The sequence below is a fragment of the Bufo gargarizans genome, unplaced genomic scaffold, assembly GCF_014858855.1.
Source record: "Bufo gargarizans isolate SCDJY-AF-19 unplaced genomic scaffold, ASM1485885v1 fragScaff_scaffold_395_pilon:::fragment_2:::debris, whole genome shotgun sequence".
NCBI lineage: Eukaryota > Metazoa > Chordata > Amphibia > Anura > Bufonidae > Bufo > Bufo gargarizans.
Genome location: NW_025334108.1, coordinates 25,302 through 169,480, shown reverse-complemented (window position 1 = coordinate 169,480; position 144,179 = coordinate 25,302). Strand labels below are relative to the sequence as shown.

The 144,179-nt window shown below is 47.1% G+C and overlaps 4 protein-coding genes across 8 annotated transcripts; 3 read left to right on the top strand and 1 right to left on the bottom strand.

Moving 5' to 3' along the window:
* The first annotated feature begins 27,159 nt into the window (after positions 1-27,159).
* LOC122922499 lies at positions 27,160-86,997 on the top strand. 5 transcript variants are annotated; one of them, XM_044273112.1, is made up of 5 exons: positions 27,160-27,296; positions 58,509-58,636; positions 82,260-83,267; positions 85,602-85,627; positions 86,880-86,997. In XM_044273112.1, the coding sequence occupies exons 3-4, from the start codon at positions 82,545-82,547 to the stop codon at positions 85,608-85,610; spliced, it is 732 nt and encodes a 243-aa protein (XP_044129047.1). In that variant the 5' UTR covers positions 27,160-27,296; positions 58,509-58,636; positions 82,260-82,544; the 3' UTR covers positions 85,611-85,627; positions 86,880-86,997. The 5 variants fall into 5 exon arrangements, 3 of the variants coding, with proteins under 3 accessions (XP_044129047.1, XP_044129044.1, XP_044129045.1); XR_006387137.1 differs by lacking the exons at positions 58,509-58,636; positions 82,260-83,267; positions 85,602-85,627; positions 86,880-86,997 and adding exons at positions 36,737-36,912; positions 37,444-38,311; XR_006387136.1 differs by lacking the exons at positions 58,509-58,636; positions 82,260-83,267; positions 85,602-85,627; positions 86,880-86,997 and adding exons at positions 36,737-36,912; positions 37,061-38,311.
* On the bottom strand, positions 65,537-72,446 carry LOC122922500 (MAD2L1 binding protein). The gene is made up of 3 exons (XM_044273113.1): positions 72,339-72,446; positions 67,367-67,579; positions 65,537-67,293 (listed from the first exon to the last, which is right to left on the bottom strand). The coding sequence occupies exons 2-3, from the start codon at positions 67,568-67,570 to the stop codon at positions 66,784-66,786; spliced, it is 714 nt and encodes a 237-aa protein (XP_044129048.1). The 5' UTR covers positions 67,571-67,579; positions 72,339-72,446; the 3' UTR covers positions 65,537-66,783.
* On the top strand, positions 73,711-80,952 carry LOC122922495 (proline-rich extensin-like protein EPR1). The gene is made up of 3 exons (XM_044273100.1): positions 73,711-73,799; positions 78,345-79,040; positions 79,953-80,952. Exons 1-3 carry the CDS (start codon positions 73,711-73,713, stop codon positions 80,950-80,952), a joined length of 1,785 nt encoding a protein of 594 aa, XP_044129035.1.
* Positions 86,998-88,569: 1,572 nt separating the features above from the next.
* TSPEAR (thrombospondin type laminin G domain and EAR repeats) lies at positions 88,570-125,468 on the top strand (the record flags this gene model as incomplete). Its single annotated transcript, XM_044273099.1, has 7 exons — positions 88,570-88,712; positions 88,843-88,933; positions 91,594-91,753; positions 99,764-99,895; positions 105,692-105,924; positions 124,131-124,317; positions 125,239-125,468. Coding segments are annotated over exons 1-7 (1,176 nt in total), but the record flags the coding sequence as incomplete, so codon positions are not given.
* Between the last annotated feature and the right edge of the window lie 18,711 nt (positions 125,469-144,179).

Genomic DNA, 144,179 nt, shown 5'->3' with positions numbered 1-144,179 from the left:
TTTCTATGTGTTATGTACAGAGAGGTTCTCCTGCTGGTGAGGTCCTCTTCAGACATGGAGTTTAGCCTGCTCACAGTGAACTGTCTATTTCCCATACACCAGACGGACCTTTTCTATGTGTTATATACAGAGAGGTTCTCCTGCTGGTGAGGTCCTCTTCAGACATGGAGTTTAGCCTGCTCACAGTGAACTGTCTATTTCCCATACACCAGACGGACCTTTTCTATGTGTTATATACAGAGAGGTTCTCCTGCTGGTGAGGTCCTCTTCAGACATGGAGTTTAGCCTGCTCACAGTGAACTGTCTATTTCCCATACACCAGACGGACCTTTTCTATGTGTTATATACAGAGAGGTTCTCCTGCTGGTGAGGTCCTCTTCAGACATGGAGTTTAGCCTGCTCACAGTGAACTGTCTATTTCCCATACACCAGACGGACCTTTTCTATGTGTTATATACAGAGAGGTTCTCCTGCTGGTGAGGTCCTCTTCAGACATGGAGTTTAGCCTGCTCACAGTGAACTGTCTATTTCCCATACACCAGACGGACCTTTTCTATGTGTTATATACAGAGAGGTTCTCCTGCTGGTGAGGTCCTCTTCAGACATGGAGTTTAGCCTGCTCACAGTGAACTGTCTATTTCCCATACACCAGACGGACCTTTTCTATGTGTTATATACAGAGAGGTTCTCCTGCTGGTGAGGTCCTCTTCAGACATGGAGTTTAGCCTGCTCACAGTGAACTGTCTATTTCCCATACACCAGACGGACCTTTTCTATGTGTTATATACAGAGAGGTTCTCCTGCTGGTGAGGTCCTCTTCAGACATGGAGTTTAGCCTGCTCACAGTGAACTGTCTATTTCCCATACACCAGACGGACCTTTTCTATGTGTTATATACAGAGAGGTTCTCCTGCTGGTGAGGTCCTCTTCAGACATGGAGTTTAGCCTGCTCACAGTGAACTGTCTATTTCCCATACACCAGACGGACCTTTTCTATGTGTTATATACAGAGAGGTTCTCCTGCTGGTGAGGTCCTCTTCAGACATGGAGTTTAGCCTGCTCACAGTGAACTGTCTATTTCCCATACACCAGACGGACCTTTTCTATGTGTTATATACAGAGAGGTTCTCCTGCTGGTGAGGTCCTCTTCAGACATGGAGTTTAGCCTGCTCACAGTGAACTGTCTATTTCCCATACACCAGACGGACCTTTTCTATGTGTTATATACAGAGAGGTTCTCCTGCTGGTGAGGTCCTCTTCAGACATGGAGTTTAGCCTGCTCACAGTGAACTGTCTATTTCCCATACACCAGACGGACCTTTTCTATGTGTTATATACAGAGAGGTTCTCCTGCTGGTGAGGTCCTCTTCAGACATGGAGTTTAGCCTGCTCACAGTGAACTGTCTATTTCCCATACACCAGACGGACCTTTTCTATGTGTTATATACAGAGAGGTTCTCCTGCTGGTGAGGTCCTCTTCAGACATGGAGTTTAGCCTGCTCACAGTGAACTGTCTATTTCCCATACACCAGACGGACCTTTTCTATGTGTTATATACAGAGAGGTTCTCCTGCTGGTGAGGTCCTCTTCAGACATGGAGTTTAGCCTGCTCACAGTGAACTGTCTATTTCCCATACACCAGACGGACCTTTTCTATGTGTTATATACAGAGAGGTTCTCCTGCTGGTGAGGTCCTCTTCAGACATGGAGTTTAGCCTGCTCACAGTGAACTGTCTATTTCCCATACACCAGACGGACCTTTTCTATGTGTTATATACAGAGAGGTTCTCCTGCTGGTGAGGTCCTCTTCAGACATGGAGTTTAGCCTGCTCACAGTGAACTGTCTATTTCCCATACACCAGACGGACCTTTTCTATGTGTTATATACAGAGAGGTTCTCCTGCTGGTGAGGTCCTCTTCAGACATGGAGTTTAGCCTGCTCACAGTGAACTGTCTATTTCCCATACACCAGACGGACCTTTTCTATGTGTTATATACAGAGAGGTTCTCCTGCTGGTGAGGTCCTCTTCAGACATGGAGTTTAGCCTGCTCACAGTGAACTGTCTATTTCCCATACACCAGACGGACCTTTTCTATGTGTTATATACAGAGAGGTTCTCCTGCTGGTGAGGTCCTCTTCAGACATGGAGTTTAGCCTGCTCACAGTGAACTGTCTATTTCCCATACACCAGACGGACCTTTTCTATGTGTTATATACAGAGAGGTTCTCCTGCTGGTGAGGTCCTCTTCAGACATGGAGTTTAGCCTGCTCACAGTGAACTGTCTATTTCCCATACACCAGACGGACCTTTTCTATGTGTTATATACAGAGAGGTTCTCCTGCTGGTGAGGTCCTCTTCAGACATGGAGTTTAGCCTGCTCACAGTGAACTGTCTATTTCCCATACACCAGACGGACCTTTTCTATGTGTTATATACAGAGAGGTTCTCCTGCTGGTGAGGTCCTCTTCAGACATGGAGTTTAGCCTGCTCACAGTGAACTGTCTATTTCCCATACACCAGACGGACCTTTTCTATGTGTTATATACAGAGAGGTTCTCCTGCTGGTGAGGTCCTCTTCAGACATGGAGTTTAGCCTGCTCACAGTGAACTGTCTATTTCCCATACACCAGACGGACCTTTTCTATGTGTTATATACAGAGAGGTTCTCCTGCTGGTGAGGTCCTCTTCAGACATGGAGTTTAGCCTGCTCACAGTGAACTGTCTATTTCCCATACACCAGACGGACCTTTTCTATGTGTTATATACAGAGAGGTTCTCCTGCTGGTGAGGTCCTCTTCAGACATGGAGTTTAGCCTGCTCACAGTGAACTGTCTATTTCCCATACACCAGACGGACCTTTTCTATGTGTTATATACAGAGAGGTTCTCCTGCTGGTGAGGTCCTCTTCAGACATGGAGTTTAGCCTGCTCACAGTGAACTGTCTATTTCCCATACACCAGACGGACCTTTTCTATGTGTTATATACAGAGAGGTTCTCCTGCTGGTGAGGTCCTCTTCAGACATGGAGTTTAGCCTGCTCACAGTGAACTGTCTATTTCCCATACACCAGACGGACCTTTTCTATGTGTTATATACAGAGAGGTTCTCCTGCTGGTGAGGTCCTCTTCAGACATGGAGTTTAGCCTGCTCACAGTGAACTGTCTATTTCCCATACACCAGACGGACCTTTTCTATGTGTTATATACAGAGAGGTTCTCCTGCTGGTGAGGTCCTCTTCAGACATGGAGTTTAGCCTGCTCACAGTGAACTGTCTATTTCCCATACACCAGACGGACCTTTTCTATGTGTTATATACAGAGAGGTTCTCCTGCTGGTGAGGTCCTCTTCAGACATGGAGTTTAGCCTGCTCACAGTGAACTGTCTATTTCCCATACACCAGACGGACCTTTTCTATGTGTTATATACAGAGAGGTTCTCCTGCTGGTGAGGTCCTCTTCAGACATGGAGTTTAGCCTGCTCACAGTGAACTGTCTATTTCCCATACACCAGACGGACCTTTTCTATGTGTTATATACAGAGAGGTTCTCCTGCTGGTGAGGTCCTCTTCAGACATGGAGTTTAGCCTGCTCACAGTGAACTGTCTATTTCCCATACACCAGACGGACCTTTTCTATGTGTTATATACAGAGAGGTTCTCCTGCTGGTGAGGTCCTCTTCAGACATGGAGTTTAGCCTGCTCACAGTGAACTGTCTATTTCCCATACACCAGACGGACCTTTTCTATGTGTTATATACAGAGAGGTTCTCCTGCTGGTGAGGTCCTCTTCAGACATGGAGTTTAGCCTGCTCACAGTGAACTGTCTATTTCCCATACACCAGACGGACCTTTTCTATGTGTTATATACAGAGAGGTTCTCCTGCTGGTGAGGTCCTCTTCAGACATGGAGTTTAGCCTGCTCACAGTGAACTGTCTATTTCCCATACACCAGACGGACCTTTTCTATGTGTTATATACAGAGAGGTTCTCCTGCTGGTGAGGTCCTCTTCAGACATGGAGTTTAGCCTGCTCACAGTGAACTGTCTATTTCCCATACACCAGACGGACCTTTTCTATGTGTTATATACAGAGAGGTTCTCCTGCTGGTGAGGTCCTCTTCAGACATGGAGTTTAGCCTGCTCACAGTGAACTGTCTATTTCCCATACACCAGACGGACCTTTTCTATGTGTTATATACAGAGAGGTTCTCCTGCTGGTGAGGTCCTCTTCAGACATGGAGTTTAGCCTGCTCACAGTGAACTGTCTATTTCCCATACACCAGACGGACCTTTTCTATGTGTTATATACAGAGAGGTTCTCCTGCTGGTGAGGTCCTCTTCAGACATGGAGTTTAGCCTGCTCACAGTGAACTGTCTATTTCCCATACACCAGACGGACCTTTTCTATGTGTTATATACAGAGAGGTTCTCCTGCTGGTGAGGTCCTCTTCAGACATGGAGTTTAGCCTGCTCACAGTGAACTGTCTATTTCCCATACACCAGACGGACCTTTTCTATGTGTTATATACAGAGAGGTTCTCCTGCTGGTGAGGTCCTCTTCAGACATGGAGTTTAGCCTGCTCACAGTGAACTGTCTATTTCCCATACACCAGACGGACCTTTTCTATGTGTTATATACAGAGAGGTTCTCCTGCTGGTGAGGTCCTCTTCAGACATGGAGTTTAGCCTGCTCACAGTGAACTGTCTATTTCCCATACACCAGACGGACCTTTTCTATGTGTTATATACAGAGAGGTTCTCCTGCTGGTGAGGTCCTCTTCAGACATGGAGTTTAGCCTGCTCACAGTGAACTGTCTATTTCCCATACACCAGACGGACCTTTTCTATGTGTTATATACAGAGAGGTTCTCCTGCTGGTGAGGTCCTCTTCAGACATGGAGTTTAGCCTGCTCACAGTGAACTGTCTATTTCCCATACACCAGACGGACCTTTTCTATGTGTTATATACAGAGAGGTTCTCCTGCTGGTGAGGTCCTCTTCAGACATGGAGTTTAGCCTGCTCACAGTGAACTGTCTATTTCCCATACACCAGACGGACCTTTTCTATGTGTTATATACAGAGAGGTTCTCCTGCTGGTGAGGTCCTCTTCAGACATGGAGTTTAGCCTGCTCACAGTGAACTGTCTATTTCCCATACACCAGACGGACCTTTTCTATGTGTTATATACAGAGAGGTTCTCCTGCTGGTGAGGTCCTCTTCAGACATGGAGTTTAGCCTGCTCACAGTGAACTGTCTATTTCCCATACACCAGACGGACCTTTTCTATGTGTTATATACAGAGAGGTTCTCCTGCTGGTGAGGTCCTCTTCAGACATGGAGTTTAGCCTGCTCACAGTGAACTGTCTATTTCCCATACACCAGACAGACCTTTTCTATGTGTTATATACAGAGAGGTTCTCCTGCTGGTGAGGTCCTCTTCAGACATGGAGTTTAGCCTGCTCACAGTGAACTGTCTATTTCCCATACACCAGACGGACCTTTTCTATGTGTTATATACAGAGAGGTTCTCCTGCTGGTGAGGTCCTCTTCAGACATGGAGTTTAGCCTGCTCACAGTGAACTGTCTATTTCCCATACACCAGACGGACCTTTTCTATGTGTTATATACAGAGAGGTTCTCCTGCTGGTGAGGTCCTCTTCAGACATGGAGTTTAGCCTGCTCACAGTGAACTGTCTATTTCCCATACACCAGACGGACCTTTTCTATGTGTTATATACAGAGAGGTTCTCCTGCTGGTGAGGTCCTCTTCAGACATGGAGTTTAGCCTGCTCACAGTGAACTGTCTATTTCCCATACACCAGACGGACCTTTTCTATGTGTTATATACAGAGAGGTTCTCCTGCTGGTGAGGTCCTCTTCAGACATGGAGTTTAGCCTGCTCACAGTGAACTGTCTATTTCCCATACACCAGACGGACCTTTTCTATGTGTTATATACAGAGAGGTTCTCCTGCTGGTGAGGTCCTCTTCAGACATGGAGTTTAGCCTGCTCACAGTGAACTGTCTATTTCCCATACACCAGACGGACCTTTTCTATGTGTTATATACAGAGAGGTTCTCCTGCTGGTGAGGTCCTCTTCAGACATGGAGTTTAGCCTGCTCACAGTGAACTGTCTATTTCCCATACACCAGACGGACCTTTTCTATGTGTTATATACAGAGAGGTTCTCCTGCTGGTGAGGTCCTCTTCAGACATGGAGTTTAGCCTGCTCACAGTGAACTGTCTATTTCCCATACACCAGACGGACCTTTTCTATGTGTTATATACAGAGAGGTTCTCCTGCTGGTGAGGTCCTCTTCAGACATGGAGTTTAGCCTGCTCACAGTGAACTGTCTATTTCCCATACACCAGACGGACCTTTTCTATGTGTTATATACAGAGAGGTTCTCCTGCTGGTGAGGTCCTCTTCAGACATGGAGTTTAGCCTGCTCACAGTGAACTGTCTATTTCCCATACACCAGACGGACCTTTTCTATGTGTTATATACAGAGAGGTTCTCCTGCTGGTGAGGTCCTCTTCAGACATGGAGTTTAGCCTGCTCACAGTGAACTGTCTATTTCCCATACACCAGACGGACCTTTTCTATGTGTTATATACAGAGAGGTTCTCCTGCTGGTGAGGTCCTCTTCAGACATGGAGTTTAGCCTGCTCACAGTGAACTGTCTATTTCCCATACACCAGACGGACCTTTTCTATGTGTTATATACAGAGAGGTTCTCCTGCTGGTGAGGTCCTCTTCAGACATGGAGTTTAGCCTGCTCACAGTGAACTGTCTATTTCCCATACACCAGACGGACCTTTTCTATGTGTTATATACAGAGAGGTTCTCCTGCTGGTGAGGTCCTCTTCAGACATGGAGTTTAGCCTGCTCACAGTGAACTGTCTATTTCCCATACACCAGACGGACCTTTTCTATGTGTTATATACAGAGAGGTTCTCCTGCTGGTGAGGTCCTCTTCAGACATGGAGTTTAGCCTGCTCACAGTGAACTGTCTATTTCCCATACACCAGACGGACCTTTTCTATGTGTTATATACAGAGAGGTTCTCCTGCTGGTGAGGTCCTCTTCAGACATGGAGTTTAGCCTGCTCACAGTGAACTGTCTATTTCCCATACACCAGACAGACCTTTTCTATGTGTTATATACAGAGAGGTTCTCCTGCTGGTGAGGTCCTCTTCAGGAATGGAGTTTAGCCTGCTCACAGTGAACTGTCTATTTCCCATACACCAGACGGACCTTTTCTATGTGTTATATACAGAGAGGTTCTCCTGCTGGTGAGGTCCTCTTCAGACATGGAGTTTAGCCTGCTCACAGTGAACTGTCTATTTCCCATACACCAGACAGACCTTTTCTATGTGTTATATACAGAGAGGTTCTCCTGCTGGTGAGGTCCTCTTCAGACATGGAGTTTAGCCTGCTCACAGTGAACTGTCTATTTCCCATACACCAGACGGACCTTTTCTATGTGTTATATACAGAGAGGTTCTCCTGCTGGTGAGGTCCTCTTCAGGTATGGGGTTTAGCCTGCTCACAGTGAACTGTCTATTTCCCATACACCAGACAGACCTTTTCTATGTGTTATATACAGAGAGGTTCTCCTGCTGGTGAGGTCCTCTTCAGGCATGGAGTTTAGCCTGCTCACAGTGAACTGTCTATTTCCCATACACCAGACAGACCTTGTCTATGTGTTATATACAGAGAGGTTCTCCTGCTGGTGAGGTCCTCTTCAGACATGGAGTTTAGCCTGCTCACAGTGAACTGTCTATTTCCCATACACCAGACGGACCTTTTCTATGTGTTATATACAGAGAGGTTCTCCTGCTGGTGAGGTCCTCTTCAGACATGGAGTTTAGCCTGCTCATAGTGAACTGTCTATTTCCCATACACCAGACAGACCTTGTCTATGTGTTATATACAGAGAGGTTCTCCTGCTGGTGAGGTCCTCTTCAGGGATGGAGTTTAGCCTGCTCACAGTGAACTGTCTATTTCCCATACACCAGACGGACCTTTTCTATGTGTTATATACAGAGAGGTTCTCCTGCTGGTGAGGTCCTCTTCAGACATGGGGTTTAGCCTGCTCACAGTGAACTGTCTATTTCCCATACACCAGACAGACCTTGTCTATGTGTTATATACAGAGAGGTTCTCCTGCTGGTGAGGTCCTCTTCAGACATGGAGTTTAGCCTGCTCACAGTGAACTGTCTATTTCCCATACCCCAGACGGACCTTTTCTATGTGTTATATACAGAGAGGTTCTCCTGCTGGTGAGGTCCTCTTCAGACATGGAGTTTAGCCTGCTCACAGTGAACTGTCTATTTCCCATACACCAGACAGACCTTTTCTATGTGTTATATACAGAGAGGTTCTCCTGCTGGTGAGGTCCTCTTCAGACATGGAGTTTTGCCTGCTCACAGTGAACTGTCTATTTCCCATACACCAGACGGACCTTTTCTATGTGTTATATACAGAGAGGTTCTCCTGCTGGTGAGGTCCCTGTACACCCTGTGTATTTCCGATCACCGCTGCGCGATGGGCGGTGATCGGAACTGGGTGCCTGCTGAAATCATTGAGCAGGCACCCTGGGACAATGCGCCGGGGGGTCCTGTGACCCCCCCGTATAGGCGATCGCAGCAAACCGCAGATCAATTCAGACCTGCGGTTTGCTGCGTTTCCGGGTTATTCGGGTCTCTGAGGACCGGATAACCCGGAACAGGATGGTGATCGGTGGTGTGATAATACAGCACCAATCACCATCCTGCGATCCTGAGAGGTGGAGGTGACATCACCTCTCAGGATCGGCTCTGATTGGCTGCAGGGGCGGGCCGCTTATATTATTGCAGCGCTCCTCTCCTCCTCCCCTCTCCTTTCCGTGTCCGGGAGCGAGGAGAGAGGAGGCTGCATCGATCTCCAGAGCCAGCACCCCCATATCTGCCCAGCACCCATTCTGACCCTCCACAGTGCCATCTGGCACTAAAAGGTATTTAGGGAAAGGTTAGGTTAGGCAGGGATATTCAGGGAAAGTTTAGTGGAAAAAAAAAATAAAAGTTTCAACTGTTGCATCACCCTAGAACCCCCCCCCTAAAGGGTGCTGACGCCGGTCAGTGCAGCCGAAATGAGGACATTTTGGGGCCTCGTGCTGCACATGGGCCTAGTCAAGAAACCCAGTGTCAGGCAGTACTGGAGTGGGCACGTCCTCTACCAGACCCCACTGTACAGTACGGCCATGACACGCTCCCGGTTTGAGGCCATCCGGAAATGTCTGCATTATTCAGATAATGCAGCATGTCCTCCCCAAAGTGATCCTGCCTGTAACGGAACGCCTGGCACCCCGACCGGGTACCTCCGTCGATAGATGCTCCTAGTGCTTTCCGAGGACTCCAAGCACTCCACTTGACACCGTACGCCCTGCAGACCCCACGAACCGCCGCAGCTTGGTTGGGGTCTCACCGTCCTCCACCCACGCTGGACCTACGACAAGGCTCCAGGCTCCAGTGGGTGAACCTCTCCTACATCCAGAGAGCAGGAACAGCTCTTACAAGAGCTAGTAGTTATGCCAGGGGAGTATAGCAAATCTTCAGCGTATAGCAATCCCCCAGTTTGATCAGTTATCCAAACACCAGTCTCAACATGATGAAGGATAAAACAGGAACACTTTATTGAGGGCTACCCGCCCGTATTTATGCAGGTCCCCATCTGGTGGACACGCCCCCAGGGGACCAGAATGGAGACTGCGACACACCGATCAGATACAACACATCCCCACAATGCATCATGGTTTCCTCCTCTCTGTCCCAGAGACAACCAAGGGATAATCCAATTATCTCTCAGGACAAAGGGGAGATCACCAATACACATGCGGGGACAACAGGACAGAAATCACCATTTAAACACACAATGGCACACCCTCCCAGCAACCACAGACATTTAACATATCCCCAGATAGCTCAAGTCTGAGTGCATATCATTAGGCGAATGGCACTCAGACCACACGAATACAATTAAACTAGCCATCTGGGTACCCTCACATAACAAAATACCATTCCAAAGACAGATTTAAGCTGTGCGGCCGGCCTGTCTTCTTTAAAGTTAGTATGGGCCATAATCCTGAGGCAGGAGGCTGGCAACCAGCCCCCTCCAAAACACAGTGGCGAGGTTGGTTTCGTCACACATCTCCCCCTTCCAGGGAAGACTAACCAGATACCTGACCTCACGGTCAGTACCTGAGTTAGTCTGGCAGTCCAACCACAACCCCATACTGGACCTGTTGAATTTTGGGGCCTGGCTCTGTTCTGTATGTCCCCAGCTGTTGAGTGGGCATCTGCGACTCCTTGCTGCCTTGTGGTTCTCCAGCTTGGAGCTGTAGGTACTTGGTAGGCAGAGGCCGACTGCGCTCTGCCCAGATGCCAGCTCTTCCGCGGGGGTAGCCTGTGGAAAGTCCGGCTCTGAAGAAGAGGGTAGGGGAGGGCAGAGGCCGACTGCGCTCTGCCCAGATGCCAGCTCTTCCGCTGGGGTAGCCGGTGGGGAGTCCGGCTCTGGAGAAGAGGATAGAGGAGGGCAGAGGCTGACTGCGCTCTGCCCTGATGCCAGCTCTTCCGCTGGGAAGAAATCAGTGGGTAGCGCAGGCTCATCCCCTGCCCCCAGAACTCTGTTGGAAAGTAGCTGGGAAGGGGAGGGCTCGCTTACCTCCTCCTCCTGGTATCCCTGCGGAGATGGATGGGGATCTGGACCGACTGTCCAGCATCCCTGTAGGACTGGCACCGAGCCCGCGGTCTCATCTGCGCCCATGCAGAGGGGCTTGTGTTCCCCTTTTCCCGGTATCTCCGGCTGCTGGTGGAAGGTGAGGCCGGTTGCCTCTCCTCCCCAGGACTCTGGTTGCTGTAAGGCAGAGGGACCCCGCATCTCCTCCCCCTGGAACTCAGGTTGCCGCTGGGGATAGAGACCGGTTGTCTCCTCTCCCTGTGATATGCACTGCCGCTGGAGATCTGGGCAGGCAGCCCAGCATCCCTGTAGGGCCAGTAGAGAGACCTCGGTCCCATCTCCACCTGCCATCTGTGGGTCCTCCCAGGACCAGTCTGTGAGGTCCCTCAACATTTGCGAGTCAGGATCACCTGCGTCCACACCTGGCAACTCCGGCTGCTGCTGAGGGTCTGGGCCAGCATCCCGGTGGAGAGCCCTCGGTCCCGTCTCCACCTGCCTGTTGTGGTTCCTCACAGGACCAGTCTATGAGGACCCCTACCTCTGTAGCTGGTACTGAAGCAGGGGATACTTCAGTCGGGTCTTCCCAGCTGTAGGGTTGTAGGTCTGGGACTGCCACCCAGCTCTCTGGCAGTGTATATTGGGACCGAATTGAGCTGAAGAAGTATTGGTAGTCCTGCTCCAGCTCCCACTCCTTTGTCACTAGAGATGCCAGGTCTTGTCTCACCTCTCTCGCTGTAGCCCAATCATGCATAGCCTCTCTGTAGTCATAGATATCCCAGAACCGGGACCCTCCAGCATCTCCGAACTCCGGTTCTGCGAAGGCCTCAAACAACAGGCCAGGGCCATCATAATCCTCACCCTCGGGTCTGTCGTGCTCAGCCATCCAGGGAGAGTGCCGAATCACATACCACCAGAGTGCCTGGTAGGCGTCATCTAGCCAAAGCTCCTTCCATACCAGGCTCTCCAGTTCTGTCACCCACTCATTCAGGGGCTCCTCTCCCAGAAGGGGCATTCGCAGGGCCACTCGCATCCGCAACTGCTGCTCCTCACTGGGGAGACACTCGCCCCGCCGACGCTGTACATCTTCCAGGGCCTCGTGCCAGACGCCTTTCCGGACTGCATCCCTCCAGTCCGGGTCATCATCCTCCTCGTAGTGGAACGCTGTTCGAAGACTAGCCGATTCCATCCTGCTGTAGCCAGGGGCGCTGTACGGATACTAGCGTTGCCCTCAATATACTCCACGAACGGTGTCTCCGAGCTGCTTCTCCTCACACTAGGACGCCATCCCACTGCTTGCCACCAATGTAACGGAACGCCTGGCACCCCGACCGGGTACCTCCGTTGATAGATGCTCCTAGTGCTTTCCGAGGACTCCAAGCACTCCACTTGACACCGTACGCCCTGCAGACCCCACGAACCGCCGCAGCTTGGTTGGGGTCTCACCGTCCTCCACCCACGCTGGACCTACGACAAGGCTCCAGGCTCCAGTGGGTGAACCTCTCCTACCGCCAGAGAGCAGGAACAGCTCTTACAAGAGCTAGCAGTTATGCCAGGGGAGTATAGCAAATCGTCAGCGTATAGCAATCCCCCAGTTTTGATCAGTTATCCAAACACCAGTCTCAACATGATGAAGGATAAAACAGGAACTCACTTTATTGAGGGCTACCCGCCAGTATTTATGCAGGTCCCCATCTGGTGGACACGCCCCCAGGGGACCAGAATGGAGACTGCGACACAGAACAGATACAACACATCCCCACAATGCATCATGGTTTCCTCCTCTCTGTCCCAGAGACAACCGAGGGATAATCCAATTATCTCTCAGGACAAAGGGGAGATCGCCAATACACATGCGGGGACAACAGGACAGAAATCACCAGTTAAACACACAATGTCACACCCCCACAGCAAACACAGACATGTAACATATTCCCAGATAGCTCAAGTCTGAGTGCATATCATTAGGTGAATGGCACTCAGACCACACGAATACAATTAAACTAGCCATCTGGGTGCCCTCACATAACAAAATACAATTCCAAAGACAGATTTAAGCTGTGCGGCCGGCCTGTCTTCTTTAAAGTTAGTATGGGCCATAATCCTGAGGCAGGAGGCTGGCAACCAGCCCCCTCCAAAACCCCGTGGCGAGGTTGGTTTCGTCACACTGCCTATGACCGTCTGTATAAGATACGGCCGGTCATCGATCACTTTGGGGCCAAATATTTGGAGGCCTATGTACCTGGAAGAGAGGTCGCGGTTGAGGAGTCTCTCCTTGCTTTCAAGGGGAGACTCATTTTCCGCCAGTATGTTCCCTCTAAGCGGGCGAGGTATGGAGTGAAGCGGTACAAACTTTCTGAGAGTACCTCAGGGTACACTTACAGATTTCGTATATACGAGGGGCGAGATTCCCGGATTCAACCCCCAGAATGTCCCCCCACTCTGGGTGTTAGCGGGAAACTTGTGTGGGACCTTATGCACCCACTGCTAGATAAGGGTTACCACCTGTACGTGGATAACTTTTATACCAGCATTCCCTTGTTCAGGTCCCTCGCCGCCAGATCCACGTCCGCTTGTGGGACCATACGGAAACATCAACGCAGCCTCCCTGCCCTCCCCCTCCAGGTACCTATCCCCAGGGGTGAGACCCGTGCCCTTACCACTGGAAACCTGTTGCTGGTCAGGTATAAGGACAAGAGGGATGTCCTTGTACTGTCCACAATCCACGGTAACAGCACCACCCCAGTCCCTGTGCGAGGTACCACGGCAACGGTCCTCAAGCCCTTTTGTATCGTCGACTACAATCGGTATATGGGAGGAGTTGATCTCTCTGATCAAGTCCTCAAGCCATATAATGCCATGCGCAAAACCCGGGCATGGTACAAAAAAGTTGCGGTCTGCTTGGTGCAGGTTGCCTTGTACAACTCTTTTGTGCTGTCCCGAAGCGCTGGCAGCACAGGGACATTCCTCCAGTTCTATGAGGCAGTCCTCAAGGACCTGATCTTTTCTGACCGGGAAAGAGCAGGCCGGAGTACCTCGGGAACTGGAGGCGCCCGGATCGTCCCTGGCCAACACTTTCCAAGTGTGGTCCCCCATACTGGAAAGAAGGGACGAACCCAAAAAAGATGCAGAGTGTGTCGCAGGAGGGGGATACGGAAGGACACCACCACTCAGTGCGACACGTGCCCCAATCATCCAGGCCTCTGCGTTATCGATTGCTTCAGGGAGTATCACACTTCCATGGAGTACTAAATTTATATCCCAATTTAGCACTGACATCGGATAAAAAACTGGTTCTCAGACTTGAGACACTAAAACAAACAAAAAAAAATTCTAAAACATTATTTTGTAAAATTAAAATAAATATAAATAGTAGACATATTAGGTATCGCCGCGTCCATAAGAATCTGCTCTATAAAAATACCCCATGACCTAACCCCTCAGATGAACACGGTCAAAAAAATAAAATAAAAACAGTGCCAAAACAGCTATTTTTGGGCAAATTTTTCTTTTTAATCATTTTTTTTCCAGTAAAACCAAACTTTATATTTATTACCCTGATTCTGCAGTTTACAGAAACACCCCATATGTGGTCGTAAACTGCTGTACGGGCACACGGCAGGGCGCAGAGGGAAAGGAACGCCGTATTGTTTCTGGAAGGCAGATTTTGATGGCCTTTTTTTTGGCACCATGTCCCATTTGAAGCCCCCCTGATGCACCCCTAGAGTAGAAACTCCATAAAAGTGACCCCATCTAAGAAACTACACCCCTCAAGGTATTTAAAACTGATTTTGTTAACCCTTTAGGTGCTCCTCAACAGTTTATGGCAAATGGAGATGAAATTTCAGAATTTCTATTTTTGGTAACCATGCCTCACAAAAATGTCATATACAGTACAGACCAAAAGTTTGGACGCACCTTCTCATTCTAAGAGTTTTCTTTATTTTCATGACTATGACAATTGTAGCTTCACACTGAAGGCATCAAAACTATGAATTATCACATGTGGAATTATATACATAACAAAAAAGTGTGAAACAACTGAAAATATGTCATATTCTAGGTTCTTCAAAGTAGCCACCTTTTGCTTTGATTACTGCTTTGCACACTCTTGGCATTCTCTTGATGAGCTTCAAGAGGTAGTCACCTGAAATGGTCTTCCAACAGTCTTGAAGGAGTTCCCAGAGATGCTTAGCACTTGTCGGCCCTTTTGCCTTCACTCTGCGGTCCAGCTCACCCCAAACCCTCTCGATTGGGTTCAGGTCCGGTGACTGTGGAGGCCAGGTCATCTGGCGCAGCACCCCATCACTCTCCTTCATGGTCACATAGCCCTTACACAGCCTGGAGGTGTGTTTGGGGTCATTGTTGAAAAATAAATGATGGTCCAACTAAACGCAAACCGGATGGAATAGCGTGCCGCTGCAAGATGCTGTGGTAGCCATGCTGGTTCAGTATGCCTTCAATTTTGAATAAATCCCCAACAGTGTCACCAGCAAAGCACCCCCACACCATCACACCTCCTCCTCCATGCTTCACGGTGGGAACCAGGCATGTAGAGTCCATCCGTTCACCTTTTCTGCGTCGCACAAAGACACGGTGGTTGGAACCAAAGATCTCAAATTTGGACTCATCAGACCAAAGCACAGATTTCCACTGGTCTAATGTCCATTCCTTGTGTTCTTTAGCCCAAACAAGTCTCTTCTGCTTGTTGCCTGTCCTTAGCAGTGGTTTCCTAGCAGATCTTCTACCATGAAGGCCTGACTCACACAGTCTCCTCCTAACAGTTGTTCTAGAGATGTGTCTGCTGCTAGAACTCTGGGTGGCATTGACCTGGTCTCTAATCTGAGCTGCTGGTAACCTGCGATTTCTGAGGCTGGTGACTTGGATGAACTTATCCTCCGCAGCAGAGGTGACTCTTGGTCTTCCTTTCCTGGGGCGGTCCGCATGTGAGCCAGTTTCTTTGTAGCGCTTGATGGTTTTTGTGACTGCACTTGGGGACACTTTCAAAGTTTTCCCAATTTTTCAGACTGACTGACTGACCTTCATTTCTTAAAGTAATGATGGCCACTCGTTTTTCTTTACTTAGCTGCTTTTTTCTTGCCATAATACAAATTCTAACAGTCTATTCAGTAGGACTATCAGCTGTGTATCCACCTGACTTCTCCACAACGCAACTGATGGTCCCAACCCCATTTATAAGGCAAGAAATCCCACTTATTACACCTGACGGGGCACACCTGTGAAGTGAAGACCATTTCAGGTGACTACCTCCTGAAGCTCATCAAGAGAATGCCAAGAAGTGTGCAAAGCAGTAATCAAAGCCAAAGGCGGCTACTGTGAAGAACCTAGAATATGACATATTTTCAGTTGTTTCACACTTTTTTGTTATGTATATAATTCCACATGTGATAATTCATAGTTTTGATGCCTTCAGTGTGAATCTACAATTGTCATAGTCATGAAAATAAAGAAAACTCTTTGAATGAGAAGATGTGTCCAAACTTTTGGTCTGTACTGTAGATAAACCAAAATTCATATGTACCCTAAAAATAGTCCCAACAAAACTGCCATCTTATCCCGTAGTTTCCAAAATGGGGTCACTTTTATGGAGTTTCTACTCTAGGGGTGCATCAGGGGGGCTTCAAATGGGACATGGTGTAAATAAACCAGTCCAGCAAAATCTGCCTTCCAAAAACCACACAGTGCTCCTTTCCTTCTGCGCCCTGCCGTGTGCCCGTACAGTAGTTTACGACCACATATGGGAAGAGACCACTGTGGTACTCGGCAGAAGTGGCCCAAATCATTAAAAATAAAAAGCTAGCATTTTGTAATTATAAAAAAAAACTGAGCAATGAAGATAAGGAAATCTACAAGATTAGGCAGAAAGAGGCCAAGCAAGTTATAAGAACTTCTAAAGCTCAGGCAGAAGAAAAATTAGCTCAGTCTATGAAAAAAGGGGATAAGACATTCTTCAGATATATAAATGAAAAAAGGAAATTAAAACAAGGAATAACTAAATTAAAAACAAAGGACGGGAGGTATGTAGAAGAGAATAAAGGGCTAGCCGACTGCCTTAATGAATACTTCAGTTCAGTTTTTACAAAAGAAAAAGAAGGAGAAGGAGAAGGACCTCCACTAGAAAGGATGACTATTAAATCGTTTGATGCATGTGTCTTTACAGAGGAAGATGTTCTAAGTTTGCTGTCTAAAGTGAAGACAAATAAGTCACAGGGGCCTGATGAGATACACCCAAAATTATTATTAAAGCTTAGTGGTGAGCTGGCAAAACCGTTATCAGATTTATTTAACCAATCACTGGCAACAGGAGTCGTCCCGGAAGATTGGAAATTGGCAAATGTCGTGCCCATTCACAAGAAAGGTAGGAGGGAGGAATCGGGCAACTATAGACCAGTAAGCCTGACATCAATAGTGGGGAAATTAATGGAAACCATACTCAAGGAGAGGATTGTGGAACATCTAAAATCCCATGGATTGAAAGATGAAAAACAACATGGGTTTACTTCAGGGAGATCATGTCAAACTAATCTTATTGATTTTTTTGACTGGGTGACTAAAATAATAGACGGTGGAGGTGCAGTAGACATCGCATATCTAGATTTTAGTAAGGCTTTTGACACTGTCCCACACAGAAGACTTATCAATAAACTGCAGTCATTGAGCTTGGACTCCCATATTGTTGAGTGGATTAGGCAGTGGCTGAGGGACAGACAACAGAGGGTTGTAGTCAATGGAGAACATTTAAAACAAGGTCATGTTACCAGTGGGGTTCCACAGGGATCTGTACTGGGACCAATTTTGTTTAATATCTTTATAAGCGACATTGCAGAAGGCCTCGATGGTAAGGTGGGTCTTGTTGCTGATGACACAAAGATATGTAACAGGGTTGATGTTCCTGGAGGGAAACGCCAAATGGAAAAGGATTTAGGAAAACTAGAAGAATGGTCAGAACTCTGGCAACTGAAATGTAATGTGGATAAGTGCAAGATAATGCACCTGGGGCGTAAAAACCCAAGAGCAGAATATACAATCAGTGATACAGTCCTAACCTCAGTATCTGAGGAAAGGGATTTAGGGGTCATTATTTCAGAAGACTTAAAGGTAGGCAGACCATGTCATAGAGCAGCAGGAGATGCTAGCAGAATGCTGGGTGTATAGGGAGAGGCATTACCAGTAGACAGAGGGGGGCGCTCATGCCGCTCTACAGAGCACTAGTGAGACCTCATCTGGAGTATTGTGCGCAGTACTGGAGACCATATCTCCAGAAGGATATTGATACTCTGGAGAGAGTTCAGAGAAGAGCTACTAAACTGGTACATGGATTGCAGGATAAAACTTACCAGGAAAGATGAAAGGACCTTAACGTGTAGAGCTTGGAAGAAAGACGAGACAGAGGGGAGATGAGAGAGACTGCTAAATACATAAAGGGAATCAACAAGGGAAAAGAGGAGAGAAGATTTACAAGAAGAAAAACTGCTACAAGAGGACATAGTGTTACATTAGAGGGGCAAAGGGTTAACAGTAATATCAGGAAGTATTACTTTACTGAGAGAGTAGTGGATGCAGGGAATAGCCTTCCTGCAGAAGTGGTAGCTGCAAATACAGTGGAGGAGGTTAAGCATGCATGGGATAGGCATAAGGCCATCCTCCATATAAGATAGGGCCGGGGCTATCCATAGTATCAGTATATTGGGCAGACTAGATGGGCCAAATGGGTCTTATCTGCCGACACATTCTAGGTTTCTGCAAACTACAGAATCGGGGCAATAAATATAGCATTTTGCTTGGCTGTTAACCCTTGCTTTGTTACTGGAAAAAATGTATTAAAATGCAAAATTTGCCCAAAAAAAAATCAAAATAAAAAATCGAAATTTGGAAATTTTATCTCCATTTGCCATAAACTCTTGTGGAACGCCTAAAGGGTTAACGACGTCTCTAGAATGGGGTCATTTTTGGGTGGTTTCTATTATGTAAGCCTCACAAAGTGATATTTTTTACTCCATTTTACCAGTGTCATGAAGTACAATCTGTGACGAAAAAAACATTCTCAGAACGGCCGGGAGAAGTCAAAGCGTTTTAAAGTTATCAGCACATAAAGGGACACTGGTCCGATTTGCTAAAAATGGCCGGGTCTCTAAGGTGAAATATGGCCCGGTCCTTAAGGAGTTAAAGGGATTCTGTCACCTTGTTTTAGCCTATGGAGCTGTGGACATGCTCGGCTAGATCACCGCTCGCCTGTCCGCAATATACCCGTCCCATAAAGCGCTGTCCTTTTATTGTGCTTACAAAATGATCTTATAGATATGTAAACGAGCCGGGTAAGGAGCCCAAGGGGCCGGACTAACCTTCCTGGAGCCCAGCCACGCCCCCTGTGAACGAGCCAAAGGGGCTGCACTAACCTTCCTGGTGCCCAGCCACTCCCCCCTGGTAAGGAGCCCAAGGGGCTGTACTAACCTTCCTGGAGCCCAGCCACGCCCCCCTGTGAAGGAGTCCAAGGGGCTGCACTAACTTTCCTGGAGCCCAGCCACGCCCCCCTGGTATAGAGCCCAAGGGGCTGTACTAACCTTCCTGGAGCCCAGCCACGCCCGCTGTGAAGGAGCCCAAGGGGCTGTACTAACCTTCTTGGTGCCCAGCCACGCCCCCTGTGAAGGAGCCCAAGGGGCTGTACTTACCTTTCTGGTGCCCAGCCACGCCCCCCTGTGAAGGAGCCCAAGGGGCTGCACTAACCTTCCTGGTGCCCAGCCACGCCCCCTGTGAAGGAGCCCAAGGGGCTGGACTAACCTTCCTGGAGCCCAGCCACGCCCCCTGGTATAGAGCCCAAGGGGCTGTACTAACCTTCCTGGAGCCCAGCCACGCCCGCTGTGAAGGAGCCCAAGGGGCTGTACTAACCTTCTTGGTGCCCAGCCACGCCCCCTGTGAAGGAGCCCAAGGGGCTGTACTTACCTTCCTGGTGCCCAGCCACGCCCCCCTGTGAAGGAGCCCAAGGGGCTGCACTAACCTTCCTGGTGCCCAGCCACGCCCCCTGTGAAGGAGCCCAAGGGGCTGGACTAACCTTCCTGGAGCCCAGCCACGCCCCCTGGTAAGGAGCCCAAGGGGCTGGACTAACCTTCCTGGAGCCCAGCCACGACCCCTGTGAAGGAGCCCAAGGGGCTGCACTAACCTTCCTGGTGCCCAGCCACGCCCCCTGTGAAGGAGCCCAAGGGGCTGGACTAACCTTCCTGGAGCCCAGCCATGCCCCCTGTAAAGGAGCCCAAGGGGCCGGACTAACCTTCCTGGAGCCCAGCCACGCCCCCTGTGAAGGAGCTGTACTAACCTTCCTGGAGCCCAGCCACGCCCCCTGTGAAGGAGCCCAAGGGGCTGCACTAACCTTCCTGGAGCCCAGCCACGCCCCCTGTGAAGGAGCCCAAGGGGCTGCACTAACCTTCCTGGAGCCCAGCCACACCCCCTGTGAAGGAGCCCAGCACCGTCCGGATCCTCCGAGTCTCCTCCTTGCTCACAGTTAGATTGCCGTAATATTGCACATGCGCAGTGCAGGTATAGTGTTGCTTCCCTGTGCTGGCATCAGCCTCAGAGAAGGAACTGTACACGTGCATCGCGAGATTACGGCGATCTAACTGGAGATTTGGAGGATGCAGGCGTGGCTGGGCTCCTTCACAGGGGGCGTGGCTGGACTCCTTCACAGGGGGCGTGGCTGGGCTCCAGGAAGGTTAGTCCGGCCCCTTGGGCTCCTTCACAGGGGGGCGTTGCTGGGCTCCAGGAAGGTTAGTCCGGCCCCTTGGGCTCCTTCACAGGGGGGCGTGGCTGGGCTCCAGGAAGTTTAGTCCGGCCCCTTGGACTCCTTCACAGGGGGGCGTGGCTGGGCTCCAGGAAGGTTAGTCTGGCCCCTTAGGCTCCTTCACAGGGGGCGTGGCTGGGCTCCAGGAAGGTTAGTACAGCCCTATGGGCTCCTTCACAGTGGGCGTAGCTGGGCTCCAGGAAGGTTAGTCTGGCCCCTTGGGCTCCTTCACAGGGGGCGTGGCTGGGCACCAGGAAGGTTAGTGCAGCCCCTTGGGCTCCTTCACAGGGGGCATGGCTGGGCTCCAGGAAGGTTAGTGCAGCCCCTTGGGCTCCTTCACAGGGGGCATGGCTGGGCTCCAGGAAGGTTAGTGCAGCCCCTTGGGCTCCTTCACAGGGGGCGTGGCTGGGCACCAGGAAGGTTAGTGCAGCCCCTTGGGCTCCTTCACAGGGGGCATGGCTGGGCTCCAGGAAGGTTAGTGCAGCCCCTTGGGCTCCTTCACAGGGGGCGTGGCTGGGCACCAGGAAGGTTAGTGCAGCCCCTTGGGTTCCTTCACAGGGGGCGTGGCTGGGCACCAGGAAGGTTAGTACAGCTCCTTCACAGGGGGCGTGGCTGGGGTCCAAGTAGGTTAGTGGAGCATCTTGGGCTCCTTCACAGGGGGGCGTGGCTGGGCTCCAGGAAGGTTAGTGCAGCCCCTTGGGCTCCTTCACAGGGGGCGTGGCTGGGCTCCAGGAAGGTTAGTGCAGCCCCTTGGGCTCCTTCACAGATGCGCCTCTGTACAGTGTGAGAATGTATGGGCTCCGCGGAGCCGGAGTCAGTGATTCACGAAGTCGCGCGAAACTCCATTCAGTAACTCAGGTAAGTGGAAAACCCTTTAAACCTTTAACCTGAACTCGGCTTTGGTCGCGTCTAGAACCTCGGAACCGCGACTTCGTGAATCACTGACGCCGGCTCCTCGGAGCCCATACATTCTCACACTGTACAGAACGAAGTGACTTCGGATGAAGCCTCGGAAGCTTCGCTCATCAGCGGCCGTTCTAGACGTCGGCGCAGCTACAAGCACCAGAACAACGGAGAACGCCAGTAAGAAACTAAGCAATAAAAACAGAGAAATGAACAAAAACATATAGATTACGTTTTTTTTGGTTCAACAATAAGTTTTATTAAAAGAAGTAAAACCGGCGACTTGTAGAAAATATATAATAAATATCGGATGCGGAGAAGAAGGAAAACACGTCAGATACAACAACATGGCCGCCCAGAGCCGCCCCCCCCCCTCCCGCGTACATAATCACACGGCACCAGTTGTCTACCCCCCCCTCTCAGTGATGTCACAGCACACATGTCCCCCCAGCACTGACAGACACCCCCCCATCAGTGATGTCACAGTACACATGTCCCCCCAGCACTGACAGACACCCCCCCTCTCAGTGATGTCACAGCACACATGTCCCCCCAGCACTGACAGACCCCCCCTCTATCAGTGATGTCACAGCACACATGTCCCCCAGCACTGACAGCCCCCCCCCTCTATCAGTGATGTCACAGCACACATGTCCCCCCAGCACTGACAGACACCCCCCCTCTATCAGTGATGTCACAGCACACATGTCCCCCCAGCACTGACAGACACCCCCCCTCTATCAGTGATGTCACAGCACACATGTCCCCCCAGCACTGACAGACCCCCCCTCTATCAGTGATGTCACAGCACACATGTCCCCCCAGCACTGACAGACACCCCCCCCTCTATCAGTGATGTCACAGCACACATGTCCCCCCAGCACTGACAGACCCCCCTCTATCAGTGATGTCACAGCACACATGTCCCCCCAGCACTGACAGACACCCCCCCTCTATCAGTGATGTCACAGCACACATGTCCCCCCAGCACTGACAGACACCCCCCCTCTCAGTGATGTCACAGCACACATGTCCCCCCAGCACTGACAGACCCCCCCTCTATCAGTGATGTCACAGCACACATGTCCCCCAGCACTGACAGACACCCCCCCTCTATCAGTGATGTCACAGCACACATGTCCCCCCAGCACTGACAGACCCCCCCTCTATCAGTGATGTCACAGCACACATGTCCCCCCAGCACTGACAGACACCCCCCCCTCTATCAGTGATGTCACAGCACACATGTCCCCCCAGCACTGACAGACCCCCCTCTATCAGTGATGTCACAGCACACATGTCCCCCCAGCACTGACAGACACCCCCCCTCTATCAGTGATGTCACAGCACACATGTCCCCCCAGCACTGACAGACACCCCCCCTCTATCAGTGATGTCACAGCACACATGTCCCCCAGCACTGACAGACACCCCCCTCTATCAGTGATGTCACAGCACACATGTCCCCCCAGCACTGACAGACACCCCCCCTCTATCAGTGATGTCACAGCACACATGTCCCCCCAGCACTGACAGACCCCCCTTCTATCAGTGATGTCACAGCACACATGTCCCCCCAGCACTGACAGACACCCCCCCTCTATCAGTGATGTCACAGCACACATGTCCCCCCAGCACTGACAGACACCCCCCCTCTATCAGTGATGTCACAGCACACATGTCCCCCCAGCACTGACAGACACCCCCCCTCTCAGTGATGTCACAGCACACATGTCCCCCAGCACTGACAGACACCCCCCTCTATCAGTGATGTCACAGCACACATGTCCCCCCAGCACTGACAGACACCCCCCCTCTATCAGTGATGTCACAGCACACATGTCATCCCAGCACTGACAGACACCCCCCTCTATCAGTGATGTCACAGCACACATGTCCCCCCAGCACTGACAGACACCCCCCTCTATCAGTGATGTCACAGCACACATGTCCCCCCAGCACTGACAGACACCCCCCCATCAGTGATGTCACAGCACACATGTCCCCCCAGCACTGACAGACACCCCCCTCTATCAGTGATGTCACAGCACACATGTCCCCCCAGCACTGACAGACCCCCCCTCTATCAGTGATGTCACAGCACACATGTCCCCCCAGCACTGACAGACACCCCCCTCTATCAGTGATGTCACAGCACACATGTCCCCCCAGCACTGACAGACCCCCCCTATATCAGTGATGTCACAGCACACATGTCCCCCCAGCACTGACAGACACCCCCCTCTATCAGTGACATCACAGCACACATGTCCCCCCAGCACTGACAGACACCCCCCCTCTATCAGTGATGTCACAGCACACATGTCCCCCAGCACTGACAGACACCCCCCTCTATCAGTGATGTCACAGCACACATGTCCCCCCAGCACTGACAGACACCTCCCTCTATCAGTGATGTCACAGCACACATGTCCCCCCAGCACTGACAGACACCCCCCCTCTATCAGTGATGTCACAGCACACATGTCCCCCAGCACTGACAGACACCCCCCTCTATCAGTGATGTCACAGCACACATGTCCCCCCAGCACTGACAGACACCCCCCTCTATCAGTGATGTCACAGCACACATGTCCCCCCAGCACTGACAGACACCCCCCTCTATCAGTGATGTCACAGCACACATGTCCCCCCAGCACTGACAGACACCCCCCTCTATCAGTGATGTCACAGCACACATGTCCCCCAGCACTGACAGACACCCCCTCTATCAGTGATGTCACAGCACACATGTCCCCCCAGCACTGACAGACACCCCCCCTCTATCAGTGATGTCACAGCACACGTCCCCCCAGCACTGACAGACACCCCCCCTCTATCAGTGATGTCACAGCACACATGTCCCCCCAGCACTGACAGACACCCCCCTCTATCAGTGATGTCACAGCGCACATGTCCCCCAGCACTGACAGACACCCCCCCTCTGTCAGTGATGTCACAGCACACATGTCCCCCAGCACTGACAGACCCCCTCTATCAGTGATGTCACAGCACACGTCCCCCAGCACTGACAAACACCCCCCCATCAGTGATGTCACAGCACACATGTCCCCCCAGCACTGACAGACACCCCCCTCTATCAGTGATGTCACAGCACACATGTCCCCCCAGCACTGACAGACACCCCCCTCTATCAGTGACATCACAGCACACATGTCCCCCCAGCACTGACAGACACCCCCCTCTATCAGTGATGTCACAGCACACATGTCCCCCCAGCACTGACAGACACCCCCCCTCTATCAGTGATGTCACAGCACACATGTCCCCCCAGCACTGACAGACACCTCCCTCTATCAGTGATGTCACAGCACACATGTCCCCCCAGCACTGACAGACACCCCCCCTCTATCAGTGATGTCACAGCACACATGTCCCCCAGCACTGACAGACACCCCCCTCTATCAGTGATGTCACAGCACACATGTCCCCCCAGCACTGACAGACACCCCCCTCTATCAGTGATGTCACAGCACACATGTCCCCCCAGCACTGACAGACACCCCCCTCTATCAGTGATGTCACAGCACACATGTCCCCCCAGCACTGACAGACACCCCCCTCTATCAGTGATGTCACAGCACACATGTCCCCCCCAGCACTGACAGACACCCCCCCTCTATCAGTGATATCACAGCACACATGTCCCCCCAGCACTGACAGACACCCCCCCTCTATCAGTGATGTCACAGCACACATGTACCCCCAGCACTGACAGACACCCCCTCTATCAGTGATGTCACAGCACACGTCCCCCCAGCACTGACAGACACCCCCCCCTCTATCAGTGATGTCACAGCACACATGTACCCCCAGCACTGACAGACCCCCCCCTTAATCAGTGATGTCACAGCACACATGTCCCCCAGCACTGACAGACACCCCCCCCTCTATCAGTGATGTCACAGCACACATGTCCCCCAGCACTGACAGACACCCCCCCCTCTATCAGTGATGTCACAGCACACATGTCCCCCCAGCACTGACAGACACCCCCCTCTATCAGTGATGTCACAGCACACATGTCCCCCCAGCACTGACAGACACCCCCCTCTATCAGTGATGTCACAGCACACATGTCCCCCCAGCACTGACAGACAGCCCCCCCCCTCTATCAGTGATGTCACAGCACACATGTCCCCCAGCACTGACAGACACCCCCCCCCCTCTATCAGTGATGTCACAGCACACATGTCCCCCAGCACTGACAGACACCCCCCCCCTCTATCAGTGATGTCACAGCACACATGTCCCCCAGCACTGACAGACACCCCCCCCCTCTATCAGTGATGTCACAGCACACATGTCCCCCAGCACTGACAGACACCCCCCTCTATCAGTGATGTCACAGCACACATGGCCCCCCAGCACTGACAGACACCCCCCTCTATCAGTGATGTCACAGCACACATGTCCCCCCAGCACTGACAGACACCCCCCTCTATCAGTGATGTCACAGCACACATGTCCCCCCAGCACTGACAGACACCCCCCTCTATCAGTGATGTCACAGCACACATGTCCCCCCAGCACTGACAGCCCCCCCCCTCTATCAGTGATGTCACAGCACACATGTCCCCCCAGCACTGACAGACACCCCCCTCTATCAGTGATGTCACAGCACACATGTCCCCCCAGCACTGACAGACACCCCCTCTATCAGTGATATCACAGTACACATGTCCCCCCAGCACTGACAGACCCCCCCCTCTATCAGTGATGTCACAGCACACATGTCCCCCAGCACTGACAGACACCCCCCCTCTATCAGTGATATCACAGCACACATGTCCCCCCAGCACTGACAGCCCCCCCCCCCCTCTATCAGTGATGTCACAGTACACATGTCCCCCCAGCACTGACAGCCCCCCCCTCTATCAGTGATGTCACAGCACACATGTCCCCCCAGCACTGACAGACACCCCCCTCTATCAGTGATGTCACAGCACACATGTCCCCCCAGCACTGACAGACACCCCCCTCTATCAGTGATGTCACAGCACACATGTCCCCCCAGCACTGACAGACACCCCCCTCTATCAGTGATGTCACAGCACACATGTCCCCCCAGCACTGACAGACCCCCCCTCTATCAGTGATGTCACAGCACACATGTCCCCCAGCACTGACAGACACCCCCCCTCTATCAGTGATATCACAGCACACATGTCCCCCCAGCACTGACAGACACCCCCCTCTATCAGTGATGTCACAGCACACATGTCCCCCCCAGCACTGACAGACACCCCCCTCTATCAGTGATGTCACAGCACACATGTCCCCCCAGCACTGACAGACACCCCCCTCTATCAGTGATGTCACAGCACACATGTCCCCCCAGCACTGACAGACCCCCCCTCTATCAGTGATATCACAGTACACATGTCCCCCCAGCACTGACAGACCCCCCCTCTATCAGTGATGTCACAGCACACATGTCCCCCAGCACTGACAGACACCGCCCCTCTATCAGTGATATCACAGCACACATGTCCCCCCAGCACTGACAGACACCCCCCCTCTATCAGTGATGTCACAGCACACGTCCCCCAGCACTGACAGACACCCCCCTCTATCAGTGACGTCAGGAGGCCCGTATCCTGTGTGGAGTTCAGCCACTCCTCAGTGACCACCACGGGGAGATAATAATGCTGCACTCAGTCTACGGGGCTAATGAGGGGGGTACAATTGTGGGTTGGGCAGGAAGTGACGTCATGCGCTCCAGCGTGGAACGCACGCTGTTATCTCATCAACTCAGGTGTCTGACTCCCATCATGGACAAACAGCTGCCCTGCATTCTGCTGATGACTGGAGGATAAATATGGGAGACGTGCAACAGCAAACTATCCGAGGAGGAGGAAGGTGAGTTATGTGGACCGACGGCTCGGCTGCATGATGGGGTGTAGTCTGTGCTGCCCTCTGCCGGCTCCTCTGCTGTATGACGCCCATTAGCTCTGGGTACAGTCTGTGCTGCCCTCTGCTGGCTCCTCTGCTGTATGACGCCCATTAGCTCTGGGGTACAGTCTGTGCTGCCCTCTGCTGTATGACGCCCATTAGCTCTGGGTACAGTCTGTGCTGCCCTCTGCTGGCTCCTCTGCTGTATGACGTCCATTAGCTCTGGGGTACAGTCTGTGCTGCCCTCTGCTGTATGACGCCCATTAGCTCTGGGGTACAGTCTGTGCTGCCCTCTGCCGGCTCCTCTGCTGTATGACGCCCATTAGCTCTGGGGTATAGTCTGTGCTGCCCTCTGCTGGCTCCTCTGCTGTATGACGCCCATTAGCTCTGGGGTACAGTCTGTGCTGCCCTCTGCTGGCTCCTCTGCTGTATGACGCCCATTAGCTCTGGGGTACAGTCTGTGCTGCCCTCTGCTGGCTCCTCTGCTGTATGACGCCCATTAGCTCTGGGGTACAGTCTGTGCTGCCCTCTGCTGGCTCCTCTGCTGTATGACGCCCATTAGCTCTGGGGTACAGTCTGTGCTGCCCTCTGCCGGCTCCTCTGCTGTATGACGCCCATTAGCTCTGGGGTGTAGTCTGTGCTGCCCTCTGCTGGCTCCTCTGCTGTATGACGTCCATTAGCTCTGGGGTACAGTCTGTGCTGCCCTCTGCTGGCTCCTCTGCTGTATGACGTCCATTAGCTCTGGGGTACAGTCTGTGCTGCCCTCTGCTGTATGACGCCCATTAGCTCTGGGGTACAGTCTGTGCTGCCCTCTGCTGGCTCCTCTGCTGTATGACGCCCATTAGCTCTGGGGTATAGTCTGTGCTGCCCTCTGCTGGCTCCTCTGCTGTATGACTCCCATTAGCTCTGGGGTACAGTCTGTGCTGCCCTCTGCTGGCTCCTCTGCTGTATGACGCCCATTAGCTCTGGGGTACAGTCTGTGCTGCCCTCTGCTGTATGACGCCCATTAGCTCTGGGGTATAGTCTGTGTTGCCCTCTGCTGGCTCCTCTGCTGTATGACGCCCATTAGCTCTGGGGTACAGTCTGTGCTGCCCTCTGCCGGCTCCTCTGCTGTATGACGCCCATTAGCTCTGGGGTACAGTCTGTGCTGCCCTCTCCTGGCTCCTCTGCTGTATGACGCCCATTAGCTCTGGGGTACAGTCTGTGCTGCCCTCTGCCGCCTCCTCTGCTGTATGACGCCCATTAGCTCTGGGGTACAGTCTGTGCTGCCCTCTGCTGGCTCCTCTGCTGTATGACGCCCATTAGCTCTGGGGTACAGTCTGTGCTGCCCTCTGCTGGCTCCTCTGCTGTATGATGCCCATTAGCTCTGGGGTACAGTCTGTGCTGCCCTCTGCTGGCTCCTCTGCTGTATGACGCCCATTAGCTCTGGGGTGTAGTCTGTGCTGCCCTCTGCTGGCTCCTCTGCTGTATGACGCCCATTAGCTCTGGGGTGTAGTCTGTGCTGCCCTCTGCCGGCTCCTCTGCTGTATGATGCCCATTAGCTCTGGGGTACAGTCTGTGCTGCCCTCTGCTGGCTCCTCTGCTGTATGACGCCCATTAGCTCTGGGGTGTAGTCTGTGCTGCCCTCTGCTGTATGACGCCCATTAGCTCTGGGGTACAGTCTGTGCTGCCCTCTGCCGGCTCCTCTGCTGTATGACGCCCATTAGCTCTGGGGTACAGTCTGTGCTGCCCTCTGCTGGCTCCTCTGCTGTATGACGCCCATTAGCTCTGGGGTACAGTCTGTGCTGCCCTCTGCCGGCTCCTCTGCTGTATGACGCCCATTAGCTCTGGGGTACAGTCTGTGCTGCCCTCTGCCGGCTCCTCTGCTGTATGACGCCCATTAGCTCTGGGGTACAGTCTGTGCTGCCCTCTGCTGCCCTCTGCTGTATGACGCCCATTAGCTCTGGGGTATAGTCTGTGCTGCCCTCTGCTGGCTCCTCTGCTGTATGACGCCCATTAGCTCTGGGGTACAGTCTGTGCTGCCCTCTGCCGGCTCCTCTGCTGTATGATGCCCATTAGCTCTGGGGTACGTCTGTGCTGCCCTCTGCTGGCTCCTCTGCTGTATGACGCCCATTAGCTCTGGGGTACAGTCTGTGCTGCCCTCTGCCGGCTCCTCTGCTGTATGACTGCCCATTAGCTCTGGGGTGTAGTCTGTGCTGCCCTCTGCTGGCTCCTCTGCTGTATGGACGCCCATTAGCTCTGGGGTACAGTCTGTGCTGCCCTCTGCCTGGCTCCTCTGCTGTATGACGCCCATTAGCTCTGGGGTACAGTTTGTGCTGCCCTCTGCTGTATGACGCCCATTAGCTCTGGGGTACAGTCTGTGCTGCCCTCTGCCTGGCTCCTCTGCTGTATGACGCCCATTAGCTCTGGGGTACAGTCTGTGCTGCCCTCTGCTGGCTCCTCTGCTGTATGACGCCCACTTAGCTCTGGGGTACAGTCTGTGCTGCCCTCTGCCGGCTCCTCTGCTGTATGACGCCCATTAGCTCTGGGGTACAGTCTGTGCTGCCCTCTGCCGGCTCCTCTGCTGGATGACGCCCATTAGCTCTGGGGTACAGTCTGTGCTGCCCTCTGCTGGCTCCTCTGCTGTATGACGCCCATTAGCTCTGGGGTACAGTCTGTGCTGCCCTCTGCCGGCTCCTCTGCTGTATGACGCCCATTAGCTCTGGGGTACAGTCTGTGCTGCCCTCTGCTGTATGACGCCCATTAGCTCTGGGGTACAGTCTGTGCTGCCCTCTGCTGGCTCCTCTGCTGTATGACGCCCATTAGCTCTGGGTACAGTCTGTGCTGCCCTCTGCTGGCTCCTCTGCTGTATGACGCCCATTAGCTCTGGGGTACAGTCTGTGCTGCCCTCTGCTGGCTCCTCTGCTGTATGACGCCCATTAGCTCTGGGGTACAGTCTGTGCTGCCCTCTGCTGGCTCCTCTGCTGTATGACGCCCATTAGCTCTGGGGTACAGTCTGTGCTGCCCTCTGCTGGCTCCTCTGCTGTATGACGCCCATTAGCTCTGGGGTACAGTCTGTGCTGCCCTCTGCCGGCTCCTCTGCTGTATGACGCCCATTAGCTCTGGGGTACAGTCTGTGCTGCCCTCTGCCGGCTCCTCTGCTGTATGACGCCCATTAGCTCTGGGGTATAGTCTGTGCTGCCCTCTGCTGGCCCCTCTGCTGTATGACGCCCATTAGCTCTGGGGTGTAGTCTGTGCTGCCCTCTGCCGGCTCCTCTGCTGTATGACGCCCATTAGCTCTGGGGTATAGTCTGTGCTGCCCTCTGCTGGCTCCTCTGCTGTATGACGCCCATTAGCTCTGGGGTACAGTCTGTGCTGCCCTCTGCTGGCTCCTCTGCTGTATGACGCCCATTAGCTCTGGGGTATAGTCTGTGCTGCCCTCTGCCGGCTCCTCTGCTGTATGACGCCCATTAGCTCTGGGGTACAGTCTGTGCTGCCCTCTGCCGGCTCCTCTGCTGTATGACGCCCATTAGCTCTGGGGTACAGTCTGTGCTGCCCTCTGCCGCCTCCTCTGCTGTATGACGTCCATTAGCTCTGGGGTACAGTCTGTGCTGCCCTCTGCTGGCTCCTCTGCTGTATGACGTCCATTAGCTCTGGGGTACAGTCTGTGCTGCCCTCTGCCGCCTCCTCTGCTGTATGACGTCCATTAGCTCTGGGGTACAGTCTGTGCTGCCCTCTGCTGGCTCCTCTGCTGTATGACGCCCATTAGCTCTGGGGTGTAGTCTGTGCTGCCCTCTGCTGGCTCCTCTGCTGTATGACGCCCATTAGCTCTGGGGTACAGTCTGTGCTGCCCTCTGCCGGCTCCTCTGCTGTATGACGCCCATTAGCTCTGGGGTACAGTCTGTGCTGCCCTCTGCTGTATGACGCCCATTAGCTCTGGGGTACAGTCTGTGCTGCCCTCTGCCGGCTCCTCTGCTGTATGACGTCCATTAGCTCTGGGGTACAGTCTGTGCTGCCCTCTGCCGGCTCCTCTGCTGTATGATGCCCATTAGCTCTGGGGTACAGTCTGTGCTGCCCTCTGCTGGCTCCTCTGCTGTATGACGCCCATTAGCTGTGGGGTACAGTCTGTGCTGCCCTCTGCCGGCTCCTCTGCTGTATGACGCCCATTAGCTCTGGGGTACAGTCTGTGCTGCCCTCTGCTGGCTCCTCTGCTGTATGACGCCCATTAGCTCTGGGGTACAGTCTGTGCTGCCCTCTGCTGTATGACGCCCATTAGCTCTGGGGTACAGTCTGTGCTGCCCTCTGCCGGCTCCTCTGCTGTATGACGCCCATTAGCTCTGGGGTACAGTCTGTGCTGCCCTCTGCCGGCTCCTCTGCTGTATGATGCCCATTAGCTCTGGGGTACAGTCTGTGCTGCCCTCTGCCGGCTCCTCCGCTGTATGACGCCCATTAGCTCTGGGGTATAGTCTGTGCTGCCCTCTGCTGGCTCCTCTGCTGTATGACGCCCATTAGCTCTGGGGTACAGTCTGTGCTGCCCTCTGCTGGCTCCTCTGCTGTATGACGCCCATTAGCTCTGGGGTACAGTCTGTGCTGCCCTCTGCTGGCTCCTCTGCTGTATGACGTCCATTAGCTCTGGGGTACAGTCTGTGCTGCCCTCTGCTGGCTCCTCTGCTGTATGACGCCCATTAGCTCTGGGGAACAGTCTGTGCTGCCCTCTGCTGGCTCCTCTGCTGTATGACGCCCATTAGCTCTGGGGTACAGTCTGTGCTGCCCTCTGCCGGCTCCTCCGCTGTATGACGCCCATTAGCTCTGGGGTACAGTCTGTGCTGCCCTCTGCTGGCTCCTCTGCTGTATGACGCCCATTAGCTCTGGGGTATAGTCTGTGCTGCCCTCTGCTGGCTCCTCTGCTGTATGACGCCCATTAGCTCTGGGGTACAGTCTGTGCTGCCCTCTGCTGGCTCCTCTGCTGTATGACGCCCATTAGCTCTGGGGTACAGTCTGTGCTGCCCTCTGCTGGCTCCTGTGCTGTATGACGCCCATTAGCTCTGGGGTACAGTCTGTGCTGCCCTCTGCTGTATGACGCCCATTAGCTCTGGGGTACAGTCTGTGCTGCCCTCTGCTGGCCCCTCTGCTGTATGACGCCCATTAGCTCTGGGGTATAGTCTGTGCTGCCCTCTGCCGGCTCCTCTGCTGTATGACGCCCATTAGCTCTGGGGTACAGTCTGTGCTGCCCTCTGCCGGCTCCTCTGCTGTATGACGCCCATTAGCTCTGGGGTACAGTCTGTGCTGCCCTCTGCCGCCTCCTCTGCTGTATGATGCCCATTAGCTCTGGGGTGTAGTCTGTGCTGCCCTCTGCTGGCCCCTCTGCTGTATGACGCCCATTAGCTCTGGGGTACAGTCTGTGCTGCCCTCTGCTGGCTCCTGTGCTGTATGACGCCCATTAGCTCTGGGGTACAGTCTGTGCTGCCCTCTGCTGGCTCCTCTGCTGTATGACGCCCATTAGCTCTGGGTGTAGCTGTTACTATCCTCCCCCAGTATCCATAGACTTGCTGACTGTGTTTATCTGATGCCACTGGGTTCTGTTAGATCTTCCATTTCCCTGACCAGTATAATGTCCATGTCTCACACTGGGGCAGCTCTACGTTGGGTTGTAGGGGTTCTGGTTGGTCTTCAGGAGACCAGTTCTGGGGCCTCTGTTACTGGGATTGCTCTGTAGGAGCGTCTCCTGCCTTCAGTCACCGGGATCTCCATGTGCGAGGAGTCATCTCATTCCCTGGTGTAGACGCCGATCTTCTGCTCATCTGGATCTAGTCTTCAGCTCTGCATTTTGGACCTTGTTTAACCCTTACAGACCCCCTGAGGAACCCACTTTGGGGGGAAATGCGTTGGGGTGAGCTGGGAATAGGTCTCGCCACATGGGGTCTTCTGGGGGATTCAGGACGGGCACGAGGATGGGGTGACTTCACCATCAGGGGTCGTCCCCGGGCTAAGGGTAGGTCAGGGTCCAGGAACGTGCAGACATCGGGGACTCGAGCCCCTGCCCCCGCCTGCCCCTTTAACCCCTTAAGGACATTTTTTGCAAATCTGACCAGTGTCAGTTTCTGTGGTGATAACTTCTCCAGGCCGTTCTGAGGCTGATCTCTCGTCACATATTGTACTTCATGACACTGATAAAATGGAGTAAAAAAAAATCATTTTTATTTATAAAAAATTACCAAATTTACCAAAATTTTTGAATAACTTGCAAATTTGCTATTTTCCATTTCTCTACTTCTATAATCCATAGTGACGCCTCCAACAATGGTTATTACTTCACGTTCCCCGTACGTCTCCTCATGTTGGGAAGGACCTTTTATTTTTGGGGACGTTGCAAGGTTTAGAAGGAAATTTTAAAAAGTTTCAGTAAATTTCTATAAAACCCACTTTTTCAGGACCAGTTCAGGTCTGAAGTCCCTCTGTGAGGCTTATATAATAGAAACCACCCAAAAATGACCCCATTCTTGAAACTTCACCCCTCGAGGTATTCAAAACTGATTTTACAAACTTTAACCCTTTTAGGTGTCACAGAAGAATTAATGGAAAATAGAGAGAAAATTTCACTTTTTTGGCAGATTTTTCACTTGAGTCCAAATTTGTATTGTATGGGGGGGGGGGCACATATTTATACCTCGCTGTGTATTGGGGGGGGGGGGGGGCACATATTTATGCCTCGCTGTGTATTGGGGGGAGGGGGGCACATATTATGCCTCGCTGTGTATTGGGGGAGGGGGGCACATATTTATGCCTCGCTGTGTATTGGGGGGAGGGGGGCACATATTTATGCCTCGCTGTGTATTGGGGGGCACATATTTATGCCTCGCTGTGTATTGGGGGGGCACATATTTATGCCTCGCTGTGTATTGGGGGGCACATATTTATGCCTCGCTGTGTATTGGGGGGGCACATATTTATGCCTCGCTGTGTATTGGGGGGGCACATATTTATGCCTCGCTGTGTATTGGGGGGGCACATATTTATGCCTCGCTGTGTATTGGGGGGGCACATATTTATACCTCGCTGTGTATTGGGGGGGGGCACATATTTATACCTCGCTGTGTATTGGGGGGGGGGCACATATTTATACCTCGCTGTGTATTGGGGGGGGGGGCACATATTTATACCTCGCTGTGTATTGGGGGGGGGCACATATTTATACCTCGCTGTGTATTTTATGGGGGGGGGACTTGCTCATCAGATCTCAGACCCTCCGCTGTGCGAGGTTTTTGGGGATCTCCTAATATATCGAGCCCGTCTGTAGCTGCTGTAATATTGGGGAGGATGAGGTCCTGGAAGCCCAGCTGGTCCTTGTACAGCACGACCTCCCCATCGTGTGCCTGCGGAGGGCGCTGCGCTCCCTGGAGTTTCTCTAGCCCGCGGTGTGCTGTGCCTCCTCCTCTAACCTGGCGTCTTCCATCCTAGAGTCTCCTGGACTTGGGTTGTTCGTCCCCAGCTGCTCCGTCCATCCTCTACGGGTCAGAGCCTAACCAGCTCCAGCACGGCTGCCCCGCGTGATCAGGGTAACGAGTCGGCTCTGACCTGTATCCTTCGGGTAGTATCTCAACCAAGTGCTGCTTCCATCTCCTCCTTCTCCTACTTTCCACATGGTCATTCCTCCCCCCCCCTCTTTTTTTTTTTTTTTTTTCCTTTTCCCTCTTTTCTTGTCCTGTTTTCCTTGTGATCCGGGGGCGCGGTTCTTCTGATTTGTATTCTTTTTCTCCTATTCTTTTTTTTTTTTTTTCTTTTATTCTTTATTCCATGTTTATTCGATTGCTATTTCTTTCGTCTTTGTCTTTCTTTACTTTTCAAACAATTTGTTAATGTTTTTTATTCCAGTTTTACTACCATTTCATTATATTTTTTTTTTAGATTACTTTTTTATTCCTTTATTTTTTTTATTTTTTATTTTCTTCCTGCCTCTTCTAAAATGGTCACTTCCAGTCCTCGTTGACCTGGTTCTACGTCGGTCTCTGCTCTGCCATATACTGTCCTCTACTGTGTTACTCCGCTCGCACTATCTCCGTCCCACGTAGTCCAGTAATCCACACCAAGGAGCATAGTCTCGCGAGACCCGCCCGGAAGCCACTCGGAGCCAGAGTGAGGTTTGGGGGCCCCGTCTCGCCGCTGCTCCTCCACCGCCTCTTGGCCATAGTTTCCTTCACCAGGACAACACGGCAATGACTTTGGGGTCACTCCGGATACGTGTCCGGCCAGTGATATGATGCGTGGACCCGCGGGTCTGTATGTTCTGGGTCTCGGCTCTGTGACGGTAGGCGGTTACGTCACAGGACTTTGGTCTCACAGTAGATGAAACCTGAATTGATTTACGTTTGTCACTCCTGACTGTCAAAAAGAATCCTGCCATATGGACTTCCACAGCTATAGAGATGTCTGTAATACCACTGATCAGCCTCTTGTACCGACGTGGTCACGGTGTATCGTACTGTTAGTCGTTGGATGCACTGCTTTTATGTTTTTGTCTCAGTCTGAAGACGGCCGAAACGTCACAACTTAGCCGCATAAAAATCTAATAAAAAATCACAAGAAAAATGACTTGTCACTGGAGTAACATACGGGGTAGGAGCCGCCCTTCCAGGGACAAGACGCGGCGTCCGCTGACTGCAGCCAAGCTGCCGCTTACAGCCCAACGTGTCTAAGCCATTTAATATCAGAACATTACAAGAGGATGGGACTACAACTCCCAGCATGTCCAGGCTGTTATATTGTACTCTGATATTACGTAAGAGGAGGAATCTCCCAGCATATCCAGGGTGTTGTAATGTACCCTGATATTATATAATAATGGCCTGGACATGCTGAGAGTTGTAGTCCTTTCCTCCTATCCCTCCTCTTGTAATATACTGATATTACATAACAGGAGGTATAAAAGGGGAGGACTACAACTCCCAGCATTTCCCTGGCACTTAGATTGAATCCATACTTCACATGCTTGGCTGGTCTTCTTCTTTACTGCACTAAGCTCCACCTCCTGTTCTGGTCACATGATGGTGAGGTAATCACAGGTCCTTCATCCCCTCTTCTCTGCTGAGCTCCGCCTCCTGTTCTGGTCACATGATGGTGAGGTCATCACAGGTCCTTCATCCCCTCTTCTCTGCTGAGCTCCGCCTCCTGTTCTGGTCACATGATGGTGAGGTCATCACAGGTCCTTCATCCCCTCTTGTCGGCTGAGCTCCGCAGGTCCTGTTAGCACCGTGGTAACTATTTCTGTTATATGTGAGGGAGGGGACCGTACACTGCATTGTAAAGTGTCTGCCCATTTGCTTCCTCGGACGTTCAGCTGAACAGCAGCACTGAAGCCCCTTAGGCAGTTGCCCAGTTTGCCAGCCCTGACCGCCAGCCTTGCTCTGTACATTGTCTCTGTTCCCTGACAGATCAATGGTCCCAAGAGGACATGCTCACTCTCATGGAAACCATGAAGTCCATTCTGCCCAGCCAGGACAACTTCAAGTTCAAAACCACAGCGTCTCGCACAGACTGGAACAAGCTGGCCTTCAAGAAATATACGGGACCCGTGTGTCGTCAAAAGTGGATTGAGATCTCAGCTGAGGTGAGATGTGGTTTAGGCCTCATGCCGTCTGCAAAACGGATACTGACTGTGCGCATTCCGCATTGTGCGGATTCTCATGTCCTCCCCTTTGTTAGAAATGCCTGTTGTCCGCAAAATGGACAATATGACCTGTTCGTCTTTTTTGCAGGGCCGCAGAATGGACATGCGGACCAAAACCACGGTTGTGTGCATGAGGCCTCGTAGTCTACATATTTCAGTACTGTGACTGATGCCTATTGACATTCTGCCAATGAACATCATGGAGGCCACCATCTTCCTGGATGATGGTCCCTTTCTCCTTGTAGTCTAATTTCCAGCAGTTATGTTAGGTTGGTAGATGCCACCTAGAGGTTCTGCCATCATAGCCTTGGTAAGACTCCAGCAGAAGGCACTGTGCTTCCTGTAGGACTTCCCAGAATGCCAGCGTTGACTCTAGACTCTGGCGCAATGTGCCTCAGGCTCGTTGGTGTTCTGTATAACGAATATCTGCAGGCGATTTACTGACATTGCTGCTCCCCTGTATCCCTTTAGGTCAGTAAGTTCCGCACTCTCTCAGAACTAATTCAAACTGCCGAAGAACATGTGAAGAACCCATATGAAGGAAAGCAGCGCTGTAGGTCATCAAATGCTGGTCTGATGGGGACTTGCTCAAATTCCAAGTCACGGCCCCAATGTTTCAAGACATATTAACCCCTAATATTACTTTTCAGAAACTCCCTGAATTCCCCAGAAGACCCTCGCACCCGATTTCCGCTTCTTTTCAACAGAATTGTCAGAACTTTTGATATTAAAGAGTCCATCAAATAAGGCCAAACATGGGTATCTGAATAGGAACCTGGAAAAGAGAAGCCATGTTGGTCTGAAGTGATATTTTTCAAGAGGGTATTTGAAGTTCAAACCCTTTGGACTTAGAATCAATAACCAAAGATTAGATTTAGGTGAAGGCTTTTGTTTTTGAGACATGGGAGAGTTTACTTAGTCATTTTCTTCTTGTATGAAGAGGTTTAGACAGATTCAATAAAGATATTGACGTAGATGAGATGCCTAGAAATCTGTGTCAAATTGGGGGCAGGGAATAGCAAGAGATTCAGATTATTGGTAACTGACCCATATTAATAAATTCTGATTTTCTATATTGGTGTTATAGATTATATATTGTATTCATTTTAAGGTTAGGAATCGCTACCTCAATTCTATGTCCTTTCAGAATCTCTGAGTAAAGTGTACATTAACCCCCTTAATGACCAGGCCACTTTTTACACTTCTGCACGGCACTACTTTCACAGTTTATCGCTCGGTCATGCAACTTACCACCCAAATGAATTGTATTTCATTGCTGCTGACATTTTTACTCTTTTGTTATTAATCCAAATCTTTGCAAAATGACATTTTCACTTTCAGTTGTAAATTATTTTTTTTTTAAACTACATTTCTATATAAATTTTTCTCTAAATTTATTTTTCTACATGTCTTTGATAAAAAAAAAAATGCAATAAGTGTATATTTATTGGTTTGGTTAAAAGTTATAGCGTTTACAAACTATGGTACAAAATATGAATTTCCGCTTTTTGAAGCAGCTCTGACTTTCTGAGCACCTGTCATGTTTCCTGAGGTTCTACAATGCTCAGACAGTAGAAACACCCCACAAATGACCTCATTTCGGAAAGTAGACACCCTAAGGTATTCGCTGATGAGTTTAGTGAGTTCATAGAACTTTTTATTTTTTGTCACAAGTTAGTGGAAAATGATTTTTTTTTTTTTTTTGTTTTTCTTATAAAGTCTCATATTCCACTAACCTGTGACAAAAAATGAAAACTTCCATGAACTCACTATGCCCATCACGAAATACCTTGGGGTGTCTTCTTTCCAAAATTGTCTCACTTGTGGGGTAGTTATACTGCCCTGGCATTTTAGGGGCCCTAATGTGTGCAAAGTAGTTTGGAATTCAAATGTGTAAAAAAAAAAAAATGCCCTGTGAAATCCTAAAGGTGCTCTTTAGAATTTGGGCCCCTTTTCCCACCTAGGCTTAAAAAAGTCACACATGTGGTATCACCGTACTCAGAAGAGGGCAACGGGTGTATTTTTACATATACCCATGCTGGGTGAATGAAATATCTCTCTAAAAGTCCACCTTCCCTTTGTATAAAAAAAAAAAGTTGTCATTTGACAGATATTTATCTCACCCAGCATGGGTATATGTAAAAATAAACCCCACACTTCTTTCCAAAATGGGGTCACATGTGGGGTATTTATACTGCCCTGGCATTTTAGGGGCCCTAAAGCGTGAGAAGAAGTCTGGAATCCAAATGTCTAAAAATGCCCTCCTAAAAGGAATATGTGCCCCTTTGCGCACCTTGGCTGCAAAAAAAGTGTCGCATGTGCTATCGCCGTACTCAGGAGAAGTTGGGGAATGTGTTTTGGGGTGTCATTTTACATATACCCATGCTGGGTGAGAGAAATATCTTGGTCAAATGCCAACTTTGTATAAAAAAAATTAAGGAAAAGTTCTTTTGCCAAGATATTTCTCTCACCCAGCATGGGTATATGTAAAATGACACCCCAAAACACATTGCCCAACTTCTCCTGAGTACGGCGATACCACATGTGTGACACTTTTTTGCAGCCTAGGTGGGCAAAGGGGCACACATTCCTTTTAGGAGGGCATTTTTAGACATTTGGATCCCAGACTTCTTCTCACGCTTTAGGTCCCCTAAAATGCCAGGGCAGTATAAATACCTCACATGTGACCCCATTTTGGAAAGACGACACCCCAAGGTATTCAGTGGGGGCATAGCAAGTTCATAGAAGTTGTGTGTGGTTTTTCTTGGCACAAGTTAGCAGAAATTGAGAAAAAAATGAAAATAAATCGGTCTCCCTTTCCGCTAACTTGTGACAAAAAGTTCAATCTTTCATGGACTCAATATGCCCCTCAGCGAATACCTTAGGGTGTCTTCTTTCCGAAATGGGGGGGTACTGGCATTTTAGGGGCCCTAAAGCGTGAGAAGAAGTCTGGAATATAAATGTCTAAAAAAAATTTATGCATTTGGATTCCGTGAGGGGTATGGTGAGTTCATGTGAGATTTTATTTTTTGTCACAAGTTAGTGGAAAATGAAACTTTGTAAGAAAAAATAAATAAATCAATTTCTACTAACTTGTGCCAAAAAATAAAAAATCTTCTATGAACTCGCGATCCCCCTCAAACGTGATCTTTTTATAGTGCCGCAGCGATTTTACGGTGTTTTTGCAGTGATCAGAAAAAAAAAATTCTGTCACTGCGGTGGGGTGGACTGAACGCAAGTGTGCGCACAAGATCAGGCCTGATCTGGCGAATACAGCGTTTTTTTGTATAGCCTATAGAACATGTCCTATTCTTGTTCGCAATGTGCGGATCCGCAAAATGCGGAAAGCACATTGCCAGTGTTTTGCAGACCCATGGTGTCTGTTTTGCGAATCCGCAAAACACATACAGGAGTCTGAATGGAGCCTTACAGAGAGGTGATCAATGACAGGGGGGTGATCAGGGGTTAATAAGTGACAGGGGGGTGTAGTGTGGTGCTTGGTGCTACTTATTACAGAGCTACCTGTGTCTTCTGGTGGTCGATCCAAGCAAAAGGGACACCAGAGGACCAGGTAGCAGGTATATTAGACTCTGTTATCAAAACAGCGTCTAATATACCTGTTAGGGGTTAAAAAAAAATCGCATCTACAGCCTGCCAGCGAGCGATCGCCGCTGGCAGGCTGGAGATCCACTCGCTTACCTGCCGGTTCCTGTGAATGTGTGTGTGCTCGCGTTCACAGGAAATCCCGCGTCTTGTGAGATGATGCCCCGGAACGTCCAGGAGGAATAACAGGGCCGCCGCAAAGATGCAATCCTGCGTGCAGCGGTCCTGTAGTGGTTAATGATCTTTCCCTGAAGATTCCTTAAATGGAGAAATGTGGACACAGGTGACGTAAACAAACCCTGTCCTTTTACCAAACAATGACCACGAGTGTTGAGGTGGATGTTTGGGATGAATTGGGTTTAGTCGGGGGATTTAGAGTCTAGATGTTTGACAAAAGATAAACGTCATTGTTTCTTTCGCTTCAAGGTCTGTATGAAACCTTTAGTTTTAATTTGAAGAAGGGATACATTTTAAGAATATATCCAGGAACTAGCTAGAATTGCCTCGACTTTTGTATGGAGCACTAGTGCCACCTAGGGTTGGGCGATATACCGGTATCACGATATACCGCGGTATTAAAAAAACGGCGATATGGCGATATCGCCGTTTCCTAAATACTGCGGTATTTTGTGACGTCATCAAAGAGGTCAGCGCACATTGAGCGCTGACCTCTTCTAAACGTGCGTCCGCCCGCTTCTACCAACTCGCCTTCAGGAACTGACTGATCACTTACCGCCCGCCCCTGCACCTTGCTCTTCCTCTCGCTCCTGGCCTGCCTCCTTCTTGCTCCGCCTCCCTTAGTCAAGTCTCCACCCACCATCTTACATAATCACCGTCGTCACCCACCAGTGCCGGGCGCCGTGTGAGTACTGTCTCTGGAGAGACTTTTCCTGCGGCTGCTTCACTAGTGCGTTCTGTCTGATGACAAAGTTATAAACTTACTACTTCCCGCAGCGGCCGCCCCGGCTCTCCCTCCTCCTCGCTCCCATAAGACCTTATTATAACGCTCCTTGTGGTCCCCCCATACAGTGCAACGCCTCCTTGTGGTCCCCCCATACAGTGCAACGCCTCCTTGTGGTCCCCCCATACAGTGCAACGCCTCCTTGTGGCACCCCATACAGTGCAACGCCTCCTTGTGGCCCCCCATACAGTGCAATGCCTCCTTGTGGCCCCCCATACAGTGCAACGCCTCCTTGTGGCCCCCCATACAGTGCAACGCCTCCTTGTGGCCCCCCATACAGTGCAACGCCTCCTTGTGGCCCCCCATACAGTGCAACGCCTCCTTGTGGCCCCCCATACAGTGCAACGCCTCCTTGTGGCCCCCCATACAGTGCAACGCCTCCTTGTGGCCCCCCATACAGTGCAACGCCACCTTGTGGCCCCCCATACAGTGCAACGCCACCTTGTGGCCCCCCATACAGTGCAACGCCTCCTTGTGGCCCCCCATACAGTGCAACGCCTCCTTGTGGCCCCCCATACAGTGCAACGCCTCCTTGTGGCCCCCCATACAGTGCAACGCCTCCTTGTGGCCCCCCATACAGTGTAACGCCTCCTTGTGGCCCCCCATACAGTGTAACGCCTCCTTGTGGCCCCCCATACAGTGTAACGCCTCCTTGTGGCCCCCCATACAGTGTAACGCCACCTTGTGGCCCCCCATACAGTGTAACGTCTCCTTGTGGCCCCCCATACAGTATAACGTCTCCTTGTGGCCCCCCATACAGTATAACGTCTCCTTGTGGCCCCCCATACAGTATAACGTCTCCTTGTGGCCCCCCATACAGTATAACGTCTCCTTGTGGCCCCCCATACAGTATAACGTCTCCTTGTGGCCCCCCATACAGTATAACGCCTCCTTGTGGCCCCCATACAATGCAACGCCTCCTTGTGGCCCCCTATACAGTGTAACGCCTCCTTGTGGCCCCCTATACAGTGCAACGCCTCCTTGTGGCCCCCCATACAGTATAACGCCTCCTTGTGGCCCCCCATACAGTATAACGTCTCCTTGTGGCTGCCCCCATACAGTATAACGTCTCCTTGTGGCTGCCCCCATACAGTATAACGTCTCCTTGTGGCTGCCCCATACAGTGCAACGTCTCCTTGTGGCCCCCCATACAGTATAACGTCTCCTTGTGGCTGCCCCCATACAGTATAACGTCTCCTTGTGGCTGCCCCCATACAGTATAACGTCTCCTTGTGGCCCCCCATACAGTATAACGTCTCCTTGTGTTTTTTTTTCTTTTAAACGGGTATTTATCGCGATATATATCGTTATCGCGATAAATTTTTTAATATCGTTATCGTCTGAATATTTTTGATATCGTCCAACCCTAGTGCCACCTAGTGTTGGGGTAACATTATGGTTTAGAGGGTATTATCCCTATGGGAGGTCCTATTAGTTAATGATAAAACTTGACCAAGCCCTTTCTAAGATGTTATGGGCTGACAGAGAAAAGACTCCTCATCAAAAGGGAGAAGACCCATCATCGGAGAACCTTCATCTTCAGATCAGGAGGCAAACCATCATCAGATCATCTGGAAGAAACCTCCTAATCCATCAGATCCAGCCCTGACCACCTTTTCAGTCTTTGGAGGCCGCCATCATAGAACCATTGAAACTGATTTCTTCTCGCTGACAGTTTGGTCTAGTATAACCTTACCTATCCATTATAGGATAATAATATAATACATATAGTCAATCAACCGTACCTTGTTGATTATGAAACTGAGGAATTTCAAAAAGACCTATCTGAAATGGAAATTAAGGCGGCCACGGTTTCTGGTGAATTAGCCCAACGGTCTCCTAAACTATCAGAATATAGTGAGACAATCGACAGCAAGAGGTAATTAAGTCAAGCTACTAATGAACTGTCTAAATGTCAATGGTCTATGGCGGATCTAGATGAGGAATGTAAAAAGTTGTATCGGGACAATAGAAATTTACAAACAGAGTTAGATAACGGGATCCTTTGGCTGTCTGAATTATAAAGGGGCAAGATCCCGAACAGAGAAGGTAAAATATTCCCGGGGGAATCAGATGCAGAAAGTAAAGGACGACCCCTTTAAAGGAGAGGAGCTAATGTCTCTGAGAACAGTCTCTTCCTAAATTAAAACCGATTTCACCTCCTAGGTCCTCTAAAAGTTCAGTACAGAGATCTTCTCAGCCCATGATGGACACTACTAAAGTGATCAAGTTTCTCAAGGAAAATGTGGGTCAATTTGCTAAAAAGGATCACCCTCCATAATAAGTCATTTGGAAACATATGAGGAGGCCATGAAAACTTTTTAGAACAGGACCTACAGAAACTTGAATTTATTACCTGGGTATTCGAACCAAAACACCGGTATTTCTTTAATTTCCTTAGAGATATGGGTAGGGATTCTTGGTCAGATGTGGTCGCAGAAAAAAAAACTGAACTTGGTCCCTATAAGTCCGTTACTGCTGCAAGGAGGGCCTGACTTACCCTGAAGTGTAGACCTAATCAAAGTCCCAGGGAAGTATTGTCTCAAAAAATGCTTATAGTTTGTCCAAAAAAGATCCCAATTTTGAAAGTAGTGAATTCATCCAGTTATTTTGACTTTGTCCTATAAAATGTATTTTGGCCAGGGATTACCATCCCAGAAAGACTCTGGATTGGTTACTCACCGAGGGTACAACTCTGTACTTCCAACAACTACAGGATGCATCGTCTGAGAGGTATAGGATAAAAAGTTTTAATGCTAACCTGGTGAGTGTCTCGGGCAATGCCCTCAAGGTTTTAGGTAAGGCTTGGCTGGGCTTAAAGTAGGAAACAAAGTAATCGGCCATCCTACATTGATCGTGGATCTGCCCATTGATCGATTAATGATTGCCATCGATTTTTTTTATTTTTTTTTTAAAAGATTAAATGTGAATAATGCTATGCCAAATGAAGTCCACTGTCGTTGGTATGGCAGTAGATTCAGATGATTATACTTCTGGGTTTCAGAATGTAATTATTGGCCTAATACCTGAATCGTATCTAACAGAAGAACAATTGGTGGAACAAACCTTTTATTCTTCTCCTGAAGGATTGTTACCATCAGTTCAGTAAATCCTTTTAATCTTGGAGGATTCCTCTACCTTGCAGGTACCTTCTTCATTACCTTTAATTATACAATCAATGAGCAGGAAGCTCAGGAATATCATGAGTTTGCTGAAAAAGCAGGTTAGTCAAATCCTGACCTCACTGACAGGTTGGAGGAAGCCTATGAAATAGGTCAACCTGAAGCTTTCCCACGGTCTATGGAAATGGTCCAGCAACAAATCTCATTAGCTGGTGGATGCTCCAGTGACCCAGAGCGGCAACAACTAAAACTAGAATTCAATGATATCTTTGCGAAAGATTCCTTTGATTGTGGTCTGACTGACATACACATTGCCAGGATTCAGACTGATCCTGAGGAACCTCCCGTTTATCAAGCAATATCGTCTTCCACTAGCTTGTTACGACTCGCTAGCGGAAATAATTCGAAATCTCAGAGAGGTATTATAAGACCGGTGCACAGTTCATATAACAATCCTATTCTTGGAATTCTTAAACCAAATGCTCAATGGCGTTTATGTGCTGATCTTCGTCAGCTCAATAAACATGTATACATGTCCGGCTGGCCCGTGCCATATATAGACCACTGCTTGGTACAAATGCAAGGCGCTAGGATCTTTACCACCTTAGATTGCGCTCAGGGGTATTGGACCATCAGAGTGAGTCCTGAAGACCACTTTACTTTTGGTAAAGAACAGTTTGCCTGGACCAGACTACCGTTTGGGTACATAAACTCAGGTCATGAATTTGCGGTGTTTTTACATAAGGCTATGCCTGATGCCACGGAAAGAGGAAACTTAACGTATGTAGATGACATATTGTTGAAAAGTATCTCATTTGACCAGCATATCCAGAAATTAGGCATGTGCTAAATCAGTTGAGGGAGGCAGGTGTGAAAATTTCTTTACAGAAAGCCCAGTGGTGTCGAACCAAGTAAGTTTCCTTGGACATGAGGTTACCTCTGAAGGCCTGAATCCCCAGAAGAAAAAGGTGGAGGCTGTGATGAAATCTAAAACTAAGGTCATTCCTGGGAACGATGAATTACTCACGAAAGTTCATTGATAACTATGCTGAGATTAGTCCATGTACTGTACCGCTGCAGTGTTATAGCAGTCCCGATACCGCTGCAGTGTTATAGCAGTCCCGATACCGCTGCAGTGTTATAGCAGTCCCGATACCGCTGCAGTGTTATAGCAGTCCCGATACCGCTGCAGTGTTATGGCAGTCCCGATACCGCTGCAGTGTTATGGCAGTCCCGATACCGCTGCAGTGTTATGGCAGTCCCGATACCGCTGCAGTGTTATGGCAGTCCCGATACCGCTGCAGTGTTATGGCAGTCCCGATGCCGCTGCAGTGTTATAGCAGTCCCGATGCCGCTGCAGTGTTATAGCAGTCCCGATGCCGCTGCAGTGTTATAGCAGTCCCGATACCGCTGCAGTGTTATAGCAGTCCCGATGCCGCTGCAGTGTTATAGCAGTCCCGATACCGCTGCAGTGTTATAGCAGTCCCGATACCGCTGCAGTGTTATAGCAGTCCCGATACCGCTGCAGTGTTATAGCAGTCCCGATGCCGCTGCAGTGTTATAGCAGTCCCGATGCCGCTGCAGTGTTATAGCAGTCCCGATGCCGCTGCAGTGTTATAGCAATCCCGTTTCCTGCTATAATAGACTTTATACAGCCCAGCTGTACAAGACATATAAAGCAATGTAACACTGCGCGCTTACTCTACAATAGCCAACTTGTCACCACCTTCCTACAGCCCAGCACTGATATCTACATATGTCTCAGTCCTACCTTGACAGGTGTCCGTGCTGTGGTTATGTATCGTGCGGCGCTCCTCAATTCTCTTCTATATGTGGGGCAACAGGGAGAGCGGATCCAAGGGAAGATGGCTGCAGCATAGACTATTTTATGATATTGAAGTTTGGGCGTTCGCCCCGGCCGGTGGCAATATACTCCTGTTACCTTTTGCTTACGCTCACTTCTGAGCGGGTGACGTCACCGCAAGTGAACTACGGATGGCAGTGAGGATCTAACTTCCAACGCGTTTCGAGTACAAGCGGTACTCTTCGTCAGGGAATGTTACACTCACTGCGCATAGTCTCACTACTTATAGTCTGTCGTCCGCCTCTCCTTCCCCTTTGTCTTTATTGTCACTACTCAAAACCAAACAGCTCTATTTCTGAGTTCAAGCCTCTTGGTAACAATGTTTCTAAATTAAATATCCACTCCGTCTCTTTTTTAGACTGTTTCTTTATATAGTCTCCACCAGGGGAGGGCTGGCAGCCTTAGTCCTGGGGGGCAAATCTAGTCAAGTGGCCATTTTTAGCCCTGCCCATTATTAAAGCCCCTCCTACATATAATAGGCCACTCCCAACACACACTGTACAGCTGACATTTTATAGTTGCGGCCGGTCTCTACACATCATACGGAGGGGGGAGGTCGTCCTGGCTGCACTGCCTGCTTCACATCATACAATAAACAGCAGGCTACAGCCAGGAAGCTCCTCCGCTCTCCTCCCCAGACCCTGCTCAAGGCCTGTGATTCCCCCACCATCTGCCACCCGCCCGTGGTCTGCTGCCCCCTTTCGTCGTCCTCACCCAGTTCTGAATCCTCCTTCTGCAAATAGCAGGGGAAGGAGCCGGAGCATCTCCTCTCCTACATAGCGCCCCCTACCTCTTACATCCAGTGATGTCACCTTTGTTGTAGACGTTCTCTTTCCTCATCTTCTCCATTCAGACCAGACCGCCATGATGATTTTTCTGCCATCTCCCTTCTCTGCAGAGATTGAGAAACAGACATTAGTTTCCTGCCACCCCCAATACTATACTGCAGAAACAGTCCCCCTGGAAATACTACTACCACACAGATAGTGCCCCCAATACTGTGCCCGCTATGCCCCCAATACTATACTGCAGAAACAGTCCCCCTGGAAATACAAACTACCACACAGATAGTGCCCCCAATACTATACTGCAGAAACAGTCCCCCTGGAAATACAAACTACCACACAGATAGTGCCCCCAATACTGTACCCGCTGTGCCCCCAATACTATACTGCAGAAACAGTCCGCCTGGAAATACTACTACCACACAGATAGTGACCCAATACTGTACCCGCTCTACCCCCAACACTATACTGCAGAAACAGTCCGCCTGGAAATACTACTACCCCACAGATAGTGCCCCCAATACTGTACCCGCTGTGCCCCCAATACTATACTGCAGAAACAGTCCCCCTGGAAATACTACTACCACACAGATAGTGCCCCCAATACTGTACCCGCTATGCCCCCAATACTATACTGCAGAAACAGTCCCCCTGGAAATACAAACTACCACACAGATAGTGCCCCCAATACTGTACCCGCTGTGCCCCCAATACTATACTGCAGAAACAGTCCGCCTGGAAATACTACTACCACACAGATAGTGACCCAATACTGTACCCGCTGTACCCCCAACACTATACTGCAGAAACAGTCCGCCTGGAAATACTACTACCCCACAGATAGTGCCCCCAATACTGTGCCCGCTGTGCCCCCAATACTATACTGCAGAAACAGTCCCCCTGGAAATACTACTACCACACAGATAGTGCCCCCAATACTGTACCCGCTATGCCCCCAATACTATACTGCAGAAACAGTCCCCCTGGAAATACAAACTACCACACAGATAGTGCCCCCAATACTGTACCCGCTGTGCCCCCAATACTATACTGCAGAAACAGTCCGCCTGGAAATACTACTACCACACAGATAGTGACCCAATACTGTACCCGCTCTACCCCCAACACTATACTGCAGAAACAGTCCGCCTGGAAATACTACTACCCCACAGATAGTGCCCCCAATACTGTACCCGCTGTGCCCCCAATACTATACTGCAGAAACAGTCCCCCTGGAAATACTACTACCACACAGATAGTGCTCCCAATACTGTGCCCGCTGTACCCCCAACACTATACTGCAGAAACAGTCCGCCTGGAAATACTACTACCACACAGATAGTGCTCCCAATACTGTACCCGCTATGCCCCCAACACTATACTGCAGAAACAGTCCGCCTGGAAATACTACTACCACACAGATAGTGCCCCCTTAAACAATTATTGGCACACAGTGCTCTAAAAAATAACTGCGCCCAGACACTAATAGTATAAAGATAATGTCCCCCAAAAATAATTGTGCTAAGCTGATACTATGCCAGGGTGCCCCCCAAAGTAACAATGCTCCCCAAAATCCCACCAATAGAAATAATTCTCTGCCAGAGCACACTTAGTAGTAATAATGCCCCTTTAGTGCCCTAGTAATCATGTTCTTCATAGCCCCTAGTAGTAGTAAAGCTCCGCATAATACCTCCTAGTACTAATAATTCTCCCTATAATATGACAGTACATGAAATACCCCCGCTTAGTGCCCGCAGTTGAGCTAATGTCCCCATAATGTATGCCAGTATAAAATACCTCTATATAGTGCCCCAGTAAATGCCCTCATACTGCTCCTCTCCCCCTTCCCCATAGTGTCCCCATAATATGCCAGTAAAAAAATGCCCCTTAGTGCCCCCAGCAGATGCCCCTATAGTGCTCCTCTCCCCCACAATGTACCAGTAAAAAAATGCCCCTTCTTAGTGCCACCATATGCCCCAATAGTGCTCCACTCCCCCATAGTGCCCAAATAATGCCCCATAGTGCCGCTCTCCCCTATAGTGCCTCCCATAATGTGCCAGTAAAAAATGCCCCCTTAGTGCCACCAAATGCCATAGTGCCCCCCATAATGTTCCAATACAAAAGGCCCCTTTAGAGCCCCCACTTCCCCATAGTGCCCCCAAATAATGCCCCTATAGTAGCACCAGATGCCCCATAGTGCTGCTCTCCCCTATAGTGCCCCCCAGAATGTGCCAATAATTAGAAAAAAAGCCCCTTTAGAGCCCCCAGTTACCCCCATAGTGCTCCTCTCCCCCATGGTGCCCCCCCATAATGTGCCAGTAAGAAATGCCCCCATAGTACCAGCTCCCCCAATAGTGCCAGCCCTCCCCCCATAGTGCTAGCTCCCCCTATAGGCCCCCCATAGTGCCAGCTCCCCCTATAGTGCCCCCCATAGTGCCAGCTCCCCCTATAGTGCGCCCCATAGTGCCAGCTCCCCCTATAGTCCCCCCCATAGTGCCAGCTCCCCCTATAGTACCCCCCCATAGTGCCAGCTCCCCCTATAGTACCCCCCCATAGTGCCAGCTCCCCCTATAAGCCCTCTCCCCATAGTGCCAGCTCCCCCTATAAGCCCTCTCCCCATAGTGCCAGCTCCCCCTATAGGCCCCCCCATAGTGCCAGCTCCCCCTACAGTGCCCCCATAGTGCCAGCTCCCCCTATAGGCCCCCCCATAGTGCCAGCTCCCCCTACAGTGCCCCCATAGTGCCAGCTCCCCCTACAGTGCCCCCCATAGTGCCAGCTCCCCCTACAGTGCCCCCCATAGTGCCAGCTCCCCCTATAGTGCACCCCATAGTGCCAGCTCCCCCTATAGTCCCCCCATAGTGCCAGCTCCCCCTATAGTACCCCCCCATAGTGCCAGCTCTCCCTATAGTACCCCCCCATAGTGCCAGCTCCTCCTATAGGCCCCCCATAGTGCCAGCTCCCCCTATAGGCCCCCCCCATAGTGCCAGCTCCCCCTACAGTGCCACCCATAGTGCCAGCTCCCCCTATAGTGCACCCCATAGTGCCAGCTCCCCCTATAGTCCCCCCCATAGTGCCAGCTCCCCCTATAGTACCCCCCCATAGTGCCAGCTCCCCCTATAGTACCCCCCCCCATAGTGCCAGCTCCCCCTATAGGCCCCCCCATAGTGCCAGCTCCCCCTATAGTGCGCCCCATAGTGCCAGCTCCCCTTATAGTGCCCCCCATAGTGCCAGCTCCCCTTATAGTGCACCCCATACTGCCAGATCTCCCCCCCATAGTGACAGATCTCCGCCCCCCCCATAGTGACAGATCTCCGCAAAGAAAAAATAATAAAAAAATACTTACCTCCATCAGCAGCGTGTGCTGCCGGCTCAGGCGTTGCGATGATAATGACGTCATCGCGCTTCCTGAGCCGACCTCTGATAGGCTGCAGGCATTAGTGCCTGCGGCCTATCAGAAGAACAGGGGAGGGACATGCCTCTCCCTCCCCTGCCCCACAGCACGGCCGCAATTACATCCAGGGCCGCGCCGCCTGTGGTGATCGGCGGTGCGGCCCTGAAGAATAAAAAAAAAAAAATTTTTTTTTTTAGACGGGCGGCCCAGCGGCCGTTTATTTAGGGAGGCCTGGGGGGCAATTGCCTCCCTGCCCCTCGGCCCAGTCCGCCCCTGGTCTCCACCCCGGGCATCTATTTCTACCTTTTTTCTATACCCATGAATGACATTCCTTCTAATTGTCCTTTGTGTACCTCGGTAAAGTGTCTGGATAGATTTTTTTCTTTATGTTGTTCATGTGTTCACTAATGCGTATTAGTGAGAGTGGATATTTAATTTAGAAACATTGTTACCAAGAGGCTTGAACTCAGAAATAGAGCTGTTTGGTTTTGAGTAGTAGCAATAAAGACGGGGGGGAAGGAGAGGCGGACGACAGACTATAAGTAGTGAGAATATGCGCAGTGAGTGTAACATTCCCTGACGAAGAGTACCGCTTGTACTCGAAACGCGTTGGAAGTTAGATCCTCACTGCCATCCGTAGTTCACTTGCGGTGACGTCACCCACTCAGAAGTGAGCGTAAGCAAAAGGTAACAGGAGTATATTGCCACCGGCCGGGGCGAACGCCCAAACTTCAATATCATAAAATAGTCTATGCTGCAGCCATCTTCCCTTGGATCCGCTCTCCCTGTTGCCCCACATATAGAAGTGAGGACCGCCGCACGATACATACCCACAGCACGGACACCTGTCAAGGTAGGACTGAGACATATGTAGATATCAGTGCTGGGCTGTAGGAAGGTGGTGACAAGTTGGCTATTGTAGAGTAAGCGCGCAGTGTTACATTGCTTTATATGCTGAGATTAGTAAACCGAGATGAGTGTACCCTGGATAAGGGGGGAGGATGAGGAACAAGCCATGTCTGAGCTTAAAGGGAGACTCGCCCAAGCCCCATGTCTAGCTTATCCAGAGGGGGGTAAACCCTTTTATCTGGTTTTATGGATCTTAGTATTAGTGCTGTCCTATGCCAAAAACAGGATAAATTGCATAAAGTTATTGCTCCTGCAAGTAAATCGCTGTCACCAGTAGAAATAAAGTTTAGCGACTGTGAAAAAGCTTTACTAGCCACAGTCTGAGAAAATCATTGCTGAACGGCCCATCAACCCCTACAATATCTTCAGAGTGATACATTTAGGGATGGTGACTTGTCTAACAGCAGGATCACTGCTTGGACCTGGTCTTTACAAGGATGGCCGTTGGAGGTTCGGTATAGGCAAAATAAAGTGGCCCAAGGACTTGCTGAACTGCATGACTGCGCCGCTCATTCTCATACAGAAGAGCTGGTGGATGACTTTCTAGAGGAACAAAAATCTTCCCCTTTCAAGGTGTATGACGGAGACTATTGCTCTCTACTCCCCGGTGCGTACATAGATGGTTGTGCTTACCACACCACTGTAGGGGACGAAAGAAAACTAGTGGCAGGAATTGGCATTACCTGGATAGATGAGTGCCCGAGTATTTCTTTTTTTAAATCAGATATTTTTTTAATTAAAGTTTTGTAAAAAAACATATTACAATAACAACCCCTTTTACCCTCCCATCCCTTTTTCAGTCCTGCAACCAGTGAAGGTCCAGAATCCTCTCCGTGGCATCATTTACATGCCCTCTTCTGCATGTCTCATGCGAAGTCTTCACTCCGTCATCAGCAGACCTCATAATCACATTCCACCCATCAAACATGTGATTCGCATCCGTACTTCCCAACAGGCAGTGGTTAATCAAGCTTACAATATTATTGGTGCATTTTCCCCATTATACTTTTAAATAATGTTGTAGTATCTTAACCACGAGAACCATATCTCACATTTTTTGACCGATCCTCTCTTCTGATAGACATGTCTTTCCAACTTTACCAAGGTATGTATGTACCCTGTTTACTGGCACTTGCAGTGTTGGCGGCTGTGGGTCTATCCAGTGCTGTGCAATACTTTTTCTGGCTTGATATAAAATACGCATAATGGACGTTTTTTTTCTTCGCCATTCCTGGCTGTACTTTAACACATCCTAAAACACACGTTAGGGGTGTAACATCTATATTTGTTTGGAACACAGTATTTATCAATTCCACAATTTCTATCCAGTATCTCCTAAGTTTTGGACAATTCCACATTAGATGGATTAGGTCTGCGTTACGCCGATTACATCTTGGGCAGCAGTCATCAGTTCTGTATCCCATCTTTTTTTTTTAACAGACCCGGGATTCTGTAAACCCTGTGCATCAAGTACAATTGTGACACCCGCTGTGCTTCGCTCACTGCTATTGTTTGAAAGTTCTGCATTGCTTCGTCCCATAAGTCCTCAGTCAGATCCCCAATGTCAGACTTCCATTTCCCATACAATCCTAATGGCCGATTTTTATGTTGCATTTCCATCAGGGTCTTGTAGTGGAGGGATATCGCCCCCTTTGTGCTCCCCTGCGTTGTGGTGAGGTCTGGAATACTAGGTTTTGGTGCCTATTGTAGTAGTTGTACAAATTCTTTTAGGGTATTAGAAAATAAATGAGCCATCCTATAAAGACTGTACCGCTCCCACATCTTCGTTTCTGACACTTTGCCTATTTCTCTATACATATAGTTTGGCCATATTGGTGTATATGTTGTATATCCAGGTATTTTAGCCATAGACCTGGCTTTCCACGATATTCTGTCTATCACTCCTAATATCTGGTATTGCGTACCTCTATTATAGAAGGTCCCATCCTCTAAGGCTGATAGCGGACATTGTTTTCCTATAAGATGTTTCACAACCCTCCCCGTCTTGTTTAGGTTTTCAGTCTCCCCAGCCCCTGATATGCTGCAGTTGGGCCGCGACATAATATACCCATGGGTCTGGTATAGCTAATCCCCCATGGGTTTTAGGCCTCCGTAGTGTACTTACTTTTATGCGTGGGACACCTCGTTTCCATATGAGATCTCTAAAGATCGCATTGACCTTGTAGAAGAACCAGAGTGGGATCCATGTTGGTGCATTGTGGATAAGATACAACAATTGGGGCATGAGAGTCATTGTAATAAGGTTGGCTCTACCAATCGGCGTAAGAGGTAATTTAGTCCACGCTTACGTTTTACTTCTGAACCTTTCAAGTAAAGGTACCAAATTTAGATCTCTATAATCTCGAGTATCAGTAGATATTTTCACCCCCAAGTATTAAAAAGATGTAACGACTTTGAGGTCTGGTGCCACTAGCGGAGTCGAATTCTCTTTTTTAGACAAGGGCATTATGAAGGATTTCGACCAATTTATGGTTAATCCAGATAGTTGGCCAAAATCATTTATAACCTTAATAGCCTCCGGAAGTCTCCCAATCCTCCAAAAATAGCAGTAAGTCGTCCGCATACAGTGTTTGGCCTCATGCACATGACCGTTGTGTGCATCCGTGGCCGTTGTGCCGTTTTCAGTTTTTTTTCGCGGACCCATTGACTTTCAATGGGTCCGTGGAAAAATCGGAAAATGCACCGTTTTGCAGCCGAGGCCGTGATCCGTGTATCCTGTCCGTCAAAAAAATATGACCTGTCCTATTTTTTTGACGGACAACGGTTCACGGACCCATTCAAGTCAATGGGTCCGTGAAAGAACACGGATGCGCACAAGATTGGCATCCGTGTCCGTGATCCGTGGCCGTAGGTTGCTTTCATACAGACGGATCCGAAGATCCGTCTGCATAAAAGCTTTTTCTGATCTAAGTTTTCACTTCGTGAAAACTCATTTCCGACAGTATATTCTAACACAGAAGCGTTCCCATGGTGATGGGGACGCTTCTAGTTAGAATACACTGCAAACTTGGTACAAGACTGCCCCCTGCTGCCTGGCACCACCCGATCTCTTACAGGGGGATATGATAGCACAATTAACCTCTTCAGGTGCGGCACCTAAAGGGGTTAATTGTACTATCATATTCTCCTGTAAGAGATCAGGGCTGCCAGGCAGCAGGGGGCAGACCCCCCCCCTCCCCAGTTTGAATATCGTTGGTGGCACAGTGTGCGCCCACCATCGCCCCCCCCCCCCTTCCTCCCTCTATAGTTAAAAATCGTTGGTGGCACAGTGTGTGCCCACCATCGCCATCCCCCCTTCCTCCCTCTATAGTTAAAAATCGTTGGTGGCACAGTGTGCGCCCACCATCGGCCCCCCCCTCTCTCTATAGTAGTAACAACCATTGGTGGCAGTGTGCGGCCTCCCATCTGCCCCCCCCCCCCCATCATTGGTGGCAGCGGAGTTCCGATCGGAGTCCCAGTTTAATCGCTGGGGCTCCGATCGGTAACCATGGCAACCAGGAAGCTACTGCATCCCTGGTTGCCATGGTTACTTAGCAATAGTACAATTGTAGAAGATTCATACTTACCTGCCTGCTGCTGCGATGTCTGTGACAGGCCGGGAGCTCCTCCTACTGGTAAGTGACAGTTCTTTAGCAATGCGCCGCACAGACCTGTCACTTACCAGTAGGTGGAGCTCCCGGCCGGACACAGACATCGCAGCAGCAAGCAGGTAAGTATGAATCTTCTACAATTGTACTATTGCTAAGTAACCATGGCAACCAGGGATGCAGTAGCTTCCTGGTTGCCATGGTTACCGATCGGAGCCCCAGCGATTAAACTGGGACTCCGATCGGAACTCCGCTGCCACCAATGATGGGGGGGGGGGGGGGGAATGGGAGGCCGCACACTGCCACCAATGGTTGTTACTACTATAGAGAGAGGGGGGGCCGATGGTGGGCGCACACTGTGCCACCAACGATTTTTAACTATAGAGGGAGGAAGGGGGGGGGGCGATGGTGGGCACACACTGTGCCATTAACGATTTTTAACTATAGAGGGAGGAAGGGGGGGGCGATGGTGGGCGCACACTGTGCCACCAACGATATTCAAACTGGGGAGGGGGGGGTCTGCCCCCTGCTGCCTGACAGCCCTGATCTCTTACAGGAGAATATGATAGTACAATTAACCCCTTTAGGTGCCGCACCTGAAGAGGTTAATTGTGCTATCATATCCCCCTGTAAGAGATCGGGTGCTGCCAGGCAGCAGGGGGCAGTCTTGTACCAAGTTTGCAGTGTATTCTAACCTGAAGCGTCCCCATCACCATGGGAACGCCTCTGTGTTAGAATATACTGTCGGAAATGAGTTTCACGATGTAGCTCATATCCGACAGTATATTCTAACGTAGAGGCGTTCCCATGGTGATGGGGACGCTTCAAGTTATGTTCGGGTGTCCGCCTGGCCGTGCGGATCCGTCCAGACTTATAATGTAAGTCAATGGGGACGGATCCGTTTGAAGATGACACACTGTGGCTCAATTTTCAAACGGATCCGTCCCCCATTGACTTTCAATGTAAAGTCTGGACGGATCCGTCTGAGGCTATTTTCACACTTAGAAATGTTTTAACAATATAATGCAGACGGATCCGCTCTGAACGGAGCCACCGTCTGCATTATGAACACAAGTGAGAAAGTAAAGGGACTCCAGACTTTACATTGAAAGTCAATGGGGACGGATCCGTTTGCAATTGCACCATATTGTGTCAACGTCAAACGGATCCGTCCCCATTGACTTGCATTGTAATTCAGGACGGATCCGTTTGGCTCCGCACGGCCAGGCGGACACCAAAACGACTTTTTTTTCATGTCCGTGGATCCTCCAAAAATCAAGGAAGACCCACGGACGAAAAAACGGTCACGGATCACGGACCCACGGACCCTGTTTTTGCGGACCGTGAAAAAAAAACTGTCGTGTGCATGAGGCCTGACTTTTTCAGTGAGATTTCCATATTGAAAGCCTTTCACTAGGCCCGCGGTTCTCAGGGCTTCAGCTAGTGGCTCTATCGCCACCGCAAATAATAGAGGTGACAAAGGGCACCCTTGTCTAGTCCCCCTATGAATGTGGAATGGGTCTGATTGCCATTCACCCACTGACGCTCTGGGACCAGCATATAATAATTGTATCCACTTTATGAACTCGGGGCCGAAGCCCATTTTCTGGAGTACAGACCACAGATACCGCCATTCCACACTGTCAAATGCTTTGGCCGCATCAAGAGATGTGACCGCCGCATTCGAGGTGTGGACCTGGCCCGCTTGGATATTTAAGTACAGGCGCCTAATATTCACAGCTTCATATTCATACATTCATATTTGACGGCTCTTTTGGAAATCCAGTTCTACTTTACACCAGTTTGATAAATGACCCCAATTATGTCTATTAGGGTCACTATTTTTTCAGCAGTATAGTTCCTGGGGCATTGGGGGCACAGTATTGGGGTGGCCGTAGGATGACACTGGGGACACCAGGATGAGGAGGTTGATGGAAAAACGGAGAAATCTACGTGTCTGTGTTACAAACTCTGTAGAGACGAGATGTGGCTGAAATAATTTGTCATGGCGGTCTGGGTCAAATGGAGAAGAGGAAAGAGAAGGTCTACATGACAGGAGATGTCCCTGGATGTAGGAGGTGTGTGGTGCTGTATTCTCCTCCATGTCTTTTTTATTATAATTATATGTATTTTAAATTTGGCGACTACATTTTTCAGTTTAGGAGCCAATTTGGGGTATTTTTTTTTGTCTCAAGATGTCATATGGCCTAAGAAGAGACTGTGACGCTCTCGAAGCACCGCAGCCTCTTCATATAGAAAACTAAACTAAAATGGAGGGAGGGCCCGGGTTGGGTAGACGGCCCCGGACCTGCTGATGGTGAATGGTTGCTTTGTGGAGGGGTCCAGACAGGGATGCCCATTATCCCCGTACTTTTTGCAGTAGCCTCCAGCCCTTGGTGCTAATAATTGGCCGGTTATGGAGGTGGCTGTTTGGGCAGCAGGGCCGATCGTATTGGTATGAACGCCGATGATACGGTTCTATTCCTGTCTGACCCCAGAAATTCCTTGCCACATGCCGCCTCGATTATAGACACTTCTCTGGTCTCCTAACTAACTACAGAAATCCTTTCTTATGCCGCTCCGTCGAACGGGTTGGCATCTTGGAGCGCAGTCGTCTCACTATAGTCTCCCATTCGTAGCTCCCGCTCGTACTCGGTGTTGAGCTCTCGCTTATTTACTTCGGGGATAAGCTGAAAGTGCGGAGTACTTCGTCATTATCAGTAGTGGGAAGGGTTAATCTATTGAAAATGACTGCTCTCCCTAAGCTTCTGTATACCCTACGGCACAGGGACTCTGCATACCCCGAGGCTCTATAGTGCCGTGGACTCTGACGTCCCCTTTATATGGGGTGCATTCTCGCGGTCCACAAAACACAGATCCGCAAAAAATATGAATGACGTCCATTGTAACAATGCCTATCCTTCTCCACAAAAAGGACAAGAATAGGACATGTTCTATCTTTTGCGGGGCTACTGAACGGACATTTGGTTGCGGATCCACTGAAATGAATGGGTCCACATCCTATCCGCAAAATATCTCATCGTGACAATCCTGCATCTTAGCACTGCCTCATGAGGCTAAATGGCGCGGCACAAGGACCAATAGTTCCCGTCCCTGCCATTCAACTCCAGCCCCCCCATCCCGAGGACCAGTACCAGATGGTCCACGGCCCGGTGGTTGGCGACCGCTGGGCTACTATATATATATATATATAATTTTTTTTATTATATATATTATTTTATTTTTGTTCTTTTTTATTATTCTATTATTTTTTATGTATTTTTTGTTTTGAGGTTGTGATTGAAATAAAAGAGACCGATCAGATCATATGCCGGTGGGTGTCGTAAACCCAGATACGAGGCGAGTCAAAAGCTGCAAGACGCCAGAAACCAAAGAGAAAATGAAATGACTGAATACCCCAGTAAGTAATGGGTGAGGGGCCTATCTTTCAGGTTGTGTCTGCAACATGGCCACCATCTTGAAAGCAGGCACATTTGATCAAGGGCAAATTTTTCCAATGGGAAGGGGACATGTAGCATATCAAGGAAGACTGGAATTTCTCAGAAATCGATTGCACAATCAGATTTGCAATATCTCCAGTGGTTCAAAAGTTATCAACACAGAAAGTTCAAAACTTCAAAGTTTTGTGTTCAGCACCGAGGACAACACATTGAACACGTCAGATAGCTGAGCATCACAGGGAACGTTTCCAGTTTCTGCTGCAACTTTTTGTGCTGACAAGAAAGATTGCTAATCGGATTGCACCAATTGATTTCTGAGAAAAGTTAAGCTCCTTGCAGCCTGTTTACTGATATAAACCATTTGATAAATTATCTTGACCGAAGAAGCTGTTGGTGGCTGTGAGGAGAAGGCGAGAAGTGAGCTAAGGCCAGTCTGACAACCCTGAGATCTTTCCGGTTGGATGATATTCTGTGGACCCACAATTTGTCTCCATGTGTCCCCGAGTCACAGGCGGAGGAATCCGTAATGAGGACTTTTCTGAGGCTGAGGAATCGGTCCTTGGTGATTCATCCAAAAGTTTCTTATCCAGGCTCTTGAGACCTTTGTTCCAAGGAGTGTATATTGTCTTGGGGGAAGTGGACATGAGATATGGCCTCTAGTATTACATCTGTGATGAAGACAGGAGATCCAACACTGTCATGGCATAGCAAATAGACACTGGGGTGAGGGAAGAGGTGACTTCATGCGTGTGTCTCTCCTCTCTGAAGACAAGTTTCTCCATATAGTGTATAATAGTGCGGCCCCATTATGATGTATACTGTATGTATAGTGCGGCCCCATTATGATGTATACTGTATGTATAGTGCGAACCCATTATGATATAGTCAGGTCCATAAATATTGGGACATGGACACAATTCTAACATTTCTGGCTCTATACACCACCACAATGGATTTGAGATGAAACGGACAAGATGTGCTCTACCTGCAGACTGTCAGCTTTACCTGCAGACTGTCGGCTTTACCCGCAGACTGTCGGCTGTAATCTGAGGGGGATTTACATCCAAATCAGGTAAACGGTGCCGGAATTACAGAAGTTTGTATCTGCGCCTCCCACTTGTGAAGGGACCAGAAGTAATGGGACAATTGTCTTCTCGGCTGTCCCATGGCCGGTGTGAGTTATTCCCTCATTATCCCAATTACAATCAGCAGATAAAAGGTCCAGAAGTCATTTCCAGTCTGATATCTGCATTTGGGATCTGTTGCTGTCAACTCTCAAGATGAGATCCAAAGAGCGGTCACTATCAGTGAAGCCATCATTAGGCTGTGTCTGTGTCAGCTCTCCGAGCGCTCATAAATAGGGCTACTCTCACACTGGCGTTTCTGGGTCCGGTTGCGAGATCCGTTTCAGGGCCCTCACACACGGTCCAAAACGGATCAGTTCAGCCCAATGCATTCTGAATGGATAAGGATCCGTTCAGAATGCATCAGTTTGGCTGCGCTTGGTCTCGGTTCCGCCTTTGAGGCAGACACCAAAACGCTGCAAGCCAAACGGATCCGTCCGGACTTACAAAGTCAATGGGGACAGATCCGTTTTCACTGACACAATATGGTGCAATTGAAAACGGATCCGTCTCCCATTGACTTTCAATGTAAGTCAAGACGGATCCGTTTTGACTTACTTTTTTTTTTTTAAAGAATAATGCAGACTGATCCATTCTGAACGGATACAAGCGTTTGCATTATCGGTGCGGATCAGTCTGTGCAGATACAAGACTGATCAGCACCGAACGCAGGTGTGAAAGTAGCCTAAAACTTCAATTTGGAAGGTGAGGGTTTTGCCCCAACAAAGGCTAGGGTAAGGGCTTCAGTTTAGGAAGGTAAGGCTAGGGTAAGGGCTTCAGTTTAGGAAGGTAAGGCTAGGGTAAGGGCTTCAGTTTAGGAAGGTAAGGCTAGGGTAAGGGCTTCAGTTTAGGAAGGTAAGGCTAGGGTAAGGGCTTCAGTTTAGGAAGGTAAGGCTAGGGTAAGGGCTTCAGTTTAGGAAGGTAAGGCTAGGGTAAGGGCTTCAGTTTAGGAAGGTAAGGCTAGGGTAAGGGCTTCAGTTTAGGAAGGTAAGGCTAGGGTAAGGGCTTCAGTTTAGGAAGGTAAGGCTAGGGTAAGGGCTTCAGTTTAGGAAGGTAAGGCTAGGGTAAGGGCTTCAGTTTAGGAAGATAAGGCTAGGGTAAGGGCTTCAGTTTAGGAAGATAAGGCTAGGGTAAGGGCTTCAGTTTAGGAAGATAAGGCTAGGGTAAGGGCTTCAGTTTAGGAAGGTAAGGCTATGGTAAGGGCTTCAGTTTAGGAAGGTAAGGCTAGGGTAAGGGCTTCAGTTTAGGAAGATAAGGCTAGGGTAAGGGCTTCAGTTTAGGAAGATAAGGCTAGGGTAAGGGCTTCAGTTTAGGAAGATAAGGCTAGGGTAAGGCCTTTCAGTTTAGGAATAGTTTACTTTGAAGTTGCTAAGGGTCCCAAGCCTGTTCAATTCTTGTAACAGAACGGGCAGAGAGATGAGGGGATTGGTGACTTAGAGCGATAAGTCATCGGCATAAAGGGCCAGTTCAGATCTAACTTAGATTCTTGGCTATCAGGAGAGCTCTAAATCACGACAACCAGGTCTTCCGTTATATAACAAGGGGCAGCCCTGTCTGGGACCATTAGTAATGGGGCTGAAGGAGGAAAGAGCCATTTACCCCGATCCGTGCAGAGGAGGAGGGGAGATAGAGATAAAATATTTTATGTAAAAATGTCAGGCCATTACCTATTTTTCTGAGGGCAGAGAGCAGAAAGGTCCAATTGACTTGTTCAAAAGCTTTCCCAGCATTGACTGAGATCAGGCAAGAAGGGATGGCTTTTTTTAGAGGCATGGGAAATCAGTAGATGGTTTTATTGGTATTAAGTTTGGCCTCCCTCTGGGGTATAAATCCAACGTCATCAGTATGTATAAATCTAGTTATATAGCGGTTAATTAAAGATTGCAGTGTGAAGGGAGAAGGAAGAGACTGCGATGAACACCTGTGAACCCATCTGGGCCTGGACTTTTCTCTCCAGGAGAAGCCTTAATGGCTGCAGGTTCTGTAAACTCGCTCTCTAACGAGGCAGAGCCGTCTGTTGAGTATAATCCTCCACTCGCTGGATAAAGTCCACTGAGGACAGATTGGCCGAGGGTCCCTGTAAATTAGAGGGAGTAGTAGTAATCCTTAAATGTACTTACCACCTCCTCTGATGTAGGACGCATAACTCTGGTTCCAGAAGATATAGATGGGATGAAGGTGTTGGAATAACGTGGGTGGATAAAGTGAGGACCTTGCCCAACGTGTTAGAATATTCCTTACAAAACCTTTTATACCTTTCCCGATCTGATCTAGAAGAGATTTCAGGTCCATCCTGGCCTTGAGGAGGGAGGATAAAATGGTGGGATTTGTTCTTGTTTATGTAAAGTCTCTAAGACTTGGATTAGTGCGAGAAGCTAATCCATGATAAAGACCTTTTCTTTCTAGAGCCCTGCTGTCGGAGAACCCCCGTATGACACCCTGCAAGCCTTCCACTGAGAGAGTTGGGATCGAGTGAAACAAAGGGAATCTGTGAAGGTCCGTTGCACGGCCTGACAACAAACTTGGTCTTGGAGTAAGTTCTGCTTCAATGACCAGTCCTATTCCCTAGGGACAGTGTCAGGTAGGGAGCGTGATGCAAGCACACCATCCGAGGGAGAACATAAGAAAACTGAACGCAAGAAAAACTAAGTGTCCCCAGGCCAGGCAGACAGGGTGTCAAATCCGTGTCCACTCGGGGGTCGAGCCCCAGCAAGGATGGGCTCATCTAGGGAGTCAGGCATTTGGATCTTGAGCTCCGTCATGATTATCAAGCTGAGGCTGGTTATTCCTGTGTCCTTGTCAGGTCTCTCTTTGTGGTAAAGGTGGCGCAAAGGGCCACTCAGAAATAAATCCAGAGTGGAGACGAAGTCCAGAAGATCCTAAGTGGAGCGCAGATAATAGGTGAAGGCACCAAGACGTACTTACAATTGAAATAGAAAACCCCAGGAATCGGGTAGACCCTTGTCACGTAGGGCCGACAGGAATGGGCACAAAGCCCGTCTCTTTGGCAATGTGGGGCAAGAAAGGGCAGCTAATAGCTGTTTGGGTGCCCCTTCCTAGTCAAGTGTCCCTTTAGTGCGAGTCAGTCTCATGATTTCCTTCTTGAGATGATAAAAACGAATCCAACAGATCACATTGCGTGTTCTGGCCAGGTCAATGCTGCGAGGCCCCAAGGCCCGGAGTGCTCCATCCAGCTCAAGTGGAGAAATCGGTAGGCTTATAAAAGAAGTTCTAACTAGCTGTCGGACAAAGGTAATGAGGTCCGAGGCACCAACCTCCAATAACAACGGGCTCGAATGTTGTTCCTCCTAATGGTTCTGTGCATCAAACAAGTCCAAAAGCATATGGGCGGCATTCTAGAATAGGTCGTCAATATAAGATCAGCGGGGGTCCGACACTCCACTGATCAGCTATTTCAATGGGAGGCTATGGATGTGATGGTGAGCAGATAAACAATGAAGAGGAGGCAGCACTGGCACTCTTCAAACATCTGATCGTCGGGGGTGCTGGACCTGCCGATCTGATATCGATGACCTATCCTGAGGAAAGGTCATCAATAAAAATAACATGGACAACCCCCTTTAAAGGGGTTTTCCCATCTCAGACAATGGGGGCATATCGCTAGGATATTCCCCCATTGTCTGATACAACAAGCATGGAGCGGAGAAATAAATGGAGGGAGCATTGCGCATGCGCAGCCACCCTCCATATCAATGGGGCCGCTGAAAATAGGCGAGCGCTGGTTCAGCTATTCCCGTCTGCCCCACAGAAATGAATAGGAGCCGGGGCCGCACATGCGCTTCCATTTACTTGTAGGGGAGCAGTGCCTGGTGGTGGACGGACCCGGGGTCCTCCAGCCACATCGCTCCCCGCTCCGTTCTCCTTGTAGGTGCGGGTCCTAGCGATATGCTCCCATTGTATGTGATGGGAATACCGCATTAAGTCCACTATGTCAGCGCTCACCTCAGAAAATCGTGAGAGTTCCGGAGAGGGGCTCTCTTAAAGCAAAATAACGAATGCCGCTCCTGGTGCGAGACCTCTCTGGACGGTGTCTGGGAGCCAAGGTTGGATTTCTTCTTTCACCGATTTTAGATGCTAATGATGGTCGGGGGTAAGAGCTCTCACTCCATGCGTCTGTTCGGCGCCATGGTCGGGCTGTGCCCCTCCATTATTCCCATCTCCCCCTAGTAGAAAGCTGGATCCAGTCTGTGCATCTGATGAGGGGACGATCCTCCAGGTTGGTCTTTTAGGCCCGAGGACCCCATAAGACTAAGCGCAGAGGTCCATTACAGGTGCCGGACACCTTCAGAGCCTTTTATTACATTCCTCTTCCTTGGACTGAAGCTTTTCACACATTTCTCGTCTTCATTTTCACTCATCTGTTGAAACCCATCAGGGTCTAATCTACAGCGCCTCCGAGGTATGCTCACCATGGCCGTCACATACAGAGCTAGGGTAAGCCTAAGATACTAGAGGGGAGACATGAGACTTAAAGGGGTTTTGCTCATATGGTCACTTACCTCATGTACATGTTCCCCGCACCTTTTCTCTTTCAGTTTGGACTCTCCTGACACATTTTCACCATGTAAACCGATCCCTCCGGTTTGTTTCCTTCCTGTTGCTGTAGCCAGCCATACCCATCATGCAGTTCTCCAGCCTTGCCCCCACCTAGCTTATAGCTCCTCTTACCCAGCATGTGCCACAGACTCTCCCCCATCGCTGCCCCGCCCATGGACATGACATCACTGGAAATAAAGATCTGCATGGACATGGTCATGTGACCACAGGAGCAATACAGGGGATTCAGGCACCAGTCCAGTTAGGCGGCATTTTTTCTAACTTTTCAGGTCATACACAATTTTGCCGGCTGCACAGGTTCGGCTGATGAGTGTGGGGGGCTCCTGACTGACAGGTGATGTCATGGGACACAAGGATCAGGTGATTTTGTGTGCCAGGAAAGGGGGCTGCCAGCAGAGAGAGAGGGTGGCCGGCAGGGTCAGGAGAGGAGGGGCAGCCCGCAAGGGGTGGGGGGGTTGTGTCTGTCAGGAGAGGGGGCGGCCGGCAGAGAGAGAGGGTGGCCGGCAGGGGGGTTGGGTGTGTCAGGAGAGGCCGGCAGAGAGAGAGGGTGGCCGGCAGGGGGGGGGGGGGTTGGGTGTGTCAGGAGAGGCGGTGGCCGGCAGAGAGAGAGGGTGGCCGGCAGGGGGGTTGTGTGTGTCAGGAGAGGGGGCGGCCAGACCAGAGCAGAGAGGCTGGCCGGCAGGGGGGTTTATGTGTGTCAGGAGAGGGGGCGGCCCGCAGAGAGAGAGAGGGTGGCCGGCAGGGGGGGTTGTGTGTGTCAGGAGAGGGGGCGGCCAGAGCAGAGCGAGATGGTGGCCGGGGAGGGGGGGTTTATGTGTGTCAGGAGAGGGGGCGGCCGGCGGGGGGAGGCTGTATTAATGGTGTATGGGCAGTGTTAGCACATTACTCATCAGACCGCGGTCTCAGCGGCTGCATTAACCTCTGGAGGCGCCAGGGCCAGGTCAGCAGAGCGGAAGGTGGACCTGTCCCAACTCAGCTTCTCTTCCCTGACTTCTGTGGCTACATGTGCGTCATCCACCGTATAGAAGAGAAAAGGCCAGAGGATGTAGTCTGTGGTCGAGGAGCACTACCCCCAACATGACAGGAGGATGGACTCCGCTCACTTCTGGAGCGCACGTTTCAGGCCAAGGACACGATTACAGAAGACATTTCATTTAATGAACAGTTTACTTCCATGATTTAAAAAAATACCCAAATCAAGAAGTCCGGGATGGGCGGTCGGCGCAGGAACGGCGCGCCGTTCTCACGTCATTAAAAACAAAGTCCTAATAGGAACCTGGCGCCCAGCGAGTCCCCTCTACGGCGTTATACCGCAGGGTCCTCCCAGTATAAACCGCAAGTCGGCATTACATAGAAAATGAAGGTATAACTTGTAATATGCTAATTAGTCATGGGGGCGAGGCCTCTGTCCTAAACCCCCCCCCCTTCCTTAGCGCTGGATTGACGCCCCATCTCCTATAGATCTCAGCTTGTCTACTCCGTTCAGGCCAGATATGGCGATGGAGTCGGGCAGGACGCACCGAGCGGCAGCATCCAAGGCCGACCTCCATCAAGCTCAGGAGAGTCAGGCTCGGACTCTTCAGATTATCAGAACGCCCCGCGGCTTTTCAACCCTAATAAGTAAAAACGTGTGCGACCTTACAAGGGCATTTTCTACAGAAATCTTAGAGGGGCGCATTCATAAAGCCAGTCCCTGGCAGTATTACCCCATGTGGGGGTCCCGGGGCATCAAGTTCCCTTTAAAACACTGTGGGTCAAATAAATAATTTATAATCGCCCAATAAAAACCCAGTAATAAGAGGAGTCCGCGATACATGATCCTTGTCTCCTGAAGTAAACATGGCGGATAACGGAGGTGCAGAGCGCCCCATCACAGGGACACACAGGGGTCCCGAGAGGCTGGGAGAAACCAAGAGCCCAAGACCCTTACATGACCACTGCAGATGGGACAGGGCACCCGAGAGTAGAGGGTCCCACAATGGATGCCGGAGCGTGAACCTACCACCGGGCTCAACTGGCGGCACTCGTCAGTCCTGAGGTAGAGGCGGCCTCTGGGGGCAAATTACAATCCAAATATAGCAGCTGACAGTAGGACTGAGCCTCCAGGAAGATGCTCGGAGCACCCGGCTGTCCCTGGAGCACCGTGGAAGAGGCTGTGAGGACGGGGCTCACGTCCTGGAGATGGTTCTGTAGGAGCCATGTACATATCACATGTATGAGGTACATCCACGGAGTCCGCTGGCCCTGAAATCCGCCGTGGATCCGGTGGGGCAGCCTTCTATTGCACTGGACTGGAGGCGGTCCATGATGTGATTATATAGAGGGCGAGTGGGGGTAACCCTGAGATAATACCAGATAATCCCCCCATCATGTATTTGGCATCGAGTAGAAGGGTCTCTGTGTCCTCAGTTATGAAATCCTCTCAGTGTGATCGGAGCCTGAAACCAGACGTAGTCGTCGCTGGGGTACGTGGTGTCTTCAGTTCCACTGCTGGACAGTTTGATGGTCAGGGTGTGGGCCCTGGTGGGCACCTTGTAGTTGAGTTTGGGTCGGAACCAGTCTGTGGCGCAGTGTCGATGTCCCAGAACCATCAGCACCACACTCATGAGGCTGGAAGAGCGCAGGTCACTGAACGGGTCAGCCAGGAAGAGCGCCCGGAAGAGCTGACGAAGGCAGGAGCGCGGGCTCAGGCTCTGCTCACCGTTGCCCACCTGGATGCCCTCCATGTCTATCACATACAGCTCCTTAGGGCTGACAGCGGAGCCCCCCAACAGCAGCAGGACCCGGGGCACAGCGGTCAGTGTGAAGAAGACGTCCAGCTGGGACATTACCTCCGCCAAGTCTGAGAGGGCGCGCTGACACTGGCGGGAATCTGACGCCTCCTTTATCGGTCTTCTCACAACCTCTTCACCGTCCTGGAGAAAAGAGACAACATAAGGGGCTAAAAGGTGAACCAGGGAAGCGAAAGGGGGGCCGGCGGCCACTTACCTTCTTCCCACTACAGAAGTGGAGAAGCTGCTCGTAAGGCAGGGGCAGCTGGTGCCTCTGGTGCAGGATGTGCTTCAGGAGCTCGCAGATGAAGCGGCAGCAGCTCTCCCTCGTCACCGGCCCCGGGAAGGCCACGCACACGTCAGGAGCCTCCCTCGAGCTGCGCCTGATGGGGCCACGAGGTCTGCGGGGCGGCTGCTCCATTCTCTGTGCCTGAAATACAATGTCAGGTACATCACTCACCCGTCTGGACCCCCACCAGCACTGGACCCCAACACTGCTCCTCCTGTACCCCACCAGCACTGATCCCCTCCACTGCTCCTCCTGTACCCCTCTGTACCCCACCAGCACTGGACCCCAACACTGCTTCTCCTGTACCCCCACCAGCACTGGACCCCAACACTGCTTCTCCTGTACCCCCACCAGCACTGGACCCCAACACTGCTCCTCCTGTACCCCACCAGCACTGGACCCCAACACTGCTCCTCCTGTACCCCACCAGCACTGGACCCCTCCACTGCTCCTCCTGTACCCCCACCAGCACTGGACCCCAACACTGCTCCTCCTGTACCCCACCAGCACTGGACCCCAACACTGCTCCTCCTGTACCCCACCAGCACTGGACCCCTCCACTGCTCCTCCTGTACCCCCACCAGCACTGGACCCCTCCACTGCTCCTCCTGTACCCCCACCAGCACTGGACCCCAACACTGCTCCTCCTGTACCCCACCAGCACTGGACCCCAACACTGCTCCTCCTGTACCCCACCAGCACTGGACCCCTCCACTGCTCCTCCTGTACCCCACCAGCACTGGACCCCAACACTGCTCCTCCTGTACCCCACCAGCACTGGACCCCTCCACTGCTCCTCCTGTACCCCACCAGCACTGGACCCCTCCACTGCTCCTCCTGTACCCCCACCAGCACTGGACCCCAACACTGCTCCTCCTGTACCCCACCAGCACTGGACCCCAACACTGCTCCTCCTGTACCCCACCAGCACTGGACCCCTCCACTGCTCCTCCTGTACCCCACCAGCACTGGACCCCTCCACTGCTCCTCCTGTACCCCCACCAGCACTGGACCCCAACACTGCTCCTCCTGTACCCCACCAGCACTGGACCCCAACACTGCTCCTCCTGTACCCCCACCAGCACTGGACCCCAACACTGCTCCTCCTGTACCCCACCAGCACAGGACCCCAACACTGCTCCTCCTGTACCCCACCAGCACTGGACCCCACCACTGCTCCTCCTGTACCCCACCAGCACTGGACCCTACCACTGCTCCTCCTGTACCCCACCAGCACTGGACCCCACCACTGCTCCTCCTGTACCCCACCAGCACTGAACCCCAACACTGCTCCTCCTGTACCCCACCAGCACAGGACCCCAACACTGCTCCTCCTGTACCCCACCAGCACAGGACCCCAACACTGCTCCTCCAGTACCCCACCAGCACTGGACCCCAACACTGCTCCTCCTGTACCCCACCAGCACTGGACCCCAACACTGCTCCTCCTGTACCCCACAAGCACTGGACCCCAACACTGCTCCTCCTGTACCCCAACACTGCTCCTCCTGTACCCCACCAGCACTGAACCCCTCCACTGCTCCTCCTGTACCCCACCAGCACTGGACCCCAACACTGCTCCTCCTGTACCCCCACCAGCACTGGACCCCAACACTGCTCCTCCTGTACCCCACCAGCACTGATCCCCTCCACTGCTCCTCCTGTACCCCCACCAGCACTGATCCCCTCCACTGCTCCTCCTGTACCCCCACCAGCACTGATCCCCTCCACTTCTCCTCCTGTACCCCACCAGCACTGTTCCCCTCCACTGCTCCTCCTGTACCCCCACCAGCACTGATCCCCTCCACTGCTCCTCCTGTACCCCTCTGTACCCCACCAGCACTGGACCCCACCACTGCTCCTCCTGTACCCCACCAGCACTGGACCCCAACACTGCTCCTCCTGTACCCCACCAGCACTGGACCCCAACACTGCTCCTCCTGTACCCCACCAGCACTGGACCCCAACACTGCTCCTCCTGTACCCCACCAGCACTGGACCCCAACACTGCTCCTCCTGTACCCCACCAGCACTGGACCCCAACACTGCTCCTCCTGTACCCCACCAGCACTGGACCCCAACACTGCTCCTCCTGTACCCCACCAGCACTGGACCCCAACACTGCTCCTCCTGTACCCCCACCACTGCTCCTCCTGTACCCCACCAGCACTGGACCCCAACACTGCTCCTCCTGTACCCCCACCAGCACTGGACCCCAACACTGCTCCTCCTGTACCCCACCAGCACTGGACCCCAACACTGCTCATCCTGTACCCCACCAGCACTGGACCCCAACACTGCTCCTCCTGTACCCCCACCAGCACTGGACCCCAACACTGCTCATCCTGTACCCCACCAGTACTGATCCCCTCCACTGCTCCTCCTGTACCCCCACCAGCACTGATCCCCTCCACTGCTCCTCCTGTACCCCCACCAGCACTGGACCCCAACACTGCTCATCCTGTACCCCACCAGCACTGAACCCCTCCACTGCTCCTCCTGTACCCCACCAGCACTGGACCCCAACACTGCTCCTCCTGTACCCCACCAGCACTGGACCCCAACACTGCTCCTCCTGTACCCCACCAGCACTGGACCCCAACACTGCTCCTCCTGTACCCCACCAGCACTGGACCCCAACACTGCTCCTCCTGTACCCCCACCACTGCTCCTCCTGTACCCCACCAGCACTGGACCCCAACACTGCTCCTCCTGTACCCCCACCAGCACTGGACCCCAACACTGCTCCTCCTGTACCCCACCAGCACTGGACCCCAACACTGCTCCTCCTGTACCCCCACCAGCACTGATCCCCTCCACTGCTCCTCCTGTACCCCACCAGCACTGATCCCTTCCACTGCTCCTCCTGCACCCCACCAGCACTGATCCCCTCCACTGCTCCTCCTGTACCCCACCAGCACTGATCCCCTCCACTGCTCCTCCTGTACCCCCACCAGCACTGGACCCCTCCACTGCTCCTCCTGTACCCCACCAGCACTGATCCCCTCCACTGCTCCTCCTGTACCCCTCTGTACCCCACCAGCACTGGACCCCAACACTGCTTCTCCTGTACCCCCACCAGCACTGGACCCCAACACTGCTTCTCCTGTACCCCCACCAGCACTGGACCCCAACACTGCTCCTCCTGTACCCCACCAGCACTGGACCCCAACACTGCTCCTCCTGTACCCCACCAGCACTGGACCCCAACACTGCTCCTCCTGTACCCCACCAGCACTGGACCCCAACATTGCTCCTCCTGTACCCCACCAGCACTGATCCCCTCCACTGCTCCTCCTGTACCCCCACCAGCACTGATCCCCTCCACTGCTCCTCCTGTACCCCCACCAGCACTGATCCACTCCACTGCTCCTCCTGTACCCCACCAGCACTGATCCCCTCCACTGCTCCTCCTGTACCCCCACCAGCACTGATCCCCTCCACTGCTCCTCCTGTATCCCTCCAGCACTGATCCCCTCCACTGCTCCTCCTGTACCCCACCAGCACTGGACCCCTCCACTGCTCCTCCTGTACCCCACCAGCACTGATCCCCTCCACTGCTCCTCCTGTACCCCACCAGCACTGGACCCCAACATTGCTTCTCCTGTACCCCACCAGCACTGAACCCCTCCACTGCTCCTCCTGTACCCACACCAGCACTGATCCCCTCCACTGCTCCTCCTGTACCCCTCCAGCACTGGACCCCTCCACTGCTCCTCCTGTACCCCACCAGCACTGATCCCCTCCACTGCTCCTCCTGTACCCCACCAGCACTGATCCCCTCCACTGCTCCTCCTGTACCCCCACCAGCACTGGACCCCTCCACTGCTCCTCCTGTACCCCACCAGCACTGATCCCCTCCACTGCTCCTCCTGTACCCCACCAGCACTGATTCCCTCCACTGCTCCTCCTGTACCCCACCAGCACTGATCCCCTCCACTGCTCCTCCTGTACCCCACCAGCACTGATCCCCTCCACTGCTCCTCCTGTACCCCACCAGCACTGATCCCCTCCACTGCTCCTCCTGTACCCCACCAGCACTGATCCCCTCCACTGCTCCTCCTGTACCCCACCAGCACTGGACCCCTCCACTGCTCCTCCTGTACCCCCACCAGCACTGATCCCCTCCACTGCTCCTCCTGTACCCCCACCAGCACTGATCCCCTCCACTGCTCCTCCTGTACCCCCACCAGCACTGATCCCCTCCACTGCTCCTCCTGTACCCCCACCAGCACTGGACCCCTCCACTGCTCCTCCTGTACCCCACCAGCACTGGACCCCTCCACTGCTCCTCCTGTACCCCACCAGCATTGATCCCCTCCACTGCTCCTCCTGTACCCCCACCAGCACTGATCCCCTCCACTGCTCCTCCTGTACCCCCACCAGCACTGATCCCCTCCACTGCTCCTCCTGTACCCCCACCAGCACTGATCCCCTCCACTGCTCCTCCTGTACCCCCACCAGCACTGATCCCCTCCACTGCTCCTCCTGTACCCCCACCAGCACTGATCCCCTCCACTGCACCTCCTGTACCCCCACCAGCACTGATCCCCTCCACTGCACCCCACCAGCACTGATCCCCTCCACTGCTCCTCCTGTACCCCCACCAGCACTGATCCCCTCCACTGCTCCTCCTGTACCCCACCAGCACTGATCCCCTCCACTGCTCCTCCTGTACCCCACCAGCACTGATCCCCTCCACTGCTCCTCCTGTACCCCACCAGCACTGATCCCCTCCACTGCTCCTCCTGTACCCCACCAGCACTGGACCCCTCCACTGCTCCTCCTGTACCCCACCAGCACTGAACCCCTCCTCAGCCGCCCCCCAGCATCACTTCCCTCTCAGGGGCCCCCTCCTCTTCCCCGGGGCCCCTCCGCGGACTTTCCCTCCCATTCTCACCAGCACTCCCGGGTCTCGGTTCAAACACTTGGCGTCACTTCCTGTTTCTCGCCGCTGACGTCACTGTGGGCGTGTCCGCTGCATTGCACTAGAGGCCGTTAGAAGTCCTCCCTCCAGCGGCCGCCATTTTGCTGGAGCCAAGAGCTCGCAGGGCATGCTGGGACTTGTAGTGTCGCTCACTCTCCCTGGGCTGAGGTCGGTGCCCTCAGTCTCCTGTGTGTTTGGCTTGTTTTGGTGGCCGTCAGCAGTTCTGAGGGGGCGGGGCTGATGACCGCACAAATCCTTAGGCTGCACTACTGAGGGCTGGGGGTGGTAAGATGGCCGTCTGACAGGAGGCCATGTACATCCTGCAGTTGTCAGTAGTGCAGCCTTAGGCCGATATTACCTCCGTTCCGTACTTTCTGACAGGTGGGGGTTTGTCACAATACAGGATCTAATAGAATATTGAACAGTAGGGGCGACCCCTGACGCCCCCTCTGAATAAATCTACAGGTGCTAGGACCATTGTGACGTCGGAGTGTAAGAGGCGACTGCGCTGGGGCGGTGTGCGACGCGGAGCTCCGGGGCTATCCTGCTCAGGGGCGGCCATAGCCTCATACTGGGGGCGGGAACCCCGTCTGCACCAGGCAAAGGGCCTGAGGCTAAATAGCAGTGATAGGGGCCTACACGATGGGATATACTGTCCTCGACTCTGCACCACCGAGACGGAGAAGCCGCGAGGTTCTGTAAACCGTTTCTGAGATCTGCAGATGATGACATTTCCAGCACCTAGCTCCAATCTGTGGATTGAAACCGGATGAAGTCGTGTGGAATGATTGTGTGATGCCTCCTGTTCATCCACGTCCCAGTCACCACCACTTGTCAGACACTGAGAGGACAGAATCCTGAGCTGAGAGGCCTCGGTCTCAACGCTGTGTGTCCTGGTGGTTGGGAGAAGACGATGAACTGGAATGACAGGAAGAGGAGCAGAGCAGAGAACCTCTGCCCGGACAGGTCCTCTGATTAGAAGAATGGCGCTGAGTGATCCATTACTGCAAGTGAAATGTCACATCCCAAGCCTAGGGCGGCAAACAGCGTCCACACAACCATCAGAAGAAGTCTGCACGACACTGGGCTACGAGCCGGACGTCCAGCTACAGGTGTCCACTGACCTCCGCTCACCGCTCTCAAAGGCTATCCTGGTGCACAGCAAGACGGCAGTGGAGGCTGGAGATCTGTCCTCTTCAGTGATCAGTCCTGCTTTGGTCTCAGATGCAATGATAGCCAGATATCAGGCTGGAGATCATGTGGACCACACCATGCAGAGGCCTTTATAAGGGAACATCACACCAGTCCTACTCCCGGGATTGTATAATATACGGTGGATTTGGTCATGGAACCAGTGTTCCCGCCATTTCTTCAAAGTGTCCAAGGAGCCGCTTTTCAACAGGACAACCCCAGGTCACATATCGCTCGTTCTACGTATTACCATGGACTGTAGCGTCTCCGGACTTGTCTCCTATCCAGCACATCTGGGACATCATTAGTCGGAGCTGCCAGCAGCAGATCTTGATGATTTGTGTGCCCAGGTGCATTCAGTTTGGCAGAACATTCCTCAGACAACCATTAATAACCTCACTGATATCTGGGAAGGCGAGTGAGTGCGAGTACATGTGCGAGTGGAGTTCACACTCCATACTGATTGCATCCAGAGGTTTTGAATAATTAGTTTCCATCTTTTCATCATTTGCATATCATTAACATCATCATTTGCATATCAGAATTCCACGGCCTTTCCTTTCAGTGTTGAGGAGTGTATGTAAGGTTCTAGTAAGATTATCAAAATGGGGACAGAAGCGTTAAATACCGCCGTCCGGTCCTGGCGTTGTGCCATTGGGCGATGTTGGTATGGCCTCCGTGCCTCTTCCTCCCAGACCTTAGAATCTAACATCTGGATCTCTTCATCTTCAAGGATAGGCAGCTGCGCCGGGGATATTCACTGGGAAGAGCCGTACAGGCCTTCATAGTAATCCTGGGAAATCCGCAGTATGAATGGGATTTGTGGTCGGATCTCATAGAGACATCATGGTCATAGAGCCAAGGAGCGAGTCGCCCGATGTCCCCATCTATAGAGTCTGTTCTGGGTGCATTTCGCCTGCATTGAATAAACACGTCTAGTAAGCGTCTTGCTGGAAGGTAGGCTTGTTTTGCCCCGGGGAGGTCCTGGGTTTTGGAGTATTGAGTTTCCAGCCGTGTAGTTGGTCAGACTGAGTAACGTCTAGTATGCCCCCCCACCATTCAGGTATGTGCTCTCGGGATCGGTCACATCGTTATTCCAATGGATTTCGGGGTACTCTCTGAACTCATCCAGGTTTTCATATTCTAGAACGTTTTTGTGACAGTATTTTCTAGAGAGAGGAGGAGTGGGGCGTGATCCGAGATGGCGGTCGGGGTTATTTGGGAGTTGACGTTCTGCTGGAAGAGAGAAAAAAGAACGAGAAAAAAAATTGAGAGAAAATGTTCTCTGTGCGGCCGAGTGACACGTGTTCCCTGGAACCGATGGTCCTCTCCCTCCACGGATCACGAAAACCCAACTGTTCCTTAAGGTGCAGAAGAGATTGAGTAACGGCTGCATCACCCGGTGGATCTATCTGAATGCGGATCCTGCACCAAGCGTTGTGTGGAGTATGAGGCATTGGTTTGGAGCATAGACTTTTACCAGGACGTACGGAATCGCATCGATCTGTACTTTCAAAATTAAATATCTACCCTGGAGATCAATGGGGACGGATCCGTTTTCTCGGACACAATAGAAAACGAATCCGTCCCCCATTGACTTTCACTGGAGTTCCTGACGGATCCGTCTTGGCGATGTTACAGATAATACATTCGGATCCGTCTTGGCGATGTTACAGATAATACATTCGGATCCGTTCATAAGGGATGCAGACGGTTGTATTATCAGAAACGGAAGCGTTTTTGCTGAACCCGGCCGGATCCAGAAAACGCTGGTGTGAAAGTCGCCTAAATGTGAACGCTTGGCAGTAGAGACCCTAAAAAAAGATGAAAATATTATTATAAGAAAGCAGATAAGGGGGGTCTATTGTTGTGATGAAGACGTCTATGTACATGGCAGAAGCCGGTAGACGGTTGGCAGATACCAACGTCCATAGGACACTGCCGGGAGATCCCACCGCTGAATGTATAAAGGAGATTGATGGTTTTTTGGAAGACAGTAAAGATGCCAAGACTGTCAGAGCCCTGAGTAGTTTGTACCCCGAGATTCTGGTCCTTTAGTGTCCGGCACTGACTCGCTGCCGCCGCCGCCGGCGATCTATCTGGACTCTTTTTTGCAACAGATTGTAGGTAGTTTTGACAGATGATTTTTTGGACAGGATGGACGGAATAAACGGCAGCGATGTTAGGTACCTGTGCACATTGGACGTCCACAGTTTATATACAAATATACCGCAGGAGGAGGGACGGAAGGTGTATGTGAACCGCTAAAGCGCATTGCGAGGTTTAATAACCAGATCTTTATTTTGACCCCAAAAATTTTTTCGGTTTGATAGCGATTTTTACTTGCAGCTGCGGGGGACTTCGATGGGGTTCTCCGCCGCTCCGAGTTTCGCTAATATATTGATGGAAGCCTTTGGGACACGGCATGTATTCTGTGTGGGTGGCTTCGCTATGTGGACGCTGTGTTCCTGCTGTGGAGGGGGATCAATCTCCCCTTCTACAGTTTGTTACCCATTTAATCGAGCGCCATAATACCATCAGATGTGGAATTACGGCGCGTAGAAGCGGGAGGATGTGAGGCCGCGCCATTCACAAAGACCACAGCTCGAAATAACCCGCTGCCTCAGTCCAGCCACCGGCGCTCATGTTGTTTCTAGTACCGCTAGGAGCCGGTGCACACGGGCCAGAAGGATATCCAGCCCAGATAAAGAATAGGACAAACACCGCTTATTGATGGGTAATAATTTCACGCAGAGGAATAAGTCTCAGAGGCGACTGAGACTGGAATAGAGGTCGGTAAAAATACAGACTGGGAAAGAGGGAGAAGCCAAAGAGACAGTGTGTGTGTGTTTCCAAATATGATCGACCTCCTAAACTAATAATAAAAAGGTCCTTCTGAAATATTGGGGGGTCCAAAGACATGATCACAAATTTGGCAGAATGTTTGTTGATAACCCCCTTTTTGCCTGATTAGAAGTGACTTACGCCCTAAAACCACGAAAAGACAGCGTTTCCTTGCAGCCCAGAGGAGGGGCGTTCTGTGGTGCTATAATTACGGGTGACGCTGTGGTGCACCCCACACAGGGAGACACGTGATGTCATATACCGCTTGAAACGCCCATGTGGTAAGATATGTTGGGCAAACATCTCGGGCTATACGGATCAGAATCAATGAGGATAAGTCCAGCCTTAGGAAGGAACTCAGAAGGGAGAGTGAGATGGATGCAGTGGAGGTGAAAGAACTATCGGGCCCCTCAGGTGTCCGGTCCTGGAGGTAGTAAAACGTGGAGACAATGAGGAGGACAGTAGGAGCTACAAAGGGAGACCTTTTGGATACTGAGACTGCAGTCTTTAATACCTAAAGGGTTAAAGGGGTTGTCCGGGTTCAGATACCCTTATTTCCACCCCGGCAGCCCTCCTGAGGCTAGCATACAATAACACACTGCCGGGCAGAAACTTCCGCCCGGCAGTGTGTTTGGTGACGTCACCGCCACTGACGGGCAGACTTTAAAACGGTAAAACAGCTAGGGCAGCGCTAAATCCCGCCCATCAGTGTCGGTGACGTCACCGGGCTTCCTGGCAGCCCCATGGAGAGCCCCGGTACGTCACCGGAACTCCAAAAAGGAGGCAAAGGAGAGCATCGGAGCATGAACTGCCGGGGTGAAGATGGAGGGATGTCCGGGGTCAGCTCCGAAACCAGACAACCCCTTCAAATGAAATTTGTAGCTTTAGTGCATTTATATGATATTTTAGGGTTATTTTTATGTATTTTGTATAAAAGGATATGGTTTGTATATATGTATCAGCTGATAGTGCTATAAACCCCCACCTCCCCCTCTACCTGCACGCATGAGTAAGGGGCGCGTTCTCACGAACCGTCGCCTGGAGGGGAGGAGGTGTGAACGAGGTCTATCTCAGGGTCCCTCATCATCTCCCATTTTATATTGGAATGAAGTAAATAAAAGAAACACAAGGTTTAGTGCCAGCGACGTGTGAGTCTGACGTCTAGTGCTCCCTCCCATACGATGTGCATGTTGTCAGCAGGACTAGCCTCTGCCACGCACGTTTGGGCCATCCTGATATTCTGCTTGATCCTCTTGTAAGGTCCATATCAGTGTCCCTCGGGAACTAGGAAACAACTTATCCTACGTCTCCATCTCTACAAGCATTCTGGGCCAGGCCGACACTCGGAGCGAGGACTCCGCAAGTATTATACACAACTGTGTACCGGGTCTAAGGAAAAATGGGGCTGCACCACTGACTGTCGACCACTAGATGGCATCATAAGACAGGATGAGTCCAAATGTCCAGCTGAACCCCCTATAGGGCTTGGCTAATTCCTAGTATCCACGTATTTCCTCCGTGCTCACAAAGTCAGATCGCCGTAATCTCGCAGTGCGTGAGCTCGCACATGCGCAGTTCCTTCCCTGAAGCTGATAACCAGCACAGGGAAGGAACACTATGCCGGCACTGCGCATGCGTGAGCTCGCACGTCGCGAGATTGCGGCGATCTGACTTCGTGAGCAAGAAGGAGATTCGCGGATACAGGCGGCGCTGGGCTCCTTCACAGGGGGGCATGGCTGGGCTCCAGGATGGTTCATACAGCCCCTTGGGCTCCTTATCAGGGTCATTTACATATCTATAAACTCATTTTTACACTCAATAAAACCACTCACAGATATGGGACAGATATATTGCGAACATGCTAGCGGCGATCTAGCCATGCATGTCCACATCTCTATAGGGTAAAAAGAGGTGACAGAATACCTTTAACCGTCCACCGTACAGTCCAGACCTGGCTCCAGTCATTAACCGTCCACCCTACAGTCCAGACCTGGCTCCAGTCATTAACCGTCCACCCTACAGTCCAGTCCTGCCTCCACCCTACAATCCAGACCTGGCTCCAGTCATTAACCGTCCACACTACAGTCCAGACCTGGCTCCAGTCATTAACCGTCCACCCTACAGTCCAGACCTGGCTCCAGTCATTAACCGTCCACCGTACAGTCCAGACCTGGCTCCAGTCATTGACCGTCCACCCTACAGTCCAGACCTGGCTCCAGTCATTAACCGTCCACCCTACAGTCCAGTCCTGCCTCCACCCTACAATCCAGACCTGGCTCCAGTCATTAACCGTCCACCCTACAGTCCAGACCTGGCTCCAGTCATTAACCGTCCACCGTACAGTCCAGACCTGGCTCCAGTCATTAACCGTCTACCCTACAGTCCAGACCTGGCTCCAGTCATTAACCGTCCACCCTACAGTCCAGACCTGGCTCCAGTCATTAACCGTCCACCCTACAGTCCAGACCTGGCTCCAGTCATTAACCGTCCACCGTACAGTCCAGACCTGGCTCCAGTCATTAACCGTCCACCGTACAGTCCAGACCTGGCTCCAGTCATTAACCGTCCACCCTACAGTCCAGACCTGGCTCCAGTCATTAACCGTCCACCCTACAGTCCTACAGTCCAGACCTGGCTCCAGTCATTAACCGTCTACCCTACAGTCCTACAGTCCAGACCTGGCCCCAGTCATTAACCGTCCACCCTACAGTCCAGACCTGGCTCCAGTCATTAACCGTCCACCCTACAGTCCAGACCTGGCTCCAGTCATTAACCGTCCACCCTACAGTCCAGACCTGGCTCCCAGTCAATGACCGTCCACCCTACAGTCCAGACCTGGCTCCAGTCATTAACCGTCCACCCTACAGTCCTACAGTCCAGACCTGGCTCCAGTCATTAACCGTCTACCCTACAGTCCTACAGTCCAGACCTGGCTCCAGTCATTAACCGTCCACCCTACAGTCCTACAGTCCAGACCTGGCTCCAGTCATTAACCGTCTACCCTACAGTCCTACAGTCCAGACCTGGCCCCAGTCATTAAAGGGGTTATCCCATCATAATGATCACTGTTAAATCTGTTAATGATTTGACAGTGATCATTTTTGTAAATATACTTTATTAACAAATCCCCACCGATTAGGATAAAATTCATCCCCACTTACCTGATTGTTGTGACTCGGTCTCCCCTGGTTACGACCTCCGCTCTTCTCCAAAAGCCGGAAGGTCGCGCTTGCCCAGAAGACTCCTTCTTTTCTCCCGGCCGGTCCGCTCGCTGTTCTGAACGCGCACGCTGCCGCGCATGCGCGACGGTGACTTCTTCCCGGCCAGAATAGTACAGAGCTGCGAACGCGCACGCCGGCTCTGTAGGAATAAGTCACCATTGCGCATGCGCGGCGGCGTGCGCATTCAGTCCAGCGCGCGGCACGGCCGGGAGAAGACTTCAATCAAGATGAAGCCCGCCCCTAGCCAGAATCCAGGAAGTGAACGCGCGGTGGCAGCAGGTAAGTTTAAAAACGCTAAGTGGGATAACCCCTTTAACCGTCCACCCTACAGTCCAGACCTGGCTCCAGTCATTAACCGTCCACCCTACAGTCCAGACCTGGCTCCAGTCATTAACCGTCCACCCTACAGTCCAGACCTGGCTCCAGTCATTAACCGTCCACCCTACAGTCCAGTCCTGGCTCCAGTCATTAACCGTCCACCCTACAGTCCAGACCTGGCTCCAGTCATTAACCGTCCACCCTACAGTCCAGACCTGGCTCCAGTCATTAACCGTCCACCCTACAGTCCAGACCTGGCCCCAGTCATTAACCGTCCACCCTACAGTCCAGACCTGCCTCCAGTCATTGACTGTCCACCCTACAGTCCAGTCCTGGCTCCAGTCATTGACCGTCCACCCTACAGTCCAGTCCTGGCTCCAGTCATTGACCGTCCACCCTACAGTCCAGTCCTGGCTCCAGTCATTGACCGTCCACCCTACAGTCCAGTCCTGGCTCCAGTCATTGACCGTCCACCCTACAGTCCAGACCTGGCTCCAGTCATTGACCGTCCACCCTACAGTCCAGACCTGGCTCCAGTCATTAACCTTCCACCCTACAGTCCAGACCTGGCTCCAGTCATTGACCGTCCACCCTACAGTCCAGTCCTGGCTCCAGTCATTGACCGTCCACCCTACAGTCCAGACCTGGCTCCAGTCATTGACCGTCCACCCTACAGTCCAGACCTGCCTCCAGTCATTAACCGTCCACCCTACAGTCCAGACCTGGCTCCAGTCATTAACCGTCCACCCTACAGTCCAGACCTGCCTCCAGTCATTGACCGTCCACCCTACAGTCCAGACCTGCCTCCAGTCATTGACCGTCCACCCTACAGTCCAGTCCTGGCTCCAGTCATTGACCGTCCACCCTACAGTCCAGACCTGGCTCCAGTCATTGACCGTCCACCCTACAGTCCAGACCTGGCTCCAGTCATTGACCGTCCACCCTACAGTCCAGTCCTGGCTCCCAGGGCCGGCTGCTATAGGTCAGGAGTCAGTAACCTCCAGCTGTTGTGAAGCTGCAACTCCCTCAATGGGAGTTCTGAATACAGCCAAGCAGGTGTGCATGCTGGGAGTTGTAGTGTCATAGCAGCTGGGGTCCCAGAGGGCGCTGACCCCCGCTGTGTGGTAGATTAGATCTGCTTCTATTCCCAAGCCACAGAAAGAAGGAAGTAAATGAAGAGGTTGTGGTCACATGACCTGCTGTGGACGAGTGACATCACAGGTTGCTGCTCCTTACATCAGCCACCATTGAGAAGGTCACATGACCGAGTCTGATGACAGATCTGTGTAACCGGGGGTGGGGTGGATGTCAGGTAGGAGTGTAGAGAGGTGACAGCTGTGGGTAGGTGACAGGTAGGTGTGTAGAGGGGGACAGCTGTAGGTAGGTGACAGGTAGGTGGAGGGTGACAGCTGTGGGTAGGTGACAGGTAGGTGGAGGGTGACGGCTGTAGGTAGGTGACAGGTAGGTGGAGGGTGACGGCTGTGGGTAGGTGACAGGTAGGTGGAGGGTGACAGCTGCAGGTAGGTGACAGGTAGGTAGAGGGTGACAGCTGCAGGTAGGTGACAGGTAGATGGAGGGTGACGGCTGTGGGTAAGTGACAGGTAGGTGGAGGGTGACGGCTGTAGGTAGGTGACAGGTAGGTGGAGGGTGACGGCTGTAGGTAGCTGACAGGTAGGTGGAGGGTGACGGCTGTAGGTAGGTGACAGGTAGGTGGAGGGTGACGGCTGTAGGTAGGTGACAGGAAGGTGGAGGGTGACGGCTGCAGGTAGGTGACAGGTAGGTGGAGGGTGACAGCTGTAGGTAGGTGACAGGTAGGTGGAGGGTGACGGCTGTAGGTAGGCGACAGGTAGGTGGAGGGTGACGGCTGTAGGTAGGTGACAGGAAGGTATGCATTAGTGGGGCTGCCCAATGACGGACACAACACACAAAATTGATATATGCCTCAATAGTGATATACATATTGTCTATAACACTAAGTATAATATTTACATAATAGTGTGGGTGTGTTCCGCATTGGACAGAATCACTATGCATACAATCAGGATGCGGTGACGCACCATGTCCAGGGATCCATTGACCAATAATAACATACTGAACTGCATAGAGTTTAATGATAATAGCTGATAATGGTTGATACTAGGTTCACTCAGAAGGGATAATGAGCTGTCTATTGTTTTTAATAATACATCTTTTGTACATTAACTTTTCTTACGTTCAAATTATAAATGTGTACATAGATAAATGAAAACATTTTATCCTCATGTGATGAAGATACCAATGCATATAACATATGACTGATAAATATGAATTATCTTTATAGATTTAGACCACTGAAGAAGGCCGTGACAGGCCGAAACGTTTGGTCACACATCTTCTACCTTTTCCACTGTGAATATTGCACCGGAACTTTAAGCATGTTTAAAAAAATGTAAAAATGTGAAATTAAAATTTAAAAGCATCAAGAGATACTGTGTGCTGCAATTTCCTTATTATCATAACGTGACTGAAGAAGTCCTTGCAAGCACCAGTGCAACATACAGGTGTGCGGTACTCCAAAACTCATCATTGTTAGTAATACTGTGAGTTACTGGCACCCTACTTGAACATGACAAATGTGTTTTCCTATGATACCAGCACCGCTGACAGCATTGTCTCTGGAGTGAACCTTTCCAGCGACTTTCTCCACATACCCAGTCATGAACTGAAGATACGAGATTATGAAAGAGACCGAAAACGCCTGATAGGCTGGGAACTCCATTGCAGCACCCTTGCCGAATATTACCGTACCAACCGGATACCAAGAGGTCTACGCTCAAGATTGAGACCTACATTATTCTCCGACAACACAGAATTTTCAACACGTTTTGAAAACATTTTAAATAAATGTTCCTTTGATATAATTCTACTCACGATAGAACAATTACAAAAGTCAATAGAAGATTTATCTAAAAAGATCGAGATCACGGAGACAACTCTAATCACGACAGCACCAGAAGAAGAATGGAAAAAAGCCAAAGACAAGATCGAGAAACAACTGAGTGAATACAAAAAACATACAGAACTGAACAAGCGACAGAAATTCGTGCGCGACGCGGAGGATTATCGCCTCGATAACGTATATCGGTGGAAAAAGAGTCCCCAGTACAACCCGTGGAATAACAGATATCAACAGTACTCCGGCTCATCATCCGACAGTGACCGATCAGGAAACTACAAACACCCAGCTCGTTTTTTAGGCAACCGACGGAGAGGACGGGGACCAGGACCAGGCGCACCAGGAGAGGTGGCAGGAGACAGTCAAGGAAGTCAAGTACAGACCAGATCGCAGGTAAGGAGAACAACTTAGTTGTAAATATCTCCTCTACCAATCTATCCCCCGCACAGACTCAGATTCTCCAGAAGGGACTATCCTTTTGCCCAACACCGAGCCTAAGTACATTTACCCTGGAACAGGAACTCCAGAGGTTCTACCGAACCTTAAGACTGAAGGCACACTTTAGCGAGGCGGAATCCGGACCACCCAATACCTTGGAATCACCAGGGGCTTTATCCCTGGAAACATTGGGCCTTAGAAATAAGAGCTCCTTTATGCCACCCCGCAACAAACACCCGATAGAAACATACATCTCCTTTGCCCAAAAATCAATACAAGAAATCATTAAAGACCACAAACAAGGTCACTATAAACATACCAACAATTTAACAGCAGAAGAAAAAATGGCCCTAGATTCACTACAAACAAAGAGCGATATTATAATTAAACCAGCCGATAAGGGTGGTGCCCTGGTGGTGATGGATAAAATTAAATACATGCGTGAAATAAGGAGACAACTAGAGGACGAGACAACATATGAAATCTTAAGGCAGAACCCAACACCACAAATTCAGGAGTGTATCTCCAACATTCTAACAAGATACAATAATCTAGGGATAATTGATTCCAAAACCGTAACATTTCTCAGCAAACAAGATCCCATCATACCCGTATTTTACACTTTACCCAAAATCCACAAAAATTTACAAGATCCCCCTGGCCGCCCTATTGTCGCTTCCACAGATTCCATATTTTCACCATTGGCTATTTATCTAGAAAAAATCCTAACGCCCCTGATTAAAACATCCAGATCATTTCTTCTTGACACAACAGACTTTATCTCCAAATTGCAAGAGATAGATAAGCCACCTGGTTGCACATTAATCACCCTAGATGTGAACAGTTTATACACATCCATTGAACACGAAAAAGGGATTCAAGCTACCACCAGATTACTACATAATCACTCAAATCTAGAAACAACACAACAGAAATTCTGTATAGAATTACTAACAACTATACTAACCAAAAATTACTTCTTGTTGGGGGACACATACTACGGCCAGAAAAAAGGTACCGCCATGGGGTCAAATGTGGCCCCGCCATATGCAAATGCATATATGATAGCCTTTGAGGAGGATCATGTATATACTCATCCCTTATTTAACCAATTTTCAATCACGTGGCTACGGTTCATCGACGACATTTTTTGCATATGGGGGGGCCCCACAAACACTATTGAAAAATTTGTACAGGATCTCAATTCCATTTATCCAGAACTAGGATTCACCATACAGTCAAGTAAAGAGAAAATAAGTTTCCTAGACACAATAATTGAACTCGACCCCTCAGGCAATATAACATTGGATCTATACAATAAACCCACTGACCGTAATAGTCTTCTCCACTTTAACAGCTGCCACCCCAGGGCTACTAAAAATTCTCTGCCGAAGTCCCAATTCATAAGAGTTAACCGCATCGTCACGGACACCGAAGTAAGGGAAACCAGACTGATGGAGATGACAGAGAAATTCCAGACAAGAGGTTATCCCCGAACACTCCTTAATTCGACATTAAATAATATTAACGAAAGAGTTAGACCACGTCACAAAGAACCCAAAAGACTAGCCTGTGTAACAACATACCACCCCTTGATACCTAAAATTCACCAAGCATTAAGAAAACATTGGCCATTACTCGTAAAAGCATATCCCAACATTCCGGAATTCAGCGAACCCCCAATCACATGCTACAAGAGACCCCATAATGTCAAAGACAAACTGGTCAAGGCCGACATAGGTAGCCTTACTAGGCTGCCAAAACAGACTTTCTTGAGGAGTCAACGACAAGGTACATTCCCATGTTTACACTGCGCTCAATGCTCAAGCGTCACCAGAGGCGAATACGTGACCCACCCAAGAACCGGACGACAATACCCCATTAAAGGTTTTTTTACGTGTGACTCAAGCTTTGTGGTCTATATACTGAAATGCCCATGCGGACTGGCGTATGTGGGCGAGACTACCCAACATATACGCGATCGCGTAAGTAAACATAAGTCCACAATTAGACTCGGACACACCTTGCTACCCGTCCCATACCACTTCAAAGAGAAAAATCACCAGGCATCACAATTACGGTTCCAAATATTGGAACAGGTCGATTCTCCAAGACGTGGAGGAAACCGGATTTTACATTTAAAACAACGAGAAGCGTATTGGATCCACACACTCGGGACTCTTACACCACATGGTTTAAATCGAGAATGTGACTTTTCCATTAATGTTTAATATATTGAGCAATCCCTATGTGTTGTTAACAAAGAAATCTCTTTATTTCTCCTTACAGACCCGCTGATATCACGACCTGCGAGGGTGAGATAACACTTTCCCCCCCCCCCCCCCCCCCCCCCCCCTCCTCCCTCCTCCCCTTTTTTCTTCCCTTTCCCTCCCCATTTCCTCCCCCCTTCCTCCTCCCCCTCCTGAGATCTTTCCCATCCCTCTTTCCTGTTATCCATCCATCCTACCCATTTCCCATCACACTAGGGACATTATATTTGCATTATGGAACTAAGGTTCTCTTTCATAATATTAAATTCTATATTGCTCAATTAACATATATCAGATGTAACAGGTTTATTCTGAATTGGTGCTTCACTGTATCCAGGCTCCACATTTAAATGTATGGCTATGCTATACACAAGGTGGCTCATTGCAGCCCCAGCGCACGATACCATATTAATGTTACGCCGCATAACACTTCCCTTCCCCCGAACGGCACGAATGACACGCAGGTGGAACGCAGGACAGTTCCGGTCCTGCTTGCGCATGCGCACGGCAACTCAGCACACGGCCGGTCTGCGTGCTTGACACGCAAATGGAACGCACGCACTTCCCAATCACATGACCGGGAATGCCGTATGACGTAGAGCGCAATGACGCGCATCCCCCGCGATAATAAAAGGCGCCAAAATCGGCTCCCACATTATACACCCGGCGCTTTTTCCTTGAAGACACAGCACTGAAGGTAATGATCACAGATCAATCACTTGCTACTCTACTGAATGGCTTACTTGCATATTCCAGATGGAACTTATTTTTGCCCATATAGATGATACCTTGAGGTCTATCCAAGTGATTTTGATGTGACCGCCGACCGTTCTAAGTTGAGGATGAGCCTTATCCATAGACTGTATGCATTAGTGGGGCTGCCCAATGACGGACACAACACACAAAATTGATATATGCCTCAATAGTGATATACATATTGTCTATAACACTAAGTATAATATTTACATAATAGTGTGGGTGTGTTCCGCATTGGACAGAATCACTATGCATACAATCAGGATGCGGTGACGCACCATGTCCAGGGATCCATTGACCAATAATAACATACTGAACTGCATAGAGTTTAATGATAATAGCTGATAATGGTTGATACTAGGTTCACTCAGAAGGGATAATGAGCTGTCTATTGTTTTTAATAATACATCTTTTGTACATTAACTTTTCTTACGTTCAAATTATAAATGTGTACATAGATAAATGAAAACATTTTATCCTCATGTGATGAAGATACCAATGCATATAACATATGACTGATAAATATGAATTATCTTTATAGATTTAGACCACTGAAGAAGGCCGTGACAGGCCGAAACGTTTGGTCACACATCTTCTACCTTTTCCACTGTGAATATTGCACCGGAACTTTAAGCATGTTTAAAAAAATGTAAAAATGTGAAATTAAAATTTAAAAGCATCAAGAGATACTGTGTGCTGCAATTTCCTTATTATTATTACAGACTCTGACTGGCCTGATCTTCGGGCACAGCCCCCAACTGGTCCGGTGCATTACATACTTACTGATTGGCAGCTTCCCTGTAGTTGTCAATCACTCTGTGTGGGTGAGGAAAGGAGACTGACAGGTTTTCTTAAATAACACATAGCAGGATCAATTCTATTAAACAGACATACTGCCTGGCAGGGTTGATCAAGCTGATCAAAATGATACTTGTCTTGTGAAAATCGATTGTGGTGTTCCTGAGAGAAAAAAAAAATATATAATAATTTTTATGCAGGTGATGGCTTCAGTAGACTGAGGGGCGGGGCCTACCCTCTAGGTGCACATCAGAACCATAGCTTACCAGTGTTGGCCACACCCCTTGGTGCACTGAAGCCCTAATTTTTTTTTCTCAGGAATGCTGCAACTGATTTTCAAAACCCAGGTATTCTTTTAATCAATAGGATCAACTCTACCAGGGGTGGATCCTGCTGACAGGCCCTCTATAGTGAGATTTAGTGGCATTTAAACAGCTTTTACCTTAGGTGAAAGTTGTGTATGCCCTTAGGTAGGGAGGCAATTGAGACCTGACAGAGCCTAGGCTCTGTATGGTAAGGTCAGGCAGCACTGCGCGTTAGTCGGCGGGTGCTCGGTCTTGCTGATGTAATCCCGAAGTCTGCACAACGAAGAAAAACCGGCACTCCAATTTTCTTTGCTCAAAAGGATTTATTGGTCACTCATGTGACGCGCATTTCGACACTCACAGGTGTCTTTTTTGCAAACAGAAAGTGAGCAGCAGTATGACCAATAGAGCCTAGGCTAGTCTAACAGCTGCACTAAAGATATCCAGCAGGCATTGACTATAATTGGATCCAGATGGTCTCCTTCAAGAGCGCCTGGTTTTGGCCAGACAAAATCTGGTTCACCCACTCGTTTTTGACTGGCTGAAACCTAGCACTCATGCTGGAAACCATCCAGATCCACGCGGATCACGTTATGGTCAATGGGATCTGGTGGTGCACGGCAGTATCAGGCTAGGCCGGATATGGTGAACTTTGGCAAGCTGTTCCTCTCCTCTTCTTTAGTACAGCTGTCATGAGCAGCACCACATATGTTTCCACTTCGCTCTACTATAAAGAAGCAATGTGGTCTTATTCATAATAAATACCCTGATGAAAAAAAAACCTTCTTCTTCTGCCTAGGTAACATAATTTTTATTCCCCGACCCATGTACTTTATGTATAATGTATCATATTTACAAAGAAAATACTTTATGCATGAAATCTAGTGAAGTCACAATAGACACATCGTCTAGTATGTGTGCATTGCGAGTCCTACATTTATATACTTAAAAGGCAATTTTCTACTTCACCCGATGGATGTTTTTATTTTCAGACGTGTTTCATTACTCAGCCGTTAAAATGAATTATGTGCACAGTTGTGGGGAAATAATTACAGTGAATTGAAACAGCAGCTACTTTTTACCCACACAAACAATAAAAATTTGTTTCAAATAAATCTTTGCTCATTAATGACTCCAGCCACTTGCCAGTGTGTGTCTAAATTAGAATTTAAGCTCTCTGGGGAAATAAGATTGCCAAGAATAAAATATAAGCCGTCCTCAGACAGTGCTTGTTTTAATGTACATGACTTCTTACTAGTGAAGCAGACGATGTAATTTAACAATGGACTTGTGATACTTCCCTTGTACATAAATCTACATTATTTTCCATTATTCTTGGATTTTCTCTTGCTGTACATTTACTATTGTGATTATAATGAAGCAATTATTTTTTATCTTTAGTGTCCTAGACAAACCATTTCCATCATCCCTAAACACCATCAACTCCAGGATATATGTTGGAAGCAGAAGGCGGCGTAAAGGATTTTTTTCTGTAAGTGTTTTGCTTCTACACTCACCAGTAGAGATGAGCAAATTTCTTGAAATTCGTTTTTGCACAAATCTGTCGCCCGATTCGATTTGATCTGAATAAATTAGACCTGAATCGAAAGTGCCCTAATTGCCCTGAAAAGTCCTGTATGAAACTCTGAGGTCTCCTAGGACTGTATTCAATCTCTTTCAAGCTCTTTAAGACAGCATTAGTAAAGTGAAAGTAACAGTGACATATATGGCTATGGGTAAATGGATGGTGAAGGGTGGTAAAAAACAGCCTGTTTAAAAAAAAAAAACTTTGATTTTTTTATTTATTAAAACATTCAAAAAATGATCCCATTTTGGTGGCTGATGCCTCCTTCTCTGTCTACTGCCTTGTAACATGGTGGCTGCCATTTTTTGTGATTCTTCTGACACAGAACAAAAAAGTTTAGGTTTTATTTGTGGGAAATTTGTAATAAATTTAGTTTATTTAGAGTTGATTCGCTCATCTCTACTCACAAGGAATTCTGTGACCATATAACACCACAAAACTAGGGGCAGAGTAAATATATACAGGTTGTGCCACTCCCAAAATTCTTACAGTTCAGAGCAGAAGGTACAGTTTTCCCTATAGCAAACATCACCGCTGCTGCAAAACCTCTTTTTGAAAAGTAAGGTGGTATTTCCAGTGCACCATTGATTGATTGTTCTTCAGTAGCTGGGACACAGTGCAGTGTTAATACACATTGCAACTGCTGAAGAACATATTTTTCAGTCTCTCAGTGGTTGACAGAGGAGAAGATACTTTGTACAAAAGTACCATGTGGTGTGTCTTACCTACTGTGTGTAGCACATTTCATCCTGTATAGGGGTCAAGTTCATAAATATATAAAGGATAAAGGGTAGTAAAGTAGAAGAGTTTTATAAGGCCTCATGTTTTGCGGTCTTCAAGCCACGGATCTGCAAAATATAGATACGATTCATGAGCATGCCGCAATTTCCTAATAGAAATGGCTATTCTTCTGTGCCAAATGGACAAGAATAAGTAATGCTCTATAATTTGCAGATTTGTGACACAGATACAGACAGCACATGGGTCTTTTTTGCAAAATGAATGGGTGTGTGATCCACAATAAATGGAGATCGCATGTTGACCCAAAATACCGTCATGTGTCAAAACATCCAGCCAATCCAACACCACCTCCAATTTTTTTTTTAACGATGGCTACCCTGTTGCCTAGATTTGTAGTATTCCTCTTCAAGAGCCCTCAAGCTCTACAGTATCGAGGAGTCTTGTAGTCCTAGCTGAAGTCTTTTATACGTTTATTTATGGAACATGGCTGATGAATGAGTAAGTGATTGGATGTTTTCAGGTGCAAGGTCCAATCATGAATCCTCATGTCTGTAATGAAACCAATGGAAGCTTCTATCATGTACTTCAAATTGCAAGATCCAATCAACGGCAGTGAAATGAAGAGGAAGTAGCAATGGCATGGAGTGCCACCTTCTCTCAAACAGCTGATCAGTGGAGGTGCCAGATGTCGGGCCCGCACTGATCAGATATTGATGACCCATCATGAGGATAGATCATCAATATATACAGCCTACACAATTTCTTTAACATATAGGCATTAGTACGAGACACAAAACTCATATGTAGAATATATTTAGTGCAGAAATACTGCTCAACAGCATTATGTCAACTGAGACACGTATATTATAACTAGTGGTTGGTAAGAAGCCCATGCCAATAATTTCCAGAGGACCCTGACCACTCTCAGAACTCTTTGGTAGTAAAAGGAATAGCTGTAAGAGATGAAGAGGTAACAGATATCTGGTGCCTTGGGGGACCCAAAGGTCCCACTGCCACCTCAAAAAGCACCAGTATACTAAATGGCACATAGTAGGTCAGGGACAGATTTTGTGCTGGGGAGCAGGAGCAAATAATTTGAGCAATGGAACTGCAAAAGAAATTGCAGCATGATAACATATATGGCCCACATTATAATTCTTTCTACTTACATGATCTTTTTAGAAACGACATATGTTACACACATTTCCTGCAGATAACTGGAGACTAAAACGGTTTAATTGAAAAGAGTCGATGATTGAAGCTAATTAGCCTTGACTACATTTGAGGAATGTCTGCTGTGTAAATAGCTGCAATGTCTCCTATAAGTAGACCACTATTACTCTACTCCTAGCAGACTTCTCATTTATTGATGCCACCTATGACAAATGCATCTCTTTTTATAAACTTGTCTCAGTACTGGTATTTCACCTTACAGCAATTTAATGACTATCTTGAAAATGTTTTTAGTTTGACAGCTAGATTTTCTGACTTATGTTTGCAGATCAACTGCATAAATTTAAAATCGTTAATGATTTCCTGCTGAGAAATAATGTGATACAAGCTGATTTCTTTTGGGAGGTAAAATGTAATTCTGAAACATCGTAATATCATAAGAATCCTGTGAATATAAAAAGAGGTCAAAGTTTCAATCGGATCTGTGGTTTCTAATCTAAAGCAAGCAGCAGTCTAGGAGGTTCTGCAAGCACATGTTCTATTTCTATTGCTTTATAGAATATTCTATGTAACGTTGTAACAAATTCTCAGCTACTGTATAAAGTTGCTTCTTTGAAAAGTGTGTTGTTAGAAGACTGTATTATGTATTCCAGGGCTTGTTGAGGCAACTTGTTCTTCTGCCAGGATCTGATGCAACATCTACTATATGTCCGAATGTCAGACCAAGGCTTGCAGAGCTGTCCATTCCCGAGGTGCTGAAAGAGCTACCACTTAGGACTGAAGGAAGTGAAATTCAACTGATGTACCCGTATGGTTGGTTGACGCCTGATCATTTTAATGCCCACCTAAAAGTATAGTGGCAATAATCCATAATAATATTCTTTTATCTCTTGATTTGTCAGCATGGCTTCTGCCTGGTGCATTAATACAAATAAATGAAGGAATTTGACTACAAGATTAAGTGAATTTCATTTGCTTCTGCAAATTGGAAATTAAAATAATGAAAAACGCTGTGTTTACCTTCCCCATACATTTAAGTGTGAGAAATATTGATTTGCACAATTTAACATAACTGAGTACAAGCTGAATATTTTACCGCTGTTAATATTACCATAGCTATTTCACAAATATCTATATGCAAAGAGCCATCAGGTTAATATTTGTATTATTATCATTTATTTAAGACCACAGTTTGGGGAAACGTAATAACCGAAATTCTAAGAGAAAATACAGCTAAATTATATTGCTCTAGGGACATATGGTACAGTCCTGATCAAAAGTTCAAGACCACTTGAAAAATGGCAAAAAAATATTTAGCATGGTTGGATCTTAACAAGGTTCCAAGTAGAGCTTCTACATGCAACAAGAAGAAATGGGAGTGAGACAAAACATTTTTTGAGCATTCAATTTAATGAAAACAACGAATAAACTGAAACAGGCTGTTTTTCAGCTGATCAAAAGTTTAGGACCACACCTCCAAAAAAATACTAAACCCCCCCAAAACAGAAATCCAACTTCCAAACATGAACTCAGTAATGAGCAGCTCCGCTGTTATTGTTTATCACTTCCAAAAATCGTTTCGGCATGCTTAATGCAAGAGTTTCCATGAGGTGAGTGGGAACATTTCTCCAAGTGGTGAAGATGGCCACACGAAGGCTATCTACTGTCTGGAACTGTTGTCCATTTTTGTAAACTTCCCTTGCCATCCATCCCCAAAGGTTCTCAATTGGATTTGGATCAGGGGAACATGCAGGATGGGCCAAAAGAGTGATGTTATTCTCCTGGAAGAAGTCCCTTGTCCTGCGGGCATTGTGTACTGTAGCGTTGTTCTGTTGAAAAACCCAGTCGTTACCACACAGACAAGGGCCCTCAGTCATGAGGAATGCTCTCTGCAACATCTGGACATAGTCAGCTGCCGTTTGATGCCCCTGCACTTCTTGAAGCTCCATTGTTCCACTGAAGGAAAAAGCACCCCAGACCATTATAGCGCCCCCTCCACTGTGGCGCGTAGAAAACATCTCAGGTGGGATCTGCATGTCATGCCAGTAACGTTGGAAACCATCAGGACCATCAAGGTTAAATCTTTTCTCATCAGAGAATAAAACTTTCTTCCACCTTTGAATGTCCCATGTTTGGTGCTCTCTTGCAAAGTCCAAACGAGCAGTTCTGTGGCGTTCAAGGAGACGAGGTCTTTGAAGACGTTTTTTGTTTTTGAAGTCCTTAAGTCTCAAATGCCGTCTGATGGTTATGGGGCTGCAGTCAGCACCAGTAAGGGCTTTAATTTGGGCGGAGGATCGTCCAGTGTCTTGACGGACAGCCAATTGGATCCTCTGGCTCAGTGCTGATGACATTTTTTTGGGTCTTCCACTTGACTTTTTTGTTCAATAACCCTCAGGATCATTTAAGAAATTCCAAATGACTGTCTTACTGCGTCCCACCTCAGCAGCGATGGCGCGCTGTGAGAGACCCTGCTTATGCAGTTCAACAACCCGAACACGTTTAAAAATAGTTTTTTTGCCTTTGCCATCACAATGTGTGACTACCTGACAGAAAATTACAATGAATCCACATCTTTGCACAGATTTGGCCTTTTAAAGGCATGTGGTCCTAAACTTTTCATCAGCTGAAAAACAGCCTGTTTCAGTTTAATCGTTATTTTCAATTAATTGAATGCTCAAAAAATGTTTTGTCTCACTCTCATTTCTTCTTGTTGCATGTTGAAGCTCTACTTGGAACCTTGTTAACCACTTCAGCCCCGCTAGGTGAAACCCCCTTCATGACCAGAGCACTTTTTACACTTCGGCACTACACTCCTTTCACCGTTTATCGCTCGGTCATGCAACTTACCACCCAAATGAATTTTACCTCCTTTTCTTCTCACTAATGGAGCTTTCATTTGGTGGTATTTTATTGCTGCTGACATTTTTACATTTTTTGTTATTAATCAAAATGTAACTATTTTTTTGCAAAAAAATGACATTTTTCACTTTCAGCTGTAAAATTTAGCAAAAAAAACGACATCCATATATAAATTTTTTGCCAAATTTATTGTTCTACATGTCTTTGATAAAAAAAAATGTTTGGGCAAAAAAAAAAATGGTTTGGGTAAAATTTATAGCATTTACAAACTATGGTACAAAAATGTGAATTTCTGCTTTTTGAAACAGCTCTGACTTTCTGAGCACCTGTCATGATTCCTGAGGTTCTACAATGCCCAAACAGTAGAAAACCCCCACAAATGACCCCATTTCGGAAAGTAGACACCCTAAGGTATTCGCTGATGGGCATAGTGAGTTCATAGAACTTTTTATTTTTTGTCACAAGTTAGCGGAAAATGATGATGATTTTTTTTTTTTTCTTACAAAGTCTCATATTCCACTAACTTGCGACAAAAAATAAAAAATTCTAGGAACTCACCATGCCCCTCACAGAATACCTTGGGGTGTCTTCTTTCCAAAATGGGGTCACTTGTGGGGAAGTTATACTGCCCTGGCAATTTAGGGGCCCAAATGTGTGAGAAGAACTTTGCAATCAAAATGTGTAAAAAATGACCGGTGAAATCCAAAAGGTGCACTTTGGAATATGTGCCCCTTTGCCCACCTTGGCAGCAAAAAAGTGTGACACATCTGGTATCGCCGTACTCAGGAGAAGTTGGGGAATGTGTTTTGGGGTGTCATTTTACATATACCCATGCTGGGTGAGAAAAATATCTTGGTCAAATGCCAACTTTGTATAAAAAAATGGGAAAAGTTGTCTTTTGCCAAGATATTTCTCTCACCCAGCATGGGTATATGTAAAATGACACCCCAAAACACATTCCCCAACTTCTCCTGAGTACGGCGATACCAGATGTGTCACACTTTTTTGCTGCCAAGGTGGGCAAAGGGGCACATATTCCAAAGTGCATCTTTCAGATTTTGCAGGCCATTTTTTACACATTTTGATTGCAAGGTACTTCTCACACATTTGGGCCCCTAAATTGCCAGGGCAGTATAACTACGCCACAAGTGACCCCATTTTGGAAAGAAGACACCCCAAGGTATTCCGTGAGGGGCATGGCGAGTTCCTAGAATTTTTTATTTTTTGTCACAAGTTAGCGGAAAATGATGATTTTTTTTTTCTTTTTTCCTTACAAAGTCTCATATTCCACTAACTTGCGACAAAAAATAAAAAATTCTAGGAACTCGCCATGCCCCTCACGGAATACCTTGGGGTGTCTTCTTTCCAAAATGGGGTCACTTGTGGCGTAGTTATACTGCCCTGGCAATTTAGGGGCCCAAATGTGTGAGAAGTACCTTGCAATCAAAATCTGTAAAAAATGACCGGTGAAATCCGAAAGGTGCACTTTGGAATATGTGCCCCTTTGCCCACCTTGGCATCAAAAAAGTGTCACACATCTGGTATCGCCGTACTCAGGAGAAGTTGGGGAATGTTTTTTGGGGTGTCATTTTACATATACCCATGCTGGGTGAGAGAAATATCTTGGCAAAAGACAACTTTTCCCATTTTTTTATACAAAGTTGGCATTTGACCAAGATATTTTTCTCACCCAGCATGGGTATATGTAAAATGACACCCCAAAACACATTGCCCAACTTCTCCTAAGTACGGCGATACCAGATGTGTCACACTTTTTTGCTGCCAGGGTGGGCAAAGGGGCACATATTCCAAAGTGCACCTTTCGGATTTTGCAGGGCATTTTTTACACATTTTGATTGCAAAGTTCTTCTCACACATTTGGGCCCCTAAATTGCCAGGGCAGTATAACTACCCCACAAGTGACCCCATTTTGGAAAGAAGACACCCCAAGGTATTCCGTGAGGGGCATGGCGAGTTCCTAGAATTTTTTATTTTTTGTCGCAAGTTAGTGGAATATGAGACTTTGTAAGGAAAAAAGAGAAAAAAATAAAAATCATCATTTTCCACTAACTTGTGACAAAAAATAAAAAATTCTAGGAACTCGCCGTGCCCCTCACAGAATACCTTGGGGTGTCTTCTTTCCAAAATGGGGTCACTTGTGGCGTAGTTATACTGCCCTGGCAATTTAGGGGCCCAAATGTGTAAGAAGTACCTTGCAATCAAAATGTGTAAAAAAGTGGCCTGCGAAATCCGAAAGGTGCCCCTTTGCCCACCTTGGCTGCAAAAAAGTGTCACACATGTGGTATCGCCGTACTCAGGAGAAGTTGGGGAATGTGTTTTGGGGGGTCATTTTACATATACCCATGCTGGGCGAGAGAAATATCTTGGCAAAAGACAACTTTTCCCATTTTTTTATACAAAGTTGGCATTTGACCAAGATATTTCTCTCACCCAGCATGGGTATATGTAAAATGACACCCCAAAACACATTCCCCAACTTCTCCTGAGTACGGCGATACCACATGTGTGACACTTTTTTGCAGCCTAGATGCGCAAAGGGGCCCAAATTCCTTTTAGGAGGGCATTTTTAGACATTTGGATCCCAGACTTCTTCTCACACTTTCGGGCCCCTAAAAAGCCAGGGCAGTATAAATACCCCACATGTGACCCCACTTTGGAAAGAAGACACCCCAAGGTATTCAATGAGGGGCATGGCGAGTTCCTCGAATTTTTTTTTTTTTGCATAAGTTAGCGGATATTGATTTTTTTTTGTTTTTTTCTCACAAAGTCTCACTTTCCGCTAACTTAGGACAAAAATTTCAATCTTTCATGGACTCAATATGCCGCTCACGGAATACCTTGGGGTGTCTTCTTTCCGAAATGGGGTCACATGTGGGGTATTTATACTGCCCTGGCTTTTTAGGGGCCCTAAAGCGTGAGAAGAAGTCTGGAATATAAATGTCTAAAAATGTTTACGCATTTGGATTCCGTGAGGGGTATGGTGCGTCCATGTGAGATTTTATTTTTTGACACAAGTTAGTAGAATATGAGACTTTGTAAGAAAAAACAAAAACAAAAACAAACAAAAAATTTCCGCTAACTTGTGCCAAAAAAAATGTCTGAATGGAGCCTTACCAGGGGGGGGGGGGGTGATCAATGACAGGGGGGTGATCAATGACAGGGGGGTGATCAATGACAGGGGGGTGATCACCCATATAGACTCCCTGATCACCCCCCTGTCACTGATCACCCCCCCTGTAAGGCTCCATTCAGACATCCGCATGATTTTTTACGGATCCATGGATACATGGATCGGATCCACAAAACGCATGCGGACGTCTGAATGGAGCCTTACAGGGGGGTTATCAATGACAGGGGGTGATCAGGGTGATCAGGGTGATCACCCCCCTGTCACTGATCACCCCCCCTGTAAGGCTCCATTCAGACATCCGCATGATTTTTTACGGATCCATGGATACATGGATCGGATCCACAAAACGCGTGCGGACGTCTGAATGGAGCCTTACAGGGGGGTTATCAATGACAGGGGGTGATCACCCCCCTGTCAATGATCACCCCTCCTGTAAGGCTCCATTCAGATATCCGCATGATTTTTTACGGATCCATGGATACATGGATCGGATCCACAAAACACATGCGGACGTCTGAATGGAGCCTTACAGGGGGGTTATCAATGACAGGGGGTGATCAGGGTGATCAGGGTGATCACCCCCCTGTCAATGATCACCCCCCCTGTAAGGCTCCATTCAGACGTCCGCATGTGTTTTGTGGATCCGATCCATGTATCCATGGATCCGTAAAAATCATGCGGACGTCTGAATGGAGCCTTACAGCGGGGTGATCAATGACAGGGGGGTGATCAATGACAGGGGGTGATCAGGGAGTGTATATGGGTGATCACCCGCCTGTCATTGATCACCCCCCTGTAAGGCTCCATTCAGACGTCCGCATGATTTTTACGGATCCATGGATACATGGATCGGATCCACAAAACACATGCGGACGTGTGAATGGAGCCTTACAGGGGGGTTATCAATGACAGGGGGGTGATCAGGGAGTGTATATGGGTGATCACCCGCTTGTCATTGATCACCCCCTGTAAGGCTCCATTCAGACGTCCGCATGTGTTTTGCGGATCCGATCCATGTATCCATGGATCCGTAAAAATCATGCGGACGTCTGAATGGAGCCTTACAGGGGGGTGATCAATGACAGGGGGGTGATCAATGACAGGGGGGTGATCAGGGAGTGTATATGGGTGATCACCCGCCTGTCATTGATCACCCCCCTGTAAGGCTCCATTCAGACGTCCGTATGCTTTTTGCGGATCCGATCCATGTATCCGTGGATCCGTAAAAATCATACGGACGTCTGAACGGAGCCTGACAGGGGGGTGATCAATGACAGGGCGGTGATCAATGACAGGGGGGTGATCAGGGAGTTTATATGGGGTGATCATGGGTGATCAGGGGTTTATAAGGGGTTAATAAGTGACGGGGGGGGGGTGTAGTGTAGTGTGGTGTTTGGTGCTACTGTACTGACCTACCTGAGTCCTCTGGTGGTCGATCCTAACAAAAGGGACCACCAGAGGACCAGGTAGGAGGTATATTAGACGCTGTTATGAAAACAGCGTCTAATATACCTGTTAGGGGTTAAAAAATTCGGATCTCCAGCCTGCCAGCGAGCGATCGCCGCTGGCAGGCTGGATATCCACTCGCTTACCTTCCGTTCCTGTGCGCGCGCGTTCACAGGAAATCTCGGCTCTCGCGGGAGGACGCGTATATGCGTCCATCCAGAAGAGCAGGACCGCCGGCAGGACGCAATCCTGCGTACGGCGGTCCTGAGGTGGTTAAGATCCAACAATGTAAAATATGATTTTTTGCCATTTTTCATGTGGTCTTAAAGGGACACTGACAGGCCCAATTAGCATATTGAGTTATATATATCACAGTACAGGTCATATAAAATGTATTAGAATCATGTAAGTATCCCCCCTGCCCACCTTATAAATACGGAAATATAAAGTTTTATAACCTGCTTGTCCGGTCTCCAATCTGCCCAAGGGGCGGCGTTTCATCTGAAAATGCGCCCAGCCAGCCGCTCCCAACTGCCGTTCTGAAGCCCCGCCCAGCTCATCAATATTCACTTCGCTGGGCGGCGGCTACAACTCTCCAGGTCACGATCCTGCGCATGGGCAATCGAATCCTCCTGGCATCGTTCGTGTGTAATCTTCTGCGCCTGCGCCCCGCCGTGGTTAGATCGCGCCTGAAGCGCTGCTGCTATGAACAGTGTCTGGCGCATGCGCATGAGGCAGAGGCTCGGGGACGCAGGCAGGGTGTGTACGCAGGCGCGATCTAACCACGGCGGGGCGCAGGCGCAGAAGATTACACACGAACGATGCCAGGAGGATTCGATTGCCCATGCGCAGAATCGTGACCTGGAGAGTTGTAGCCGCCGCCCAGCGAAGTGATAATTGATGAGCTGGGCGGGGCTTCAGAACGGCAGTTGGGAGCAGCTGGCTGGGCGCATTTTCAGATGAAACGCCGCCCCTTGGGCATATTGGAGACCGGACAAGCAGGTTATAAAACTTTATATTTCCTTATTTATAAGGTGGGCAGGGGGGATACTTACATGATTCTAATACACTTTATATGACCTGTACTGTGATATATATAACTCAATATGCTAATTGGGCCTGTCAGTGTCCCTTTAAACTTTTTATCAGGACTGTATATACAAGTCTGCCCACACTCTCTGCAATACATTCATTCATATTAGTTCGTGCATTTGTTTTAAGAAATATTCAAAAAAATTTCACCACTTTATACAGGACTATAGTTGAAAAATAAGTTATTTTTGTAAAGGTAGAGAAGAATAAACTCAGTTTTGTTTCCCAGTCGTGAAGAGTTCTGTGATTTAATTTGTACATCTTTCTTTTTCTAGAAGCTGATATGAAGGTGACCTTGGGTCCAAAGCCCCCATGTTCAGATAATGAAATTTCCCAATTCTGGATGGATACATCTCTCAAGGGTCTCTTCCTCTGTAATGGCATTGAATGGATTCCTGTACTTGAAAGTATGAATGCTATTATATATGTATATATAGATGACCATGATTGTAGTTCTCATGTATTACACTATAAAATGCAAACAACTGTGATAATAATGGTAACATCCATGATGGTAATTTCACCAATCAGTGATACACATGAAGATAAGATCATTTGTGGAAAAAACAGTTTCTCCACTTATTGGGCGTTTCTCTTGCCCCCTCCCCCTGCCTCCTGCACTGATCACTCCAGTGATCAACAGAAAGGTAGACATGGGACAGCTTTAACAGCTGATGTCCATAAATATCTATGGAGACTGGAGGGGAAGTGAGCTGTTGTAGAGAGACTGGCACAGATGCTACATCGAGTAAGTGTTCTTGCTTACCTCAGTGCTGGATTCACAGCAACACTGCTCAGTACTGTTGTACAATGTCCTTAATTCTACTGCTTCTGTGTGTATGTGTAAAAAAAGGGAGACATAGGAGAGCAAGATCTGCTCTTGTCTGTATGTGCACTTCATGGGAGACAATATAGAGAGCCAAAATAGGAAATCTGCTAAATATAAAGGATATAAGCCATGTAATGGTCAGATATAGTGTCATTCTACTTATTTGGAAAAATCACCTAACACAATAGGTTTGCTTTGAAGATTTACAGTGTTCTGCAACTTTTAAAGAAGTCCTCCACTGTGTTCCTTAGCCATTGTCTCCATATGGTTGAGATTCTCAAAGTAGTACATTATCTCAAGAAGAACTAACCTGGCAAATCCTTGACAGGCACAGTGTTAAAAAGGACATCCTCACATTACTGTTGAAGCCTTACAATAAATGATGTAAAAGACTCAAATCAAATTTTATGTACCACTCGGTGGCACTTATTGATACTAAAAGAAAGGCCAAAAATGACTATACAAGTAACTATTAGGTCATTTCTGTTTTCACATGGGTGTTATGTTATGTTAACTAATTTCCACATGAAGCATACCCAACAGTCAACTGATCATTGTGGGTCTGTCTTCTGAAACTCTAGAGATCAGCTATTACCATGATTATTTAATGGGACATGTAGTGTTTGGCATTTATTCTAGTGCATGAGTGATCGTGTATGGTATGTGATAAATCTACCATAGTGGAGTCACTTTTTCTTATAGGCTCTCCCTTTGTCTGATAGATTTTAGCTCCGACTTCCAAGCAGGGAGGATCTGGGAGAACTCTGCAGTGCTTTGGACACCAGGAGATGGAGCATAACTAATTTTAGCAGAAGAGTTGTGGTATATTCTAGTCATGGATATAACATATATATTACTATTACTAGTAATGCTGGATTTACATGCCGTGACCAGCAGCCAAGTATCAATTACTTGCAATGATCACCTCACTGTGTGAAGATAAACAATCGCTACTGCTATAGCTTGTCCTCATACAGCTGAATTGTTTCTGGGCAGCAGAGTGCTTTTTAGACAGCACGATCTGCTGCCCAGAAAATATTATTAAAACTGTTTGCATTAACTATTGTTGCACTTTATGAATGAGCGTTTAGCTTTAGATGGCCCAATTATCGGGAACAAGTGTACATAGGAATGTTCATCCCCAATAACTGGCCTGAGCATCGGCCCATGTAAACCCAGCGGGGGGTTAAGTAGGCCTGGGGGTAGTGTTTTAATGGAACTTTTGTTTGTTTTGCCTAGTATATGCCATCATAACAATAGCCTTTTGCCTAGCATATGCAATCATAATGAAAGATTAATAGGTTCACAGTGCCAACTTAAATGATCAAACATTGGTAAAAGACAGCAATTCTCATCCTTCCTCAAAGAATTATGTTGGTTTCATCAATATATAAACCGGATTCCAAAAAAGTTGGGACACTAAACAAATTGTGAATAAAAACTGAATGCAATGATGTGGAGATGGCAAATGTCAATATTTTATTTGTAATAGAACGTAGATAACAGATCAAATGTTTAATCCGAGTAAATGTATCATTTTAAAGGAAAAATACATTGATTCAAATTTTCATGGTGTCAACAAATCCCCAAAAAGTTGGGACAAGTAGCAATAAGAGGCTGGAAAAAGTAAATTTGAGCATAACGAAGAGCTGGAAGACCAATTAACACTAATTAGGTCAATTGGCAACATGATTGGGTATAAAAAGAGCTTCTCAGAGTGGCAGTGTCTCTCAGAAGCCAAGATGGGTAGAGGATCACCAATTCCCACAATGTTGCGCAGAAAGATAGTGGAACAATATCAGACAGGTGTTACCCAGTGAAAAATTGCAAAGACTTTGCATCTATCATCATCAACTGTGCATAACATCATCCGAAGATTCAGAGAATCTGGAACAATCTCTGTGCGTAAGGGTCAAGGCCGTAAAACCATACCAGATGCCCGTGATCGCCGGGCCCTTAAAAAACACTGCACCACAAACAGGAATGCTACTGTAAAGGAAATCACAGAATGGGCTCAGGAATACTTCCAGAAACCATTGTCAGTGAACACAATCCACCGTGCCATCCGCCGTTGCCAGCTGAAACTCTACAGTGCAAAGAAGAAGCCATTTCTAAGCAAGATCCACAAGCTCAGGCGTTTTCACTGGGCCAGGGATCATTTAAAATGGAGTGTGGCAAAATGGAAGACTGTTCTGTGGTCAGACGAGTCACGATTCGAAGTTCTTTTTGGAAATCTGGGACGCCATGTCATCCGGACCAAAGAGGACAAGGACAACCCAAGTTGTTATCAACGCTCAGTTCAGAAGCCTGCATCTCTGATGGTATGGGGTTGCATGAGTGCGTGTGGCATGGGCAGCTTGCATGTCTGGAAAGGCACCATCAATGCAGAAAAATATATTCAGGTTCTAGAACAACATATGTTCCCATCCAGACGTCATCTCTTTCAGGGTAGACCCTGCATTTTCAACAAGATAATGCCAGACCACATTCTGCATCAATCACAACATCATGGCTGCGTAGGAGAAGGATCCGGGTACTGAAATGGCCAGTCTGCAGTCCAGATCTTTCACCTATAGAGAACATTTGGCGCATCATAAAGAGGAAGGTGCAACAAAGAAGGCCCAAGACGATTGAACAGTTAGAGGCCTGTATTAGACAAGAATGGGAGAGCATTCATATTTCTAAACTTGAGAAACTGGTCTCCTCGGTCCCCAGACGTCTGTTGAGTGTTGTAAGAAGAAGGGGAGATGCCACACAGTGGTGAAAATGGCCTTGTCCCAACTTTTTGGGGATTTGTTGACACCATGAAATTCTGATTCAACATATTTTCCCCTTAAAATGGTACATTTTCTCAGTTTAAACTTTTGTTCTGTGATTTATGTTCTATTCTGAATAAAATATTAGAAGCTGGCACCTCCACATCATTGCATTCAGTTTTTATTCACGATTTGTATAGTGTCCCAACTTTTCTGGAATCCGGTTTGTAAATTCAATCCATAAAGTATATTTTTTTGACCATGAAGAAATGTTGCTTTTTCTGATGTTGTCACTCAAGGGCATACTGATCATATGACCTAAATGCCCATGGGGCGGTCTGTGCCCTCTTTACCGCTGCCAGCCAGGTAAGTAATGATCTAATGCTTCCAGGGTTAATTCATGCTGGGAGCGTCAAGTACTTATGTAACTGGCAGGTGGCTGTAGGTGCCCTGACTTCTCAATTCAACTGTATTGCCACCCTGAGTAGAAGAGCAGGACGTGGCATCTGGCGCTGGCTTTCACTGGGGGACAGCTTATGGGGAGGTATTTAGTGATGCACTGTGGTATGTAGGTTCTGCCTGGAACATCACATATTTGTATTGTTAACGATTTTATGAAACTTCTAGAAATACACAGCAATTCTGAATAATTGGATTGTTAGCGGTTGCTTTCTCTCCATTGTTCAGAATGGTCATTGTTATATTCTGCAGCAGTGGTGATAGGGAGAAATGGGTATTTGAACACTGCAGGCAGGTTGTATTTCTTGTAATCTTAATGAAAATCACATTATGTTCAGCAGCCTTACTTGTTATGGCAGCATGAAGGAATTAAACCATTTCTTTAGAATGCACTAAACTGTTGAAGTTAATCAGACTTTAGTGCATTCAGAGGTTAATAATTTTTATTTTTTATATGGACAGAGGAAAAATAGATTACAGCTTTCATCTACGGAGCCTTCCATACTTAGTCTGAAGTGTACAGATAAAATATTCAGGAAAAATTCTTGTTTTAATATTGAATAATTAAACTATAGAGACATATTTACATGTAGAACTTTCCAGCGCTCACAAGGATGTATTTGTGGCATTAATTATTATTCAGTTATCCCATGCATGTTTCTTGTATGTTGACCCAGCACATGCAGGTCATGTAAGGCTTCCTTCAGTTCTGCACTCCAAATATTTACATGAGAAGAATGAAATTCAAATATATTAGATATTGTTTTCCAATTCTTTTAAGAGATAAATTAAAAATAAAAACCTAGCCATGCACTTTAGCTTAGGCTGCACGCACGCGACCGTGGTGTGTTTTGCGGTCCACAAATCGCTGATCCGCAAAACTTGGATGGCGTCTGTGCGCGTTCCGCAATTTGCGGAACGGCACGGACAGCCTTTACATATAATTGCCTATTCTTGTCTGTAAAGCGCGGACAAGAATAGGACATGTTATATTTTTTTTTGCGGGGCCACGGAACGGAGCAACGGATGCCGATTCAACTGATTTCTCCTGAACAGACAGATGGTCAGTGAAAAACAATGGTCCTGTCCATATACCCCTTGAAATTAATGGGTCAGGGTTCAGTCTGGATGTAAACATCGCTCATGTGAAATTATTTAATGTACTAAAGTTTTACACATGTAGCTGAGGCTTATGTGGAATACTTGGAAATCGTCATAACAACGTGAATGCATGAAGTTCAGACATTATGTTTAGTGATGAGCAAAGTTATGCAAATTCAGATTTGGCTGCCTCACTGAATTTCACAAAGAAATTTGATTTGTAACGAATTACTTCAAGAAGCGCATTTCTTTGTATGTAGCTGGTGCAATGACAGGGTATGACGATCACGCCACCCCAAGTCATTGAACTCCGCAGATACCACATTCATCGCTGATCAACAATTTGCCTCCAGGGGTTAATCCGGTAAAAAAAGAAATAATATAAAAAATATATATACATATATATATATATATATATATATATATACTCACCTTATCCATTTGCTTGCGGAGAAGCCGTTGCGGCTATCTTGTTGGATGGTGAAGTCACCATGCCAGCCCGCTGGCCTGACACGATGTCGTCATCAGTGATGACTTCACTGCGCCCGGCCAGCATGATGACGTCATCATATCACCGCGCAAGATTTCACACCATGTCTTTAATCAAGATAGCCGCACAAACCCTCGGGAGTCTGGTGTGGTTACGTGACCATCAATCAAGATGGCCTCTCTGCAAGCAAATGGATGAGGTATGTATATATTTTTTTGCCACCAAATGAAATTCGGATCAAAATAAATTCATTTGGCTTTGATTCTCTCAACAGTAATTATGTTATGACCAGAACTGTGCATAGGCTGTGTTCTTAATGCCTAGAAATACAATAAATGCCTGAACATGCAATTCAAGAGAAGTGTTATGGGAAATGTTAGACCTCTCTAAGCTTCAACAAGTTACCGGGCAGAAATATTTAACAGCTTTCAGCAGTTGAATTAATTGGACCAATTTTAAATATTGCCTGAAATGCAATGAAACGCCAAAATAAGCCTTCATCTAGTAGGGCAAAAAGTGCCTGTGAATTGTACCTGCGGTAATGTGCTATGTTTTTAACTGTTACCAGGAAAGGAGAAGCTTGACTATGTGGAGGACTATCAGAACCTTGCCACTGCTTCAGAATCGATGGGGTTGGAGATCTTCTTTATCCCAAATGTGGGTTATTTTGCTGTAATGGCTAACAAGAACAACCAGCCTGGCTCAGCCCTGTACAAGTGGATCAACGGAAAATTTATAATTCACCAGTACTTTTCTACCTACCAAGCCCAAGCCTGGAAGCACTTCACAATAGAAAAAAGGGTGAGAATCTATTGCATCCATAGGCCCAACCAATACTTGGGCTTTAATACTCTTTGATGAAGGCTTAAAGGGGTTGGCTACTTTCTGGCTACTGTCGACCAATGTGTAGGTAAGATGACTATGTGGCACTTATTAATATAGCCTTCATTGATATTCTGTGCCATTTGGTATAATTTATAAGCCACACCATGCCTTGTTAGGCAAATCTTTTGTGCTGACTGCATAGAGGTTCTGTCCAGAAGGTGACTGCTGCTGACCAGACACATCACTCAGTCTTCTCTATTCAAACACACTGAACTTGCACCAAACTGGCAACAGGGCATATGCAGATGGCAGGTGAAGTATATTTGAATGGAGGAGACATTACATGGAGGTGATTTGCCTGGTCACATGCTCCTCCATCAGCAGCCATTTTATGGACTACCCTTCTGTGAGGATAGCACTACAGACTTGGAGCATACCTTATGAGAAATAGAAAATGGCATAGAATATGGTCAAAGGCTATACTAGTAAGTGCCATATAATCATCTTACAAACACGTTGGTCAACAGTAATGAAAAAGTGGCCAACCCCTTTAAGTACATTAGTACAGTACAACCTAAGCATGCATTATAATTTCACTGTTCATTTGGTCCATTGTTATCCATGAGCTAATATTATTTACAGATCTTTCTATTTAATGTGGGTCACAATTTATTGATCTTCAATGTTACTCTTGGTGACCATATGAATATGTTTTTCCTATTTGTCTATATGTTCTACTTTCTCTTTAGATCTTAAGGTTTCTCCATTTAAAATTTCATTTTATCTATGTTGTGTTCATTGTTTCCTTTTTCTCATAATATGCTAGGCCTGATTTGGTAAAGGATGCACTTATTTTCCTTCTCCACTTTTTGCCAATATTGAAAGGTGTAGCACTGAGAGATAATATGGTTAAAGAGGTTGCTCCATCCTTTACATTGTTTTATAGGTTCTGCATAGTGTAAAATAAGTACTGATCTTCAAATACTTCAAAGACCCCCACCGATCCCTGCTTTCTGGCCCCTCTCAACAGGAAATGACCAATCATTGGCTGAGGATGGTCACCACTGTGGTCAGTGACTGACTGAACAGTCATTTCCTGTGTGCCGAGAGGGACCAGGAAGCAGAGACTGTCGGGAGCGGTGTGGGAATCAGTAAGGTGTGTATGGAGTTATTTTACCAACACTAGTCAGAAATTATCATTTAGGTACACTCATAGTAGGGAATGTGTCTATGGTCAGCTGTAGCCACTAGTTTGATTTAGAAAAAGTTTGTAGGAAAAATGTGGAAAATGAATGTAAAATACATTATTGAAGAGATGTAAGAAGAAGAAGGAAATGCAATTATGAATTAAGGGGGGTTTCATGGAATACAATTTTGATGTCCTGTCCTCTGAATAAGTCATTAATATGTGGGGGTCCAACTCCTGGCAATCTTACCAATCAACTGTTTGTAGAGGGCACAACGCTGCGGCCTCTTTTGATGTCACATTTATTTGTCATATGGCCTATGTGCCGCTCAGTCCCATTCAGGTGACTGTGCCTGGGCTACAATACTAAACACAGCCACTGTTCAATGTACAGCTCCGTGTTTGGTATGCTCTGACCTATGAATGAGACATTGGTGGCCGGGGAAAAGGTCATAGTGCCCACTAGGTCACTGCATCATCTTCAAACAGTTGATCAATGAAGGTACCAGGATTCGTTGTAGTAGAGTTAGAATCACATGCTTGATGAGATCTGTTATCTAAACTAATTGTGTAAAGCAAACACCTTCAATTGCTTTTCAATGGATTTTGTTTCGGGATATCATGATGAGTTAAGAAATTGGAGTCAAGCGTTTGAGTGTTAACCCTGCTACATCCGTAGGATGTTCTCTTGGAAAACTCCTTTGATGTATTTAGTAGAACTTCTTGTGTTCATTTTTTTCTTTTAGTTGTTTTTAACTGGTTAAATATAAAAAAAACTACCTGTTGCTCTTTAGAAACATACTCCCTCCCTTTTGGCTTCTCTTGAAAATCCATGTTCCTGACAACTCACTGGATGCCCTCTGCCTCATCAGAGTGTGTCTAGGCTTTCCTTCGCTGCCCTAGCCTTTTATGAATGTAAAACAGCGGCTTGTTCCTCCCCCCTCCACTCCAGCTACACCCTTGTGCCTCACAGTTTGCTATAGTAAGGTTGATTTCACATGAAGTGTTTTTATGCATTTCACTGCTGTTTTGAGTTTTTTTTTTCAGAATTCTTTTTCATAGGCTTCTCTATAGAAGCTCAAAAATGCATATGCAAAATCCTAAAAAATGCTTTTACATGCACTTTATAAAGCTGAAAAACAGTTAAAGTGTGTGGAGGAGCCCTAATAGTAATAGATTGAACTGCGGTAAATGCTTTTATTTTTCACTATATCTTATTATGTAATTATATTCCATTAGCATTAGCTGCTGAAAAAACTGCTGAAAATATGCCATTAGCCACAGGATATGCCACAACTATAACAGGGTTATTTTAAGGGGTAGCTAGAAGAGTAAGAGTGAATTGGACTGACAGAAGTCTCCTCCAGGAGCACTGCCACTGAGCGAGTAGATTATAGCAGCCCTAAATTCTGAGAGAGGGGCCCTATAGCTGGAGCTCGGCATCTGCTCTCATAACTCCCCTTAGGCATCTTAGTGCCAGGATATATTTTTTCAGAATATTACAAGTCAACAGATCTTGATTATCTGAAATTCCCTAATTGTGGCACAGCTACCTTAGCCCAGCATTCTGTATGGACTGTAAGACTGACGTGGAGTTTTTCCTTGCGAATATATTTCGTCTCTTGCAGATTATAAATGTATCTCTTTTTCTTTATATTATACACTTTTGAGTCTGTGAATAATAATGACCAAATTTTTTACTGTTTTCAAAGGTACAGTAAGAAAACACTAGCCCATATGGAATTAAAATCCTTTGTACCCCAAGGACATCTGCTCCGTGCCTTGCATTATCCTGGGCAAATATCTAGCTTTTATATTCTAAAAGAATGTACTCCCGGTTGGTTTAGACAAGATTCTGCCCCCCGATAGAATCAATATGCAATGGGGATGTCGACATTTGTTAAAGAGCGTATTTTTCTAGCATTTGCCTTATCTTCTGTGGGAAACATGTTTTGATAAAGCTAGGTGCCGAGCAGATCCGCCACTGTACAGTTTGTTTTATGTCGTTTGAACATAAAGCAAGAGAAATGATGAAAAGATTTTGGTACGATTATGAAACACCCCAGGAGGTATGAAGTACAGGCAAGGACATGCTGTGAATAAATTACCACTTTATACATAAACAGCTGTGTCAGGGGCTTATGTTCTACCAGCTGGGAAGTTGTCGTCTTCCTCGTGTCGAGAGAGAATTCAGAGTGGATAAAAAAAAAGCGAGCCCTTCGGTGTAGGAGACAGCATGACCTCGAGGTGTCACAGTAAACAGTCTGAGGCCTATTGCACATGACCGTATGGCTTTTTTAGTGCTTTGCGGTCCGTTTTTCATGTATCCATTGTTTGTTTCCGTTGTGTTTCCGTTTCTGTTCCGTTTTTCTGTTCCGTTTTTCCATATGGCATATACAGTATACAGTAATTACATAAAAAAAATTGGGCTGAGCATAAAATTTTCAATAGATGGTTCCGTAAAAACGTTCAGTTTTTTTTGTGGACCCATTGACTTGAATGGAGCCACGGAACGTGATTTGCTGGCAATAATAGGACATGTTCTATCTTTCAACGGAACGGAAAAAACGGAAATACGGAAACGGAATGCATACGGAGTACATTAAGTTTTTTTTGCAGACCCATTGAAATGAATGATTGCGTATACGGACCGCATACGGAACGCAAAATACGGCTTGTAAACGAAAAAAAAAAAAACGTCCGTGTGCATGAGACCTGAGGCAGAGAACGTTAGGCAGAATGACTCAGAGTCAAACCATTGGATGCATCAACACTTCATATTGCTGCATAAATACTCTAATCAGACCTCCAGGAAAGCTGAGTGACAACCAACATGCGTGCTGTCATGGTAGCCATATTAACTGTCACCCAGCTTTCTATGGAAAAAGATATAAAAAGGGGGGGGGGGTCATTTATCAAACTGGTGTAAAGTAGAACTGGCTTAGTGGCCCATAGCAACCAAGCAGATTCCTCCTTTCATTTTGGACAGCTCCTTTGGAAAATTAAAGGTGGAATCTGATTAGTTGCTATGGGCCACTAAGCCAGTTCTACTTTACACCAGTTTGATAAATGACCCCCCTAGAATTTTAAGTATGCAAATTAGATAATGCCAGAGACAACTGTTTTGGGCTTCTTGCTCTAACACAGAGCAGCATATACTGGTGGCTGGAGGAAATGCTCAGGAGAGGTATTATTTTTCATTGAAGAGACATAGCAGTGTATGGAAGCTTATTTTTCAGGCAAAGCTCCATGGGAAATTGTATGCAAATTAGATTATACCCGCCAAACTATACAAACAGATACTGTATATATGGTAAATAAGAAGAAATAGAAAACAGCGGCACTACGCAGTTAAGTCACCTCTGCCCCTTGTATGTCGGAAGTCCATAGACCAGCGGCTACCCCCGTAGATCAAGATAGTGGTGCTCGGCGTGTATGAAGATGAACAAAATCGATATAGAAGGCAGAGACGCGGCACTCACCAGGGTCATGAAGATTGCTTAGAGCTTTATTGCTGGTTAGATGGCATGCTGCGCAGGCTGGGGAGCGGGATGGCCACGGTGCGCTTCAGCGGTGACGGCTGTTTCGCGCAAGGATCGCGCTTCTTCAGACCACCTATGACGTGCAGGCGCACGGACGTGCCTTTAAAGAGAAGCCGTCGGTCATCACCATGGTGATCCCAGACGCTCCCCGAATGCGCAGCTGCAGGAAACAGAGAGAGGAAAATAATAACATTCACAGAGAAGTACATCATTGCAATTTACAGCACAAACATTGTATGCATCCTATTGTGGCGACAAATTCCAGAGGCCAGACGTGATAATAAATGAAAAGATACGTAACTTGCAAATTAGAAGCGCATGATAAGTTGAAGGCTGAGAGAAGGAATAAACCAAAAGCATTGAGGGGGTTCATTCAGAACCCGTCAATGCTAACGGGGTAGTGGGGTTATAAAAAGACCGCCATGTCATTCTTGTCATTGAGGCCATGGGGTCCCATTGCGCCCGTCCTGATGATCCATCTGGCCTCCCGTTGCAGCAAGAGGCGGTGGCGATCACCACCCCTCGGGATGGGTCTCACGGCCTCAATGCCAGCAAAGGAGAGGCCAGACGGATCACCATTATGGGTGGAACGAACGTGTTCGATCAAGCGGGGTGAACCTCGCCCAGTCCGAATAGAGTTAAGGTGCTCTCGTACCCTCTCAAACATTGGCCTGATGGTCTTTCCAATATAGAACCTACTACAGGTGCATGATACAACATAAACCACGTATGAGGTGCGACAAGTGATAAACTCCCTGACCTTATGCGTAATACCCCCCAAGGACAAACTCTTTGCCTGTGAATTGTGGGAACAGAAAAAGCCCAATCCGAGCTTAAAGTGAGAATGACAGCGATTCAGCACATCAATTTTGAAAAAAAGCTGAACAAGAAACTAGCTGTCACCCAGATCGAAGTCAAAGAGAGGAAAAGGGATAAGTTCCTTCGGGATAAGACCGACTACGAGACCGACAGGGTTTTCAACTGGAGCGAGACCCGTGGCCGCCCGCATCGTAATTCACGCCGCACCCGCAGTGACTTTTGGACTTCTGAATCCGATTCCAGCCAGTCCGAAACTGGATCCACTGCACGGACCGTCAACGACGCCCCTTTGGGAAGAGAATCCGAAGGGGACGAGGTCACCGTAAAAGGAAGTAATGTCCAAACGCGCAAATCCACGAGGAGGAGGCGCCAGGTCACATGGAAACAGTCATTATCCCTGACCTACCCCCGTTCACACAGGACTCTAGTAGTGTTGTGATTAACCTTACGGCCTATGAGTTGCCCCCAAGCTGTATCTCACTCCTCCAGCGAGGACTGGGATACAGCTTGGTGGAACAATTCAATCCTGTCGATTTCGAAGTAGATTTATATAAGGCGGTATGCAAATTATTCTTGAGAAAGTTGTTTGCCGAGAGAAGCGCTACACGCCCCCCACCCTTACCTGGCGAGGTCCAAGCTCGCATGACATGTGCTGAGTTTCATTTGCAGCATAGATTCGACACAGAGGAGTTGTTATGTATTCAGTTCCTGGCAGGCATTGAGAGCGAGGACACCACTTTGTCCGAGCCTCAGACACTATTTACGGGTGGCATCAGGTCCACGTTTTTGCCCCCCATGCCGACGGGCTCCCCCATTGACCTGTTCCATAAGAGAGTCCTTAGGGATGCACGTGCACTGATCTATCCGGTTGCACCCCCTAATATTACTCATGAGGAGAAGGCCGCCCTACAGTGGCTTTGCGGTCTTGAAGATGTGGTCATTAAGCCCGCCGACAAGGGGGGCAACGTGGTCCTGATGACCAAGGCCTATTACTTGGAGGAAGCCTCTAGGCAATTAGATGACACAAGTGTGTACCAAAAGCTGAGTAAGAACCCTGTTCCATCTATATTAGCCAGTGTTCATTCACTCCTTTCTAAATATGTTGATCTGCAGTTTTTGCCTAAGAGTATTCTAGACAAGCTGGTCCCCAAGTTTCCCAAGAACCCGGCCTGGTACTTTGTTCCCAAAGTGCACAAGTCGCTGTCCCATCCCCCAGGACGACCCATCAATGACATTGAATGGCAGGAGGAATTCCACCTTGTGTCCTTGGACGTGGAGAGTCTCTATACCCGTATCCCTCATGATACTGGCTTGAAAGCCATAGCGTCTGTCCTCGGTCGCACAGACAAGAGTGTGTTTTTTTTCGCAGTTTGTACAAGAGTCCCTTAACTTGATACTCACCAACAATGTCTTTCAGTTTAATCGTCAGTGGTACCGCCAGATACTAGGTACAGCGATGGGCACGCCGGTGTCGTGTACGTTTGCTAACCTGTATCTGGCGGTATTTGAGGAGACCCACGTCTTCTCCATGGATAACCCCTTTCTTATGCATATCCATCATTTTCTGCGTTATGTAGATGACGTGTTCCTGGTCTGGTCGGGCAGTGAAGGGCAGTGTAGGCAGTTTGTGCAGCACCTTAATAAGACCAATAATATGAACATGAAGTTCACTCTCAACTTCGGTGGCAACTGTCTAGATTTTCTGGACGTGCATGTCACCGTTGTTGATGGGGTTCTGCACACTACAGGTTTCCGCAAACCCACTGCTACTAATTCGCTGCTCCACCAGACCAGCTTTCATCCCCTGGCAGTCAAAGACGCTGTCCCTTTTGGGCAATTCATACGTCTACGTAGAATCAACAGCACTGATGCTGACTATTTTAAGCAGGCTCACCAACTTAAAGAGAGGTTGCTTGAAAGGGGTTATCCAAGGAGGGTCGTTGTGGATGCACTCCATCGAGCGGCTCTTCGTCCTCGACTCAGCCTCCTCAGTGACAGAACCCAAGATGACAATGAAGATAGGTTTGCGTTCATTTTTAAATTCAGCCCAGCAGCTGATATAGTGAAACGAGCTGTGAAATAACTGGGACCTTCTGGGTGGCGTTGTTTGCAGCAGACCCCTCATCACTTTCAAGAAATGCCATACTTTGAAGGACAGATTGGTTCATAGTGTCCTTAGGTCCCCTAAACAGTCAAATTGGTTACAGAGTAGAATACCCCAGGGTAACTACAAATGTGGAACCTGCTCCTTCTGTTCCCACAATTCACAGGCAAATAGTTTGTCCTTGGGAGGTATTACGCATAAGGTCAGGGAGTTTATCACTTGTCGCACCTCATACGTGGTTTATGTTGTATCATGCACCTGTAGTAGGTTCTATATTGGCAAGACCATCAGGCCAATGTTTGAGAGGGTACGAGAGCACCTTAACTCTATTCCGACTGGGCGAGGTTCACCCCGCTTGATCGAACACGTTCGTTCCACCCATAATGGTGATCCGTCTGGCCTCTCCTTTGCTGGCATTGAGGCCGTGAGACCCATCCCGAGGGGTGGTGATCGCCACCGCCTCTTGCTGCAACGGGAGGCCAGATGGATCATCAGGACGGGCGCAATGGGACCCCATGGCCTCAACGACAAGAATGACATGGCGGTCTTTTTATAACCCCACTACCCCGTTAGCATTGACGGGTTCTGAATGAACCCCCTCAATGCTTTTGGTTTATTCCTTCTCTCAGCCTTCAACTTATCATGCGCTTCTAATTTGCAAGTTACGTATCTTTTCATTTATTATCACGTCTGGCCTCTGGAATTTGTCGCCACAATAGGATGCATACAATGTTTGTGCTGTAAATTGCAATGATGTACTTCTCTGTGAATGTTATTATTTTCCTCTCTCTGTTTTCTGCAGCTGCGCATTCGGGGAGCGTCTGGGATCACCATGGTGATGACCGACGGCTTCTCTTTAAAGGCACGTCCGTACGCCTGTTTGTCATAGGCGGTCTGAAGAAGCGCGATCCTTGAGCGAAACAGCCGTCACCGCTGAAGCGCACCGTGGCCATCCCGCTCCCCAGCCTGCACAGCATGCCATCTAACCAGCAATAAAGCTCTAAGCAATCTTCATGACCCTGGTGAGTGCCGTGTCTCTGCCTTCTATATAGATACTGTATATAGACAGCTGTTTTGGAGTCCTTGCCCCTCATAGTTAACCATGTGACGATGGAGGACTACCTAAGGAATTCTATTCTTTGAAGCTGCAGTAAAATCCTGGAATAAATGTGACTGTGATACAATTGCAATAGGATAGGAAGTAGCATGGGACCTTCCAGCTTGGATACCGTGTGATTGTCCTATAGGTAAACACTGAGGCCCAGATTTACTAACTGTTAAGATGGCGTCAGCTTAGACAGGCGGTCTAGACCTACACCAGATTTATTATAAGGGCTCAGGCTGGATGATGAATAAAACACTTTTCACTGATTCTATACCAACTATTGGTTGGCTTACTTTGGGACAAATTGTTACACCAGGATTGAGCCGAAATTACGGAGCCTTTACACTGCCCAAATCCATCCCTTTGTTGGAACAAAGTGTAGAAACCCTACATGTGGCAAATTGCGCACATTTTTGTAATTTTGCACTATTTTTACTAGACAGATTTTTTGGGCAGATACATTAGTAAATACAGTATGGGCCTGAATTTGCACCACGACAAAGTGTCGCTATAGTGCTCTAGGTGTATATTTGTAGTGTGTAAACTGCCTATTTACACTTTGCTTGCCATGTGGGTAGGTACAGTTTGTTATAATCATACTGCTTGGTGTTTGGTAATCCTTCAATTTGTCTAAATTGGACATTTTAGCATGCTATTAAAACCTGTCTGTCAAACCTGGTTCTGCTATGCTTTGTGCAGACGGTTTGATGATGATAATGGCTTACATTCCCAATAATAGCTCTATCGATTTCAGGAAGGACCCTTTCAGCCATAAGAGAATGGTAATTTGGTGTTGGACATGCAAAATATTCCATTGTTTTGGACGTTGTTTCATACCTCTGTTCATTTGGTTTCCACTGCTTCTGAACATACTGCATTTTCATGCAGCTGCCACTAGGGGGATCTCAGTGCAAAGAGATTATTACAGTAACTGTATAAATTCCTATGCTCTGAGCTCCCCCTAGTGGTAGCTGCAGGCAGACAACTTTGCAATATATGATGGGAAGCAGGAGATTGATCAGTGTATTTATGCCAGTTGTCTGGTGGAAATACATTGAGAAATATGGTGTTCAGAGTGAGTGTCATATTTATGAAGCACCTGTTTCACTTATTCCGACACAGAAGTTCGATCAAGAGGGTGAGGCCAATGGCGAGTTTTTTTATTACAATTTTTTTAATTGAAATTTCATCCGTAAATTCTGAAATATATGAGTTTTGATTTGCTTTCTGCATTGAGTGGGAGGGATTGATGCACATGTGTATTGGCAAACAGGGTGGGGTGGGGGACCCTTACTAAATTTTGCTATGGTCCTCTATGAGATTGGGTGGCTTGGAGCAAGACAGCAGCACTATTGTCCGCTGAATAAATCTGTGTTCTGATAGGGACCACTCAAAAGACCTTTGCACTTGGCCCATCAATGTGTTAAAATGGCCCCAATGTCATCCATTGTTCCTTAGATCTTTTATCTGTAAACCCCCACCTCACTTTTATTTAATGGATGTTCCTATAGAGCTGTTCAGTCATCAGTTATAGACTTATCATGGATTAATCAAGTACATTATAATTAGATCAATATTACAAATTCAATTATTCTTCAGTTGTACACGACTTAAGTATCACTTTGTTTATCTTAGTGTTGAGTCTATTGAACACTATAATGGCCAGCAGCAAAAGTCTATATCATCAAAGCAATCAGATAAATGCCAACCCTGATATAATTAGTCGTTCTGCAAGGGTCAAACAGCCGTTTATGGATTTTTCCTGGAAACTGAAATACCACTATGGGAGTAAGCTAATAGCCAGTAACCTTATTTACTAGTTACCAACCCTCATAACATTTCACATCACAATATTTCCTGTTCATATGCCTTATTGGGACATATGGGCACCATAAAGAGGGACCTATAACCCCCATATGAGTCACAGCGGAAAGGTGCAAGCAAGCAGTGGTTTCTACTCTGGTAGACTTGAGTCATCTATGTATTAGCTGGATGGCGAAATACTACATTTTCTCTGCAGAAAAAAGTGCAACCACAGATTTCTATGAGATTTAGGAGCCACATTGGAGAGAGGTTACATGTGGTGAGACAGCTTATAATGTAGAAAACTGTAAAATGTGCATTGCAGAGAAGCGAACAAAAAAAGATCACTGAAAAAACATGTATTTTGTATCCTTACCAAGATGTGCCCATATGGGCATGAAATGCGTTGTATTTTATTGAGCTCTATTTGTTTCATTCACTTTATTTCTAAATACACAAATAACTGATGAGTAAAGAAAATAGAAATATCTTTAACCCTCCATTTGGGAACAGTACTGATTAGTCCATAATTTTATTTGGTCATGCTGACCATTGCTATACAGAAACTACTGAGATAGAATCTGGGAAAGAATTTGTCAATCCCCTAAATACACTTACCATAACTGTGCCCACCACCACCGATTTTTATGTAATTATTTAGTGCCCATACTACACATGATGCACTTACTATTTTTTTCTTGAAGGGGTTAACCCATCTTGGTCTTTCAAGGCCAAGATGGAAATAGCCACAGTAAATTCCGGCCAGGGGAGGATGGACTTATAGAAATATCTGAGCGGCCGGCCCCCTGCTGTTTCCATAACTCCCCCAGCAGTGAATGGGAGCAATGCAAACAGCGTAGCACAGAGAGCTAACTTACGAGTTACAGAAACAGTGTAGCTTGCTGTGCCATGCTGTGCCATGCTCGGCTATTTCTGTAACTCGGCCTGTCAGGTGGTTATTGTGTTTATTCCCACAACCCCATTAACTCTCTTGACTGAATGATCTCTCCAAAATTTCAGATTTTTTATTTTTTGATTTAAACAGATAATTTCAGATAATACATGCCCCTAAGGGAATGCTGTTGATTTCCAAAAGTCTGTTGTCTTTTCATATGGATTTTCTATGTATTATGGCAGTGAGTGGGTTAACCAACAGATCTGGATTTGGGTTTATCCTGGCAGTCCCCTGGTATAAACCCTTTAGCCCTATGCAGGGATCTGGAGTTTGCTGTAAGGGAACCACCAAGCCGCTACCACCTGGCGTAATCTCTGTGAGATTAACTGCTGACCCATGGGGGACACAGACACTGGAGCAGGGCACAGAGGGGTCCGGAAAAATTGGAGTAAGACATATGACATAAAAATGGGTTGTTAATTGAGAATACAATCCTATCTTCTAATCGCGCTAGATAGATATTTTCGAATGTGCAAGAGACAGGGGTTCCCATCGCCGTGCTCTCCTTTTGTCAGTACCATTGGTTCTCCAATATATTATAAGATAAAATAAAATCCAATCCCTCTTTAATGAATTCACAATATTGGCTACTCTTATCTGTACCCTCGAGTACTTCCATCACTACCCTCACCCCCATAGTCTGCGGTATGCGGGTGTATAAGCTTTCTACATCTAATGACACCAAACTGAAACCCTCCTGCCACTGAAAATCTCTCAGCGCCAGGAGGAAATCATTGGTCTCCTGTAGATATGAGGGTATACTACTCAATAATGGTCTCAGTAACCAATCTATGTATTTAGACAGGGGCTCTGTCACTAAACCAATCCCTGCCACAATCGGGCGGCCTGGTAGTTGGTCCAGTGACTTATGTACTTTTGGTAAAAAGTACCATGAAGGTTTTGATGGAAACAATTGGTATATAACTTATCCATCATTTTTTGGGGGAGCACTCCGCTACCTATATGTTTCTGGAGAAGATATTTCAGTTGCACATGAATTATCTGGATAGGATCCTTCGATAGCTTATCATATACATCAATATCCCCAAATTCTTCTAAATGTGTAGAAATATGGAATCCTAGGGGACCTACTTTCACCGGGATTTCTCCCTCTCTAATATCCTTCTCTTATACTGAGACACCTCTGAACATTTTATGCAGATTTAATTTGCTCATAGATTTAAACATGTCTACTTCAAAAGTGACCGGGTCAAACCGTTCTACCAGACTGTATCTAAGCCCCTTATTCCGGGCTGAGATACAGTCCGGCGACAGCTCGCACTCAAATTAATAACATTGTTTTCTTTACAACCAGAGACTGCATCAGAATCTATTGTCTCCAAGAAACTTGTTTTTTCTTGCGATTAGATTTCCTGATTCCTTGGTTTCTTCCTACCGCCCCTCCTGGTACTAAGCCCAAAGGGCCCTTAGTTTCCTCAGCTGTTGGCCCCTTCTCGATACCATTACCAGGGTCATCGGAAGCACTGGAATCTGAATCGGTAATCCAATAATCACTCTTTACACGTCGAGGATATTTTTTCTTATATTGTTTCCTCTTATTCCAATCAAATGCTTTCCCCTTATCATAGTCTTGTTTGTCTCTTAGGAATTTACTGCAATACAGTAATAAGTCCAAGGTCAGGGGAGGCAGAATCTATACGGGTAACAGGCACAGGTCAGATCAGGTAATGAAATGGGTAAACAGGCAAACGTCAGTACATGGGCAGACAGTAAAACAGAACACCTTTTCAGAGGGCTTAACATGCTAAAGAACTTTATTATTCAGGCATTTTCCCACAGGGGAAGGTGCCTTAGGAACCCCAGGGTCGCCAGCCATTATCTGGTAAAGGTTAGGGTACATACTTGCCCTTTAGGAGCCAGAGGGAGTGTGCATATTCACCCTACAGATGGAGGTGTAGAGGCTTTTCTAGCAAACGGGCCTTAGTCTGCATGAAGTGACAGAGCTGGCCCAACAGCTAGGTCCGGCCAAAGATAGGAGCAGGAGGTGGCTCTGGACTGACAGGTAAGGCCTCGTTCACATCTTTGTTAGGAGAACCTTGAGGCTGTTCTGGCACAGAGCAGTCTGCTGGATCTCGCATTTTTGTCCAGCCGAAACTCGGCATTTATGCCTGAAAGTGGCCAGATCACCGTAGGACCTCATTGTATTTTCCCACTAAATTACTTTGCATCGCAATGAGGTCCAGCGGTGATCCGGCCACTTGCCGGCATAAATGCTGGGTTTTCGGCTGAACAAAAACCGTTGCATGCAACAATTTATTGTCCGGCTTACAGCTGGCATTTGTGCTGTATAAGACAACTGGATCTCCTTAACAGAGAAGTGAATGTAACAGAGAAGTGAATGTAACAGAGAAGTGAATGTAACAGAGAAGTGAATGTAGCCTAAGTTTAACATAACTTAGGGAAAAAAACGGTGCCAACATTCACAGCAAAATTTGCATTTGACACGTGCATTTTGTCGTGAATTTCAGTCAGTTTCTGCCATGTGCCATCTCCACTATATGTCAAAACAGTCTTACTGAAAAACTTGTAATGCAACGTAACTTAGTGGGAAAATATATGAATGACTTGTGAAGGTAGGAACTACAGCCATAGCAACTAGAGGGGCCCAGAGGTTGAAGGGGGAGGGCTATCAGGTGCAAGAAAAATGTACCTTTTGGAAGTAAATAACAATTAGGTGGTTTTTTTTGCTATAATGTGGGTTTTTAGGTATATGGTGCTACTATACCTACCATTATTATTGCTAGTTATGCTGCTGTTTTAATTTTCTTAAACTAGGTGCTGGAGGCCCCATCATATTTTGCTATGGGGCCCTATGAATGATAGTTTCACCCCTGGTAGGAACATCTGTATCTTTTAGACCAAGTTTTCTTTATTCTTTCTATTACAGCTTTACTGCATTGTGTAATTTTCTGTTATGTTCCTTAATAATGAGTGAGGATGGAAATAAAGATGAGAAGTAGCTTGTTTTCCTATATTACAGAAGTTTCATACACTAACTTCTGGATCTAGTTGGGAAAATCACAGATCCGCAAATGTGAATATCGGCCATTTGCCTCCTGCACTTATTGTGGGCCCCATTGTCAAAATGACTATTCTTGTCCGTGAAACAGACAAGAATATGACATGTACTATAATTTGAAGCACAGCTGACCGGATGCATGCAGCACACGCATGACATCTGTGTTCTGTACACTTTTTTGCAGTCCCCTAGAAATGAAAGGGTCCGTGTGCCATCTGCAAATAATGCAGATAGGACACGGACCGCAAATACAAGCATGTGAATGAGGCCTTAGAATATCTGCAGAGGCAAACTAGAAATTGGCATGCAGCTTGCGGCATTATAATACAAACCAGACAGATCTTGCTGGTGAGAATGAGCCTTTAAGGACATAAATAAGAAAGCATGTAATTAGTTGTGGGTGATAGAATGAAACGTTAACTTTTTGTTGTGGCATTCCATCTGACATTTCCAACATGTGTTCTTATGTTTTTCGGCTGTATGATTAATGGTTTTCAGCACTGTTCCCACCTCTTCCTGTCATGTTGTTGTAGTGACTGTTGTTTCACTCATGTGTAGAAACGGATCTTAAAGGAGCCTCATGTTTTAAAACAACTCGATAATATTTATTAACAAAATATACCAGTTCAGACATTCACTGTAACGGCCCTGAATTTCTTTTAAAAGTGAAATAAATCAACTTGGGAAATAGTAATAGGAGGCCAATAAGCTTGGTCCTGACCAAGGAGGAAGCCCCAGTCTCATCCTTGTATAAATGCTGTTCCTCACTCCCTGGTATTAGCAATAGACATTCTACTCTCCACAAAGAGGGTAAAAAATATATCTTTCTAACTGTGTCATCCAATAAATAGATTTTATTTATTTTTTTATTAGATTCCTTAGTAGTTGACACCTTTTCATGGCTAACTGAAAAGATGACAAAACTGCCAGCTTTCAAGACTACTCAAGTCAGGCTTGAGGTCAGGTCAGACCTGAGCTGTCTCAAAAGCTTTCAATTTTGTCAACATCTTTTCAGTTAACCATTAAAAGGTATCAACTACTAAGGAATCTCATTTTTATATACAAGGGTTAAATGGAACAAACATTAGATGTTCTCAGACTTTGCAATTTGAATTCTATTAGGCTTTTACACACAAGTCTTAGAAAGCAAAGCTGGTAAACCCTAGGTAAACACCATCCAAAATATGTTTTTCAGAATGGCATGTAAAGCTGCTTTAATGCTGCCTGGCAGGCGATGAGCAGTTGGACTACAGAGTCATATGCTCTCTGCAATGGGTGTTGGTTTTGGCGCAGTTGGCTTTGACAGACCATAATAGTTTATTGAACTTAAAAATAAATGAGATCTAGTGTTTGATGATGGTTTGCCTTCAAGAGCTGAAGAATGGCCACTGAGAGTGTTGATTTACATATCCATCTACATATTGGCTATTGCACATATATTAATCTTCAGGTAGCCATAAAATCCTTATGACAACCTATTGCAGGCATTTAAACAAAAGATTACCTTCAGCTGATCTGATCAAAATCCAGATTAATGAGACAAACTCCTTAAAATCTTAAAAGAGCTGTGCAGGTTTGTTTAAGGGGAGGTTGGCAAATCCCCCTCCTGGGCAGACCAGAAAAAGGAAGCATACTTACCTGCTTGCCGATGCTGGATCTTGGTTCCTGCGTTCTCCAGCCTTCACTGCTTCGCTTGGGTCCCTGGATGTAAACTTCCAGTTTGACGTTGCTGCAGCCAATCTCTGGCCGCAGCGGGGACCTAGTCCCCTTTCGTCACATGAGCATTGTCACAGCTGCAACCAGCAAATAGCTGTAGCAGCATCAAACCCTAAGTTTACTTTCAGGGACCCATACGGAGCAGCGGAGGCCGGAGAGTTCAGGAGCCAGGAGCCAGCATCGGTAAGCAGGTCTGCCCAGGGGGTGGGGGTTTGCCCTACACCTCCTGTCCAAAGTGCATGACCCCTTTAAAGTTTTTCAGGAGTTCAATATCAATGACCTATCATCAGGTTAGGTCATCAATATCTGAATGGTGGAGATCCGACATCCAGCACCAACACCAAAAAGCTGTTTGAAAGGGCCGCAGTACACCGGTGAAAAATGTGACCTTCTCTCAGCATACCAAGCACAGCGCCGTACATTGTATAGTAGCTATGCTTGGTATTGCAGCTCAATCCCATTCACTTGAAAGGGACTGAGCTGCAAATAGGCCATGTGACCAATGAACATGATTCACTGGTCTAAGAAGAGGCTTTGAGGGTCATCGGAGCACTGGATCCCCTTAAAACTGGTGATCGGCAGGGGAGTCAGACCCCCACCTATCAGATTTAGACTGTAGAAAAGCCTTTGTCTCCAGCTATACTTCAGGTAGAATATTTATTTGGCTAATACCTATCTCTGCCAACCCCCCATTAATATACACACTCAACTTGGCCGAGCATTCTTGTGTACTAAATGAGGAGAGTGGAGGAAGCAGCTCCCAGACAAAAGGATCGGGCAGGTCTAACTGTCTGATTCTTCTCTCCTCCGACAGCTGCCATAAGGAAGAGCCGAGAGGCTCATACACATTAGTGCTTCCACAACATTGAAGCCATTGTGCCCCCACAAGAATGCAGAATATGATGGTGCTGTTGAAGCAACAGCAACTAAATAATGAGCACAATGGTTGATCTGCTTCCACTGTATTGGGGTCCTGCTCACTTCAATAGGAACAGTATCCATGCACATAAAGCCCTCCTCATTAATTAGTCCATATCTGTGCTGATTGTGTGCACACTATGGTGGGCTGGCTTAGCACATATATAAACAGGGTATGTGTCTGTATATTTATTCTAGGGTAAAGACCGATTGTCGGTCGAAACGCGTCAGTTTAACAACATGCTGGATTCCATCTCTAGTTCAAATCACATAAGGTTTGGACCTCCACATGAAGGAAGTGACTGCACAGATTGTTATACAAAAGTTGCTAAAGAGATAATACCAAATGATGAAGAATATTTAAAAAATGCTCACAGTCATGTATACTGCTGATCTTCTTTAAGTTACAACAATTGGGAGCTAAAAGAGACTTATAGCATGCAGATACTTTCTTGGTAAGCTACAGCAATGCGCATACATGTGCTTTTGATGATGCTAAAATGTAACTGCAGCTGAATGGCAACAACCTAAAGGACGACCAAGTATCTTGGATTTAAACTTTATAATAGTCCTTACCAAGGTTTTTCTTATTCTCTTGTGTTAACCTTGCATTGCAATTCTTTGTTCCACTAATGATCTGTTATAATGTTCCCTTATGAAATAACTCATTTTCATAAGTCTCTCTTTAAATCTTGAAACCTTTTAGCATCTGTACTATGCAAGATTAAATAAAGTCCAAACCTGACCGCAGACCTTTCCTTAAAAAGCTGAATTTTATTATTTCTTTAATTAGCAGGATTCCATTAATTTACACGTTATCAGAGTCATATTAAGGTGATGGTAATAGAAGAAGGAATGAGAGGTAGCTTCAATTTGAGGTTGCTTGGCTGTGTGGGAAGCAAAGATATCTAAGATGATCATGTCTTATTCTGTATAATTCAATTCTCAGTCTAATTTGTGGTGAAATACTTTCTTGTTCCTTCTTCCTATTAAGATATTTTTAGCCTTGGCGAACTTTGAAAAGAATGAAGATGGGAAGGAGCTGTCAGTCATTTACAAATGGAACCCAAAGAAAATGAAATTTCTTCGGTATCAGACAATACCCACATACAGTGCCCGTGACTGGGAGGCCTTTCACATAGATGGAGATACTTTCTTAGCTGTTGCCAATCACAGGGAAGGTAATGGAAATGTAAAATATAAATTGTGTTATCGTACATATATTGGAAACTTAAGGGGGTTTCTGGAACTCCTCAGGATAGGTCATCAATATCTACTGTACTTTTCCTGTGCAAAAGAGGTGATTTAGAAAGTAACAATGTCATGTTCTAGCGAGGGTCCTACCAACCCCTAGAACATCTCTAAGGCATAACAGACAGACAAAGTAAGGACCAAAAATGAATACTTTATTAACATATTCAGGACATGACTCTGTGGTCCTGCAAAAATTATGAGGTATGTCCTATTCTTGTCCGTTTTGCAGACAAGAATAGGCATTTCTATAATGGGCCTCCTGTTCCGTTCCACAAATTGCGGAAGGCACACGGACGGCATCAGTTTTTTGCGGATCCGCAATTTGCGGACTGCAAAAAACGTCACGATCATGTACATGAGCCCTCAATCAAAACTGACTTCAAATATTAGCCTCATGATAATTTTCCCCTCCAAATACATTCTTGCAGTTAGTTACAACAGTGGCCCCTGAACTTGTTAAGGTTGTTGACTATGTCACACTAAATGAGGTTAGGGCTCATGCACACACTGGCACTTAGCCCGTAGGGCAGTGTACAAAACATTTTTGCTCTGCCATGCAGGCTCCATCTGTTTGTGTCTACAAAAAATATTCTCCACTAAAAGCAATACTTCCGTAAACCTTTGCATTTATAGCCCCCAACAAAGAAAACCACTTTTTTTCCCTGTTGAATACCATATAAAATTTTTGCATGAACCCTTAGTGAAGGTTATGGTTAGGTTCTGATATCTGCAATCTAGAAGGGCTGGTGGCCTAACTCTTGGTTGTCTTGTCTCTAAAAACAAATAGACTACTGAATGTATGTCAATGGTATACAGAAATGACGTAACGTATGTTTCTATTATAACAGGCAACGACCACAATATCAACAGTGTTATATATAAGTGGAACTCAAGGAATGGCCTATTTGAGGTCAATCAGACCATCCCTACCTCAGGGGCTTATGACTGGGAATTCTTCAGTGTTGGGCCCTATTCCTTTTTGGTTGTAGCAAACACATTTAATGGCACATCCACCAACATCCAATCTCACATCTACATCTGGCTGGGGGGCACCTTCAGACCCTTTCAGTCCATAATGGTAAGTGCTCAATGTTAGCTATATTGAGAAGAATGTTCACAGGTGAATAGTAGAGATGAATGAATCGACTTTGGATGAAACAATTGACTTTGGATGCTTGATCCAAAGTCGATTCGCTCATCCCTACTAAATAGTTATCTGGATATTTAGAAAATTTTGCTTCCTTTTCCTTCCTGCTCCTGGATGTTTTTCACCTCACCTGTCCAGTGATAAGTAATGAACGTTGACCTCACCTCAGCCTTATCTCTAGGAGATTTAAACAGGATAGGGAATTATACGACTGCCCTGACAGCCACCATCACGAGAATGAGAATCTGTTGCCCCTTGTATGGATGGGGATAAGGGATAACAGTCTGACACGACTTCTCTGATCCCTAATTATCACAATAATGGGGGTCTTGTGCCCCCCTGTATGAATGGAGTGACAGCTGAGCTGCTCATTTTGTTGCTATGGGACTGATGGAGCTAGCCGAGGAGTGCCATAGAGATGCAAATGATTCCTGCAATGATTCTGCTGCAAATATGCTTTGAAATATGTATCAAAATCTGCATGTAAGACATGGATATTGCGGTGGATTTGTCTGTGTGAAGGCACCAAAAAGCGTGTAAAGCCCTATACCTCACATGGAATCATAGATCTCCCCATTCATTTCTTTGCTTAATTTATTTTAGGCTGGCAGCTCCGGGAGTGTGTGCTTTTTTAGGGGATCTGTCCTTTCTACTGTAGGTCTTTCCCCACAACTTTTAACAGAAGACATGGCTGGTGGCAGTTGAATATTTAAACTGAGTGCGTGCGACCACCAGTGGACAAGATATAAGACCAGTGAGGTGGACAAGATATAAGAAAAAGAAGAAACAGCAGGTGGCGATATACCGATACATTTTGTTAAATAGCTCAGTGGCTATACAAAATGTTTACCGCAATTACGTGCAATTACAAAAGTATTCAGATCCAGGTTGTTATTTTGAAAAATGTTGAATATTTTTCATGACACAACCTTTCCTTTACATGATTACAGTACTGTAAGGCAGGGTTAACAGCTAGCATGCTCACAACAGAGACATATCCATTTAAAGGTTAACTCGCCCCATTTTCATTGTAGTAGCCTCTCTGAATCAGATGTAAATGGAAGTAAAATGTCAGCCTTCAGAGAGAGGTCACAGATATTATGTTCGCCTGCGACCATTCTCTTAGGGACTGTTGTCATGCTGTGCTATTTGTAGTTGGCTTTGAGAAGGTCAACACGTGGGTCACAGTGAGAAGGTAGAAAATTGTTCTGCCGTCTATTTTTCCAAATCTTCTCATGTATAATTTTTTTTTTACAAAAAGATTATTCTACAAAAGCCTTTTTTTCTGAATTGTACTGGACCAAAATGTAATACTGTAACAGCATACCTAGGGAACTTAGTTCAAAAATATATTTACTCTTCCGTCTATTCTTGGATATATATGGCTTATGTGTCCTAGATAGATAATTGGTTTATTGCTATCAAGTACATTTAGACTTTACACTTTAGTGCTGTTTCTTCCAAAAGTACTTCAAATTGCAGTCAATGGCAGTGAGTATTATTGAGCATGGCTGTTTCCAGAAATATATAGTAAAGCAAAAATATATATCAGTAATAACTGCGGCTACTATAGATCATTCATAAAGGAGAGCTGGATAATGCACCTCTTTATTTTGTACCCGGCACACATGGGTCAAGGAAAAGGTTTGCAATTACTGGCTATATATTGATTGAATATAGATATGAATATAGATATGATTTTCCATTTGCACAATTCAGACCCACAAAAAATATAGAGCATGTCCTTCTCTTGTCCGCAATTGCGGACCAGAATAGGCATTTCTATAATGGGTCACAGTTCTGTTTCACAAATTGCGGAAGGCGCATGGGCAGCATCCGAGTTTTTCGGATCCGCAATTTATGGATTGCAAAACACTATGTGGTCTTCTGAATGTGCCCTAAGACTATATATTTTTTTCCTCTGGGCCATCCAAAGGCCCTCATACACATTAAACTGTTGTAGGCCGAATCCAAATGTTTTTGGCAGGGCCAGCTGACAATCTAAGGCTACTTTCACACTGGCGTTTTGGCTTTCCGTTAGTGAGATCCGTTCAGGCCTCTTACAAGCGGTCCAAAACGGATCAGTTTTGCCCTAATGCATTCTGAATGGAAAAGTATCCGCTCAGAATACATCAGTTTGCCCCTGTTCAGTCACCATTCCGTTCTGGAGGCAGACACCAAAACGCTGCCTGCAGCGTTTTGCTGTCCAGCTGACGAAGCAGAGCCAAACGGATCCGTTTTCTCTGACACAATCTGCACAATAGAAAGCAGATCCTTCCCCCATTGACTTTCAATGGTGTTAAAGATGGATCCGTCATGGCTAAAGAAGACATAATACAACCAGATCCGTTTATGTAACAGAAGCGTTTTTGAAGATCCATGATGGGTCCGCAAAAAACGCTAGTATGAAAGTAGTCTAATGTAGTGATGAGCGGCAGGGGCAATATTCGAATTCGCAATATTTCACGAATATTTGGGCGATTATTCATCATATATTCGCAAATTTAAAAAAGAATTTGCGATAATTTTTTTGAATGCGAAAATCGGCAATGTAATATGCGCGTATTGCGCGGGTCATTGTTGCTACATTTTTAAAGCTGCTAGAAGATTCATGAGACTGGAGAAAATGGTTGGCACGGCAGAACATTACAATAGCTTTATAAGCAGATAGAGTGCTCCAATATATTTGCGATTGCGCAAATCTGCAATTAATGATGCGCATATTTTTGCGCAATACGTGCAACTCCACATTTTAACAGGTCTGACTACTTATTAGTGATTGGTGCACTAAGTATTGTTGTGAACTTGTGACATCACAGCACTATGTCTGCAGCATGTATGTATGTATGGACAGCAGATATCAGCTACACGATATCACTATCTAACCTACACTGACTCTCCCACTAACTATCTGTATTATATATATAAGCTAACTATCTATCTATTGTAATTAAACAGTAATGCAGAGTGCACAGCAATGACACTGCTGTCTCTCTCAGAACTCCATAAAACTACAGAAAATGGCTGCTGGGGAGGCTCTTATATAGTAAGGGGTAGGCAAATTTCCTATTGGTTGCTAGGGATGTTGCTAAGCTCAGACAAAGAGATTGCAGCCTTCTCATTGGCCCACAAGCAAGAAGGGAGGTTACTGATAAAAATAAAAAAAAACTAGAATATTCGAGAATATGAATATATAGCACTATATTCTAAATCTTCACGAATTCTCGAAGTGGCGATATTCACGATTAAAATTTGCGATTCAAATATTCGCGCCCAACACTAGTCTAACGTGCATGTAGCACTGCAAACTCTTATCTCAAAGGAGATTCAAGTGTCTTCAATGTCAACACTTGATCCTTGCGTTCTTCTGGGAGATGAGCCGCTGCCAGAGGTGACTGAAGCAGCTTTTCTCTCTTTCTCCAATTAAAACACATACCGTATACGCTCGGCCAAATTGAGCACGCATGTGCATGTGCATGGGGAGACAGGAGAGATAGCAGTCGGCCATACAACCATTCATCCGATGACTCTTGAAGATGTATGGACAAGTATTGCAAATATGAAATATTAAAGTTGATGGACTTTTGATATAGATGCATTTTTCTCATCCCACTGATATACAGTACAGACCAAAAGTTTGGACACACCTTCTCATTCAAAGAGTTTTCTTTATTTTCATGACTATGAAAATTGTAGATTCACACTGAAGGCATCAAAACTATGAATTAACACATGTGGAATTATATACATAACAAAAAAGTGAGACAACTGAAAAATATGTCATATTCTAGGTTCTTCAAAGTAGCCACCCTTTGCTTTGATTACTGCTTTGCACACTCTTGGCATTCTCTTGATGAGCGTCAAGAGGTAGTCACCTGAAATGGTCTTCCAATAGTCTTGAAGGAGTTCCCAGAGATGCTTAGCACTTGTTGGCCCTTTTGCCTTCACTCTGCGGTCCAGCTCACCCCAAACCATCTCGATTGGGTTCAGGTTCGGTGACTGTGGAGGCCAGGTCATCTGGCGCAGCACCCCATCACTCTCTTTCATGGTCAAATAGCCCTTACACAGCCTGGAGGTGTGTTTGGGGTCATTGTCTTGTTGAAAAATAAATGCAAACCGGATGGAATAGCATGCCACTGCAAGATGCTGTGGTAGCCATGCTGGTTCAGTATGCCTTCAATTTTGAATAAATCCCCAACAGTGTCACCAGCAAAGCACCCCCACACCATCACACCTCCTCCTCCATGCTTAACGGTGGAAACCAGGCATGTAGAGTCCATCCGTTCACCTTTTCTGCGTCGCACAAAGACACGGTGGTTGGAACCAAAGATCTCAAATTTGGACTCATCAGACCAAAGCACAGATTTCCACTGGTCTAATGTCCATTCCTTGTGTTCTTTAGCCCAAACAAGTCTCTTCTGCTTGTTGCCTGTCCTTAGCAGTGGTTTCCTAGCAGATATTCTACCATGAAGGCCTGATTCACACAGTCTCCTCTTAACAGTTGTTCTAGAGATGTGTCTGCTGCTAGAACTCTGTGTGGCATTGACCTGGTCTCTAATCTGAGCTGCTGTTAACCTGCGATTTCTGAGGCTGGTGACTCGGATGAACTTATCCTCCGCAGCAGAGGTGACTCTTGGTCTTCCTTTCCTGGGGCGGTCCGCATGTGAGCCAGTTTTTTTGTAGCGCTTGATGGTTTTTGTAACTGCACTTGGGGACACTTTTAAAGTTTTCCCAATTTTTCGGACTGACTGACCTTCATTTCTTAAAGTAATGATGGCCACTCGTTTTTCTTTGCTTAGCTGCTTTTTTCTTGCCATAATACAAATTCTAACAGTCTATTCAGTAGGACTATCAGCCGTGTATCCACCTGACTTCTCCACAACCCATTTATAAGGCAAGAAATCCCACTTATTTAACCTGACAGGGCACACCTGTGAAAACCATTTCAGGTGACTACCTCTTGAAGCTCATCAAGAGAATGCCAAGAGTGTGCAAAGCAGTAATCAAAGCAAAAGGTGGCTACTTTAAAGAACCAAGAATATGACATATTTTCAGTTGTTTCACACTTTTTTGTTATGTATATAATTCCACATGTGTTAATTCATAGTTTTGATGCCTTCAGTGTGAATCTACAATTTTCATAGTCATGAAAATAAAGAAAACTCTTTGAATGAGAAGGTGTGTCCAAACTTTTGGTCTGTACTGTATAAGAGCTAGAAGAAGACAATGGGGCACATTTGCTGTAGACAGTGTAAGCTTGTGTAACCAGACAGTCTACAGATATGTCCCCTTTATCATAGTGACCCAGGTTTTATGATAAATTTGGTGTATAGACACTTCTGTTTTGTTTTATACCATTTTGTACCATCCCTCATCCCTGTTAACTCTTTAAGGACACCCTCGTACAGTGTAAGTTTTCTCATTTAACATGGCGCCCACTCAGAAGCTGAGCGGGCACCATAGCCACTGGATGCATGTTGTTTTACACAGCAGACACCCAGAGGCAATGTTCATGATTGGTGATAATACTGATCACAGAAATGTAACCCCTCACATGCCATTATCAATTGTGGCATTTGCATCTAAAGGGTGAAACCCTAGGAGCACTATTCTCTGGGGCCCCGTATGACTCCCCTGCACCAAGATTGAGGGAGCTGTTTGGTTGTTATTGCAGTCTCGGGTCCTTTGAAGCGCGCAAAGGCCTGCCAACAGCAATGTTCCATAGGGCTCCATAGAAACCCAGTGAATCTCCCATAGGCTACAATATAAAATTATTGAAGTCTATGGGAGAAGCAATCAAGTCTTGGAGGACTAGAAAAGGAATGACAGAGAAGCCTGAGAAGGAATGACAGATTCTCAATTTTTGGGATAGCTGTGTGATACTTAACATTTCATAATTGATAATAATAAGTGATATACTTTTTACTGATTATTTTGATAGGATTCTCCTCCAGCTTCATCCAAACAGTTTAACCACCCCCTGTCACAAGTGATGATATGGATTTAACGATCAAATTTTTAAGATCCTCAATTACTGTCCTTCTGCATTTTACTTGGAATTTCGAGGAATCTGAATGAAAATGAAAGCTGTCATATTATCATTGGTGCTCTATAATTCTATATGCCCTGTCGTTCTGAAAAAAAATGGAAATACTGTATTTGTTTAAGGATTTCATATACCCTTTAATTCTAATCATACACCTAGACACAATATTCCACCATGTACGGAATTTTAATGTACAGTTTAATTTCTGCCATTATGTTCACTTTAACAAACGCTCAGCGCTGCCTTGTAAATGCAAATTAAATCTAATCTCCTTCCATCTCAGCTATGAGCCGGAGTCAATGTGCTTACAGTAATAGATAGAAGTAGGACATGCAAACTACCTATGAAGTTTATTGGCTGTAATTAGAATATTAACAGAGCTGCTTAGTACCAAGTATTTAGCACTTTGGGTAAGATTTATCAAAACTGGTGTAAAGGAAAACTGTCTTAGTTGCCAATAGCAACCAATCAGAGTCCACCTTTCATCTTCCAAAGGAGCTGTGAAAAATTAAAGGTGGAACATGCTTGGTTGCTATGGGCAACTAAACAATTTTCCTTTACATCAGTTTTGATAAATCCTGCCCCTTTGTGTGTGTGTGCAATTTTGTCCATTTTGCATTAAGGAGTCTTACAGTGTCTCGTATATTCTTCAGCTACTTGGGGATCAGACTAACGCTGGGTTCACACCTGAGCGTTTTACAGCGCGTTCAAACGCGCTGTAAAACGCTCAACACGTGAAAACCAATGCTTCCCTATGGCCCTGGTTCACACTTGAGCGTTTTACAGCGCGTTTGAACGCGCTGTAAAACGCCCGACGCATAAACAAGTTCTTGAGCTTTTTTGGGCGTTTGTCACGCGTTTTGGCCCATAGACTCATTGGACAACACTGCAGTCAATCACATAAATGCGCGTCAAACGCGCGTTTACTATTGCAAAAAACGCGCATAAAAACGCACGACAAATACGCGCGTAAAACGTCTCAGAAACGCTCAGGTGTGAACCCAGGGTAATAATTGTCAGAATCATTATCTGATAGAAAAACATCTATACTGTTTAACTAGATGTGGCACATGTCAACATTGTTATTAATGGGTTATTCCCCTCTCAGTCTTTCTTGTCCGAGATGGGAATAACCTGAGTACGTGTCGGTCGGGCTGGCCAGTGTTATGGAAACAGCCTTTCCAGCTCTGCTTTGTTTTTTCTGTAATGCCCATAGTAGTGAATGGGAGCTAGGCAGGATAGCACAGCAAACAACACTATTTCCAGTAACTCAAGAATTACAGAAACAGCTCGGCTTGTTATGCAAGACTGTGTGGATATCTCCCATCTATGACGCACATGTGCTGAGCTATAAAATTCCTATGTAGTTGGGCAGTCTCTGAGTTCCTGCTCACTTTCTCCCCTTTCCTTTCCATAGACTTGCATTGTCATGTGTAATATGATCCTCCTGCAAAGATGATCCATCCTAGATGGCATTTTTCAAAGTGAAAAGCAATTAGCTCGGATGGTGGTGGTGGTGGGGGCTGGTAAACAGCTTATAATAGGAGAACTAGACATTTCTCATTGATAAAAAATATTACAAAGTTTCTTGTGGTTGCTTGTAGTATTAATTTGTGCAAAGTTGTGTGAAAGGTAATGATCTTTTAAATTTGCATATAAGTTTTACAGGACAGAAATCTGAATCTTTGCCATGATCTTTGCATGATATAGATGTGTATTTGGTCCTTGAGTAGTTTATATTTCAGAATTTTACAAAGAATGGCTCGGAATAGGGAAAGGCTTAGACTGTCTACTTCAGGCCACTGGCTGGAGATCAAGATGGGCCTGCTGAGAGTCATAAAGGCCATACGACTGCCGTTGCTGACTGGGCGGCTTTAGTGAGTGCTGACCCCCAAGTGGAATTGTGTTTTGTTTTTTTCCACATGTTGACTGTATACTTTGATTCTAGTTTTTTAGGCTATAGTACAGACCTTATGACCAATTAGAATGCATTAAAGGTAGTCATTAAATATCCCTGCTGATACATAATGACTCCTTCAGCTACATACACACAGGGTTTTACAAAAGGGTTTTACAGAGACTAAATTACCTGGTTGGTCTCTTGATAAGTGGAAACTACCGGTACTTCAAAAATCTTTTCAACAAAATGCAATTGCAAGATAGGACTCAGCCGAGTTCTAAGCTATTCATTTTTAATTTTCAAAGCTAGTACATTGCATGTCCTCTAAAAAGTATACCTACCGGTATATGCAAAGTATGAAAGGAGAAGAACATAATTATATATTGTGTTCAAAATCTGTTATATAACATATGGTGTCAGCATCCAAAAACTGCATTGCAAGGTTGAATAGGAAATCATATTTCCAAATGATTCTTGTAGTGTATTATTATGTGCCCGATGTCGTTTTTTTTGGTTGTTTTCAAACAGGCATCTGACAGAGCTTGTATTTGAGATAATTACCCCTGTCCATGAACTTGCCCAGTGTGTGACATGCTGAGACCTATAATGCACTGAAAATTTTTAAAAAAATTTGGGGGGTCATTTACTGTACTGAAATATGCTGAACTTAGTTGCATTTCAGGCGCAGATGGCAGTGCAATAGTTAGTTGCACCACTATCTGCGACTTCGCTCCGCTCACGCCAGGTCTAAAATTGTGGGCGTGGCATGGGCGGTGAAGGGGACTGTCTGATTTATTGTTTTATATGCCTTTTTTAGGCGTAGAAAATGGTCTAAATTTAAGATAGCTTGTAAGCGGTCTTACATTTACAACTGGATGCGCCGATTCATAACTTTGGCGGATCCACCGCCAGCACAGGGCCTTTATTAAGACTGAAACGCCGGTCTTAATAAATAATAAATATGCCCCTTGGTGCTTGACCTAAATGCATATTTAATTGGTTGTGCAAAAAAAATAAAAAAATGTTGGTTGCAGTTATGTCACCCATTTCTCTCCTTAACATTATGCCTAGGATGAGGTAGGATGAATGAGCAGAAAAAATTGTTAGAAGGGTCTACATCTGTCCGTAGCTGCTACATATATTGTATAGACCCCCATACGTATTATGGTTAACTTGCAATGAAGTTAAAGGGTCTAAAATACCGAACACTATCATGTTAATTTTGCGAATCAGCAGACCCTTGCAGAATCTGCACCAGGGTCACTTTTAATCATCACCTGTCATGAAGGGTAGGAAATAGTGCAGCCCTGTAGTCCACCATCACTCTCCCTACCTACTTGCACTATCCAGCCTACATGGTGGCCTACAACTTGCCGACGGTCCCTGACTTGACTAAGTACAGGGGCCTAAACCTAGTGGGGTTAAAGACCAGTCAGACAGAAAGAAGTGAAAACCAGGCAGGCAAAACCGGAACCAGTTCAGAATCCAAAAACAAAGTCAAATATATAGTAGAGTGAAACCAGGAGATAACGTCACAGTCAAAGGTGAGGTCAAAAGCTAGCAGAGTCTAATACCTAAGTCTACTTTCACAGTGGCGTTTTGGCTATCTGTTTGTGAGATCCGTTCAGAGCTCTTACAAGCGGTCCAAAACGGATTAGTTTGCATTCTAATGCATTCTGAATGGAAAAGGATCCGCTCAGAATGCATCAGTTTGGCTCCGTTCCATCACCATTCCACTCTGGAGGCGGACACCAAAACAGTGCTGCTTGCAGCATTTTGGTGTCCGTCTGATGAAACTGAGCCAAATGGATCCATCCTGACACACAATGTAAGCCAATGGGGACGGATCCGTTTTCACTGACACAATGTGGCACAATAGAAAACGGATCTGTCCCCCATTGCTTTACTTGGCTATGTTAAAGATAATACAAATGGATGCATGCGGTTGTATTATCTGAACAGATGCGTCTGTGCAGATCCATGATGGATCCGCACCAAAACGCCAGTGTGAAAGTAGCCTAACAGAGTCCAATATCAAGCAAGGTCAAGCAACAGGCAGAGTCAAATACCAGGGGGTCATGTCAGGGGCAAAATCAAAACACAAAGGCAAAGTCAGAGAAACGGCAATCCAGAGTAACAAACACAAAAGTAGCTAATGAGGCAGGAATACTAATCACAGGTAACTGTGACCTGTTTAAATATCTTGCCTTATGTGACACCGTCACCAAGCCCAATTGGACCAGTGTCCCTGATAGGTCAAGCAGCCCCACTGTCAGCATGACTTGTTGCCATAGCAACAGCGTATCACCAGCAGCATGGTACTGCCAGATTGCTGCGGGAGCACGGTTAAGTATGTGACATCAAATTAGGAATTGGTGGTGGCTGCTCTCCTATATAGTCTATGGTATGGTGCTTACAAGTCCAAGGAGAGGACACCCTACCTCTCAAGTAGGAAAATATTTTAATCAAAGGTGTAGGGACGAGCACTCTACCATTTGGTACACATTTATTTGAATTAATAAAAATGTATATAATAGCATATAAAACTTCTTAAAACAACAACTTTCTAAAATGATACTAAAATAAATATAACCACAATGGGGTGATAATTTTCTTAGTTGGAGATGATCGGTTTCTCAAGAGTCCTGAAACTGCGTTGTATGAGGTCCTCTAATTATGTTTAAGAGTCCATGGAGATGATATTACTATGACCTAACAGGCTCCAGCACTGTTTCGTTGGTCAGATCATAGTCCCAAAATATCCAATAAGGCAAAGATAAGGTAAGGATGAAATGACCGGCTTAATAGCCGCTTACCTCTCATTCATATGTGTCTTCAGTCCTGCATTCTAGTCGGACTTTTCAGGATATTCTACCGCAGTGCAGCCGGGGTGCGTGGAACACCTTGGATGGTATCGGAGGCCGGCGTCTCACGTGGTTCCACTCGGTGTCCGCGCTGGATGCTTAGCGAAACAGCACCTACGTCACTTCCTGTGTGATCAGGTAGTGACGTCTACCTTGTATTTCGGCGGTGATTTCGAACTGCAGTTTCCTGATGTTTTAATCTTGCAGGTATCGGAATATTGTCTGCATGGCCATGCAATTTAGGAAAATGTAGACAGGTATATGGCGTAGACCCAGACGCGTTTCGGGAGTTGTCACTCTCCCTTCCTCAGTGGTTATGCCATACCTGTCTAGATACGCCTTATATACTTCCCAGGGTTATCTTCAAAATCTGGATCGGACCTCAGGATGTAATCCTTCTGTTTCAATATCCGGGACTTCCATTCTCACAGTTTGTCTTTGATATTCTATGGTCTATAGTTGGTAATGTCCCATTTTTGATGTCAATATATAATTTTTCAATGATTCTTCTATTCCTTCTTTTATAAAAGACAAGAATAGAGAGAAAAAGAGTTTTTTTCTGCCACCTCAGCCTGTACCCCATTTGTGGATATGCGCTTCCATTTAAAACCATGGTATGTCAGTTAATATTGAATACTTAACTGCATACACTAAAATGTTAAAATAAAATAATAAAATGAGAATTACTAGTATTGCATAATGAAACAACCAAAGTGGATATCCAATACAATGTATATGAATATATTAGCGGCAATTTGGACACAATAATCTAATGCCTGTCATAGATATCACAATACAATACATGTCTAACCGCATTGGAGGCTAACCTAACAATGTTGATAACTCGGATGGTAAATATAGTATTGGACTCCTATATGGGGACAGCCCTATTCTCAATATGTAATCCCACATTAGGCACTCTCATAAAAAGCCAAATAGTTCCAGCTCTGAATTTAGGCCTGATGGTAGCAGGCTCCCAAATTCATATATTCGTCGGGATTCCCTTCTCGACATGTGTTTGATGAAATTGCCTCCTCTCCAGTGTTGATCCACCTTTTCCAGTGCCACAAAGACGAGGCTGGCCGGGTCACTATTGTGCACCTCCTTATAATGTTTTGACAAGGAATGCTTGTCGTAGCCTTTCTTGATGTTAGATATATGTTCAGCCAGCCTCGTCTTTAGTAACCGTTTGGTTCTACCAATGTATTGTTTATTACAAGGGCACTGGACTAGGTAGATCACACCGGAGGAATTGCATGTGAGGCAATCCTTGATGTCCCAAACAAATGAATTTTGTGTAGAGTGGACTATGGTGATCTTACGGGGTTTGTTGTTAATTCTACATGGGATGCACTTGCCGCATTTAAAAAACCCTTTCAGATCCATCCAAGTCCCCATCAATGACCTTTTTTTCTCTCTAGTTTTCACAGAGGGGGCTATTTTGATGCCAAGATTAGGTGCCCTAGTAAATATAATATTTGGGGATGTGGGTAGAAGATGGCCTATCACCTTATCATTCAGTATATGATGCCAATGTGTCTTCACTATTTTTTGTATTTTTCTATGGTCATCATTAAAGGGAAGGATGATCCTATTGTTCATCTCTTCACTTGTCCGAGATTTTTTCTTAATTTCAACCTGGTTATCGAAAAAGGTTTGTCTATCTAGTTTTTTAACTCTTTCCAGGGCTTTTTCAACCACCTCATCCGGATATTCCTTCTCCCGGAACAGTTGTCGCATTCCAGCTGCCTCCTCCTCAAAACGTAGATCTTCCGTACAATTCCTCCTGATCCTCCGAAACTGGCCAGTGGGAATATTGTCAAGCCATCTTGGGAGGTGGCAGCTGGAATATTGGATGAAGCTATTTTTATTCGTCGGCTTAAAAAAGGTATTACAGACAAATCTGTTATTCTGTCTTCTGATTACCAGATCAAGGAATTCAGTTTCTTCCTTGATCATGGCATTGAATACCAGGTTCAGATGGTTCTCATTGATCTCTTTCAAAAAGAGATCAAGGGAGTCTCTTTCCCCCTTCCAGATGAACTTAGACAACACTGGGAAATTAGGTCACTTCAATTCTATATAGAACACCAAAAAGTCCCTAAAGGACTATTGTTACATAAAATTCCGGCTCAAGATTTGATGAGCGAGATATTTGAGGAGGAATGGAATACACTCCTACACAACCACTCTATTTCACTCATCAAACTAATCATCAAAAGGAGAACGGAGATATTAGGTGATTTAAACAAAAAAATTGAGGGACTAAAGGAACAGATAGACAAATTACCCAGAAATGGGGATTTCGATATATGGCAAGAACGGATCTGTAGGGGTTTGGATAAAGTAGAAAATGAGATTATAAATAAAAAAACGAAGAAACACCTGAATACGTATAAGAATCCACAAATACAAGAATCGGGAGATCAACCAGATTCACCACAGAGGAGTATTTCACACAGACAAGCTGATATACAAGAGAATACACAGAATGAATATACTGTGTCAGTAAACAATAGATACGAACAACTCTCAGATCAGCCTTTTTTAGATCACACTCCAGCTCACCACAGGACAAGAATAAGACACAGGGATCAAACACCCCCTCACAATCAGGAATCACACAAACATCCATACAATTTGAGACAGAGGTATTATTATGCACAACAAAACACGAATCAGTATCACAACACACAAAGAAAAAAACATTACTCACAGACCACAACAAATCACGGGGAAAAATCAAGACATCACTATCACAGACACACAGACGAATCCGAAAGACGAGAAGGAGTAAGAGGAAAAGAGTCATCACACACGAGACACCGATAGATAATACAACATCAGTAATTAATTTGAGTTCAGTCACACTCACTACAGCACAAATGAAATTATTAGAAAAGGGTTTGAAATTTGCCCCGACCCAAAAAATCGACAAATTCTCTACGTATATAGGAATACAAAAATATATTAGAGGTGTTTGTTTAAAGAAACATTTTCTGAAGAATCCCATGATAAGAAATGAAGTAAGACAGGATATAGATCAAACTAAACCTACACAAAAAGATCCTGTACAAATTGGTTCAGGGCTCAAAAATAGATCCACCATGTTTCCAAGAAATGAAATAAGCCGGGAAATGGCAGCTTTTCAAAAAAATGTAGAAGAAGATATCAGAAAACTAAAAGCCAAACCCACGTATCGAGACAACTTAACAAAACAAGAAGTCTCAGCATTAAAATCTCGCCAAAAAAAGGAATCGATTACGATACGTCCAGCCGATAAAGGGGGGGCGGTAGTTATAATGGATACTACAAAATACAATGATGAGTGCCTCAGACAACTTGGGGATGATAGAACATACAAGAGATTGAAGAAGGACCCCCTAAAAGAATTTGATAAAGAGCTGAAAGAATATTGTATACAGGGCCTTGAGCAGAAACTTGTGTCCCAACAGGAATTAGAATTTATCTTGGGCACACAGGGAAGACTTCCGGTCTTCTATTGTCTGCCCAAGATTCATAAAGATCTGAAAAATCCCCCTGGTCGACCGATTGTTTCGGGCATTGAATCAATTACGGCAAATCTGTCCAGATATATAGATACACAATTACAGCCAATAGTGAAAAAAACTAGGTCATATATAAGGGACACAACACATATTATCCAGATTCTAGAAAATTTAGATGTCCAACCGGAGTGGACCATGGGGACTTTGGATATACAATCCCTTTATACATCAATTGACCACCAACAGGGACTCACCGCAGTAGGAGAACAAATGAAAAGGGAAGGAAAACTAGAAGATATCCACATTCAGTTTATTCTAGATGGTATAAAATATATCCTCAATCATAATTATTTTTATTTTGAGGGGATACATTACCTTCAAAAATGTGGGACTGCCATGGGGACCAGGTTCGCCCCCAGCTACGCCAATTTATTCTTGGCTGAATGGGAATACCATCACATTAGGCCCAGGCTGGGGGCGGAGCTGGCCCTATGGCGTCGCTACATCGATGATGTGGTGTTCATCTGGAAGGGGGAAAGAGACTCCCTTGATCTCTTTTTGAAAGAGATCAATGAGAACCATCTGAACCTGGTATTCAATGCCATGATCAAGGAAGAAACTGAATTCCTTGATCTGGTAATCAGAAGACAGAATAACAGATTTGTCTGTAATACCTTTTTTAAGCCGACGAATAAAAATAGCTTCATCCAATATTCCAGCTGCCACCTCCCAAGATGGCTTGACAATATTCCCACTGGCCAGTTTCGGAGGATCAGGAGGAATTGTACGGAAGATCTACGTTTTGAGGAGGAGGCAGCTGGAATGCGACAACTGTTCCGGGAGAAGGAATATCCGGATGAGGTGGTTGAAAAAGCCCTGGAAAGAGTTAAAAAACTAGATAGACAAACCTTTTTCGATAACCAGGTTGAAATTAAGAAAAAATCTCGGACAAGTGAAGAGATGAACAATAGGATCATCCTTCCCTTTAATGATGACCATAGAAAAATACAAAAAATAGTGAAGACACATTGGCATCATATACTGAATGATAAGGTGATAGGCCATCTTCTACCCACATCCCCAAATATTATATTTACTAGGGCACCTAATCTTGGCATCAAAATAGCCCCCTCTGTGAAAACTAGAGAGAAAAAAAGGTCATTGATGGGGACTTGGATGGATCTGAAAGGGTTTTTTAAATGCGGCAAGTGCATCCCATGTAGAATTAACAACAAACCCCGTAAGATCACCATAGTCCACTCTACACAAAATTCATTCGTTTGGGACATCAAGGATTGCCTCACATGCAATTCCTCCGGTGTGATCTACCTAGTCCAGTGCCCTTGTAATAAACAATACATTGGTAGAACCAAACGGTTACTAAAGACGAGGCTGGCTGAACATATATCTAACATCAAGAAAGGCTACGACAAGCATTCCTTGTCAAAACATTATAAGGAGGTGCACAATAGTGACCCGGCCAGCCTCGTCTTTGTGGCACTGGAAAAGGTGGATCAACACTGGAGAGGAGGCAATTTCATCAAACACATGTCGAGAAGGGAATCCCGACGAATATATGAATTTGGGAGCCTGCTACCATCAGGCCTAAATTCAGAGCTGGAACTATTTGGCTTTTTATGAGAGTGCCTAATGTGGGATTACATATTGAGAATAGGGCTGTCCCCATATAGGAGTCCAATACTATATTTACCATCCGAGTTATCAACATTGTTAGGTTTGCCTCCAATGCGGTTAGACATGTATTGTATTGTGATATCTATGACAGGCATTAGATTATTGTGTCCAAATTGCCGCTAATATATTCATATACATTGTATTGGATATCCACTTTGGTTGTTTCATTATGCAATACTAGTAATTCTCATTTTATTATTTTATTTTAACATTTTAGTGTATGCAGTTAAGTATTCAATATTAACTGACATACCATGGTTTTAAATGGAAGCGCATATCCACAAATGGGGTACAGGCTGAGGTGGCAGAAAAAAACTCTTTTTCTCTCTATTCTTGTCTTTTATAAAAGAAGGAATAGAAGAATCATTGAAAAATTATATATTGACATCAAAAATGGGACATTACCAACTATAGACCATAGAATATCAAAGACAAACTGTGAGAATGGAAGTCCCGGATATTGAAACAGAAGGATTACATCCTGAGGTCCGATCCAGATTTTGAAGATAACCCTGGGAAGTATATAAGGCGTATCTAGACAGGTATGGCATAACCACTGAGGAAGGGAGAGTGACAACTCCCGAAACGCGTCTGGGTCTACGCCATATACCTGTCTACATTTTCCTAAATTGCATGGCCATGCAGACAATATTCCGATACCTGCAAGATTAAAACATCAGGAAACTGCAGTTCGAAATCACCGCCGAAATACAAGGTAGACGTCACTACCTGATCACACAGGAAGTGACGTAGGTGCTGTTTCGCTAAGCATCCAGCGCGGACACCGAGTGGAACCACGTGAGACGCCGGCCTCCGATACCATCCAAGGTGTTCCACGCACCCCGGCTGCACTGCGGTAGAATATCCTGAAAAGTCCGACTAGAATGCAGGACTGAAGACACATATGAATGAGAGGTAAGCGGCTATTAAGCCGGTCATTTCATCCTTACCTTATCTTTGCCTTATTGGATATTTTGGGACTATGATCTGACCAACGAAACAGTGCTGGAGCCTGTTAGGTCATAGTAATATCATCTCCATGGACTCTTAAACATAATTAGAGGACCTCATACAACGCAGTTTCAGGACTCTTGAGAAACCGATCATCTCCAACTAAGAAAATTATCACCCCATTGTGGTTATATTTATTTTAGTATCATTTTAGAAAGTTGTTGTTTTAAGAAGTTTTATATGCTATTATATACATTTTTATTAATTCAAATAAATGTGTACCAAATGGTAGAGTGCTCGTCCCTACACCTTTGATTAAAGTATGTGACATCACCTGCCATTTATATTCCTGCCCTCTTCTTAACCCCTTAAAGACCGAGCGATGACTTTTTAAATTTTCTGTTCACATACCCATGGGAGATCTTGTTTTTGGCAGGACAAGTTGTACTTTCTAATGGCACCATTTTATATTGCATACAATGCAGTGGGACGCTGAACATTTTTCTAAATGGGGTGGTATTGGAAATAAATGCAAACCTATGGCTTTTCGCTTTTTACAGAATTCCCTATGTGGTAAAACCACATTAATATATTTTTTCTTGTGTTTTAATACTTAAAAAAGGATATATATATATGGTGCTCATTGCCAAGGGGTAAAACATTTTTTCACTTTGCCTCAACCACTTTTAACAAAATCATTTATGAAGGTAGCTGTAATTGAGTATTTATGTATTTATTTTACATTTATTGTTCCTATCCTCCATTCTGAGTGGGGGAAACATGTCCATGCAGATATTTCCCTGTAATGTTGTGTCCATTGACATGTTAAATCAGAAACAGGGACAGTGATAGGGGAGTGTCCATGTAACTACCTGGGTGGGAGGAGCTATAAACTAGCTGGGTGTTGTTAGGGGCAGTGATAGGGGAATGTCTATGTAACTAGCTGGGTGAGAGGAGCTATAAACTAGCAGAGGGCACCATGCCCGATGGATCTCCGCTGTGTCAAAGAGCAGACACTCGCGGCTAATGAATGCGACCAGCAATAATGCCGTTTGTGGTCATTACAGCCTTTTAGATGCTCTAAACAGTCAAAAACCCGGAAACACACGCTTCCAGGTTATTACCGACATCCCCTGTGGCCAATGGGGATGCTGGCAATTGACTAATACGCTGGGTCTCTCTGAAGACACCCAGCGTATTAGAGCTGCAATTCTTATGTTGGCCAGCAGGTGGCAGGCCAACATACAAAATGAGCAATTCACATGTTACCATGCTCCTGTATGGAACATAGTAATATTGAAGATAAAAATTAGTGAGTGTTGTAGCCTCAAAAACTGGCTACAAAAACATAAAAACATAAAAAAAGTAAAAAACTAAACATATATAAAAATGTAATCACACCCCTTTCCATAGAAATAAATAAATAAATACATAAATAGCAAAAAGTGTAAACATCATGGGCATCATCACGTCCAAAAACACCCGTTCTATTAAAATATAAAAATATTTTTCCAATATGGCGAATGGCGTAACAGAAAAGAGTATCAAAATGGTTGATTTTTCATCGCTTACCAAAAAAAAAATGTAATAAAATGTGATAAAAATTCACACACAATTCAAAATGGTATCAATAAAAACTAAAGATTGTCCTGCAAAAAATGAGCCCCCACACAGCTC

Excerpts from the sequence above, each read along its gene's own strand:
- LOC122922500 (XM_044273113.1), bottom strand. The coding sequence starts at position 67,570 with ATGGAGCAGCCGCCCCGCAGACCTCGTGGCCCCATCAGGCGCAGCTCG. Across the intron at positions 67,294-67,366 it reads ACTTCTGTAGTGGGAAGAAG|GACGGTGAAGAGGTTGTGAG; the intron begins GTAAGTGGCCGC and ends TCTTTTCTCCAG.
- LOC122922495 (XM_044273100.1), top strand. The coding sequence starts at position 73,711 with ATGGAACCAGTGTTCCCGCCATTTCTTCAAAGTGTCCAAGGAGCCGCT. Across the intron at positions 73,800-78,344 it reads TCACATATCGCTCGTTCTAC|TCCAGACCTGGCTCCAGTCA; the intron begins GTATTACCATGG and ends TCCACCGTACAG. Across the intron at positions 79,041-79,952 it reads ACAGTCCAGACCTGGCTCCA|TCCAGACCTGGCTCCAGTCA; the intron begins GTCATTAACCGT and ends TCCACCCTACAG.
- LOC122922499 (XM_044273110.1), top strand. The coding sequence starts at position 82,545 with ATGACAAATGTGTTTTCCTATGATACCAGCACCGCTGACAGCATTGTC.